This window comes from Octopus sinensis, linkage group LG6 (assembly GCF_006345805.1).
Source record: "Octopus sinensis linkage group LG6, ASM634580v1, whole genome shotgun sequence".
Lineage (NCBI taxonomy): Eukaryota > Metazoa > Mollusca > Cephalopoda > Octopoda > Octopodidae > Octopus > Octopus sinensis.
In genome coordinates, this window is record NC_043002.1 from 36,446,753 (window position 1) to 36,590,931 (window position 144,179).

At 35.9% G+C, this 144,179-nt stretch overlaps 2 protein-coding genes across 3 annotated transcripts in view; both read right to left on the minus strand.

Annotated features, from left to right (window-relative positions):
- Positions 1-3,970: 3,970 nt before the first annotated feature.
- Positions 3,971-106,882, minus strand: LOC115212905 (multidrug resistance-associated protein 1-like). Of its 2 annotated transcripts, none has more exons than XM_036503837.1 (31): positions 106,761-106,882; positions 94,182-94,358; positions 91,647-91,769; positions 85,819-85,953; positions 82,802-82,921; positions 81,553-81,614; positions 80,247-80,378; positions 77,107-77,283; positions 68,151-68,328; positions 65,068-65,322; positions 63,062-63,127; positions 60,274-60,411; positions 58,821-58,967; positions 57,727-57,817; positions 55,513-55,579; positions 53,337-53,463; positions 51,131-51,307; positions 49,284-49,451; positions 46,811-47,009; positions 44,508-44,559; positions 43,079-43,217; positions 42,060-42,282; positions 40,542-40,852; positions 29,457-29,656; positions 24,756-24,882; positions 22,550-22,651; positions 16,113-16,259; positions 13,523-13,681; positions 9,680-9,846; positions 7,691-7,885; positions 3,971-6,584 (listed from the first exon to the last, which is right to left on the minus strand). In XM_036503837.1, the coding sequence occupies exons 1-31, from the start codon at positions 106,806-106,808 to the stop codon at positions 6,464-6,466; spliced, it is 4,530 nt and encodes a 1,509-aa protein (XP_036359730.1). In that variant the 5' UTR covers positions 106,809-106,882; the 3' UTR covers positions 3,971-6,463. The 2 variants fall into 2 exon arrangements, with proteins under 2 accessions (XP_036359730.1, XP_029637581.1); XM_029781721.2 differs by having other exon boundaries at positions 82,802-82,924.
- Positions 106,883-143,995: 37,113 nt separating this feature from the next.
- Positions 143,996-144,179, minus strand: part of LOC115213213 (voltage-dependent T-type calcium channel subunit alpha-1G-like) — an 865,045-nt gene continuing 864,861 nt past the window's right edge. Inside the window, exon 38 of the mRNA XM_036503838.1 lies at positions 143,996-144,157. Coding sequence (XP_036359731.1) covers positions 144,135-144,157 — 23 coding nt within the window. The 3' untranslated portion in view covers positions 143,996-144,134. The remainder of the gene's footprint in view (positions 144,158-144,179) is intronic.

A 144,179-nucleotide genomic window follows, 5' to 3' on the forward strand; every position in this document is an offset into this window, starting at 1 on the left:
GCCTTTCATGCTTTTTCTTTTCAGGATCACTAAATGCAAACATACCATTATCTATCTGCATACACTTCTCATCTATGACATCTTGATTTTCTGAGCTACACTATCTTGCAATCTGAGCACCTTGAGCCTCTGATACTCACACTGTAGAACATAGCAAAATTTTCTTTCTACCCCTTTTTTTGCTATGTAAACCTGTTGCTTGGTTTCTCTTATCTGGCATATTTCCTTATTGCTCCCATTCTTCCAATCCTGTTTTTTCATTTTTATAGTTCTATTCTATCTCACTGTTGCACTACATCTCCTTCAGTCTAGTGTGGTCTTTGTTCCAGCCACAGATTTTGTAGGTTGTCCTGTAGGAACTTCCAGTTGTCTGCCATATTCTATGCCTGTATCACCTTCTTTTTGCTAAAAAAACTTTGACTAGAATGTTTCTAAATTTCTGACTGTGGTAGATCTTTGAGTTTCCATATCTTTCCTTTCCAGATGTAGAGGTTCTGGTTTTGTTTTTGGCACTTCTCTTGTATCTGCCGTGCTGCAAAGACCATATCAATTGTCCCACTGTTGTTCCTAAATTCACACTAGCTCTCTGAGACCATGTCATCCAGCAGGTGGTGTGTGATGCGGTTCATAAAAACACGGGCCATGATCTTTCCTGCAATGCTTAGCAATGAGATGCTTCTGTGGTTGTCGCATGAAGCTCTGTCCCCCCGTGTTCTTGTACAGATGCACGATGTTGGCATCTTGAAGTTCTGTGGCACTGACCCTTCATCCCAGAACTGCTGTATCTGCTCAGCATCTTTTCTAGATGATTTGTTTCTCTGAATTCTTCTAGCTCTAAGTTTGGAGTCACTAACATATTTCTTATAGCCTTCCAATAACATTTTAAAACCTCTTTAAACCTAATAATGTAATTCACTATATTAAATAAAATTGATTTAATGAAATAAAGATAACATTCTATTAATATTGAAAATGCTAGAAAGTGAATGTGCTAACCATTTTCTAGAAGTCAACCTGAGGATAAATTGCCAAGATTTAATGTATCAATCTTTTTATTTTCTAATTCTCTTTCCTTTTATTATAATTTTCACATCTTTTTAATATATAGTACTTTGTCATGGTTCTGTTCTATATTGACACAGAATGGTGTGTGTATGAAGGCACATGGCTCAGTTGTTAGTCAGGCTCACAATCATGAGGTAGTGTGTTCGATTTCCAGACGGGGCTGTGTATTGTTCTTGGGCAAGACACTTTGTTTCATGTTGCTCCAATTCACTCAGCTGTTGAAATGAATTATGATGTCACTGGTGTCAAGCTGTATTGGTCTTTGTCTTTCCCTTGGATAACATTGGTGGTATGGAGAGGGGTGGCTGGTATGTATGGGCAATTGCTGGTTGTCCATAAACAACCTAGCCTGGACTTATGCCTTGTGAGGGAACTTTCTAGGTGTAATCCCATATAAAGGGGTTTGTATGATTGTGTATAGAGGGATATATATTATTTAAAGGAATTCCAACTCTGTTTTTGTTTTATTTATATTCTTTATAAAATTAATATAGAATATATAGTAAAATGAAATGAAGTATTGTCTTATTGAATAGATGAAATATTGAATATAAAATATTAAGGGACTTGTATACTTTCTTGCATTCTATATACTTTCTTGACTGTATTTTACCAATGCTTAAAAAAGTCTCATAGAGGAGAAACCGGTATAAAAGTAAAAAATTTAATGTTTTTAGTTAAATTATGTAATTCACTTGGCTAGTCAGTACTGAGTCCTTTTGATAGTTTGTGGTCTACATTGATCTTTTTAACGAGCATTAACAAAAAATTTATATATTTATTGCCAGATTGATAAGTGAGGCAATTCAAATAGGAAATCAACTGCTAAAATACCAATATATGAAGAAAATTAGAACAAAAAAAAAAATCTTATTTTTAATGATTAGTATTTAGCTTTCTTTCATTTGAGCCAATTTTTTCCATAGCTGCAAAAAAGTTTGATTATATTGAAACAACAGTTAAAACACTCCTATACGAAAAATCCTTGCTCTGTTCGATTCCTTTATTTTTAAGGCACTAATTGAATTGTTTGATATTACAGCTGAAGCAAAAACTGGATGTTCATTAATTTTTTGTTTTAATAAATGTTCTGTTCAATTAGAACATTTATGTGTATCAATTCTAGAAATTTAATATTTGTCAATAGACAAATATTTCGATGAGTGAGGAAGTGAATTGCTATATGTGAGTCAGTATGTCTTAAATGTGTTGTGTAGAATCGGCTTACGAAGGTCTATATACAAGTACAGATCGACCATATGCTTATGTATTTAAGAAAAAAAAAAAAGACTTCACAAGGTTGAGCTCACATGCCTTTATCAAAGCGTTTGATTGAAATTGAAAGAGGTGAATGGCTCAAGCAATGCTAAGTGACAATAGAATTATAGGTCCAGAGACATAGCTGTAAGGTAGTGGTATGTGAAAACTCACAAGCTAAATGATAACAATATGTGTACTTATGAAAGAAAAGCTTAAATCTATTGTTGCATTCAATTTTGTATAATTTGAGACTCTAGATCAACGCATATGGTTTTATTTTGCAAAGTGTGGCCATTATTGCTTGTATTCTATTAATTGATGTGTTGTGTGCATTGACAAGAGTCTATCAGTAGAAGGGTAGGTACAGATGGCTACTGCAAGCCATAGGAATAGTGAAGTTGAATCATCTCATGAGTGTTGTTTGATAAGTGTTGGATTTGTCATACAGTTTTATCATGTTTAAGTTATCAAACGATGCCTCTGAATAGGGTTAATGACTGGAATTAACCCTGCTTGATATTATCATCAATTATATAAGTTGTCTACAATATTGTTAGTCTTTATCATTTTTTTTTTTTTCATCTGATAAGATTAGGTAAGAAAAATGTGACCGAGTTTACCTTGGTGGTCTTATCTATCATGTATCTTAAACATCTTTTCATGAACACAGTTAAGCCCTACCGAAATAAAAGGCTTGATTAAATTGACTGAATTGTCTCTCAAAATATGTGATTTAGTACCTATATGGAAAGCAATTATATTTCTTGTGTAAATTTTCACATATTTAGAACAAGATATGTCTATCCATTACTTTAGTAAACAAGTGAAATTGTCGAGTAGCTAAGATAGTGAACATTGTTGATGGTTTCTTTAGAATTGAGGATCTTGTCATTAAATACTTCTTTACCACTAAGAGAATTGAAGCTAAGTTGTGATAGTCTAGAGTACTTATCTAAGTGCTTACTGGAGTAACAGCCAGAGTTTTAAGTGCTGGACCTAAATACTTTTTTTAATTCAAGTATATATTTTTAGGAAGAAAATAACAAAATTTGTAATATTACATTTCAGTTTATTTCCATTTTGATATTTAGCAAGACAAGACTTTTCTCCCAGCAGTGAATGGAATGTAATGTAAACATATACTCAAACACACACACACACACAGCAAGGCAAAAAAAAAAATGAAACTATAACTTGCTACCTCAAACTGATATATTTCTAATTTATCATTTACTCAATGCCATTTAACCCAATCACTTTTACATTTTTAAATTCTTCAAAATGAAAACAATTCAGATTTTTGTTGATAATTTGTATGTTGGATTATTGATATTTATTTGTTTTTTTTTAACATTAATATCAGACAAGAAAAACTGAATTTTAAAAAATGTAATTTTTTTTTTTTTGCATTGTTATCAAAACTTCAAATATTCAAACAAGTTTTATTTACAATCTTTTGTATTTCATATGTAAAGTCATTCTAAATTACTAATGAGATATCAATTTAAAAAAATATTTTGTAAAAAAAATATCTAATTTGTATGTTTTATTTTTATGACAATGTTAATTTTGTAAAAAAATACTGAATATTTGTATATATGTATATTTTAATTAACTATTATTAAAATTTACACTTAACCTTTTCCTGTTCATCAGTTTTGAATTTGGCTCTTTGACTAAAAAATAATCTCAACATTACTCATTGCGCAAATGTCTAATATATAGTAATATGAATGGATAAACATCTCACTTGCATAGAAAGACTGTTGCAGCATTAAAAAAAAAAAAAGTTTTATTTTTATCTCTCTAGTCAACCCTATCTGCTCAAATTACTGCTTGCATATGTGGTAGAATCTATGACGACAACCTAGCTCATCTATAAAGTATCTTAGGCCACACCAGAGTAATGACATGACAGACATGGTAATACCAAATAAAATACCTTTGTCATGTTTTGATTTCACATCCTTCCACCCCTATAAATGTTTACCTTTTTAACCACTTGGGAGATGGAAGAAAGTTGATAAAATAAGCACTTATATATTATATTGAGATCAGTTGTACTCCGCTTGGTTAGTAATCAATGCTGATACCTAACCTTGACATATAGCTGCAAATTTGAGGAACAGGCATATCCCACTCTGTTTCATAGGTACTTTATTTCACTGACCTCACACTTTCTGGAAAGGTAAAATTGGCCTTGATAAGATTTGAACCCAAAATGCAAAACAGACCTAATTAAATACCCCAAGTCACTATCTTTGATGTCCTCTTATTTGAGCTTACAATTGGCAGTCGCTTTGTTCTAATGAAGATGTGTATGTTTGGGGAGAAGTTAGTTACTCAATACTAAATAGAAAATTCTGTGATTTCTTTGTGTTGAATGCAAATATATGAACCTAATTTCAAAAATCCCAAATATGTGTATAGAGGATACAACCGAATCCTCATGCCCCTAAGTTAAAACTTAGTTCAACTATAATAATGCATACATCCAAACTTAACCTAATTCTTAAACAAATTTGTTTTCCATGCCATGTGATGTTCAACCCTATTTCAAGACAAGTGATCAAACTAGGAATTGAAATTGGGTCACAGACTTTGTTCCCTGAGATTTTACAGTAGCACTAAAATAACCACTTATTTTTTTTTAATATATAGAAACCATATTCTAATCATTAAGATAGCATCTTTATAAGATACAATTGTATATACACAGTGTATTCTCTTCACATCTACTAATGAACAATCTCTTCCATATTCTTAGACTGATAGGTTAAGGCCCCGAGCAACACAATAAGCTTGATAAAAATTACAAAATTAAATAAAGAAAAAGGTTCTCCATATTTTCCTAATGAAACAAATAGAGTAGGCATTTATGTCTTTACTTTTCCTTTGTTGTTCAAAGTTAAATATTGTGGATATTTTACCTCAATCAGTACTATTGTTGTAAATGAATCAAATCTGCAACTTGGTTTATTTTTTTCAAGTTGCACTTATTTCTGTCATTAATATGGCTGAGTAACACCTATCACTAAAGAAAAAAAAAAATGCACTTAACTTTTGTAGCTATGGTAAAGAGTAAACTCGAAATAAGATAAGATGTTTCTGAAAGGGTTTATTTATTACTTATGGTATACAGTGATTAGACTGTGTGTCAACATTATTTTCATTTCAATTGTTTTATTCTCTGATTGTCATAAGATCTCTCTCTTTCTGTATACAATAATCTACGTACCATTCAGCTAAAATTAAAACTTAAGTTTTTAAGCCTTAGCCAAATCAGACAATATAGTAGCCTTATTTTTAAACAGTACCAATGTAATCACTGCATAGCATAAGAAGCAGTTTGGTACCTTGCACTCTTGGCAAGTAAAACACACAACTAAAAACTTAAGCCTTGCAATCTATCAAATAGTGCCAGAACTAAGATAATACCAAATAGTACCATCTTAAATAAAGAGAACACATTGGATAATCTAGCTCTTGGAGAAGAAAAAAAATTGGCTATGGATTGGATACATTTGATCATAGGTCCTGGGGTTATACAGATAATTTATCAATGTAGGTATGAAGTGGATGATTAAATGTCAGAGATGAGTTAATAAGATTATATTTCTGTAACTAACAACCTAAGAAATATCCTTATTGTAAATATTAAAAGTATAACATTATCCACCAGGTCTTTAGTTTGAATTCAGTTCTATTTTTGTACTTTCTTCAGTCATTTGACTGTGGCCATGCTGAAGCACATTGAGAAATAAGATATTTGATCAGAGATCAAATCAACTGTAACATAATGTAGATGCAAATAATGAATCTGAAGAGGAGATTAGTGGTTTGGAAAAAATATCATCTTAGAAAATGGAAGAGTTTAATAATCCAAGTAATGCATACCTCTCAATAAACTGAATATACACACAGTCCAGTTGTTTGAAAATAATTTTTTTTTCTCAAGTGTTTTAGTGAAAATTAAAAAAAAGTAACAAAACAGATTCAACAAATTTAAAAAATTACATATAAAAATATTATCATATGCAATTTAAAAAAAAAGTCACTGGATGGTATCAGATATACAGCCAAAGCCAATAAATTACAGTAGAAATGACTAAGGAGCCATAACAGAACTAGATTAATGTCACTGTTCTGTGACCAGATCAGCAGCTTTTGCCAAACTATAAAAAAGACTGTCTTTGTTCTGTAGAAGTACTGCAGGTGAATCAAACTCACATATCCTGCCTTTGTCCATTACTATTATCCTGAGAGAAAAAGAAAAAATACAAAATAACTGTTAAGCCTATATAATGCAATATTTTCATTTTACTTGTAAAGAAAAGAAATTGACAGCCAATTTTTTTTATTTATAAAAGGATTAGTAAATAAACTGTTAAACAATCACAATTTCTTGCCATTTTCCTTCACCATGAGGTAGAAATAGCAATTCTGAAAGTTTGCTGGTTCAACTATTAAACTTGTCTCACAAATATAAGCCACGATAAGGATATTATACAATAAATGCTTTAAAACAATTTCCCCCAGCTAAATCAAAGGTTGTGGAGGCACAATGGCCCAGTGGTTAGGGCAGCGGACTTGCGATCGGAGGATCGCAGTTTCGATTCCCAGACTGGGCGTTGTGTGTGTTTATTGAGCGAAAACACCTAAAGCTCCACGAGGCCCCTGTTGTACTGTTTTGCCCCAACTTTCTCTCATTCTTTCTTGTGACCCATCCAGCTAGGGGAGGAGGGACATACATATGCCATGGCTAGGCTTGAAAAAGGCGCAAAAAAAAAAATCAAAGGTTAGCCTTGTGAGTTCTATTGAACTTATCAGAGCTCCCTAAGTAACATTTTACAGCCAAATGTACTTTCTTTTGCCTACCTTTTAGTTACCTGTTACAACATGTAGGAATATAGTATATCTATTCTAAAACCAGATGCATATAGTAATGGTCTAATTTTTTTTTTTTTTTGTAATCATAAACCGAATGCCAGAGAATTTTAATGGCTAACTGATAAATGAAGTTTCACACAGTGACCTGTATCTATTAAACCACAGAGTGCACTTTAGAAGGTTTAATCAATGATCCTGCATTTATATTATGGACAAAGGAAAGACATGAACATCTTGTCTATACCTCACTTGTTATATTTAGTCTGTACTAAGGCAGTTTGAACATCAAAAATAAAATTAACTGGTGATTAGTTTGTAAATTTGCAACAAAATGATTTTTATCACCCACTGATTGCAATATAAAAAAAATAAGATGAAGGGGAAATAGAAAAAAAATATTAACAACATACAATATGAGAAACAAAACAAAGGCTATGATGGTGAGTGTAAAATAGATAAATGGGAAATGGCTTACTTAGAATAATCCATGATAGTATTAAGTCTGTGAGCAATTGTGATGATAGTGGAATCTTTGAATTCGGAACGGATGGTTTCTTGTATAAGGGCGTCAGTTTCCATATCAACTGCTGCAGTAGCTTCATCCAATATTAATATTTTACTTTTTCTCAGAAGAGCACGGGCAAGACAAACAAGTTGCCTCTGTCCTAAACTGAACACAAAATTTTTAAAAATCACATCTTTGTGGACAAATATTTCTTGTAAAAAAAATTTCCTACATTTCAGCTATCATATCAATTTCTTGCACTGTATTTAAGACCAAATTCTAAAGCAGATCTACACTAAACTCAATATCAATGGGCATCACACTGAAGCACTTGTGAATTATTGATTCCAAAGGATAGTTCTGCTGGTGCTACATAAAAAGCTTCAATACTGTGAAATGGCTGGCATTTGGAAGGGCATACAGATGTAAAAAATCATGCCAAAACTGACCTCATCAGTGCTGGTTCCATGTGCAAAAACAGACAAATCTGGTGCAGTCTTCTGCCTGGCCAGCTCCCATCAAACTGTCCAACCCATGCCAGCATGGAAGACAGATGTTAAACGATGATGATGATGAATCTTCTAAACTGAAAGATAATTTCTTATTTTGCCATGGAGCTATTTACCCAATTTGTATGTCTTTATTTGGTATCCCTTTTTTTAAAGAAGCCTGTGACATAAGTTTCTTTGAATGCTTTAAACCCTTTAACTTTGATTAGTAAATTATATATTGCAGATATTACAAGTAGTGTAAATTCCTCCACATTTTTCATGTTTTTGATCCTAACTTTGTTTTACTTGAATTGTTTGATCATTGTAAGGAGCCTCTTTTACCTTCTTTTACTGTTTTTAGAATTTGTGACCATACAGAAACATTGCGCCCAAACTATTTTCTTTACTTACTATCTCTTCCATTGTACAGTGATCCCTTGTTTATCATGGTAGATTGGTTCCGAGGCCAGCCGTGATAACTGAATTTCTGCGAAGTAGGGACACCATATTTACAGTATTTATTTAACATGTATTTGGACTTTTATAATCCTCCCTGTACTGGTAACAACCCACCCATTACAGTAGTCTATTAATAACAAAGACAACTGTTAAGCAATAACACTTTAGATTTACAAAAATAAAGATTGTTACACAGGCCAGATTACAAAATAGAAAGCTGCGATTCGTTGCCTCTCCATTGCACCAATCACTGCTCGTCTTAAGTTCAAATACCCCTGTAAATGCTTTTTTGCTATTTTACACTTGTTTTGTTGTTCCTAGACTAGGAAATAATATTAATATTTTAATGGATTTAATGAAAAATTTTAGGTGTTCATATATATTTTAAAAATCTACGAAGTCATGAATCTGCGATAGTTGAACCGCGAAGTAGCGAGGGATCACTGTACTTAATTTAGTGATCTCTATAATTTGAAGGACTAAGTTCTTGGTGTAAAGGAATGAAACTCAATATAATATTTTTATTCAATGCATCATCACTATATGCCCATTTTTCTATGCTTGCATGAGCAGTTGCACTCCTTTGTCAACCTTCAACACTTCATTAGTTCCATCTTCTATAGGTTTTTACCACTTGAATTGCTTGGAAATTCTTTATCCAACAGTCATCTTTGTATTTAGTTGTAAACCCTTCACATTTTGTGAAGGTCAGTTTTGTTTTTCATCCAAATTTCATCATCAGAACCTTTTTTGGGTCGATGAATTTATAGCACCAGCCAAATACTTGAGTTGTTTAATTGACTGCACTCTCTTCCTAAATCTGTGGCCTTGTGCCAATGTTAGAAATTAATATAGAACAAAAAGAATGAATTCTACAGATAAAATTCCCTTAAAATGAGAATTATTATGGTAAAGTCTTTTGTACAGATTTTTCTATTCTCTATATGTGATGCTGAATAAAGACTCACAATTACACTAACTTATTACTATATTAAACAAGTTACATTACCTGAGGTTTTCGCCACCTTCTGCACATTCATGTAGCAAGCCTTTCGGTTGAGATTTTACAAACTCATTCAAATGAGAATGTTCTAAAGCCTCCCATAATTGTCTGTCAGCATAGTAGTCAAATGGATCCAAATTCATACGTAATGAACCAGAGAATAATACTGGATCCTGCAACAGTCAAATACTAGTGACATCACAGGAATAGGAGATATAAACAATATACTAGCATATCACAAACACTAATGGAGATAGTACTTTAGCATGGTCTTAGTTATGATAGATAAAATAAACTTAAGAAAAATGTAAATTGTAAAATGTATTAACATTTTTTGCTTGATTCAAAGTGATGCTCATACTTCTGAGTTAGGGCAACTGCCACAGTTAGGGGTTTAACCCTTTTGCTACCATATTTCTATTCAAAGACACTACCATTGTTTAAATTAATTTTGAAAGTAACAAAGAATTTAGCAAAATAACTCCATCACTATTAAGTTAGTGTTTGGAACAGAAATTAAGATCATAGAATCAAGGGTGGTCTGAAGTTGGTTGATATCAAAAGGGTTAAAAAAAATTAGAGTTGACCCACATTAGATGCTTTTACTGATTTTTAAAAGTGGTACTTAAAAACTATGAAGGCACATGGCTCAGCAATTGGAACATTATGCTCACAATCATGAGGTAGTGAGTTTGATTCTTGGACCAGGCTGTGTGTGGTGTTCTTGAGCAAGACACTTTATTTCACATTGCTCCAGTTCACTCAGCTGTAGAAATGAGTTGCTTGTCATTGGTGCCAAGCTGTATCAGCCTTTGCTTTTCCCTTGAATAACATTGATGGCATGGAGAAGGGAGGCTGGTATGCATGGGCAACTGCTGGTCTTCCATAAACAACTTTGCCTGGACTTGTGCCTCAGAGGGACCTTTCTAGGTGCAATCCCATGGTCATTCATGACCGAAGGGAGTCCTTACCCTCTTACTTAAGAATTACAGCTAGTTAATTTGTATGATAGTGGTCTGTGTTTCTAGTACCACATTATGTCTCTGGCAGGGATATTTCACTTTCAATAACCTAGGAGATAAAGGCAGCCAGCTGGTAGAATTGTTAGCACACCAGGCAAAATGCTTAGTGGCATTTCATCTATTACTCTTTTTACTCTTTTACTTGTTTCAGTCATTTGACTGCGGCCATGCTGGAGCACCGCCTTTAGTCGAGCAACTCGACCCCGGGACTTATTCTTTTCGTAAGCCCAGTACTTATTCTATCGGTCTCTTTTTGCCGAACCGCTAAGTGGCGGGGACGTAGACACACCAGCATCGGTTGTCAAGCAATGCTAGGGTGACAAACACAGGCACACAAACACACACATATATACATATATATATATACATTATCATCATCATCATCATCATCATCATTTAGCGTCCGTTCTCCATGCTAGCATGGGTTGGACGGTTCAACTGGGGTCTGTGAAGCTGGAAGGCTTCATCAGGCCCATATATATATATATATATATATACGGGACGTAGTCAGTCCACCTGTGCATACCTTCCTTCTTGTGACACTTGTGAAGACCTGTTGAGGCAAGTGAAAATCAAATCAAAATAGATGAACATCAATGGAATTTGTATCTTTGTGGTGCCGGTGGCACACAAGAAAATCATCTGAACGTGGCCGTAGCCAGTACCGCATAGACTGGCCTCCGTGCTTTGGGGACGTAACAAACACCATCCGATCGTGGCCGTCCGCCAGCCTCGTCTGGCACCTGTGTCGGTGGCACATAAAAACACCATCCGAGCGTGGCCGTCTGCCAGCCTCGTCTGGCACCTGTGTCGGTGGCACATAAAAACACCATCCGAGCGTGGCTGTCTGCCAGCCTCGTCTGGCACCTGTGTCGGTGGCACATAAAAACACCATCCGAGCGTGGCCGTTCGCCAGCCTCGTCTGGCACCTGTGTCGGTGGCACATAAAATCACCCACTACACTCTCGGAGTGGTTGGCGTTAGGAAGGGCATCCAGCTGTAGAAACACTGCCAGATCTGACTGGCCTGGTGCAGCCTTCGGGCTCCCCAGACCCCAGTTGAACCGTCCAACCCATGCTAGCATGGAAAACGGACGCTAAATGATGATGATGATGATATACGACAGGCTTCTTTCAGTTTCCGTCTACCAAATCCACTCACAAGGCATTGGTCGGCCCGAGGCTATAGCAGAAGACACTTGCCCAAGATGCCACGCAGTGGGACTGAACCCGCAACCATGTGGTTGGTTAGCAAGTTACTTACCACACAGCCACTCCTGCGCCTATATTTACATTCTGAGTTCAAATTCTGCTGAGGTTGACTTTGCCTTTCATAATTTCAAGGTCGATAAAATAAATACCAGTTGAGTACTGGAGTTGATGTAATCAACTTTGTTCCCTCCCTTGAAAATGCTAGCCTTGAGCCAAAATTCTAGGAGGTAGGTAATTGGCAAATATTTCTTTAGAGTGATAAAAGTCAAATGGAAATTGTAGTTAAGATACCAGTGCTGGTGGCACGTAAAAAGCACTATCTGTACGTGGGTGATGCCAGCGTGGCCAGGCTGGTGTCCGTGTTGGTGACATGTAAAAAGCACCAACCGATCGTGGCCGTTTGCCAGCCCCCTCTGGTTCCTGTGCCGGTGGCACGTAAAAAACACCCAGTACACTCATGGAGTGGTTGACGTTAAGAAGGGCATCCAGCTGTAGAAATACTACCATATCAGACTGGAGCCTGGTGCAACCTCCTGGCTTCCCAGACCCCAGTCGAACCGTCCAACCCATGCTAGCATGGAAAACAGACGTTAAATGATGATGATTGCAGTACTGAGCATAAGTTTCGCCATGGATGAAACCTGTAATAAAGACCCTTTACCCAGTTGCTGTACTAACCAGAAATAACAACCAGATCTATCTGCTTCACATTACACAATATCTTAACCCTTTAGTACTTAAACCGGCCATATCCGGCCAAAATATTTAATCTGTTTTATGTTCAAACTGACCAGATCCAGGCTCTCACACCTACCCTACAATGTTATTCTACATTAAGTAATTACACCATCAAGATCTTGAAGATATGAGATAATGCATGATTAATTCAAATCAATGGGAATCAATAAGCATTATGTTTGATAGAATAATCAGAACACTAAAGGGTTAAATAAGGAAACGAGATACATTAAATAACATAGTCTAGAGAAAAGATAAATAACCACAGCTGTAATTTCTTAGATCATAGGTCTGCTGGATCAGGTTTGACTTGCAGCTAAAGCATCAGCACCATATAACAGACTGGTATGTTATTTAGTGGAAGAATAATTTCTTATTTGCTGAGCAACTTGGAAACTATCACATACTTTAATGCATCATATTTTATAAAGGCTGGAGGATAAAGATAGACAAATTAAAAAAAAAATAACAAAAAAAAAAGCAATTTAGAAGCTGACTGATTAACCCTTTTGTTACTGTATTTATTTTGAGATGCTCTGTGTTTCTTTCAATTACCTTAAATACCATAGAGAATTTTGTAAAATAACTTAGTTATCATTCAGCTAGTGTTAGGAACATAAATTGTGACTAAGGTTTGGTGGAAGATTTTAATTCAAAACGTATGAAAACAAGACATTTGTACTCAGAGCCAGAGCTGGTTTCAGCCAGGTTGGTAATGAAAGGGTTAAGATATTCAACTAATGGTTCAAATATAAAAGTATTTAACAATTCAACTCATGACTAAATGACCAAGAATTTAGTATTATCACTATTGAATAAGAACCTTCGTTTCAAAAAAGGAAGAAAACAGTTTAAGTGAAAATTTATTTCAAACTTACCTGTGGTATGATAGTAAGTTTAGACCTTAAGTCATATAATCCAATCTTTGAGACATTAACGTCATCAATAATAATTGAACCTTCAGCTGCTTCAATAATGCGAAACAAGCTCAGAGTTAGTGAGGATTTACCAGCTCCAGTTCTGCCAACAATACCAACCTATAAGTTTAGGATAAAATAAAAATAGGTTAGCACATTTAAATTTTTGCTTTACAACCAGAAAAATTACATCAATTGAAATACTTATTTAGAAATTTCTTTAGCTCAATACAGTTCTATATTTAAGAGATGACGAATTATGTACGTTATTTACATTTGACAGATATTTGTTCTCATCTTGTTTGTTGTTAACACAACATTTCAGCTGATATAACCTCCAGCCTTCATCAGGTGTCTTGGGGAAATTTCGAACCTGGGTTCTCATTCCTAAGGTATTTTTCGATGTTATTGTTATTCATGTCTCTGCCTGGAATCTTGGGGTTAGTAACCCGCGCTCTTAACCACTACGCCATATGCCTGTGGGCATAGTGGTTAAGAGCGTGGACTACTAACCCCAAGATTACGAGTTCAATTCCAGGTAGTGACCTGAATAATAATAATGATAATAATAACATCGAAAAATACCTTAGGAATGAGAAACCAGGTTCTAAATTTCCCCAAGACACCTGATGAAGGCTGGGGGGTATATCAGCCGAAACGTGTTAACAACAAACAAGATGAGAACAAATATCTGTCAAATGCAAATAATGTTTCTTTAGCTTGTCAACCATTCCAATGCCAACAAAGCTTGACAATAATTAATCAAAAGCTGATAATTTTGCTCCTAGGTGTTGATTGTGTGTACCAAACTTTTCATCAAGCATACAGACTCTATACGAAAAACATGTCAATTTAAAAAATTCAACATGATGAAAAATTAAACATTTTTTTTATTAACCTACAGACATCTCTTAATAACACTTAATCAAAATTTATTTTATGAAAGGAGTATTATTCGCCATTTTCAAAGTAATAAGTTGTATTTATTTTATATGATCCTCTCGCTAAAACAATTTTTGTTTTATTTAAAGGCTTTTAAAATTAGGGTGGTGGAAAATAAAAGTAGGGGGTTTTGCAATAATTTATAACAGTTCCATGTCAAAATAAGTTTGGTAGCTGCTGAGCAATAATGTTGTTGAGAAAAACAAGTGTTGTTTGTAAGGTGTCTACAATAAGTAAAAACAAGTGCTGTTTACAAGTTTTTATTTTATGTAACAACTGGTAAACAATAGTATCACTGAATACAAATTTCCAAAGAACCAGTTACTAATTTACGACATTTCTGACAGCAAAACTGACACAGAAATGTCAATTAACTGTTTAGCATTTAAACTGGCCACATCCAATCCAAATATTCCACCTGTTTTATGTTCAAACTGGCCAGATCTGGCCTCTCACACATACCTTACAATGCTATTCTAAAAATAACCAATCATATTGAAATTTCAAAACTACAAGATAATGTATGATAAATACAAAATTACACTAGACAGAGTGATCTGAATGCTAAAGGGTTAACATAATGAAAATATTGGAACAAATATAAAAAGCCCACCACCCAAAACACTATTTGAAGAACATTCATTTTTCCGATTTGTCATTAATGGTTACATCCTTCACTAAGATACACTGACAAAGAACACACACACACAGATGCATGGTAGGGTTCTGCATCACTTCTGTTCACCAAATTATGCCCAGGAAGTTACACAGTGAGATCAAACTCAGAACATGTTTGTGAAGTGAAAGTCTTAACTGTGAAGCCATAGAAAAAGAAAAGTTTTAAAGAACCAAGTCTTACAAAAACTTTATCACATTTTTTTTTCTTATACAAAAGTACCTTGAAAATTCCTGTATAGATAAATAGACGGCATCTTTGTCACCATCATTGTTTTAATGTTTGACACACGATTGTATAGGTCAGATGGGGTTCATCAAGGTAGATTTTCTATGGCCAGATGCTTTCTTATTGTCAAATTTCCCCTGTTTCTAAGTGAGGTAATAATTCCCTATAACCAGACATGCTTTCAGGGAAGTCTGGAAACGAATCAGCTTGTATGATGGTGACTGTCTTATAATGTCAAGACAAGGAGACATAAATACACACACACACACATATATATATATACATTTATGTACACAACTGGTTTCTTTCATTTTCTTTTCTCAAAATCCACTTACAAGGCTTTTGTTGTCAGGGCTATAGCAGAAGACTGTTGCACAAAGTTCCATACAGTGGGACTAAACCCAAAACCAGGTTGGGAGGTGAACATCTTAAGCACACAGCCGTGAAATTCATCTAACTATAGGAAAAATTTTAAGATGCAAATGTTTAAATTTACCCCTGCTCCCACTTCCAACCTATTTATACTAATACAGAAGAATAGATAGGAAACGAAATATAAAATTTTAGTTAAGATTATAGTATTGTTTTCTCCCTAGCTAATAGTTTAGTTTTGTTTTCTTTTGCCTAAAAAAAAAAAGATGAGTGTTTTATTGAATATCTAAATCCTTATTTTTTAATATATCAGCATGCTTTTGCATAAATTACCTTTTCTGTCGGCAAAATGCGACAACTTATGTCTTTAATAACCAGGTCCATATTTTCTCGATAACGTGTAGCATAGTTACTAAAGACTACCTCTCCCTTTTCTGGCCATTCGGGAGCTGGTTTGTTGTTTTTTATCTCGTAGGGACCCTGCAAAAAAAAAAAAAATTATTGCTGTTGGTTAATATTGGGTTGGCAACTAAGTTCCTGCTGTTTTTTTAAATTTAAATTTTTTAAAAGGTTGAATAAAAAATAACAACTAATTAATCAATAATGTATTCACCCTTGTTGTTTACAACTTCTTCCCAACATTCAACAAGATTTTCAATACCTCGTTGGTAGAAATCACCTGATTTCAACTCAAAAAATTGATCCAACCAATCTCTCAATTCTGCATCAGTATTGAACGAAACTCCATGCATAGCATTTGAAAGAGATTGAAAGAAGTGGAAATCCGTTGGTGCCAAATCAGGAGAGTATGGCGGGTGTGGCAGCACTTCCCAGTCATGTGTCTGAATGGCTTCCTTGGTCATATTGGAGATACGAGGGCGGGTGTTGTCGTGCAGCAGAAGAACTCCATGCTGCTGACTAGGTCTTTTCTCTTGAATAGCCGTGTTGAGTTCCGCATTGACCGTCTGGTTCCGTTCAAGCAATTCATAATGGATAATCCCTTCCCAGTTCCACCATCTGCACAACATGGTTTTACGCAGATGCAGATCTTGTTTCACATGTGGTGTCGCTTGTTTACTGGGGCTAAGCCATTCCTTATGCTGCTTCATATTGATGTACAGGCACCATTTTTCGTCGCCAGTAACGATTCGGTAAAGAAATCCTTACTTGTGTCCATGAGATGAGCGGTGATGAGCAAGCAAACCTGCGGAGATTGTGGCTCGTTGATTTTTGTTGTTGTCACTTAAAGCATGAGGAACCCATGCTCCATACTTCTGAACCTTTCCCATCGAGTGAAAATGCTTCTCTATAGTAGTGTAGGAGCCTTCCATTTTCTCTGCCAGTTCGTGCAAAAGTTGGTTTAATCGCTCTTTATTGAACTCAAATGGATGGCCAGAATGAGGTGCATCTTTGAGGTCAAAATTTCCATTTTTGAACTTGGCATACCAATCACGAGTGGTTCTTTCAGCTATGGCATCCTCTCCATACACAGCACAAATGTCGCAAGCAGCTTTTGTGGCCTTAGAACCTTGATTAAAAGCAAAAAGAAGGAGGTGTCGAAAATGCTTGATTTTCTTAACTTGACATTCCATTTTAATGATCTGGAAATAAACAAAAATTAACTAAAATTAACTAGAAAAAAAAACAAAACAAAATAGATTCCAAAATGATTCAAAAATAGAATTCTCAAAAAAAAAAAAAAAAAAGATTCCAAAATTTAAAAACGCAATAAATTCCAAAATGAAAAAAAAAAACTGTGGGAACTTAGTTGCCAACCCAATAAAAGAGAGATTTGCATTTCATTTAGGCTTAGAAATCAAGTAGCATGATGATTTTCTTCATAATATTTTTAGTATACTCATCAATATTTATATTACCAAATATTAAAAGTAGTATACAAATGGAGAGGCGGGGATAGAGAGATGGGATGTATGATGCAGAGTTTGTTAGAAACCCCATTTCTATTACATCTCTACATATTGGGATGTAAATCTATCTGTATTTCATTTATTGTCATATTTTGTCATCAAAAAGTGGGATGAGGAGTTGATCAAAATTATGGAGTACTGAACAAATTCATTAAAGTATTTAGTGTTGTTGCTCTTCCAATCTAGCTCAAATTGTTCGGTATAAAAGGCTTCCCTATCCTTTATCAACCATTCAGAAACTGTTTTAGTTCTTTCCTATTTCATAAAGATTCTGTAAAAATTTCATTTTTATAAATAAATATATGACTAGAAAAGACTGAGATTGCTTTTCATCTCTCCTTTGTCAAGAAACATGTACCAGCAACATACTAGAATCATTGCATTTATTCTATATGTTTCTCTTCAACTATTGCTCAACAACAACCACCGCCACCCCCACCTGGTTTAGAAGCAAATCTCTTAACCACACAGTCATGTCAGCAGTTATATACAGTAAGGACCAGACTAAATGACTATGTCTCACACCTGTTTTTCAGTTTTTATGCTAGCATAGGTTGGATAAAACCTTCTTACTGAAGCATAACATTACAGTTTTCTGTCACCAGCACTAACTTGTTTTTCAAGTGATGCATTTTATATTCCATTTGTCTCTGAAAGTACAGAGCTGTGCATTGATTTTTTAATAGGGAATGTCAGCATAATGATATAGTTTTTGCTCAAGTGATTTTGCATAAGATGCAGAATATAAACATTCACATGGCGTTAGGAAGGGTATCCAGCTGTAGAAACTCTGCCAGATCAAGATTGGAGCCTGGTGCAGCCATCTGGTTCGCCAGCCCTCAGTCAAAATTGTCCAACCCATGCTAGCATGGAAAGCAGACGTTAAACGATGATGATATGCATACAACTGACTTTCATACAGTTTCCATCAACCAATTTCTCTCCCAAGACAGTTGATCTAAAGCTATAGTAAACAATACATGATTGAAGATACCATGCAGTGAGATGGAATTTGGAACCACAAAACCAAGTGATTATGAAGTGAAATCCATGTCTACATAGTTATGCTTGGTGTCTCTTATAGTTTTTTTCCATTTTTTCTTCTCTGTTCTTAGTCTAAATTTACACATTTGACTTTGCCTTTCAGCTTTTAAGCTAATTCAATGATCTTGTGGCCCTTTCATGATTTAACTTTGATTATCCCTCTATCATCATCCTCATCATCCAGTTGGGTGACTTGCCTGGACCAATGGGTTGTATTAGTCATTTGATAGCTGAATGTCTCATCTATCTGTGCATGCTGTGATTGAAGATGATAGCAGTGGTTCACTAACTGAACTGGTTGATCCTGGCCATTGGTAGTTTGTTGTCTATTCATCAGCTCAGCATCTAGTGATATTCACCATTAACCCTTTCGTTACTAACCCGACCAAAAAATTTTTTGGTTTATATAATACCAACCCGGCCGCGAGAACCTATTGTTATTTAAATGTAAATTTGAACCCAAATCTCGTTGGTACATTCGTTAAAACATGCGATTTCACTTTGTAAATAGTTGGCTTATAGTATCCGACATTGCTTGACGTGATATCTCAACTCAGTGAATTTTGGGAGATTTCTTTTCCACATTTTTTTCGGCATCGATTTTTCTTCAACTTTGAAAATGGATAGGAGTTTCATGTTATCAAGCATTGATTCCGAATTTAAAGCTTTTCCAACGGAAAATAGGGAGATATCGAGAAAAAGAATGCATGAGGTCTTAAAGCACGTGGTGTACAAAATAATGAATAGGATTTTTTTTATCTGAAAATGAAAGCAGCGCCTTCCGAAGAAACAAAGCGGCGATGGTGACAGCGAAGACGATTTTACATTGGAATGAAGTAAAAAACTTTTAAAATGTTTTTATTAGCAATTTTTCTGAGGAGATAAAGTTTATCTATAGCCTTTCTTAGGAAGTGAAACCATTAGACTTTTATTTTTTTCAGTATGTTAGTTTGAAGCGATCACTTCGAAAACAAATTTACGCAGATTGTAAACAAACACAAAATGGGGGTTCAAAGTTTGGAAAATTTGTGAAGCAAATACTGGGTACTGTTGTGGATTTAGTTTTTTATACAGGGAAACTAATGTTAGTCAGCATGGCCTAGGGAACGATGTGGTCTGGAAGTTATCGCTTCCATACCATAAGCAGGGCCGTATATTATTTTTTGACCGATTTCTTTAGTTCGGTCAAACTTGTGGTGGATTCTAGTATTTCACTTTATTCCACCTTTATGGTACACCTGTTGTGCATTAAATTCAACTGATAATCTAGTGATGTGCACAATTCTTCTTTATCAAAATTTTGTTGCATACCCATTTAAATATTAGCTGATGATTCATTTTCTATGGTGATGTTTAAACAAAATTTTAATATTTTTACCTTTTGCTCAATTTAAAATTTTAATATTTTTACCTTTTGCTCAATTTACCTGGATTTACTTGTAATTAAAGTCACTTTGAGACAAAAGTTATGCAATAGAATTGATTAAGAACCCTTTCTTTAATTATGTTCCAGATATCACATTAATATGTTGATAAGTAAAAAAGTTACAGTTATTTAATGAAACAAGCCTAGATTGATGATTATTTTAGAATTTAATTGAAACTCATGAGGGGTGTATTTTGGTCAGAAATATAGTAACGAAAGGGTTAACTCATTAAATTCTTCTGCTGAAATAGTTCACATCCAGCATGCTGCGCTCCATGATTTCAGCATAACTCACTAAAGTTTGATTTAAATGACTGCACTACACTCCCCAATAAAATACTGACCTTTTACCTAATCAAAAGACATTAATATTCAATAAAGTAAATCATCATCATCATCATCGTTTAACGTCCGTTTTCCGCGCTAGCACGGGTTGGACGGTTTCGACTGGGGTCTGGGGAGCTAGGGACTGCCCCAGGCTCCAGTCTAGTCTGGCAGTGTTTCTACAGCTGGATGCCCTTCCTAACGCCAACCACTCCGCGAGTGTAGTGGGTGTTTTTTACGTGCCACCTGCACAGGTGCCAGAGGGGTCTGGCTTCGGCCACGTTTTATGTGGGGGGTGGGTGCAGAAATATAGGGGAGCACCAGTGGGGAGGGGTGGTTCAGAGAAATGATGGCAGGTTCTAGGCAAGTAGAACGTAGGATATCAAGAGAGGGGTAATGCATGGTGAAATAGCGTATTGAAGAGGGGTTCGAAGAGTAGACACCTATAATGGTGGTGGGAGAAGCGACATCCGGTATAGATGGAGCAAAAATATAGAGATATCCGGTAGTGGGGGTGGGGGTGGGCAGGGCGGGTGCACCGCGAATACACGATGGTTGATTATAGTCGAGAGGAGAAATGGATCATCATCATCATCATCATCATCATTTAACGTCCGCTTTCCATGCTAGCATGGGTTGGACGGTTCAACTGGGGTCTGGGGAGCCCGAAAGCTGCACCAGTCCAGTCAGATCTGGCAGTGTTTCTACAGCTGGATGCCCTTCCTAACGCCAACCACTCCGAGAGTGTAGTGGGTGATTTTATGTGCCACCGACACAGGTGCCAGACGAGGCTGACAAACGGCCACGCTCGGATGGTGTTTTTTATGTGCCACCGACACAGGTGCCAGACGAGGCTGGCAGACGGCCACGCTCGGATGGTGTTTTTTATGTGCCACCGACACAGGTGCCAGACGAGGCTGGCAGACGGCCACGCTCGGATGGTGTTTTTATGTGCCACCGACACAGGTGCCAGACGAGGCTGGCAGACGGCCACGCTCGGATGGTGTTTTTATGTGCCACCGACACAGGTGCCAGATGAGGCTGGCTAGTTAAATAATTAGATAGATAGAAAAATTAGATAAAAATAGTTAGATAGATAAGAAAGCATGTATGATCGATCGAGAAGTGAAAATAAATAAGCATTCAAACTTATCTGCACTCGGGTGCTAGATGACAACCACTCCGCGAGTGGAGTGGGTGCTTTTTACGTGCCACCTGCACAGGTGCCAGGGTGGGTCTGGCATCGATCACGATCGGTTCGAGCGAGCTTTTAACGTGCCAGCGGCACGGAAGCCAGCCAGGGCGGCGCTGGCATCGGACACGTTCGGATGGTGCTTTTTGGGGGTGCAGGTAATATAGGGAAGCACTAGTGGGGAGAGTTGGGGTGAGGAACGATGACAGCTAGGGTTGATGCAGGTTCGTAGGAAATAAAACGTAGGACTTCACGAGTGGGGGAGGTGACTGGAAGGAGATAGCCGGTTGAGGCAGTGACAGATTCAAAAACAGGAGGAAACGTAGGATAGGTGGGGGGGGTTGATGAGGGGGGTAACACACAGTGAAAGCATGTGAGGAGGAGGGGTAGGAGGGAGAGACACACATAATGGTGGTGAGGGAGTGCATATCCGGTGTAGATGGTGTGAACGGTGAGAACAGTGTTCACCGGTATTGGTGGTGGGAAAGGGCGGGCGCACCGCGAATGGTGAAGATCGAATTGAAAAGGAAAGCAAAGCAGATTGGTGGTTATAAGTTCAAAACATTTAAACGGTAGACAAATGTATGTATGTATGTATGAAAAAGAAGGGAGAAAATCTTCTTAGCTTGCTTATGGACATTGCTGTAAGTCGGAGAAGAAATGATAGTGAATGGTGTAGATCGAATTAAAGGGTTGAAGGTTCTTTAGAGAAACGGGCGGGAATGGCGATGTTTTTTTTTTTTTTTAGGGTGGCATAGAGAAAGAAAAGGAAAGCAAAGCAGATTGGTGGTTATAAGTTCAGTAAGTTAGAATTCATCTATCATAGGCTTAGAGTAATAATTTAAATTATATTTACCTCAGTTGGAATTTCTGAATACTCCTTTATTCTTTCTACAGCAACAATGTTGGTCTCAAATTCACTGGTCATGCGGACGAACCAGTTGAGTGTTTGAGTGATCTAAAATAAAAAAAAAGCATAAGTACATCAACATCGAAATAAATATCAAATGGAAATAGTAGTTGTGATACTTGTGCCGGTGGCATGCACCATCCGAACATGGCCGATGCCAGCGCCGCCTTGACTGGCTTCTGTGCCAGTGGCATGTAAAAAGTACCAACCGATCGTGGCTGCTGCCAGCCTTCCCTGGCACATAAAAAGCACCCACTACACTCACGGAGTGGTTGGCGTTAGGGAGGGCATCCAGCTGTAGAAACACTGCGATCAGACTGGAGCCTGGTGCAGCCTCCTGGCTTCCCAGACCCCGGTCAAACCATCCAACCCGTGCTAGCACAGAAAACGGACGTTAAACGATGATGATGATGATGATGAATTGTAGTAATCGTAATAATTTCTGGTACTGGCAGACTATCACAATTTTAAAGTGAAAAAGAGTGTCGATAACTAAACTTATCCTACTATGTGGTTGATCCTTATTTTAGCTACTTCAAAGAAAAGGAAAGTGGAGCTGATCTTGGTATGATTTTGAAATCTGAAAGTAGTACTGGAACAAAATACTGTTATTATTCAGACTAGTTATCCTCAATTTTTTCAACTTCATGGTGCACTGGAGATATATACATATATATAAATATTAAGGGAAAGTTTACGAAAAAAACAAAAAGACGAAGACAGGTGGTGTACAAAACAAACAGATGTATTAGTATAACGCTCAGGAATAGAAAAAGTCTTTTACGTTTCGAGCCTACGCTTTTCTACAGAAAGGGACACAAAAGAAACAAGGGGAGAAAAAATATATATATATAAATATTAACCCAACTAAAACAGTGAGCTGGCAGAATTGTTAGGATGCCAGCCAAAATGTTTAGCAGTATTTTGTTTGCCATTATGTTCTGAGTTCAAATTCAGCTGAGGTCGATTTTGCCTTTCATCCTTTCGGGGTCAGTTAAATAAGTACCAGTTATGCACTGGGTCAATGTAATCGACTTAATCCTTTTGTCTGTGCTTGTTTGTCCCCTCTATGTTTAGCCCCCTGTGGGCAATAGAGAAATAAATATTAATCCTACGAGTGCAATTCTGACAGAAAGTTAAAAATTATTAATACGCCACACTTGGAAAGTTAAATAAACTGTGCTTTAATCCTTTAGCAATCAGATTACTTTGTCAAATATTCTACTTATTTATTCATATTGTTTTGAATTAATCATGCATTATCTCATAGCTTTGAAATTTTGATGATGTGATTGTTTATTTTTAAAATGACATTGTAGGGTAGGTGTGAGATGCCAAATCTGGTTGATTTGAAGATAAAGCAGGTAAAATATTTTGGCTGGATATCACTGGTTTATATGCTAAAGGGTAGGTAAAAATACAGAAAACTATTGCTTACCTTGTTTTAGTAATCCTATTTGTATGACAAATTTATGAATAACACATTTTTCAAGATGTTGTAACCCTTAATATGGATTTTCTAAAGCCTTCAATTGAAAATATCCACATAGGCACAAGAGTGGCTGTGTGGTAAGTAGCTTGCTTACAAATCACATGTGTCTGGGTTCAGTCCCGCTGTGTGGTACCTTGGGCAAGTATCTTCTGCAATAGCCTCGGGCTGACCAAAACCTTGTGAGTGGATTTGGTAGATGGAAACTAAAAGAAGCCTGTCATATATATATATATATATATACATACACACATACACATATGTATTTGTGTGCCCGTGTTTGTCCCCTACCATCCCTTGACAACCGATTTTGGTGTGTTTACATCCCCATAACTTAGCAGTTCGGCTTAAGGGACCAATAGAATAAGTACCAGGCTTAAAAAGAATAAGTCCTGGGGTTGATTAGTTTGACTAAAGGTGGTACTCCAGCATGGCCACAGTCAAATGCCTGAAACAAGTAAACGAAAAAAGAATATTCCCATTGATTGGTTTTATTAATTTGATAGTTATCATCTTGGTACCCTCACCTCTGTTATCACTGCCGTGTCACTCAGTTATCTCTGATTTCACTTTCAGTCGATCTAGAGAGGCTATGACTAGAATAACAAGACAGAACCCCACTCCCACCAAAAAGAACCCATAACTTGTTTTAGATTTACTTACACTGAGAGCGTATGTTATAGCAAGTCCAACACTGCCAGGAGTGAGTGAATCTCGGTTGGTTACAGAAAAGACAGCAGAAAAGAATACAATCAGATCACTCATAAATCCAGTTCTAAAAGCCAGCCACCTAGAAAAATAAAGAAGAAAAGGTAAAGAACAAACATGTCAGCAAGGGAGACCTTAGATGGTCATTTGACTTGTGAGAAACAGCAGTCAAATCTCTCTCAGTTCACACAGTACCATTCAGAAAAAAAGATATACTGATGGATAATTTAGTTCTTGATACATTATGGCTAAAGTTCAAGAGATAAGATGGTGACAAGTGGATTGTCTTTGATCATAATTCGGCTCAGCTGGTGCTGATTTGGTACTAAACACTATCATCACATTACCACAAGAAAAAAAAAAGGAAAAGAAAGAAACAACCAATGGCTATCAGTTTGCAACCACATTATTTTGGTAACAGCAGAGAGTAGCGGATTTAGGATGAAGATGCCCTAGTGGGATTTGAACTCAGAATAAAAAGAGCCAGAACAAATACTGTAAGACAATTTTGCCAACCAACTGCCCTAATAAAAGTTCATAAAAGTAAAAATACTAATTGTTTCTAACATAGGTACAAGGTTGGAATTTGAGGGGAAGGAGTTAAGTCAAATTAAACTGAATCCAGTATTTGATTGCTATTTTATTTTATCAATCATAGGTGAGGATAAAAGACAAAGTTGATCATAGTGGGATTTGAACTCAGAATGCAAAGAGCTGGAAGAAGTGCCATTAAGCATTTTTTTGAGCATCGCAATGATTTTGCCATTTGATGCTGCTGTTGATCATAATAACAATCATCATCATCATCGTTTAACGTCCGTTTTCCATGCTAGCATGGGTTGGACGGTTCAACTGGGGTCTGGGAAGCCAGGAGGCTGCACCAGGCCCAGTCTGATCTGGCAGTGTTTCTACAGCTGGATGCCCTTCCTAACGCCAACCACTCCGAGAGTGTAGTGAGTGCTTTTTATGTGCCACCTGCCATGGTCAGATGGTGCTTTTTACGTGCCACCGGCATGGAGGCCAGTTGGAGCGGCGCTGGCAACGGCCACGTTCGGACGGTTCTCTTACGTGCCACCGGCACTGGTATCTCAGCTACAATTTCCATTGATGTTGAAAGATTTCGATTTTCACTTTCACTTGCCTCAACAGGTCTTCACAAGTAGGGTTTGTGTCACAAGAAGGAACGGTATACATAAGTGGGCTGGCTACGTCCCAGGTAGAGGCCATGGGTTATGGTCTCACTTGTCCTGCCGGGTCTTCCCACGCACAGCATACTTCCAAAGGTCTCAGTCTCTGGTCATTTCCTCGGTGAGACCTAAAGTTCGAAGGTCGTTCTTCACCACCTCGTCCCAGGTTTTCCTGGGTCTACCTCTTCCACAGGTTCCCTCAACCGCCAGGGTGTGGCACTTTTTCACACAACAATCTTCATCCATTCTCGCTACATGACCATACCAGCGCAAACGTCTCTCTTGCACACCACAATTGATGCTTCTTAGGTCCAACTTTTCTCTCAAGGTACTTACACTCTGTCGAGTATGAACACTGACATTACACATCCATCGGAGCATACTGGTTTCATTTCTTGCGAGCTTACGCATATCCTCAGCAGTCATGGCCCATGTTTCACTGCCATGTAGCATGGCTGTTCGTACACATGCGTCATACACTCTGCCTTTTGTCACCAGCAGAGGTAAGAGCTCTCTGAACTTTGCCCAGGCTATTCTTACTCTAGCAGTTACACTTTCAGCACACCCGCCCCCGCTACTGACTTGGTCGCCTAGGTAACGGAAGCTATCAACTACTTCTAGTTTTTCTCCCTGGAATGTGGCGGAAGTTGGTCTCAGAGCACTTTCAGTGTTTATTGCTCCTGAGCATCTGCCACATACAAAAACTATCTTCCCAGTTAGCCTTCCTTTGACATTACTGCACCTCCTATGTGTCCATAGCTTACACTTGGTGCATCTTATAGAGTTTCTACCTACGCCTTTTCTACAGATTGAGCAGGGCCATCTACCTGAAGGCGTTTGTGATTTGCCTGCCTTCCTACATATTAAGACTTTGGTTTTAGCTAGGTTGATTTTAAGGCCCTTCGATTCTAATCCTTGTCTCCACACTTGAAACTTTGTCTCTAGTTCTGATAGTGACTCAGCAATTAGAGCAAGGTCATCAGCATATAGGAGCTCCCAGGGACATCCTGTCTTGAATTCCTCCGTTATTGCCTGGAGGACTATGATAAATAGGAGGGGGCTGAGGACTGAACCTTGGTGGACCCCTACCTCTACTTTGAATTCTTTAGTGTACTCGTCGCCAACCCTCACCTTACTTACAGCATCTCTGTACATGGCTTGCACAGCTCTCACTAACCATTCAAGAATAATAATAATAATCCTTTCTACTATAGGCACAAAGCTTAAAATTTTGGGGGAGGACTAGTTGATTACATTGACCCCAGTGCATAGCTGGTACATATTTCATTGACCCCAGTGAAATTTTAACTCAGAACGTAAGGACGAAAGAAATGCCACAAAGCATTTTGCTTGGCATGCTAACAATTCTGTCAGCTTGCCACCCTCCTCCTCCTGCTGCCGCTCTTTTCTATCAGAGACACAAGGCTTGAAATTCTAGTGGAGGGGAAAGTCAATAACACTGACCTCAGCACTCAGCTGGTACCTATTTTATTGACTTGCAAAAAGATGAACGGCAAAGCCAAACTTGGTGGAATATGAGCTTTGAATGAATGGGTGGATGAAATGCCCCCAAGCACTTTGTTCCATGTGCTAACAGTACTGCCAGCTAGCTACCTTAAATAATAATAATAACTCTATAGGTACAAGGCCTAAAATTTCAGAGTTGAGGGTGCTAATTGATTACATTAACCCCAATGTTCAACTGGTACTTATTTTATCACTCCTGAAAGGATGAAAGCAAAGTCAACCGTAGCACAATTTGAACTTAGAATATAAACACATGAAATGGCATTAAGCATTTTGTTTGTTGTGCTGACAATTTTGCCAGCTCTTGACCTTAATAATCCTTTCTACTATAGGCACAAGGCCTGAAATTTCAGGGGAGGAGACTAGTTGATTACATCAACTCAGTGCTCAACTGGTACTTATTTTATCAACCCCAAAAGGATGAAAGGCAAAGTCAACCATGGTGGAATTTCAACTAAGAATGTAAAGATGGATGAAATGATAAGAATTTCGCCCAGTGTGCTTATGATTCTGCCAGCTCACTGTCTTTTGTTGTAATAATAATAATAATAAGAAGAAGGAGGAGGAAGTGCAAAAAATCGTGTTAACTGGAATGGCTCATGTACTGAGAAGAGCATTATCGCTGTGAAAACAACATCCATTCATGAATTTAGTTATTTATTAATTTTTTTAAATACATATTTTACCTGTGAATTTGCGAGTGTAATCTGGGAATGCATACAATGAGCTTCTTTGCCCTAGGTGTATGGAAAACACTCGGCGAGAAACGCAAGAAGATTTGTAAAAAGAAGGGAAAAAAAAAATAATAGCAGTGGCTCTCATGGCTTCTGATCTTAACTGACTGGAAGTGTTATCATGTACATTATTTTGTCTTGCTATAAAAGATGGGCTACAGCAAATATTCTGCTCAATACCACAGATTTGCTAGTCAGTTGTTTAACCTTAACCAGTTGACCATGTCCCTTAGTGGCTGACGATATGTGCATCTCTGACCATAAGCAGAAGTAGTGGGGGAGGATCATAGCTGTGCACTGAAAGGAATTCTTGGAGGTTTGGATAATTCACCTTTGGAAACATGGGTGGTTTGTTCAACATCCTTAAACAATCCTTATCCAAAGACCTTTTGAGCAGGATCGGTTACTTGACCAGAAGACCAGCAAGGTCATGCACTGTTTATCTTGATATGAGATCACCATGTCGCGCACATATGATTGTGATGCATGTACCTTGTGTACCCTGATCAGATGGGTAGTCATGATGGGTATACTGGGCTTCGTATATTTTACTCCAGTGTCACTTTGATGGCATGCACTGCTCTTTCACTCAATAATAATAAATGCCCTTATAAGTACTAAGCAGTGACTCTCATGGCTCCTGATTTTAACTGATTGGAAGTGTTATCATGTACACTGTTTTGTCTTGGTATAAAAGATGGGCTACAGCAAATATTCTGCTCTCAATACCACAGATTTGCCTGCTAGTTGTTTGATCATAACTAGTTGAGCATGTTCCTTAGTGGCTGATGATATGTGCATCTCTGATTATGAGCAGAAGTAGTGTGGGAGCACAATAGCCATGTATTGAGAGGAATACTTTGGAGTTTGAATAATTCATCTCTGGAAACATGGGTGTTTCGTTCAACATCCTTAACAACTCTTATTTAGAGACCTTTTGAGTGAGATGGGCTACTCAACATGAAAATTCTAACTGGGCCTCACTTGCAAGGTCATGTGGCTGTTTATTTCAATATCAGGTCATCATGTTGTGTACATATGGTTGTGATGAATGTGCCTGGGTTACCCTTATCAGATGGGTAGTTGTGATGGGTATAATACGAGGTTTCATATATTTTACCCCAGTTACTCTGATGGCATGCACTGCTTTCTCACTCAATAACAACAACAATAATAATAATAATAATATATAGAGAAGATAAAATTACCTGTTAATGACTAAGCTAGGATAATAAGTTATGTTGTAATCATCAACTCGCTTTTCAGACTCTTTGATGAAGTCATTTTGTTTGTTGAAGGCTCGGATTGATGTAGCTCCTGACACAGTTTCTCCAAAATGAGAAAATATCGGTGATCGGTTGACTGACTCTAACCGTTTTAATTGACGTGAGGTAGCAATGTAAACACGCTGTATCAAGGCAAAGAAATATATTAATAATTAGCAAAGTTTTTTTAATCTGTTTTATAATCATGTGGACAAAAAGACAAAAATATAAACAAAACATCCTCTACTTCTTCCACTCACTTTTGGTACCCCTATTCTACCCATTCCTAGCCACCATGTACATCTAAGGTCTACACTGACACCTCATCACCTATTTCCTGCTCTCCCCATCCTCCCCTCAACAAAAAAACCTGCTTTGCTCTGGCCTTTTTCTCTCATATTTTACTCCTCTCTACACCTTATCCTCCTAGTATAAAGTTTGCCTTCCCCTGTGCACACTGTAAAGTGGTTGGCATTAGGAAGGGCATCCAGCTGTAGAAATCTTGCAAATAGACACTGGAACAGGATGTAGTCCTTGAGCCCATTGGATCCTGTTAGCCATTTAAACTATGCCAGCAAAGAACTGCATATACATGCACAAAAAGAATAACAAAACTAGTAATTATTTGGCTTCTAATAAATTGTTATATACCTAAGGATTATTAACAGAGATTATATGCTAATATCTTTTGTGTTTTATAGCTTCAGGTCATCTTTAATCAAGCAGACCCATGACAGTAGGAACATGGTTCTCAGAGGCTTTAGAAATTCTGTATTAATACTTGAACAGCTTGAAAAATATGTCATTCACAATTTTTTTGAGGCAAAATCTCAAAACAAATAATTTTATGATAAAGTGACAACTTGTAAATTTATATCAACAATATGAGTGAACAATATTTAAGTTTGAGAAAATTAAAATTTACTTGTGGGACCCATGAATAATGGAATTAAAGGTAAACCTATTGGGTTATTTCTGAAAACTTTATCCAAAAAACCTGAAAGTGTAGTCTGTGCTGTGTCTGAATGGAAAGATTGTCGCTCATCTGCTACTCATTGAAATTGGAATATGACGGTTACCTAATGAACTTTATATACTTTATGCACAATTTTATAGATTTAATACACAGCACTCATAAAATAAATATTTACTCTTATTTTCCCATTTTCCCATAAAGAAAAAAATATCTCATACATATGATACAACCTTTAGTTAAATTGCATATATCTGCCATGTAAATAAGCTTGAATATTTCATGGAATTGCACTTATGTGCCTGTGTTAAGTGAACAATGATGTAAAAAACTTAGTTCAATTAAGACAAAAAACAAACAAACACTTTTCACTATCCAATCACCACCACCATCATCATCTCCCTACCTCTCTGCCTTTCTTTAACCTCACCATCAGAACATCACCCCTCTGTTAAAATTATATTTTAAACTCCCCTCTTCTACTTTCAACTTACTTTTTTAACCACATAATAAATATTACTTTCCCCCTACCTCATGTCATAGATGCTTTTCTCTCCCTCTTTCTTTCTCACATTCCACCTTATCCTCTTTTTCTCTCTCCCCTTTCCCTTCAACTAATCACGTGAAAGCGTTACAATTACATTCCCTATACCTCATGCCATGGACACTTCTCTCGCCCTCTTTTTCTCTAGTTACATGAAAACGTTACCCATGGGCTAAGTAAAGCAATGACAAGCAGAATTATTATAAGATGAGTATAAATCCAGCACCAATGAATTAGAATGTTATATAATCATGTTTCTTACTTAGTGTGAAAACTGTTTTAACAAGGATCTTAAATTGATTTAGCAAACAACTTTATCAATTACAAAGACAAGATTTAGTAAAATTATTATGTTAACCATTACATTTTAGCAACTTGAAGCAAAAACAAAAAACAAATCTAGATTATTTTATGAATTCAAGAACACTTTATGAGAAAATATTCGTATTATATGTATGATGTAAGTGAAAGTGCTAAGTGTGATTATCTATATATCTTATATTTTACTATCATTGAAAGTGAAATAATTTAGACTAATTTATGAGAAAAGATTTTAAACCTTTTATATAGCAACTCCTGTCTGAGGCCACCCACACTTAAGATTTTATATTTGAATGAAAATGTTGCATGAAGGATAGCATGATATCAGTTTGTCAACATCAACATAACAAATACCAATATATGAAGTTAGATATTTTGCTGAACTCCCAAAGTCTTGATTATATCGATATATAAGAAATAGTGTACATGTTAGAAATTTAATCATGAAATGGTTAAGCTGATATGCCTATGAGTCCTAAACAGTCTATAAGAAACACACGAAATATTTCAATTCTTTTCACACAATGGCTTTACAGCATCCTGCACATCTGCTGGAAAAACAAGATCCTGGGCAATGAAGTGCAATAAGTACAGTAAGCCAATATTCCAATCTTGTACATCCTCTTGTAAAGACTGAGGTGAGATGGCCTGGGCATATCATTACATACCAAAACATCTCATCCCAAAGCGGTTTCTCTATTGCAAATTTTGTGAGGGAAAACACTGTTGTGGCAGGCAAAAGAAGTGGTTCAAGGATTACATAAAAGTATCTCTAAAAGACTTCACCATTGTAGTTGACATTTGAGAGCAGCTGATGGTCCAAAGCTGATGCAACTGGTGCAGCCTGATTTACACTGAGGCCCAAGCAGCAGAAAACACAAGAACTGCTGCTTCTGAGAAGTGTCACTCAACAAAGCTAGAACTATAAGTACTCTGAGTGTTGCATGTTCCCATAAAAGCCCTCAATGTGGAGGAAGATTCCTGGCCAGGATAGGGATCATCAGTCACATCTAGACTCACTAGACTAGATATACAAGCTAATCAAAGCTGTCACCTTTGACAATGAAGGACAAACCACAAAGAAGCCAATCAATATATATTAAAGAAAGAGAATACAGGGTGAAACACCAATGACAGTGATGATTATTACCATAATATAGAATATAAGAAGTCTTAGATTAGAAAATTTGAGAAACGAACAGAGATCTTTTACAAATGTTAGGAACTTGTGAAATATGCAGAATGGCTCTCCAGACCTCAGTCAAACCATCCAACCCATACCAGCATGGAAAACAGACATTAAACGATGATGATGATGATTATGAACCAGGCAGAAAACTGAATATGTTTGCTCATTGCAAATAGCCACCAACTAAAAAAAAGTAGAAAGATCTCTGGTAATATGAGAGAAAAAAATCCCTTTAAGGAAACCAGACACACTGGTGTAGAGAGATAGTGATGTGAGTCGTCTTGGACTAAAAGGTTGCAGAGTGTCCAGATGACTTACTGGAAAGAGAATATAATGGTAATATATAATAGTTAAACATTAAAAAAATCAAGTTTATGTACTAACTGTATCTATAATGCCAGTCTCTGCACTGATAACTAAATTCAATATGCCTCTCAGTTAAACAATATTTGTGAAGTGTAAGGTATGATATCAAAATACACCAAAGCTCAACATATTTAGTATGTGAGACTTGACTGTAACTATACTAAACAACAATATAAAGTTTTATGAAAGACAAACTGGTACATGCATGGCTGTGTGGTAAAGAAGTTTGCTTCTCAATTATGTGTTTTTGGGTTCAGCCCTGTAGTGAGGGTCCTTGAGCTGACCCATGTTTTGCAAGTGGAATTGGTAGATGAAAACTATGAGGAAATCTATTGTGTAAATGTGAGTGTGTTTTCATTAACACTATCTGAACAAACTAGTGACATTGTTTACATTCTCCAGTAAACTAAAGGCCTTTTGTTCAATCAATTTTGACAGGTGAGGACCAATAGAATGAAAAAATACCATTCTTGGGAAAATAAAATAAAGGTTCACAACAAAAAGAGCATCCAACTGTAGAAAATTTGCTTCACTAAGTCTTGCCTAACTCATGCCAGCATGGAAAAAGTAAGAAGAAAAACAGCAACAACAACAAAAAAAAAAAACTTCAAAGAAACGAGCAAAATAAAGTTATAGTGAATGTAGAAATTGTGATACTGTATAGCAGTGAGAGCAGTAAATAGATATAAGTTTAACTTGTGAGAAAAGCCAGTGCAAAAGAGTTGAAAAAGCATGCAGCTATATTACCAAAGGCATTGGTTACTGTATGCATCCAGGAGAAATAAGTATAAGAGTTATAGATATGCAACAATATAAATCATACATGCTGAGTGAAGAAATGTAGGCTGATGTTCAAAGTGGCTAAAATTGATCTGAATATATTAATCTCTCATACATGCTAACACAAGATTGAAATGTGAAGGAAAGAGGCTGAGAGTATATTAATAGTCGTGTGTAATGCATGCTAACATAGATACTGCTTCAGATGCCGATCAGTATGTAGCCGTTATGAGCTAGCAAAGAATTCAGAAGACATATGACATGTTATGTCATGCAGGTCATAGAATTCATGAAATTATTTCAGAATTAATATGAGCCTATTTTGATCAGTGAAGATATTTCAATAAATATAATGTTGTATAAAAAATACTTCGCTCAATGATTGATTTTGAGTTCAATTCTTTGCGGCACTTCCCCTCTCTCCTCGCTTGTGCTCACCATCTGCTGTACCCCACTACCTCCCTATTATTCCTGTTGAATGTCTTCCCCACAACATATCCACTTAACCACCCCTCCCTCTATCTCTGTCCACTCACTACATTCCCTCTGCCTCCCACTCACCTTGTCCAATCCTTGGTCTCACTTCACTTATATTCACTCCCCTGTAATTTGAGTGTATCCCCCATCACATCTTCCCCATCTACTAAGGCATCCATGTATTTCCTTTATTGCAAGACATTTATTTCTGTCCCTCTACTCATACTGCAACTTCTCATCAAGCACCAAGCCACCTTTCCCAATTCTAGTTAGCCCACCCAATAGCTTAAGGGGGTCTTGTCATGTAAATTATTTGGTGGCCTCACTGTTGCTAGTGCCACGTAAAAAGCGCTCAGTACACCTGTAAAATGTTTGGTATTAGGAAGGGCATCAGGCCATAGAAACCATGTTTAATCAAACAGTGGAGCTTGGTGCAGTCTTCTGACTAGGCAGCTCCTGTCAAACCAAACAACCCATGCCAGTATGGAAAACAGATGCTAAGTGATGATGATGTAGCATTCATATTCATAAATGATAAAAAATATGCTCTAGTAAAATACTATAGTCAATCCAATTGGCAATACTATATTTTGGGGGCATAAAAACAGTACCCGGCCAAAAAGTATAAATCATGTAATGGATGCTTAAGAAAAAATATTTGATGATAAAACTATACTGCTACAAACTGTTACTTATATAAAGCAGTTTGGAAAAGCAGATGTTAAAACAATGACTTTTCTTGCAAATTATTTGGAAACCCCACTGGTGCCAGGCCCACAAAAAAGCACCCAGTATACTCCATAAAGTGGTTCATGTTAGAAAGGGCATCCAGTCATAGAAATCATGCCAAAACAGGCAGCAGGCCTTACCATGACCCTCTAGCTTGCCAGCTCTTGTCAAACTGTCCAACCTATGGAAAATGGTCATTAAATAACAATGATGATTATATATATATTTGTACCTAAATTTGAGTTCTATATTTGTTAAGATGGATACTTTGAAACAGGTAATATTTTATTAATCATTCTCTAAAATATATTTCTGTGCCTTTTCCAACTTTATTTACTTTTTTTAACTCTAATTTTTGATTTGTATGGACTCTTAACCATTATTCATCTATATATATATGTGTGTGTATGTATATATATCCCAAGATTAAGAGAAGAGAGGTGCTTGAGTAATGTGGGCCTGGTCAGCCATCAAAGAGCTCACAAAAATTGACTCATGGTAAATTGTGATATGGCTATTGTGCACAACAGAACATGTGCAACCTGCGAAAAGGTGTGCCTCTCAGTTGGAGGATTGAAAAGGCATGTCAAAGGAGTTCATACTATGGCACCTGTTCCTTCTGCCAGCCAGCACTGCTGTGCATTGTGCAATAGAATGTGCAAATCTTTTGCTGGGCTCAAGTCATAGGAGGGCCTCACATTACATCAACAATGACTCATTTCAGTGATTCTTTCTGGCAATGGTTTTGCTCATATACAAGAAAGCAGCTAAGATATATATATATATAACTGATTGTTATTTTCTTCTCATGTATTGATTTAATGGAAAGGATATAGAACACTCACATCCTAGAGCTTAATTCTTTAACATTATAAAGCTAAAATTAGTTCTCTGGTTTAAAATATATTATGTAATATTTGTAGAAACCTCTATAATCTCAAAGTTTCAATGCTGGTTTAATATTTCTGTAGATTTATTTTCAGCAAATAAGAAGGTAATAGATTTTAAAAAAAAACTAGCAACGCAACAGGTGATGAATTGTTTTAAAGTAGCTAAACTGAGATTTCTGATACCATTAGACTATAATTAATACTGTGGTTCTAAATTTATTTTATGCATAAACGATAATTTTTAAACTTCATTATGTTTTCATTGGAACTTGTATATACATATAAGCACAATCTTTAAGAAATACATTTTTAATTAAAATGTAATACAAGTATATAGTTACCTTGACATATATGAACATTATGCCTACAATAGGCACAATTGAAATGACAAGAGGAGTATTTATAGAGAGGATTAGAAAAGTGAAAGCACCCGTTATTATTGTATTTAGCATGGAGCGAATAGTAAACGGAATGACATTGTCAACATCATCCATGTCAAATGAGAAGCGATTTATAATTCGGCCGACTGGAATAGCATCGAAAGCAGATAAAGGAAGGTGCAAGATGTTTTCAAGCAGTTTATCAAACACACCACATGAAGCGTGCATACCAGAGTAAGCCATTAAGAGTGCAGCTATCATGCTCATCGCATCTGCATAACAAAACAATAAAGAACAAAATAAAATAATAAAAATACTAAACAAAAATAAGAAAAAAAAACAACAAAGTAAAAATTAAGTAAAATATCTATCATGTTTACTCCAGGTTTGATAAAAGTTAATAAAATTGTTAAGAATTAATAAAATTAAGTAAAATATTACTCTTAAAACAATTTTTATAATTAAAATTTTTCTTTAATTGGTTTCCACAAGAAACACACTTGGTTTATTTACTTATTTTGTTTTTTATGGTAGGTGACTGAAGTTGATATGAAGTGAAGATATCTCTTAGGTTAATGAAGAGGTTCTGCTGAAAGTATCATGGCAAACATAACTTAGCATGCCCCACTAAATAAGGGCATCTACTTGTAAAGTCTCCAGGTAAAACTTCAGAAACACAACCAAATATGCAAAAGAGCCAGCACAGGCAAATATGGTAGCCATTAAGTATACAGTGTACAATCAGTGTACAATCTGTCCTGGCATGCAGTAGTAGATTTAAGACTTAGAATGATAATGATGCAAATGAGAAGAAAGAGTAGGTTAATATATTTTCATTTGTATTAAATTTTTTCTTGTAAATTTTCTGTGATATTACAACAGTTGAAAAGGTTGTGTGGCATTATTATTTTAGCACAATTTTAGTTTATTATTTTCTCCCTTTTAGCAGGTTTAGAAGATTGCAGAAACTTTTAGAATACTTAACTGTTTAAATGCCTGATATGCATTGTTAATATGATTACGCAATTTCCAGACTAATAATGTTTGCCATGATACTAATAATCTATCCTAGGTTTCAATAACTGATTATCATCAGATGTATGATTCCTAGGTTTGTACATAGTACTATATGGGTTTTGAGAAAGGAAACTTGAATTTCTGATGTAAGGATAATTATGTGCTTATGCATCAATGATTTTTGTGGTTAAGGGTGTTATTGCTCTTAATTTGGAAATGAATGGTGCTAATTTGAATCTAGCCTGTTATCATTTTAATTAGTTTATTTAATTAGAAATATGCATTATCCAAGGGAATAGCATACTAGCAGCGGTTAGTTTTGAATGCATAATCTACTACTTTAAGCGCTTAGAATATGTGTAATAGGCCAAACATCTTTTTATGATAGTAATCATTATCATCTAAATTATAAAAAGGAAGAGAATTAATAAACACTATTATTTTAGTGTCCTCCCACCACTGGGTATGACTTAAAACAGTATCCAGTAGTGGAACCCTGGAACTGGAGTTCTAGGGTTTGAGTGAATGTGAAACCACCTCCTAGCCATTATTGTTTCCAGGTCTACTCTGACCCTGAGTAATATCTGCTAGGGTCCCAGCTCAGAGTTAATTAGCATGTAAACCACTGGGAGTGAAGGATTCCTAGTTGTAGGAACTTCCCTCTAGAAGGTAAACACATATTAAAAAAACCTGAAGTGCAGTTGGTTTCTGGTTCCTCTGTTGTTCCACTAGTTTTAGAACTGATTATGTTGAAAAGTGGGTTCAATGCTATGTCATTCGTTATCCATTTATTACAAATTCATGCACAGAAATTTTTGGGCTCCCAGAACGTTTGCACAGAATTACTTAGGAAGTGGTCTTAGCCATGAGTTGACTTCTGTCTGTCTGTCTATATATATATATATATATATATATAAGCTGAACTAACTTAATGTTTAGAAAAGTTTGTTTTATCATTATTATTGCCATTTTAATTGTTATTATTACTTTTTAAAGATAATGCAAACAAAATATATAAAAAAAGAAAAAGAGTGAAAACTGAAAGAAATAAACAAAAAACAAATAAAAGAGAAATAAAACTAAAATTTAAAAAATATAAAAATGTTAATAAGAAATAAAACATGAAAATATAAAAGAATAAAAAGTCAATACAATTTAACATACAAATAAAATAAAACTAAAGAAAATTGCTTAATGGTGTATATATATGTATGTATATCACATGCTGCAAAGAGGAGAGAGAATTAGAAGCACTGGTTATTGAGAGAAGAAAATGTAGATATTCCAAGAGATCTGTTATAGGAAAAGATAAGTAATTATATTAAAAGTACAAATTAGTAATTGCTCCTAAAGAGGGAGAAAGAATAAAAAAAGAAGAGAAAAGTAAAAGTCAAAGAAAGCATATAACTACTTATATAAAGCTTCATTAATTAATGTTTATAAACAAGGCTTTAAGTGTCATTGCAGTTTGACCCCCTGGCATTCAGATTACTCTGTTAAATGTAATGCTTATTTATTCACATTATTTTGAAGTAATCATGCATTATCTCACAGCTCTGAGGTTTCATTATGTTTGTATATTTTTAGAATGACATTGTAGGGTAAGGGTGAGTGGCAGATAAGGCCAGTTTGAATATAAAACAGGTAGAATATTTGGGCTGGATATGGCTGGTTTGAATGCCAAAGGGTCAAAGCTGAAAGCTGTTTGTTATTGAGTCAAACATTAATTGAAGACAACAGACAGTGTAGTTATATCACATCAAAAGTGCAAGTGATGGAACAAAAAAATGCTTAGATTTTACTGGAAATGAAACCAAACGACAACTTAATAGCTAATGTAAAATGTGCTTGATGATACAGAATGTATGTGTGGGTGCTAAAACAGAGAGGTGGAAAAAAAAGTGATACTACTATTGCTGTAGAAAGAAATGATAAAACTCAATTAAGATGATATGATTGCAATCCTCTCTTCTCTTTGCCATAATCTTAGAAAAAATACTAGCAAACTATAAAAAATACTACAAAAATAGTTATGCTTGAGTCGTTAATAAGCTTTTCTTAAAAATGAATATGTGCTTCATATTAATTGGACTACATTAATTATCAATAAAAGATGCACAATTTTGAAACATTCCACTGATTAACAAAAGCTTCAAATACTGTCATATTGTCCAACTCATGCCAGCAAGGAAAAAGGCTGTTAAATGATGAGAGACTTAAAACTGCTATTGATATAGAAAGTAAATCTGGCTATATTGGTGACTCGACAACAAATCCATGTCTAATAGGATTTTTGAAATATCATAAGGACATAAAGCAACAATACTTTATTAAAGTTTTAATAATTTGGTGTTCATAAGTGAATAACAACAAATAAACCCCAAGTTTCTGGTGTTCTGATGAAGATATTTAACTACAGTATCTTTTAAGACCTGAAAATTTTCATTAAATTACATAAAAGGAACAATGATAAGGGACCAGATAAAAAAATAAATCTTAAGTAATTCTAATTTTCTAAAAGCTACCATCCTCACAATTCCATTTGTAATTAAATGAAAATATAAGTGTGAATTACTGATAAAGTGAGTTAATTTTCACAGTAAAAATCAAACTAAAGACAAGCACAAAACAGCAAGGATAGCATGATTTAATGACTAAAATAAAGCAACATGCTTGTCAGAGAGAAAGAGAAAAGAAGCAAATAGCATTACAACTAATTCCTATTATTTCATTTTCTTTCCTAATGGTATATATATATATCTACATAGGAAGAGATATTTACACAACAAATAATATTTTCATTTCTTTTGTTATTTAATTTAATTACCATTAGTATACTGGAAAAATGTGCAAATTATTTTCTCTCTAGGCTATGATAAGGTGTTTAAACTTCAAGCTGAAATCTCTAAAAATTGTACAAAAACAAGTGGTTGTTGTAGTAAAACAAACTTGGACATTTAGTTTTAAAAATGCTGGTAACAGGTGGTGATATACATTGATGGTATGAGTGGAATCAGTTTAGCAAGATTGTTAGTCCAGGTAAAATATATAGGTAATTTAACAAAATAAAATCTTCATTTTGTGACATGTATATCTAGTGCATAACTAAACGAGCAGACTTTGGACCACTAAGAATACAAAGTTTGTGTTACAACTTTGTGACAAATTGCATATGAGATTTTTGATAAAATAAGATTTTATAGAGTGAAACCAAGAGAGAGAAAGACTGTTTTGAATAGGGGGAATAAGCCTACCTAATTCCAACGATAAACTATGCAATACATATTTTTAAAAAAATAGTATATTTTTTTTAAAGAATAAATTTTAGAAAAATTCAAAGATACAAAAAAATGCTATCAAACCTGAACTATGAAGTATAAGATGAAGAGAGGGATGCAGACAACTATAAAAATAGGTGTATTGAGTATAATAACGATGGGTACAGAAACAATCCTGAGTAAACACATGATACATGATTCAATGTTTTCAACCAAACGGAAATCCAGGACTTCTACATCCTTTCCAAACCGATTGAGGAGTCGGCCCACAGGTGTCTGATCAAAGAAGGCCATTGGAGAGAAAAGAACATTGGAAAGTATGTTTTCGTGGAGGAAGCCTGCAGCTCGTAGGCAACCAACAAATAAAAGCAGATCAGCTATCACTACTGCAATACCTGCAAGAAATAAAACAACATAGTAAAGTTTATAAAAAGAAGTATTGAATTTCTTCTGTTCAAGAATGGGAACAGAGTTAAAAATATATGCCAACATCGAGCAATCCCAGATATTAATTCTGTTAATGAAAGAGGTAGCTGACAAAGATTTAAGATTCTCTATTGGAAGCTGCTGAGGAAAACATGTGATAGATACTCTTCTGGAATAATGAACAGGAATGAATCTTGTTTGAATGAACAGGAACACAAGCATTCTTTTACATTAAAAAAAAAAAAAATTTTAACCCAGAACCCCCCTACCACCAGTAGTAGAATCATGTAGAAAAATAAAGTAAACCAACTGTGCCATAAGATGACAAATATACTGTTGACAATCAGTTTCAAAATAATTGGCTATATGAATATATTAAGTTGGTGAATTGGCAGAGTTGCTTGAGAGTGTGTAAAACAAAATACTTTGTGGTATTTGCTCTGGTTTTCCGCAATCTGAGTTCATATGTCACTAACATCATATTTGCCTTTCATCCTTTTGGGATCAATAAAATAAAGTACCATTCCAAGATGGTAGATTAGCAAAACTGCTAAAGTAGCAGATGAGGGCCTTTGTAATACATGTTTTGGTTTTTTGTGTTCTTTTTCCTTAAACAGTAGATTTAATCTGTCGCCTAGTTAAACACTGATTGGTCCTTGGGTGCAAGCATTTGGACATCTCCAGTTTGAGGTTAAGTTTCTCCTTTCTTACAATCAGTCTCAGAAACTCTGAAAAAGCTGAGATCATAGGGCTGTTCTTTTCTCTCTGACTAAACAGAAAAATTACATACAGTGTGATGTTTTGCACTAGTAAAAAATATTTTGTGAAGATCATACAATTTTGGAAATTATGAATATTGACATTTTGAGCAAAGCTGTTTGCTGGGGTGAGAGAAAAAGAGAGAGAGAGGGGGAGGGAGAGAAAGAGAGACCTTTTATTTTCTTTCCAAGAAAGTCTTTGCATGAAATAGGAGTCTTAACTTCCCATTCCAATTTATGAACAATATTTACAGCTACCAAGAATTATTGTTTACATCAAACTAAAATATTTGGGGAAAACTAAATTAAAATGTAATAAGAGAACAACAATATCTTTAAAGACATTTCTGTTTTATCCATCGATGCTGTCAGTCTTTAACATGGAAAAAAAGAGAAATAATAAAAAATTCAAACTTACTCTGGCTAATCCCCAACACACCATAAACACTAAGTCTCAAATCTCTTTGGGAAGTGTCAATTGTACCATTTTGTGGAATAAGCAAGGCATCATTGCTCCATTCACTGAGCCAAATGTTTGAATAAATGTTGAGTGCACCAACCATGAAAAATGTGACTAAAGTTACTAACATAAATTTGGCACCGACAAATTTAGCATAGGCTAAAAACACTGACAATTTCACCTGAAAGAAAGAAAAAAAAGAAAATCTTTAATTAGAAATTGAAGGAAACTTTCACAAGGATGACTATATGCTTAAGAAGTTTGCTTTGCAATCGCATAGTCTTGGGTGCAGTTCCACTGCATGGCACCATGAGCAAGTGTCTTCTACTATAGCTCTGAACTGACCCATGCCTTGTGAGTGAATTTGGTAGCTAGAAACTGTATAGAAGTCTGTCATGTATATGTGTACATACACACATGTGTGCGCATATCCTCTTCACCACCCTTAGTCCACAACTGCTAAGTTAGTGGTTCTGCAACCCCACCCACTCCACTTCATTTATAAGAAGACACAAAATAGAGATTGCATCTGTATAGTTATTCTTTCTTTGCCATAGTGTTGGATAAGTTTACAAAGTTTAAAAATCATCTTAATTTTATTAAACATGGGCAATTTGTCCACCCCTCTTCAATCCTCAAATTTTTTTAAGAGGTATTCGTCCACACCTCATGATGAACACTACACAATGTGCAATATCATCTTTGTTATTCTATCAAAGCAACATGACTAGATGGCATTTTATGTTGTCCTGAACCAATAAATATCTTGCAACAGGTCTGCTTAAGGTTACAACTAGTTAGGTTTTGTTTCACCGTTATAAAAAACAAAACTTCTTTAATGATACTGCATTGAAGTTACATTCATATCTACATCAAAATATTTTGGCCTGTGAAAATGTGTATTTATATAGTAAATTTAAATTTTCAGCATGCTTCAATCTTGACCACTGAGAGGAAAGAAAAAATATGCGACTCACATTTCCTGTCATTGTTGCTTCTTTCTCGATTAATTTATCTTTTGGAGTAGACTGGTCTTTTTCAGCAAGTTCAAAGGCATTCTCTGATTTCAAAGACATCACTGGTGAGCCCATTTTCCCATCCTCTTGACCATGCCATCTGAAAAGTATATTTATATATATATATATACACACACACACACACAAAGCTTGTGAGTGAATTTGGTACACAGATACAGTGGATGCCCATCACATATATGTGTGTCTGTGTATGTGCTTACCCTCCACCACCACTTGACAACCAGTGTTGGCTTGTTTATACCTCTGTAACTTAGCTCTTCAGCAAAAGAGACTGATAAAATAAGTACCAGACTTTAAAAAAATAAGTACTGGGGTCAAGTTGTTTGACTAAATCCTTCAAGGTGGTGCTGTAATATGGCCACAATCCAATGACCGAAGCAAGTAAAATATAAAAGATGTATTTTATCTCAAACTAGTTTAACTAACATTTCCATCCGAGTCTTCTTTTATTTTAAAAATAGTTGAGTGCGTTTTGAGGGAGATTGGCTAACATTCCTAACATGACATACAACCATATAAGAGTGCCCTAGTTAGCATTAAGAAAAAGACTTGCTGGGATATGTTGAACGGACTTCAACAGATATACCTCTATGAATCTTCATCCAACATATAGATTCTTAACAACAAAGTATTAGAGATGTAACCTTTAAAACAAGCATGTGGAGTAAGAGAAATAGTGACTAATCTACAATGTACACTAAACAGCCCACTAATTTACATAAGTCAGTAGATGGATGGGTGAAAGCAAATACTAGACAGAAGTGAACCAATTCACCAATCTGGGCAGTGTTGTAAGTAGCACTAGTAATGTGGAACTTGACAGACTACAGGATTGGAAAGGCAGTAGCAGTGTTCCAGCATATGTATTCCATCTGGGCAGCCTCAAACATCAGCAATGACCAGTAATTTCATCTGTATAACCCCTTTGCTCTATGCCAGTGAGACTTAGAAGAGCACAGTATGGACGGAAAGAAAATTTAATGTATTTCATCAATGGTGCCACAGGATCTTTCTGTGGTACTTTTGAGGCTACAAGTGGGACTGTGTTACAAACGATGCTACTGGTGGGACTGTTACTAATGAGGGAATTCTGAGAAGAGTTCATACAAAAGATTGTAACAGAGCACCGATTCCACCTGGCTGGACACATTCTTCACCCAGCTGATCAGCAACACTCAAAAACAGCTGTGACTTGGGCACTACCTGATGGCAGGCATAAAGAGAACAGTATAAAAACACATGGTAGTGGACATTATAAGATGACCTGAAAATAGTCAACATTATGTGGAATGGCTGTGCAAGAGTAGCACAGGAGGACTGGAAGCTGAAGCCAAGAGAACAAATACAGAAATAGCAGCATAGACTTTACCTTCTACGAACTTCAGGCACAATTTCCTCAAGTGAAGAATGAATATCATCATCTACAGAAAAATTTGAAATTATTACTTTCATTTAGGAAAGATATATAAAAAAAATGTATGCAAATAAATGAATGTATCTCTCTCTCTCTCTCATATCATCATCATTTAACGTCCGTTCTCCATGCTAGCATGGGTTGGACGGTTCGACCGGGGATCTGGGAAGCCAGAAGGCTGCACCAGGCCCAGTCTGATCTGGCAGTGTTTTTACAGCTGGATGCCCTTCCTAACGCCAACCACTCCGAGAGTGTAGTGGGTGCTTTTTACGTGCCAGGCGAGGCTGGCAATGGCATATATATATATATATATATATATATACACACACACACACACACATGTACTCAAATACATGTGTACACATATATGTTCATCAACAATTTATTTTAAATGTGAAAAAAAACAACAGCACACCTCTACAGTCTACAGCATTAACCATATGGTCTTGGGTTCAGTCCCACTGTGCAGCACCTTAGGCAAGTGTCTTAAATTATAGCTCTGAGCCAACCAATGCCTTGTGAGTGAATTTGGTAGATGGAACATGTATATGTGTGTGTGTGTGTATGTATATCATCATCATCATCATCATCATCATCGTTTAACGTCCACTTTGGACGATTTTGACTGAGGGCTGGTGAACCAGATGGCCACACCAGACTCCAATTTTGATCTGGCATGGTTTCTACAGCTGGATGCCCTTCCTAATGCCAACCACTCCGAGAGTGTAGTGGGTGCTTTTTACATGCCACCGGCACAGAGCCAGTCAGGCGATACTGGCAATGACCTCGCTCGAATCTTTTTACACATGCCACCGGCACAAGTGCCAGTAAGACGGTGTTGGTAACGATCACACTTGAATAGTGCCCTTTTATGTGCCACCAGCACACACACACATCCATATTTACAGGAGCAGATGTGGCTGTGTGTCAAGAAGTTTGCTTCCCAACCACATAGTTCAGTCCACTGCATAACACCTTGGGCAAGTGACTTCTATTATAGCCTTGGGTCAACCAAAGCCTTGCAAGTAGATATGGTATCCAGAAACTGAAAGAATCTTATCATATATCATCATCATCATCATCATCATCGTTTAGCATCCGCTTTCCATGCTAGCATGGGTTGGATGGTTCAACTGGGGTCTGGGAAGCCAGAAGGCTGCACCAGGCCCAGTTTGATCTGGCAATGTTTCTACGGCTGGATGCCCTTCCTAACACCAACCACTCCATGAGTGTAGTATATATATATATATATATATATATATATATATATATATATATATATATGTGTGTGTGTGTGTGTGTGTGTGTATGTCCCATACCACTGCTTGACAACTGGTGTTGGTTTGATTATATCACCATAACTTAGCAGTTCAGCAAAATAGACTGACAGAAAAAGTACCAGGTTAAAAAAAAAAAAGTATTGGGAGCTATTCATTCAAATAAAAATTATTCAAAATGATGCTCCAGCATGCTTGCAGTCTAATGACTGAAACTAGTAAAAGATAAAAGAAAGTTAATAATATTTTGCGTGTGTATCTTTGTATTTATCTCACCAGTGTTCAACAACAGGTGTTGGTTTCTTTACATCCCTGTAACTTTGCAATTCAGCAAAAGAGGCCAATATAAGTAATAGACTAATAAAAATTAGTACTGGGGTTGATTTGTTCAAATATGCCCTTCAAGGCAGTACCCCATCATGGTTGCAATTCAATGACTGAAATAAGTAAATGATAACAGATAGATTTTTTAAATTTAATATAAAGATAATGAAGGAGAATTTAAGAGAGAAATTATCATCATCATCGTTTAACGTCCGTTTTCCATGTTAGCATGGGTTGGACGGTTCGACTGGGTCTGGGAAGCCAGGAGGCTGCACCAGGCTCCAGTCTGATCTGGCAGTGTTTCTACAGCTGGATGCCCTTTCTAACACCAACCACTCCATGAGTGTAGTGGGTGCTTTTTACGTGCCAGGGGAGGCTAGCAACAGCCATGATCGGTTGGTGCATTTTACGTGCCACCGGCACAGAAATGTATTTGAATAAAGTTTCCAAAATCATGGCATTGAACCCAGATGTAAATATTTTCTTAGACAATTTCTTAGCATTAAAAACAAGCCCCTTACTGAAAATATAAACAACAACAAGAATTTGGAAATCTAAACATTTGAAAAGAAAGAATTATAAAGTTCTATGGTTTAATGATTCTTTGAGGACTGAATAAATTTCAGAAGGAGAAAAAAAAAGAAAGAAGATACTGACCTGTTTCTTGTTCTTCACTAGCTTCATTTCCAGTTTGCTTCTGTTCTGTTAAATAATTTTGCAAGAATTCTGAGAATTCCCCTTTATGACCAAGAAGTTCTTGAAATGTTCCTCTCTCACTGATCTGGCCATCTTTCATTACAATAATCATGTCCATATGTTCAAGGTAGTTGATATTATGGGTTACTAGTATTCGTGTCTAAGAGGCAGAGAGGGAAAGAGAAACAAATATATATATATATGCTAATGTTGAATAGTGAGAATGAGTGCTCAACACTGCATTGGTAGATAAATATTTTTTATTTGTGGATTAAGAAGCCAATGATTTCATGTGAAGAGATCTTCACAATTGTTCCAGCATAGCATATGGAATCTTGGTTGGTACTCATCTCCATTTTAGATGAGAATACACAAGGTTACATGAGACTGACGTCTGCTTTCCATGCTGGCATGGGTTGGATGGTTTGACAGGACTGGAAAGCCAGGAAGCTGCACTAGGATCCAGCCTGTCCTGGCAAGGTTTCTACAGCTGGATGCCTTCCTAAAACCAACCACTCCGAGAGTGTAGTGGGTGCTCTTTATATGCCACCAGCATGGAAGCTAGTCAGGCAGCACTGGCATCGACCAAGCTTGGATGGTGCTTTTTATGTGCCACCGGTACTGGCATCGACTATGCTCGAATGGTGCTTTTTATGTTCCACTGGCACTGGCCACGCTTGAATGGTGCTTTTTACTTGCCACTGGCGCAGGTGCCAGTCAGGTGGCACTAGCATCGGCCATGGATTTTGAAATAAATACACATCAGTTTTTTGGATATCAATAATATATGTACATTATACATTAAAGACATACACCCCATGAACTTAGGCTGGATTCCCTAATCACACAGTTTTATATGCATAACACATTTAGGACATCACATGAGTAACAAGAAAAAGTATATCTATATAAATCTATGAACTCGCAATTCCATGGACGAAGTCTAGCTTCTAAAACCTATGAAATCCCATAAATAATTATATGCATGTACTCATATTGTAGGGTGTATGTGTGTGTGTGTATACATGTATCTTTTATATATGTGTATGTATGTGTACATATATGTATATATTTATAAATATGGACATGTATGAATGTTTCTTACATAAGAAAATTAAAGAATTAATCTATGGTGAACAATTTCTTGCAAAATTCCAGGGCTAGTGCAAGGGAAAATAACAATTAAGATATTCTTATAAGTTACCTCCTGCGATCTGTGTATTTATTACAATGTCCTGTTCAGTCTCATGTAACCTCATGAATTCTCATTGAAAATGGAGACAAGTACCAACACTTCCATGTAGTACACTTGAACAATTGAGAAGATATCTTTGCATGAAACCATTGGTTGCATTGATAACCCACAAATAAAGTGCATGTGTGTATATATATATATATGTGTGTATATATATATATATATATATATATAATTGATAGAAAAGAAAACAAAGAATAGAATATTTAGCCCAATATTGATTTATATATACTTTTGTATTGTTCGTTTTTAGACATATCATAATCATCATCATTTAACATTTTTTATCATCATCGTTTAACGTCTGCTTTCCATGCTAGCATGGACGATTTGACTGAGGTCTGGCGAACCAGATGGCTGCACCAGACTCCAATCTGATCTGGCAAAGTTTCTACAGCTGGATGCCCTTCCTAATGCCAACCACTCCGTGAGTGTAGTCAGTGCTTTTTACGTCCCACTGGCACGAGGGCCAGTCAGGCGGTACTGGCAACGGCCATGCTCAAATGGTGCTTTTTATGTGCCACCTGCACATATATATATAATTGAAGAAGTTAGTTTTGTGTTGAACACTCAGTCCTCTGGTAATGTGTCACATACTGGATAAACTTTATTTTGATAGTAACTTTACTAACAAACAGAATATCATTATGCATATTGAGAATTATTAACATACAAGATTCCTCTTTGACCTAATAAGCAATGAAAGTGGTTGCTGCAAAAGCATAACAGCCAGAGAAAGAATGGGATGGTAAAAATTCAGGGAACTACTATTTCTCTTCACAATGAAGGTACTCTTTCTGAGAGTGAAGGTGTAGATTGAACAATGCTTCTGTATAAAGCACAATTTGAGATCAATAAAACAGTACCAGAGTGAAACAAGTATCGGAAGTGGATTTGATATCAATCAGCCCTTTAGCATTCAGATTACTCTGCCAAATGTAATGCTTATTTATTCATATTGTTTTGAATTAATCATGGCTCATCTCATAGCTTCAAGATTTTAATGGTGTGACATTGTAAGGTTGGTGTAAAAGACAAAATCTGGATAATTTGAACATAAAGCTTAAAGAATATTTGGGGTGGATATGGTCAGTTTAAATGCTAAAGTGTTAAAACACTTGAAAGTTCTCCAGCATAGCTAGAGCTCAATGACCAAGACTAGCAAAAGAGGACACTTACTTTATTACTTAGAATTCCATTGGGTCCAATAACTTTTTCAAAAAGGTGTTTACCAACATGAGAATCAACAGCACTAAGAGGATCATCTAATAAATAAACATCGGCTTCCTGGTATACAGCTCTGGCTAGGCTGACACGCTGTTTCTGACCACCACTAAGATTTATACCCTTTGAACAGAAGAAAATTATAGCAAACACATTAAAAATATCTCTTTTAAATTAACTTACATAAAGAACTTGAATTTATACATACACAATAAAATTTGTAATCATGTGTAACTAAGTAGATGCAGTTTATATATTTTACATAGACATTATATATATATATAAAGGGGTACTGAAAAGTTCCTGGCTTTAAAGGTTTTGTGAAAGGTTTGGTTGGAGACCCAAACTTTTAAGTTTTTTAACAGGGCTTAGAAAAACTGATGGACTGCTGTAATAAGTGTGTGAATCTGAGAGGGGAATATGCTGAATAAAATCATAATTAACTGATCCTCCTGTATCTTTTTTTACCCAAAGCCAAGAACTTTTCAGCACCCCTATATATATAAGTTTATAGGAATCACATAGATGAAAGTCAACAGCTCAGCATTCAGCATACAATTGGCTTATGTAGATCACTTTGATGTGGTAGTCATGTGCCTGATGTGGAGGTAAATATCTTTATAATATGATATAGTACACATTTGATTTGGTGGATATCTTACTTCTGAAACGTGTATTGCACTGAACTGCAATTGTTTATTCTTTTACACACACACACACAACACACACATATATATATATATATATAGAAGAGAAAAAAAATTGCCAAGTTTGTAGGTACCAGATAACTAAATGACTCATTCTGTGATTATTCTGTCACTGGGATAGTACTCAGTCCACAGCTAAAACACTTGCATTTCAATGACTCAGTCTACCAGACCATGACTAAGTTCTCTAAGAATAGAATTTTATTGGTGTAAACTATGTTGGTTTTCAGTGGATCTCACTTGTATAGCCAAAAGTAACACGGCAACGCACAATTAGAAGCTGTTGTACACGAGGATTTATTTTTATCTTTTACTTGTTTCAGTCACTGAACTGCAGTCATGTTGAAGCATTGCTTTGAAGGATTTTTAATCAAAGAAATCATCCTCAGTATTTAAGTTTTTAATCTTTGTACTTATTCTATCAGTCTCTTTTGCCAAGCCATTAAGTTACAGGGATGTAAACAAACCAACACCTGTTATCAAGTGGTGGGGAGAAACAAACACAGACATACACACACATATATACACCACAAGTTTCCACAGTCTCCATCAACCAAACTTACTCACAGGACACTTGTCAGCTCAGGGCTATAGCAGAAGTCACTTGCCCAAGGTGTCACTCAGTGGGATTTGCTTGTGTGACAATGATGCTCATTTTACAACCATTATGTTATGAATGGAGAAACATATACACACACATAAACACATATATACATGTATACACACACACACACAGAGAACAGGCTTTCTTTTTAGTTTTCATCTACCAAATCCACTCACGAGCTTTTGATCAGCTGAAGGCTATAAGAGAAGACACTTGCCCAAGGTGCTGCAATGGGACTGAAAGGAAGGTGCAAACTCTCATCCTTGGTCATGCAAGAGATTGGGAGGGTTGGCTTGAGGTGGGAGGATGCCCAAAATTGGGTGAGTTGGCGAGATGGTGTGAGAGCGGTTGCTGTAAGAGTGAGGTAGATCTGGCCATTCCTGTTAACGGGGACAAACCTGGATTTAAAATATTAGACATTGATCATTCATCATCATCATTCAAATCCATAAAACATCTAAGACAATTATCATAAAAACAAAATACACTACCTTTTCACCAATTTCAGTTTGATCACCAGCAGGTAGTATTTTTAAATCTGTATGAAGTGCACAGGAATTGATGATTTTAGTGTAAAAAGACTGATGATACTGTTTCCCAAACAAGATATTATTCTGCAAGGTATCGTTTTGAATCCAAGCTTGCTGTGCTACATAAGCCACATTACTCTGGAGGGAAGATAAACAAATCATTGCTACAACCATTGTATCAGGTATTACTTACAACACAATCAAAGGTATAACAATTAGTTAATAGAAATACATAAATTAAAAGAGTGAAATAACTACACAATACCAGGTTTATTCAAACTGTTGGAATCTTTTGGCTCAATAATTGCAGTTGGAGTAAAGATTGTTTGCCAACATAACATGGCAGTCCTGGTTTAGGACGAATGTTGCTGTAATTTAGCCCCAGGAGACATTGTCGCCAGCTGGCTATACGACATGATCTGTGTCCTTATATTTTCAAACAAGGGAATCTAGCACCCCCCACTCAGCTCAAAACAATATCTGTGTATCGCGATTTTCAGGTTATTTTCCTTTATCAGCACAGAATAATAGGTGGTGCACTAGATTCCCTTGTTCAAAAATATAAGGACACAGATCGTGTCGTATAGCCAACTGGAGACAATGTCTCCTGGGGCTAAATTACAGTAACATTCGTCCTAAACCAGGACTGCCATGTTATGTTGGCAAACAATCTTTACTCCAAAGTACTATTGCTGAATATCTCTCGTGAGATTTACAAATAGTAATTGCAGTTGGGTCTATAATTTTCATGAAGCCAGTCCAGATGGAGTAGATCTTTGATCAAAGATGTTCCAGCCAGGACATCCTCTCATTTTGTATATTCAAAACTACATTAAACAATGTGTCCTTCAGCTTTAAAGACAGTAAGGTGTGATTCTAGAGACACTTTGGTGCTATTACAAGCAAGGTGAGCAATGATGCAGCAGATCCCTTGTCAACTGGCAGAGACTATGATTGCTTTGATAGGCAAGCTACTGTCATTAGTAGCTCACTTCCATAGTAAAATATTCAATCCAACAGATATGACAAAATATCATAATTAATCTTTTCTGAATGAGCTTGTTGAAACATCAAAGATATTCAAGATACACTCTCCTTGAGGATGGGTTTATAATGAATAACTCATGATATTATATTAATAGTGCAAAGGTGGTGAGCAGAGATTCAGTCAAAATGTTTTGCAGCATGTCTTCCAACTCATTACATTCTGTGTTCAAATCCTGCAAAGGTTGACTCTGCCTTTTATCCTTGCAGGGTTAATAAAATAAGTACAAGTTGAGCACTAGGGCTGATGTAATCAACTTAGCCCCTCCCTTTAAAAAGTTGCAGGCATTGTGCCAAAATTCGAAACCAAAAGCAGTGAGTTGGTAGAATTGTTAGCATGCCCGACAAAAATGATTTGTAGCATTTCTTCTAGGTTTATTTTCTGAGTTAAAATTCAGTTGTGATCAGCAATAAAAATAAGTTTCAGGAGCAATAAAAATAAGTTTCAGTCAAGCACTGAGGTCAATGTAACTGACCAGCACCCCCACCCACCTAGTTTAGGCCTTGTACTTAGAGCAGAAAGAATAATATTAGTAGTGCACCATAAAGCAAACTTATCTCCATATTTCATGCACTCAGATAAACATGTCCAGCTCGTGCAGGATATATTTTCCCATTCTATGTTTATAATAGAATAAAATGATTTAATTTCTTATTCTGCACTGTCATTATTTTGGCTGAATTGATATTCTTCACAAAGCAAATATTACAATAATGTTATTATGGACATGTAAAATGTTTTATCTGTTACAGGTGAGGAGTTTAGATCCAGCTCTGCTCACAGTAGCCAAGGTGTTGTCAACTGTTCATGTACAAGAAAAAGTCACTGGTTGGTAGCAGATGGGCACTAAAACAGCTGTTGTTAAACCTCAGACCAGCCTCGACTGAACAGACATCAGATTCTTTTTTACTCTAGGCCAAAGTCAGAAATTTTGGGGGAGAGGGCCAGTCGATTAGATCAACCCCAGTATGCAACTGGTACTTAATTTATCGACCCCGAAAGGATGAAAGGCAAAGCTGACCTTGGTTGCTAATTTTAGCAAGTCAAACAAGTAATTATATATGGTGCTGGTTAATTCTATAGTATTTGACTTACAAATTGAAAAAATTTAAGAAAACAAACCTGTACATTAACTTTTCCAGAACATTTTTCCATTTCACCAAGAATGGCTGAGATTAAGGATGATTTTCCTGATCCAACAACTCCCACAACTGCAACAAGTGTCCCTTGTGTAACTTTAAAATGAATGCTAAAATCAGAAATTTAATTTTATACATCAAAGTACTTAAAAATAAATCTCATTATCTAAGATACAAGAATACAATATATTTACAAAATCATCAAACTACAGAAAAAATAATGTAAGACCCAGCCTTCAAATGAATTCATATTCACCAGAATACAAAAATGTAGGTCTTCAACTAGATGAAAATCTGAAGACAACCTCATTAACCAGCTAATCCTGAGGTCTGAAATAAACAGTTTAACCCTTTTGTTACTATATTTCTGACCAAAATACACCCCTTATGTGTTTCAATTAATTTCTAACATAATCATAAATTTAGTCTGGTTTCATTAAACAACTATAACTTTTTTATTTCTCAATATGTTAATCTGATTTTTGGAAGATAATTTAATGAAATATTCTCAACCAATTCTATACTATAATTTTTGTCACAAAGTGACTCTAATTGCAAGTAGATACAGGTAAATTCAACAAAATATAAAATTAAAATTTTGTTCAAACATCGCTATAGAAAATGGGTTATTAGCTAATATTCAATTGGGTATACAACAAAATTTTACGATAGAATTTGTTATTCTGGGTAACTTTCTGATACCCATAATAATATTTACGGCAAAATAGTCTTAATTTCATTTAAGGTTATGGGAAACCACAAACTATCGTTTCTTTCGCTTTGTTTACGTTTAGCGTAACGGTTCGTTTTCGCCGTAATGATTTCAAATGGGCTCATTCGAAAAAGTAAAAAGAAATAGTCTAAAGCTTTACTCTCCTGGGAAAGTCTGTGGCTTGGTCCAGTTTCTTCAGAAAAATCACCGAAAGAAACAGTTTTTAAATTTTCACTCCATTCAGGTGCCAATTCGTTTTCTTTATCGCTGTCGGAGCTCTCGAATTCACTGTTTTCACTTTCGGAAAATGAAACATCACATTCATTATCAAATACCATGTGCTTTTTTTTTTCAGTCATAGAGTTAGATTTATGAAGGTCTTCAGTAGAAAATCCTTCGAATTCTGACTCGCTGCTTGATATAATGAAATTCGTATCCATTTTTTGTCAGAATTACAAATTTTGAAAACACAATAGGAACAAATTTCGGAAAAAAATCTCTCAAAATTCACGGAATTAAAATTACACTTCGATTATTGTACAAAACTGTAGTTGAACTGTTTACGAAGTATAATACGTGTTTTCACGAATGTACTAAAGAGATTTGCTCTGATATTCTCATTTAAATATGAATAGGTAAATTCGGGCGGCTTGGTCACATTAACCAAAATTTTTTTCGGGCGGCTTTGGGCGGTTTGGTAACGAAAGGGTTAAACTCATCATCATTTAACGTCCACTCTCCATGCTGGCATGGGTTAAATGGTTTGACTGGAGCTGATGAGCTGGAGAGCTGCACCAGGTTCCAGTCTGAATTTGGCATGGTTTCTACAGCTGGATAACCTTCCTAATGCCAACCACTCCAGGAGTGTAATGGGTAATTATATTAAATGATTACTTATAAACATCTTTATTGTACATTACATGTAAACAATGATTGGAAAACTCATTGTGCTACAATTTACAGGGCAGTAAAAGGAAAGTCAACAGGTGTGCTAGAAAAGCTTATCATTGCTAGAATGCTAAAGGCTAGCAAGCAATATAGTTACTTTTATCATCTGCCATTGATCGTCTAAGGTTCTACTTTCTATCAAACAAATAACTGAGGTAAATTTTTATTGTGAATTGGGACTGGCATTCAAAATGATTTAAGAAATTATTCAAATGTTTTACTAAACATATAAAAAAAAGGATTGGAATAGACTATTTTTTATCAAAGCAATCTTACCTAAGAAATTCTTGTTTGTAATTGCTTAATAATAGCTTTTAATAGCTTTGATAGTCCTGTTCCTAAGAAATACTCTAAAATATTTTAAGCTGACAAGGTTCTCTCTTAGAGATATGAAGTTTGTTTAGTAAAGCAAATCTCATATTGAAAAACAAAATGCTCATTCATTTGGAAGACACTGGCAATTATATCACTTGATAATAAAAAAAAAAAAAACACATACTTTTTTAAAATGCAAGGCTCTTCTTTATCCCATTTAAAAGATCCATTTTCAATGATGACAGAATGACCTTAAAATAAAATGAATAAGAAATACTCTTGTGGTATCTTCTAGTGGAGAGTTAGTACAAAGGCAATAAGCATTTCTTCACGGTGGGTTTAGAAGTTTGAATTTGTAATTTAGAAACAAGGAAAGATGCACAGAATACACATATTGTTTTTGTTTTGCTTACTTATTATGAAAGTCTTAAAATTTCTAGTCATTGATATTCAGGTGTTGCACCATTTCGTTCGTTTTAGAAATCATCAGTATGACACAGCTCAAGGTGTATAAATTAAACATTTTATGAAGTGAGACATTTCTTGTAATAAAGAAAGTAATTACAGCCTGGAAGAAATTCATGGGATGTGTATTTCCCTTTTCTTTTTCTTCACAGAGTTTTTGCAGTTTAGCAATTGAGAGAAAATTCTTAGTGTCTACTTCTACCAAAAAATTAATTTATAAATGAAATATTGAAGATTGAAAATAGAAAAAACAATGGAAGTAGACTAGAAAATTTGCAACAAATATAATAGAATGAAATTAGTGGAACTTGCTGGGTATTGAATGTCGGTAAAAAGAGCTGAGTGATCAAGAAAATATGAATACTGAGATATAGATGCAAGCATGGCTGTGTGGCCAAGAAGCTTGTTTTGAAATCCCATGGTTCTAGGTTCAGTTTCATTGTGTGGCACCTTGGGCAAATGTAGCCTTAGATTGACCAATGTCTTGTGAGTGAATCTGGTAGGCAGAAACTGTGTGGAAGCCTGTCATTTGTGTGCCTCTGTGTGTGCATATGTCTTTATATTTCTCCCCACAACTGTTTGACAACAGGTATTGGTTTATGTTTATCCTTGTAACTTAACAGTTTGGCAAAAGTAGAATAAATACCAAACTTCTAAACCCTTCTAGGTGTGTCCCAGCATAACCCCTATCCACTGACTGAAACAAGTAAAAGAGATACAAAAATATATAGATTAATTAAGAGGAATCTTAATTAAGATCATCTTAGTGCTGTTGATTCTCATGTTGGTAAACACCTTTTTGAAAAAGTTATTGGACCCAATGGAATTCTAAGTGATAAAGTAAGTGTCCTCTTTTGCTAGTCTTGGCCATTGAGCTCTAGCTATGCTGGAGAACTTTCAAGAGAGGAAGAGATGTGACATAAAGACAGAATAGGGAAGAAGACATTAAAGTATTGATAGTAATAAGGTGGTGGAAGAATAGAGGCATCTATTAAAGTTTCAATGCTTGAATTGCTCAACATTTCGCAACTGTGTTTTTATATTTCAAATCCATAAAAGCCTTAGACCAAACAGGAAAGAGGAATAGTCAGAAGAGACTAATGGTGCTGGGTTAAATCTGATATTCTGTTAGAAAGGGTGTATAGAATTAATGAATGAATATTTGAAATGGAAAACATTATATTTGAAAAGAGGCAAGAAATAGACATTAGAAATGTGATGATCAAGGAAAGGAAAAGTAATGAATAGCTATACATCTTTTTTTTAGGGCCCTGAGGCTCATATGACCAGTTACCCAGTTTTCAAAGTATAAGGTTGTCCCAAAAGTTCGTAGAAAGTCTTGGAAAATAATGGTCTTTATTTTGAGGAATAATTTTTGTTGTTTTTGTTAGTACTTGGCGAGTAAAAATTCAATTTTCACAAGTGTTTACGAACTTTTGGGACAACCTAATATATAAGTGACTGAGATCACAACATTCCTTCTGAACAGAACACCGGTCCATTGCATGGTCCAAGGGTGGCAATTTTAAGGAGAGGGGGCAAGTTGATTACATCAACCTCAGAATGTGACTGGTACTTTATTTTATTGACTCTGAAGAAATGAAAGGCAAAGCTGACCTCAGCAAGATTTGAACTCAGAATGTACAGAGTCAGAAAAAATGATGCTAAGCATTTTGTCTGATACACTTAATGATTCTGACCAAAGGCATTCCAGCCATGAGCATCAAATATTTTCATATACCTAGGACTACTTTGTCCAATGTGCACTTCCTTTTTTTAAGATGGTAGGTTTTGATTTTAGGGAGGTTTGGTAGCTACTTCGAACAGGTTAAATGACTGTGTTTAATTAGTAAGCTTGTTTAAATGAAATGTGTAAATTTCTTTTTGGGATAAAGCTAATGACAAGTCCAGATAATAGAAAATAATCACTTACTATCCGAGTCTGTTAAACTGTGTTCAACAGATTTTAAATCTAATTCATCTTTGTTCAAAAACTCGGTGACTCTTTTCACTGAAACATTTGCCTGACAAATAGATGAAATACAAAATAAAAATACATTATATAAATGCTAAATGGCATTTGTAAACATAATCAAATAATAACATAGTTTTGTATATCATCTGAATAGAAATTTTAGGTTATATTGTTTCACTAAAGATGATAATACAGACATAGGGAAGAGGCTCCTTACATGACTAGAGAATTTTTTAAAAAGAAGTGTATAACAGATCAAAAAAAACTTTGTATATTACTGGTATTTACCATATATACTTTCAGATATAAGTTGCATTCTTTAATCTAAAATATGGATATGGAAAACAATATGACTTATCTATTATATCTTGCTCTGGATTTGAAATTTGCAGAACACACAAATACATGTGCACACACATGAAGACTGGCAAATAACTGAGTATGTAGGGCAGCTTGGTCATGCCACTACTCAGTTTAAATAAGTATCAGTGTTATAAACAAATCATAAGTGATTGCTTAAGCAGAATTTGTTTCTAATACCAAATAAGTGCATGTCTGATGATATAATTTCATTGATTATACATAACTTAGTGCAATGATCCAAATCAGAAAGTCATTAAGCAATGAAAGTTGGATGGAGCCTATAGGTGGCAAGTTTTGCCAGAAGATTTACAAACCAGACATAGTCAAATAAATGCTTTGCAAACCTGACCAAATTATATCATGGAAGAAATGAACATATAAAGCAGAAGTTTAGATTCAGATCAGGCCTAATTAAAGAGATCTATGATAAAAAGTATTCTAGCTGTAACCAGTTTGTCTCTTTATATATTAAGGACCACATAGTTCAATCTGTGCTTCATTTTATAAGATAATAGAGCATGATTTGAGAATTCAGCTGCTATTTCTAGCAGTTCATGTAACTGTGTAAAGGCATCTGCATTGGTTCAATGAATATATAGAATCTTTGTAGTGGTAGCAGTGGTAACAATAACGATACTCTAAAATAAAAAAGATGGTTTTGGTAAAAAGAAAACAAAACAAACACTTACAGCTATGAGATTGGAGATTGTATTTGGTAACATCATCAAAGGAAAACGCAAAATATGGAAAAGTGATAAAGCAACAAAAGCTTTCTCTGCATCCAGGATGTTTTTCTCATCTGAGAGGACATACACCACAAATGTAAAAAGTGACACCTAGAAATTAAGAAATATACAAGAGAAAGAATAAGGTTAATATATATATATATAGAAATGAAAAACAACCCAAAGTTGAGAAGTTGATGAAGCTTAATTTCCTTCTATCATAATTTAATCTCTAATTACTTGGCACAATATTACCTCAATACTAAAACCCATCAGTTGAAGGGTCATGTATTGAGAATTCCTTGGTAGGTTCAGGCATGACTGAGTGGTAGTCCTACTATGCGGCACCTTGGGCAGGTGTTTTCAACTATAGCCTTAGGCAGACCAAAGCTTTGCGAGTGGATTTGGTAGATGGAAACTGAAAGAAAGCTGTTGTCATCATCATCATTTAACGTCCGCTTTCCATGCTAGCATGGGTTGGACGATTTGACTGAGGACTGGCGAACCAGATGGCTGCACCAGGCTCCAATCTGTTGTATTTATATGTGTGAGTGTGTGTGTGTGTGTTTCTATTTGTCCTCCACCATTGCTTGACAACCGGTGTTGGTTTGTTTATGTCCCCGTAACTTTTAACTTGTTTCAGTCATTTGACTGCAGCCATGTTGGAGCACTGCCTTCAGTTGAGCAAATCGACCGCAGGACTTATTCTTTGGAAGCCTAGTACTTATTCTATCAGTCTCTTTTGCCGAGCCGCTAAGTTACGGGGACGTAAACACACTACCATCAATTGTCAAGTGATGCTGGGGGACAAAGACACACAAACATATACACACACAGACATATATATATGACGGGCTTCTTTCAGTTTCCGTCTACCAAATCCACTCACAAGGCTTAGGTCAGCCAGAGGCTACAGTAGAAGACACTTGCCCAAGGTGCCACGCAGTGGGACTGAACCTGAAACCATGTGGTTGGTAAGCAAGCTACTTAACACACAGCCAACCAGTGTTTTGGCAGAAATTGATTGATAGAGTAAGTACCTGGCTTAAAAAACAAAAATGAAAGTACTGGGGTTGATGATTCAACAAAAGTTCTTCAAGACAGCATGGTCACAGTTTAATGACTGAAACAGATAAAAGATACATCTTACTGGTACCAGTGCCACATGAAAAGCACCCAGTATGCTCTGTAAAGTTGTTAGCATTAGTGAAGGGCGTTCAGCCACAGAAACCATGGCAAAGCAGACAGTGAAATATGGTACAGTCCTCTGGCTTGCTAGCTCCTGTCAAACCATCTCAACCCATGTAAACATGGAAAATGGATGTGTGATGATGATGATGATGATGATGAGGAGGGTGAGTGATTAATGTTAATCATTCTAATCAGGAAATAATTTTTACTTCAGATAAGTACTTACAAATACGGGTGCACAGCTCCATGTTAGTGTAGTGAAAGCATTAAGATAGGCTTGCTTTCTCAAAATTCTCATTTCATCATTTCGTATTTTCATGATCTGCTCCTTGAAAGAATTCTCCCAGGCATACAACTTCAAAACCTAAATTTATGAAAAAAAAAAACAACATAAGTTAGTAAAAAAAAAAATTTTTTTAAAGAGAGAGTTTAATGAACTTGAAGGCAGAAAGAATTAAGGTTACTAATTATTAGATCATGTTATAATTTAGCAGTTAGAAATTGGTAAGTTGTCTAACTAACGTATATGCATTTTTAGTAAGTAGAATGTTCCCCTTAGATCTATTATTAATATTGTTTATTAGCATCCCTATGTTCCCTCTGTTTCTATGTGTGTGTGTATGTGTGTGTGTGTGTGGTGTGTGTGTGTGTGTGTGTGTGTGTCATCATTTAACATCTGTTTTCTATGCTGGCATATGTTGGATGGTTTGGCTGAAAACTGGTAAGCTGAGGAGCTGCACCAGGTTCCAATCTCATTTGGCATGGTTTCTACAGCTGGATGTCCTTCCTAAAGCCAACCACTCCAAGAGTATAGTGGGTACTTTTTATGTGCCACTGGCACAGGTGCCTGTTACAAAACACCACTATCAGCCATGACTATGATCTCACTTGGCTTGACAGGTCTTCTCAAGCACAGTATATTGTCAAAGGTCTCGATCACTAGTTCAGGTGTCATGTAAAAAGTACCAAGCACACTCTGTAAAGTAGTTGGCACTAGAAAAGGCAACCAACCATATAAACCAAGGTAGTGCAAACATCAGAGCATGACACATTCCACTGGCTCAACAGATCCTATAGAACTGTTCAAACCATGCCCGCATGGAAGACAGAGATAAATGATCATAGCATCATTTAATTTCATGAAATTGTTGCTAATAGAGAGATTTTAATTATTATGGAAAAATTGATAATTGTAGCATAAATAGGTTAGCAGATCATGCTATCTAATAACCATTTTATTGGGTTATTTCACAGAAATTCAAGACAAAATAAAATACAAGTAAGATTGCTCTGCAAATATTGACTGATTTTTGCAAAATGTATTTTTATATACATCATAAACACCATAAACCAAATGAAATTAATCAAATCCAGATAAGAAAGAGCAACTCTACCATGCTCTTTCTCCCTTTCATTAAAGTCTCAAGTTTTCAAGTAATCATCATCATCATCATCATCTAACGTCCGCTTTCCATGCTAGCATGAGTTGGATGGCTCAACTGGGGTCTGGGAAGCCTGAAGGCTGCACCAGGCCAGTCAGATCTGGCGGTGTTTCTACAGCTGGATGCCCTTCCTAACGCCATGCCCTTCCTAATATCCTGCCTTCACAGCCAAAGTGAGTGTGTGCACCCTTATACACACACACGCACACTATGAGAGCAGGAAGTAACAAAATATTAAACACACATTTTGGATTGCAGCTAAATAGAAGCACAATTAAGATTTTTTAATTCAATCCTAGTCAAATGAAATATCAACATATATAATAAAAATAGGACACCAAAACTAGAAGTTCTGGAAGATGACCTACTAAGGACTGCAGACCATATCTGTGGCTGGAGCAAAGTTCCAGCCAGGCCAATGGTGACAGGTTTATTTCGCAAGGGGAGAAGTAGAAGGTGAGAAGTTTGCCAATGTTCTATAGTGTGAGGATCAGAGGCATGAGACATTTTGTATTGCAAAATAGAGAATAGAGACATTGTGAGAATAGAGACATTGTGGGGGAGAAGTATGGATAGATAAAGGCACCTATGCATTTAGTGGTTCTGGAAAGAAAGAAACATGGAAGTGATGTTATGAAATGTAGAGAATGTATAGAAGAAAGAGGGTCTTTCTGAATGTAGACCTAACAGAGAGACAGGCGCTTCTAGTGAACAACAGTATGATAGATGACACAATTAAAGATATGACCACAGGAAAACCACTGACTCATTAGGACTGACCACTGAGATCGTTAAAGTATGTTGCTACTGCCTCCACCACCACCACCAACAACACCATCATTTAACATCCGCTTTTAGATTATACAGGAAGGTGTCATATGCAATGACAGATATAGCAGCGCTTTGTCTAACTGTTACTAGAGTAAATAAGATGCTTTAAAGCATCTTGAAAAAATAATAGGCATATTTTTTCATTTTATTTTGGTGCTCTATTTTTATATATGTGTGTGCATTTTCTTTGACTAGGACTGAATTCACAAATCTTAATTGTACTTCAATTTAGCTCTAATCCAAAATGTGTGTGTGTGTGCACACATGCGCATGCACATGTGTGTGTAGTTTTATATATTCTTACTTCCTGCTCTTGCTTTCATAGTATGTGTGTGTGTGTGTGTGTGTGTGTGTGTGTACACAGGTACACACACTCACAGCAAAAACAAGATATAAAAACACAACACTTGAAAACTTGAAACAGTAAAGGAAAAAATTGCTTTTTCTTGTGTGGGAATGATTAATTTCATTTGATTTATGGCATCAGACATAGTAATATTCAGCACATAAAAATACATTTTGCAAAAATTCATATGTAATCAATCAAAATTTGCAAAACAATCTTACCTGTATTTAATATTTTAAAAATTTCCATGAAGTAATATGCTTACACCAAATTGCCATACATATTTACATTACACATATTGGTATAAAAAGTGAAAATTTTCTTTAAATTAGGAGTAAGGTAAGTGAGTAAATAAGTTCTCTTTAAAATGACACAGAACAACAGTCTTCTGTTACCTTTATACCATTGAGAATTTCATTCATCATTTTAATCCTGGAATCTTTTAATTTCATTTGCTTCATCTACAAAAAAAATTTTAAAAACTCAATTTTAGTTTATTTCATCAGTAGATGGAAAGTGACTTTCTTACATAACATTTAGGATTAAATCTAACAATAATGTTATTTTATTTTTATTTGAGTAGAAATAGGAACTTGTGATACTTGTGTGTTGTTGAGTGTTTATCATCAAGGAAAATAAAAACAGATTTCCAAAATAGAAATATATTATTCACTATGATGGCTAATGTTCTAATGAACCCTACTTAGTCCTATATGGGATGGGTCACAACTAAGTGGGTAGTTGCAAAATAAGGTGGGACCTATAACGGGGCCACTCGGCAAATAAGCAGTCATAGACCATATGGCAACAGACTCATCAGGTGAACTGGAACTGTCTCAAAAGTTAGCCTCCACCTACTAAGCCATAGGGTTTCACACTACCAGAGGTCCAGATTCATTAGTCCTCTAGTTACTGAAATAGTGAGCACATGTCACAATAAAATGGTCTGGTCCACCAGGATTAGGGGTTGGGTGGAAGGCTAATCACTAACCCATGTAAACATTGAGTTGATTACAGAAACTGCAACAGAAGAAATCTACTCATGGTTCACAAGCAGCATTAAGTTATTTATCAGGTGACAATAATTATGAAATTAAATAGCAGAAGGAAAACGAAGGAGGGTTTGAGAGTAACTTTCTTTAACTATAAAATAATTACAAAAAAAGCAATAAATAAAAAAAAATAATACATTGATTTCGCTCAACTCTTTTAATGAACCTAGGAAAAATATCATCATCATCATTTAGCGTCCGTTTTCCATGCTAGCATGGGTTGGACGGTTCAACTGGGGTCTGGGAAGCCAGAAGGCTGCACCAGGCCCAGACTGATCTGGCAATGTTTTCACAGTTGGATGCCCTTCCTAACGCCAACCACTCCGTGAGTGTAGTGGGTGCTTTTTACGTGCCACAGGCACAGCTGCCAGGCGAGGCTGGCAACGGCCACGATCGGATGGTGCTTTTTATGTGCCACCAGCAAAGAGGCCCGTATATGGAAGATAAAATGTGTTTATGTTGTTTAAACTAAAGTCAGACAATTGACTAAAGGTGTTTCATCCATGACCATCCTATCCTACTATCAAGTATAGTGTATTCGGGATCTACATTTTCTAATGTCTTCTTTTGAAAGGGAGGTTTGAAAACGATTTGGCTGTTATTTCTAATAATTTGAGCTCCTTTACTAGATTGTGATATTTGTGACATTCATATAGTAAACAATAGCATAAATTAAATGATACATCCTTAAAGACTTCCCACCACAAGATCCAGTCGTTTTTATGGTGTGGAGTCTTATGTACCACAATGACTCTGAGAGCTATGCCAGCAGAGCACAGGCTCTTGGTAGGGCCTTTCATACAGGAAAAGTCAAGGGGTAGAGGCTGGACTAATATGGACCACTTCTTCCCAGAGGTATAAATGGATTCACATTGGGCCAACATTCCTACCCAGAAGAGGCAAAGTTACAGAAGCATCAATGACAACTCAAAATCAACATGAGCTGGGAGAGGAGGGCTTTTCCTCAGAGAAACATGACAAATCCTGACCTGTGACCCTCACTGGAGGTAGAAAAGAGGATGCCCCAAAAACAGCTGGTGGCAAGACACTGAGGAATAGCTGGAAAAGCAAGGATCCAACTGGAGAGAAGCAGAAAAGACAGTCAAAAGTTGAGAACATAATGGGAGAAAGTTGTCAATAGCCTATGCTTCATAGAGAGTGAAGGGCTTAAATAAGTAAGGAAGGACCTCGCTGGGTTAAGCATATATGTAGCTTATCTATTCTTAGAAAGTTCTTCCCCCAAAATTAAAATATTGCTTCTAAAATATCTTCTAGATATAGAAAAATTTTTTCAATTTAAACCAAAACTTTAAAAAATGTACAAAAAATTTAAATAAAAGAAGGCTCACCTGTAACACACTCTTTGCATTTAAGATAAACATGTTCATTCCAATAAAAAATACTAAAATGCCAACTCCAACAAATATGGATGGTCCTAAGGTAAGCCAGAGGAAGTAAAGAGCAATCATAATTTGTAGAGGACCAGACCAGATAGTGTTAACGTAGGTCATGAGATCTTGGAACTTCTGGGCATCGATTGACATCAAATTGACGATTTCTCCAACAGTTGAAGTTTTGCGTGCAGAATTCGATAATGTAAGGCTCTATAAATAAATGGAAAAAGATATATATATATTATCTTAATGTATAAAATCTGTTCTATCTGTCTGTCTGTGTGCTTGTAACTTGAGTATTGTTCATCCAATCACGCTGAAATTTTAAACTTCGATAGATGAGAGAGCAGGATGTTCCGTAATCTAAAACGATTTTCAAAATTGTTAGTTTCAAAGTGAGAATCACTATTTTTGTAATCTTTATGTCCTATTTGTTCCGCCATTAAAACAACCAGTTGCTCAGACAGTTGGCACATACCATTTTGCTAGCAACAAGGGGAATACAGGATGAGAGCCAGCCAAAACCGTCACTATGCTGGCTCTCTTCTTTCCTCTCCCTCAAATAAAATACTTAAAGCAACAGGCGTCAAATACAAAAGCCAAGGTCCATGCAGTGTCATGGGAAAAAAAATTTCCAACTTCTTGCCTGATGTGAGCCCAGAGCAATTTGTTATCTCTTAAACTATTTCAGTATTACGTCTGTATTGCAATGTGAAATACTGTCCTATATCCTATATATTCCTTTCCAAAACCGTGTTACAGATTTTGACATATGGGGTATCAAAAGATTAAGTATTATTTTGGCTACAAGTTAAACTTAATTTCCATTCACATATTTGCATTTCAAAAATTTAACATAATCTTTTCCATAAATCAACTATTGTAAAACTTTTATACGATGACGTCACATTTTCTATGTGTGTGTACCTTAAAAGATATCACTCATCACGACACACACCTTCACTCACTCACTCTTTCTCTCTCACATACACATGCACAAGCATGCATGCATGCACACACACACACACGTCCATTTCATATAGATGTACATACATCTTTCACTTTCTTTCTCTGTTCTTTTTGTTTTCTCTTTCAATTTCTGCTCTCTTCAGATGAAATTTTTACAGATACAACTCCTTTCAAAAATAGGGATTAATGTATAATTTATTTCTATGTTCATAATTTTTGTTTACAAAATGAGAATGGCTGGGAGAAGAAAACTGGAAAAGATACCTCAACAATAGCTTCATTCTGTGGAATGAAAGTATAGAGAAACTGAAAGAATTCAAAATTAAGAAAGATACACAATTTACCATGGAATATAGCAAAGATATAGACATCCTAATAAAAGAAGTCAACAACCAAATAAAGAGAGCCATATTCTATAAACAAATGTTTTCCATCTGTGCCATCCAAAGCACACCTGAGTAAATGTTACTTATAACTTAGCCAAATGGGTCTGCACAATTGTATCCAGTGAAAACATCCAGACATAAGACTTCAAGTACTTAAGGGTACACATTTAGACAGTAATTATTCATTTAATTGATAATAGAATAGAATGAGCCGTAAAAAGCAACATCCTAACAAAACAAAGAAATTAAAATATCATCATCATCATTTCATGTCCATTTTCCATACTGACATAGGTTGGACGGCTTGACAGGAACTGGTAAGGCAGGGTCTGCACCGAGTTCAATAGTCTCTTGGCTTGGTTTCTATAGCTAAATGCCCTTCCTACCACCAAAGAATTAAAAATTTTACCTCATATTTCCACCTGCAATCCTAAAAGCAAGGCCTACAGCATCATATTTCAAAACATAATGACCAAGTCCTTCAAACTCATACTATCATAAAAAGCAAAAGACAGCTCAAATCAATGGAAAAAAATACAAAGGTATAACACAATAACAAAACCAACAGTAAAAAGAATACAGAAGATTCAATGGTGGTATATGTTTAAATCTGTCAGAAGGATTGGAGATCTATTTTAAACAAAGGCAATTCTTTATAATTAAAAATAACTATCTGTGCATCTGAAAATTTGATCAATACAATTACATGTTCAGGATGTAATAAAACTACATAGGGCAAACTAAGATGTCCTTAAGACAATGCATGACTCTGCATAGATCCCAAATTAGAATACTGGTATACCGTCAAATAGAATTTATTGAACATATTGTCACATACACCTGTAAGAAGCAACTAAATTTTATGATCTTCCAATACTACAGCACTACTGCTGGTATGGCCACTACTCTTGCTACTGAAGGCAAGGAACAAACCACTACCATTATATCTACAGTATTTTACCATTTCCACTACTACTATTACAACTACTGCTACTAATGAACTTGGTACAGTCACTTCTACTATGTCCACTACCATTGCTACTGCTAAGAGCCAGTTCTCCCACTGTTAATAGCCAGCTCTCAATACCAATGCTACCAGTAAGTAACAAAAGACAGCTGCTGCTGCTAAAACTGTTACAACTAATATTATGACCCAGCAGCAACCAGAAGGAAACCAACATCATGTGAATTTTTGAAGAAAAATGTGAACTTTTAAAACAGATATCATGAAAGATTAATTTAATTTATTTTGCCTTCTCTCACAGCAGGACTAAACTGACTTAAAACACTTGAAATCAGTTGCATATTTTGATAAAAATGTATGAGGGGGTACTGAAAAGTTCCTGATTTTGGATAAAAGAAAATATAGGAAGATCAGTTAATTATGATTTTATTCCACACACTTATCGCAGTGGTCCTTCAGTTTTTCTAAGTCCTGTAAAAGTTGGGCTTCCAACCAGACCTTTCGCGATACCCTTAAAGCCAGGAACTTTTCAGCACTCCCTTACATCCATGATAAATTTCTCAAAGCATTTTCTTCTGTTTGTTTTTAATATAAATTTACTCATGAGAAACCCCTTAAATATTTAAATATATATAGTTGGTGTCCCAGCATGGTCACAATCTCTGGTTGAAAGCAGTAAAAGGGAAAAAAATAGCATACATGGATAACAATTTACTTGCCTTGCAATATACAGCAGAAGTAATAGTGGTTCTTAGCTTCATGCCAACTACTAAGCAGTTGTGGAAGTATTGATGCAAAACTATTGATTGTAAGGTTGCAGAAATTAATAAGAGTGATGCATATAAAAATCCTTGCCATGTGAATGCACTTCTCTTAGAGATGAATTGAATCAACAATCTAAAATTAGAAGATAAGATAAGATAAAACAAAGAAAAATAGGAAAAGAAAATATGTACAAGCTGACATGACTAATATATAATTAGCCCCTAAGACTCTATATATAGAGTCTCTCTCTCTCTCAGCCAGGTAACCTTGTACCTCCTCTATAGCAAGAAACTTGATTCTGTCTCCCTGCCTCACTATAACCTTTCATCATCTGACACAAAAGCACCTCCTCCAATATCCCCTCCCCTCTCAAAAGAGGTTTTTTTTTGTCTTGCAAGTACTTGGTGACCCTGTCAGTGCAGGTGCTACTTAAAAGCACCCAGTCCACACTGTAAAGTTATTGGCATTTGGAAGGACATCCAAGTGTAAAAACCTTGTCAAAACTGACCTCGCTTGTGCTTGCATCATGTAAAAAAACACTAAGTCCACTCTGCTGAGTAGTTGGTGTTAGGAAGGGCATCCAGCTGTAAAAATCTTGCCAAAACAGTTACAGAAGTCTGATGCAGACTTCTGCCTGGCCGGCTCTTGTCAAACCTTCCCACCCATGCCAGCATGGAAGGTGAATGTTAAATAATGATGATGATATAACATGCTTAAAAGAAAAACTAATTTAAAAATAAACAAAGAAATTAATAATGGCATTGTTACATTCATTATTAACAGTGATTTATGACTTCTTCACTACCCACCATCAACATCATCATTATTATTTTACACTCAATTTCAATGGTAACATAGCTTGTAGGGGTTGTCAAAGTTCAGGTCAGCTCTTATTTGGAATTACTGCCGTCTTAAAAAGGTTTGGGACCATCTCACATTCATACTCTATTTTTGACATGGTTTCTAGTGCCGGATGCCAATCCTAATACAAACTACTTTACTTAGTGTACTGAGTGCATTTTATTGTGGCACTAATACAAGAGATGTCATCAAGCCCTCAGCAATACAAAAAGGCCTCACTTAACCCTTACACTGTCTGTTTGTTTATCAACTCACTCTATACAATATATAAAAATATTAAAAGGTAATCTTACACTTCTTCACAATGAGTCATGATTTCATGTTTATCCTTATATTTCGTAAGTGAATGAAAAACAAATGCCATCTACTCACTGGGATAGGAAGCTAATCCTTCATGGCTAACTTTACTCAGAGGAAGAAATTTGAACTCAGTACTGGAGTAAGTTAACAAATCTTGCATCACATCAACAGTGCTGATATTGTTCAGAGTAAAGAGTGGTTGCCACTTTATTATATATATATATATATATAGCTGCAGCTTGTTGGACTGATCCATTTGAAGGAAAAGCATCCTGGCCACTGGCCATGGATATAACACAATGCTAAGGACAAGATATGAAATGTTGGCTTCTCAAATACCTACAAGCCAAATATAATCTCTTATATATATGGGTTTCAAATTTTGGCACTAGGCCAGCAATTTCAGTGGAGGGGATAAGTCGATAAGATCAACTCCAAGGTTTAACTGGTATTTATTTTATCAACCCCACCCTCAAAAGGATGAAAGAGAAAGTTGACCTCAGCAGAATTTGCTAAGCATTTTGCCCAGCATGCTAATAATTCTGCCAACTCCACTGTCTTAGTCTCTTTGTTATTAGCAACATAAAGATTTCTGACATAACCACAAGGTCTAAAATTTGAGATGGAGTATAGTCATTTGTATTGACCTCCTAGTATTTGACTAGTACTTGCTTTATCAACTTCAGAGGGATGGAAAGCAAAGTTGCCTTAAGTGGGATTTGAACTCAGAACATAAAGAACATTTTGTCCAATGCTTTACCAATTCTGTCAATCTACAGCTCTATACACACATACACACACACGTACGTACGTATGTATGTATGTATATGAGAGTGGAAGTACATGCCTAGTGGTTAGAGCAGCAGACTTGTGTGTTTGAATCTCAGACCGGGCGATGTGTGTTTTTATGAGTGAAACACCTAAGCTTCACATGGCTCCGGCAGAAGGTAATGGTAAACTTTGCTGACTCTTTCCTCCTGCATCTTGCAGCTCACCTGTGATGGACCAGCGTCCCATCCAGGTGGGGAACTTATACGCCAAGGAAACCGGCCCTATGAGCCAGGCGTGGCTTGAGAAGGAACAATGTATATGAGAGCTGATAAGCTGGCAGGCAGGTAATAAGGTTGCTGGTTTGTAACTGGTTGATGGTGCTGTACTAATCCAAAACACTTAACTATATAAATACCATCATCATTTTACATCTACTTTCAGTGTTGGTAAGGGGTGGATGGCTGGTCATGGTCTGAATCCTCTTGGGTTGGAGGATCCCATCTCACTGATACATTTAGTTTCTGGCATTGATTCTATGGCTGGATATCTTTCTTAATATCAACCACGTATGTACAGAGTGTAGTGGGTGTATTTCACCATGATGCTAGTGTTTGAGAGGCTGTTATGTCTTTGGCTGGACTAAAGAATCCTCTGAACCCTGTCATCTTCACTTGTACATACACCAAACACTTTATAGAGCGTATTGAGTGCAATTTTTCATGAGTATGTAAAAAATAAAGCCCACAGAGAACAAACAGAATCCAAGTAAACTTTAACCATACAGATATGGTTGCGTTCCACTGCATGGTATCTTGGGCAATTGTCTTTTATAAAAGTCTTGGGTCAAACAATACCTTATGAGTGAAAATTGTTAGACAGAAAATGCATAGAAGCCTGCATTTATATATTTTATATTTATGTATGCGTATATGTATTAGTGTAATCACACACACATTAAATGATATTATTTTATGTATATTGTGTGTGTATCTCTCTCTCTCTCTCTCTATATATATATATATATATATATATATATATATTCTTTTATTTTTTTTACCCGTTTCAGTCATTTGACAGCAGCCATGCTGAAGCACTGCCATTAGTTGAGCAAATCAACACCAGGACTTATTCTTTGTAAGCCTAGTACTTATTCTATCGGTCACTTATGCAGAACTGGGGGACGTAAATACACCAGTATCAGTTATCAAGCAATGTTGGGGAGAGAAACACAGACACACACACATATATATATATAGGTCCAACCCATGCTAGCATGGAAAGTGGACGCTAAACGATGATGATGATGACACACACATATATATATGTGCATGTCTACCAAATCCATTCATAAGGCTTTGGTAAGCTCGAGGCTATAGAAGAAGACACTTACCCAAGGTACCACACAGTGGGACTGAACCCAGAACCATGTGGTTGGTAAGCAAGCTACATACCACACAGCCACTCCTGCACCTATGTGTATACATATACATACATACACAACACATATTCTTTCAGTCATCAGCCTACATCCAAACTGTGGAGCTCCTCTCAAGGATTTTGTTGATTATAAAAACTCCAGTACTTTTAAGTCTGATACTTAGTTTGATGATTGTTATTTGTTGGAATACTAAGTTATGGACATAAACAATACCTGATTTACAGTAGTATAAATATGAACAGACATTTGTGCACACTCATACATACATACATACATACATACATATATACAGGGCTTCAGCACAGTTTCTGATTCTGAAATTTCGTTCACAAAGACAATTACCCAATGTACCAGTTACTGGGAACGAACCCAAAATACACAGTTGCAAAGTGAACTCCAAAATCACTCAGCCATGCCAACGCTTACATAAACAATATTCTATTCACCTTGTACTTTGAGGGTCTATCCTTACACATTACCACTATTTTATTTCTCCAGCTCTACCTTGTTGACTCTCACCCATTCTTCTATAATGTGAGTAACCATGTAGCTTCTCTACAGCAAGAAACCATTTCTATACTGGCACTTTCTCTCATCTAGTATAAAATGGCCTCTCTCAGTTTAAGTGGATCTTAGTCTTGAAAGGTGATGTTGCAAGTGAGAGTGTCATGAAAAAAAGCAGCCAGTATATTTTGGAAAGTGTTAGGCATTAAGAAGGGCATCCAGTCATAGAAACCTTGCTAAAGCAGATATTGGAGCAGTCCTCAAAACCTATTGGATCTTGTCAAACCATCTGACCTATGCCAGTATTGAAGATGGGCATTAAATGTTCATCTTCAATACAATCAAAGGATGATGATGATAGCAGTATATCTTTAATCTTTTATTCGTTTCAATCATTAGACTACGGCCATGCTGGGGCACAGGCTTGAAGAATTTTAGTCGGAAAAATCAGCCCCAGTACTTTTTTTCAAGCCTGGTGCTTATTCTATTGGCCTCTTTTGCCAAACCACAAAGTTATGGGGACATAAACACACCATACACAAGGTGTCAAGTGGTGGTGGGGAACACAGACACAAAGACACACACACATATACATACATACATAAAAAGCACCATCCGAATCGTGGCCGAAGCCAGTGCCGCCTCGACTGGCTTCCGTGCAGGTGGCACGTAAAATGCACCAATCCGACCATAGCCGATGCCAGCCTTGCCTGGCTCCAGTGCAGGTGGCACGTAAAAAGCACCCACTACATTCACGGAGTGGTTGGCGTTAGGAAGGGCATCCAGCTGTAGAAACATTGCCAGATAAGACCGGAGCCTGGGGCAGCCTTCTGGCTTCCCAGATCCCTGGTCGAACCGTCCAACCCATGCTAGCATGGAGAACGGACGTTAAACGACGATGATGATATATATATATATATACACAAGCTTCTTTCAGTTTCCATGTATCAAATCTCCATGCAAGGCTTTGGTCTGCCCAAGGCTATGGTAGAAGACACTGGCTCAAGACACCACACAGTGGGACTAAACCTGGAACCATGTGGTTGGAAAGCAAACTCCTTATCACACAGTGACACCTGCACCTTACACACAAACTCTCTCTCAACATTAATTACATGTTTCAAGTATAGATTACTATTTCACAAGTAAAAAAAAAATAGAGTCTGTGTTAAATAAAGAGGAAGTGATTGAAAACAGTGAATTTATACAAATATTTGTTTGCAGAATCATAATCCTCAAAGTTTAAATTTGAAGAAATTAAAAAAAAAGCTCTGCTGCATATTTTATAAATATCTTATATATTAAATACATATTTTTCCATGTGTCACAGCTGTAATGCCTTTGTGTTATTTTCTTTCCAAGTGAATTGTTATGCAAATAATATTTCAAAGAAGAAACCTATTACAAATAGCATAAACATTGTGAATGAAATAAATTTATGCAGAACTTCATTGATTTTCATTTAAGCAGTTCTCCACCAACCACGTGCTCTATTTCTTAGGCAACACTAGGTACCTTTCTACCCTTCTAGCATGTGTGTATGTGTAATTTACAAGCATGACATGTATACTGACTTAGCTGCTTGTTCACCAACACATATTATACACATAAAAAATAATATAAAAGCATAAGCCAACACAAACAAGCATGTCCTTGATACTGCTCACATACACATGAGCTGCACCTGCCTACCTCGGCTGCTATGGCATTGAGGCAGATCCAGCCACCCTCATTAATGGGGACAAAACACTGGATGATGATGATGATATATATATATACAGGTGATAATACACACATACATCTATACATATCTCCAGCCTTTCACGTCAGTGCATGCTTTAGGTATGTGTTTATGCACTCACACCCACATGTATATACTGTGTACACATTTTAGCAAGCAAATACATACACACACACACACACACATATATATATAAACCACACGTGAATCGTTGGCAATTTTCTTCTTCCGTCTTCCTTTCTATTGGACTTTCCTCAGTTTCTGAAGAAAAGCATTGCTCGAAACGTTAAACCACTTTTCTTTCCTTCCCCGAGCATCTGCTAATACTTTACATGTACCACATCTTTGCACTGTTGTGTTTTTTGTTTGTTGTTCTTATTTTTTTGGATTTACTCTCTCTCTCTCTCTCTCATATATATATATATATATATATAGCCTTAAGCACACACACATCTACTAACATCACACATATTCATATCTTCAAAATCATTACTTCATTTAACATCCACTTTTCCATGTTTGCATGGGTTATATGAAATTTGCTGAGCAAGATTTCCTTTGACCAGATGCCATTCCAGTTGCCAAGCCTCACCTGTTTTCAAAGGTAATATTTCCTAAAATCCAGATGTTCTTTTCACAGAAGAGCAGAAACGAACATCACTTGCATGAAGATGCTCAACTACAACCATCGTATGACGTCAAGACAAGGGTATGTATGTACTCACATATATGCACATACAACAGGCTGATTTCAGTTTCTGTCTACCAAATTTACTCACAAGGCTTTGGCTGAGTCTAGGGTTACAGGTGACACTTGCCTGAGGTACAACACAAAAGGACTGATCCCAAGGACCAAGGTTGAGAAGCAAGCCTTTGAAGTACATGGTTATGCCTGTGCATTTCCCCGCCACAAAAAAAAAACATCAAGAATGCAACAATACATCTTGGGAAGCATGCACACATATTGGAATGTTCATTATCATCATCATCATCATCATTTAACATCTCTTGTCCATGCTAGTGAGGGTTGGCAAGCTGGAAGGCAGCATCAGACTCCAGTCTAATTTGGCATGATCTCTACGGCTAGATGTCCTTCCTAAAGCCAACCACTCAGAGAGTGTAATGGGTGCTTTTACATGCTATTTGCATGATACCAGTACCTGCCATGACTGTGATTTTACTTGGTTTGATGGGTCTTCTTCTCAAGCATGGCAGAATGCCAAAGGTTTTGGTCATTCGTCATTGCCAATGTGAGGCTCTAAACTTGAAAGGAGCTTTTCACATGCCACCATTGGCATAGGCTGCTTTGCTTCCATGAAGCCCTACACTTGAAAGGTGCTTTTTACGTGCCAGTAATGTGTGACACCAGCATCGGCCACAACTATGATTTCACCTGGCTTGATGGGCCTTCTCACGCACAGCATATCGCCAAAGGTCTCAGTCACTAGTCATTGCCACTGTGGGGCCCAAAGTTCGAAGATCATGCTTCACCACTTCATCCAATGTCTTCCTTGGTCTACCACTACCACAGGTTCCCTCTAGAGTTTGGTACTTCTTTACACAGCTGTCCTTGTCCATATGCATCACATGACCATAACAGTGCAGTCGTCTCTTTTGCACATCACATCTGGTGCCTCTTATGCTCAACTTTTCTCTCAAGATGCTTACACTGTTGTACGTGCACACTGACATTGCACATCTAGCAAAGCACACTGGCTTCATTTCATTCAAGCCTATGCAGGTCCTTGGCTGTCACAGCCCATGTTTCACTGCCATATAGCATAGCTGTTTGCACACATCATCATACAATCTGCCTTTCACTCTGAGGGAGAGGCCCTTTGTTGCCAGCAGAGGTAGGAGCTCTCTGAACTTTTCCCAGCCAATTCTTATTCTAGTAGCTACACCCACGGAGCATCCACCTCCACTACTAATTTGGTCACCTTGATAACAGAAGCTATCTACTACCTCTTGCTTTCTCCTCTGGTAGTTGATGGAGTCTATTTTTTGTATATTTTTGGTGTTTATTGTACCTGTGCATCTTTCACACACAAAAGCTATTTTTTTCTGTTAACCTTAAATAATGATCATGATGATGATAACTTGGGAATAATGTTGGGAAAACAAAGTTAAGTTCATTATAAACATTATCAAGCTAATGTAGAATATTATCAGAGACTTGTTATGTTGGTGTTGAATTACACTTGAAATTATAAAATTACCATGTAGTGCAAAGTCCTAGAAATCAGGTGATTGACTGCACTTTGATCATAAAGTGAAATTCTGCCTACAACCACAGAAGAGTCAACAAAATATAGGATTGACAGATATATAAATATGAGTGAGAGGGGTTTAAATAGAAATATTAAATTGATTTAAGCTTCCTAAGTGCATCCATCAATCACATGTTTAACTGACAATGTATTGTTCTAAAGTCTAAACTTCACCATAGAATCAAGTGATTTTTAAGGTTATAAATGCATTCAACTATTGTTATATTTATTTATTGTTTGTTTGTTTGCAGGAACATAAATATGGAGAAATAGTTGAATAGGTATAGCTGTCATGGCACTTATTTTTCATATAAGCTAAGTAAGATAACAATTTTTGAGCTTATAGGTCTGTGGTTCAAATCTTGTGCAGGTCAATTAAGCCTTATATTCATCCTGTATTGATGAAATAAACACTTGATCAATCAGAAAAAATGGCTTTGATTTGAATACATATTTGACAAAATATTTTGGCAGTTTGCAGTTATCTTTTTTGTTTTACTTTTTTCTGACACTGGACTGTGGCCAATTGGGGCACTGCCTTGAACAAATTAATGGCAGTATTTATTTTTTAAGCCTGACAATTATTCTATTGGTTTCTTTTCCTAAACTGCTAAGTTATGGGGATGTAAAGAAACCAACACCAGTTGCCAAACAGTGGTGGGAGATAAATATAACACAGACAGACACACACAAATATATATATATATATATATATATGAGACAGAGTAAGTTTCTTTCAGTTTCTATCTACTAAATCCACTCACAAGGCTTTGGTCAGCCTGGGGCTGAACCAATTAATAAATATAACAATAGTTGAAGACACTTGCCCAGTGGGACTGGAACCCAAGAAAACAAGCTTCTCAACCACACAGCTATGACTGTGATTGGTAACTTTAAATTATGCAGTTATTCTTGAAAAAAAAATCTCAATCTCAGTGCATTACAAATTTAAAAGAAGAATTAGCAATTTACATAAAATTGAAATATGACTAGAAAAGGCAATATGCACAAATATACACACTTACTTCAAGAGCATAGGGCTGACAAATAGCAATATGTCATGAATCAACTTGAAAAATATAGCTAAAAGTATTTTGTCCCCAAATGCTCTTAATAAGCATTTTACAAGGCTGGATTTTTTTCCACCAACAACCTTGATGTCATCTGTGTTATTCTTTAAAAGGTGTTCCTCATTATGAGTCCTGGAAATATGAAAAACAGAAGCAAAAATCAACAACTTATTTAAATAGAAATTACTCACTCAAATGCAACTACATACACACTATCCAATTCATGCTAGCATAGAAAAAAACAGAGGTAAACAATAAACAGATAAATGGCTTAACATCTCCATACTTCCAAATAATAATCCATTCAATGATGCTATTGTCCTAACAAGTAGCGTATCACTAACTTAAGTCAGTAATAAAAAATTATATATATCTTAAAGAACTTCACTTGAAAATGCATACATATTTACGTTGTTTATATTACAAACCAAATATTTTATATGATGGTAGGTCAAATATTATAAGCACTCTTGTTTCTGTAATTGATTGAAACAAAACCAGTGGTTACAGTTATATGCATAAAACCTTAAAATGTATTTGGTATGAGAAACTCCTAGCTAAACTGCTTGCCCATATTCTATAATGTCTCATAGCTTGGATTAGGAATTTCTTGTAAGATTGAACTATTGTAGCATTTGCCAACAGAGCTCCCTCTAACTCCCATTCTATTAACTCAGGATGTATCCTTAAGATTCAGTAATGTTTTCCACACTTCTTTCTGTACATTAAAGCCCTACCTGAGACGCTATAGTTCACTCATCATTAACCTTCTGCACACAACTGTCATCCATACAAACTAAATGCTTCCTGACAGATATACTGAATCTATGAACAGAGACCTTGAGAGTATCCAAGCATCTTCCCATAGAGGATATAACTTTGTATAGTTGAACAGCACAAAACCTCAATCACAACATATAAGCTGAGGCTATACATATGCAAGTTAAAATTGGAGTCTGATGCAGCCCTGCAGCTCATTGGTTCCCTGTCAAACCATCCTACCATGTCAGCATGAAAAACAGATATCAAATGATGACGATGAAACTAATATCACTGAACACATCTGAGAAGCCATTTAACTGTTTAGCAAATCCCACTCGCCTCCCAACAGCAACACAATACAAGGAAAAGAGAAATAGCTTACAGAAGTGTTATTTGTTCTCTTTGCCTCTTGTATTGCTACTAGAATGTGACAAGTTGGCAGAATCATTTGAGTATCAGACAAAATATTTGTTCCTACCCTCTCCATTCTGAATTAAAACTAACAGTCCAGTCCAGTACAGATGTTGATTCTTCTCCATCTCTCTCTCACTGAAAGAAATCAGCTGTGGTCAGACATGGAGAGAGATGGGTTCCAGCAAATTTAAAAACATTACCACTACACTGGCCTCTGCTTCTCTGGCTAGCTGCATACACTCACAATATCTTTTCATCTCCTTCATACTATTCTGTCATCTTAACCCTTTTGTTACTATATTTCTGACCAAAATACACACCTTATGTGTTTCAATTAATTTCTAACATAATCATAAATTTAGTCTGGTTTCATTAAACAACTATAACTTTTTTATTTATCAATATATTAACGTGAATTTTGGAAGATAATTTAATGAAATGTTCTCAACCAATTCTATACTATAATTTTTGTCACAAAGTGACTCTAATTGCAGGTAGATACAGGTAAATTCAACAAAATATAAAATTATTAAAATTTTTGTTCAAACATCGCTATAGAAAATGGGTTATTAGCTAATATTCAATTGGGTATACAACAAAATTTTACTATAGAATTTGTTATTCTGGGTAACTTTCTGATACCCATAATAATATTTATGGCAAAATAGTCTTAATTTCATTTAAGGTTGTGGGAAACCACAAAGTACCCTTTCTTTCGCTTTGTTTACATTTAGCGTAATGGTTCGTTTCCGCTGTAATGATTTCAAATAGGCTCATTCGAAAAAGTAAAAAGAAATAGTCTAAGGCTTTACTTTACTCTCCTGGGAAAGATTGTGGCTTGGTCCAGTTTCTTCAGAAAAATCACTGAAAGAAACAGTTTTTAAATTTTCACTCCATTCAGGTGCCAATTCATTTTCTTTATTGCTGTCGGAGCTTTCGGATTCACTGTTTCATTTTCGGAAAATGAAACATTGGATTCATTATCAAATACCACGTGCTTTTTTTTTTCAGTCATAGAGTTAGATTTATGAAGGTCTCCAGTAGAAAAGCCTTTGAATTCTGACTCGCTGCTTGATATAATGAAATTCGTATCCATTTTTTGTCAGAATTACAAATTTTGAAAACACAATAGGAACAAATTTCGTAAAAAAATCTCCCAAAATTCACGGAATTAAAATTACACTTCGATCGTTGTACAACGAATGTACTAAAGAGATTTGCTCTGATATTCTCATTTAAATATGAATAGGTAAATACGGGCGGGTTTGGTCACATAAACCTAAATTTTTTTCGGGCGGCTTGGTAACGAAAGGGTTAATATTATAAAGTAAAAGTCAACTTTTTATAAAATAAACCTAAATTTTTCACATATCTTGCCCTAAGCACTTTTCCCAAAACTTTTTACTCAGAACTGTGATCTTTCTGGAATTTCCTCTGGTAGGCTTGCAAAGGCTATGGGATTTGCTCCAAAAACACACATATAAATGTGAATTTATTCAAGAAGACTTAGATACAACAAATCTGATACACAAGTTAAACTTTATCTCATTGAAAACTCTGTGAAATACATTCTATTTCCAGCTAATTGTACTCTCTTTCTCTCTCTCTCTCTCTCTCTCTCTCTCTCTCTGAAACTATCATAACAATCATCAGTGTAGTCCTAAAATCAAAGTATACTACTCTGTACAAGGCAATTTCTTACCAACCCATGTTTGATTCTAAGCTCTTCAAAATTTTGTGCTAACAATACCAATACTACTAAGCTCTGAGACAGATTATCATGAACTTACATAATACACTGCTCTTTGTAGATATAAAAGAAAACGAGTACTGAATACTATTAAATTGAAAAGCTAGTGCCAACTGACATCTTTGACCTATGATCCATGATACAAATGCTCAAGGAAATAGTTACTTACTTTACATGCTTTTTTGATTCTTCTTGCCAATATTTGTTGAAATATACAACAATCTCTTTAGAAGTTAAGTAAGAATTTAATGTCCACAAGTCTTTGAATTCAAGACTTTTACGGTAACCTTTTACCAGTAATCTGTAAAACAAATGATTAGTAAATATTACTTCATAACATAATCCAGTGTTAAAACAATTGGACATCATATTCAGTTAGTAAGTTCTTCAGTTTGAGTTCATTAATTGTTAATTGAGGCACAATGCTTTGAAGTTCCTTTTATCCTTACATACATCTTACACTTATTCATGCCCGTGAGGAATAAATTACAGAACTTGAGAACTTATTAAAAAAAATCCTTTTGTGTGAAAATACAGTCACTTTCTAAATATACTTTATAATTTAATTTACCATTGAAGTTTACAATGAATATATAATGAAAGACATTCAGGTTATTTATTGTTAATTGTCACAACTTTACTGTCATTATTGCTCAAGATCCTTTATGTGATCTTACTTGTACTTGTACTCGTGACGACTTTCACCCTGGGCGGGTTAAGTTGGCATCTCGACCATGGCAGCCCGCGCATGACAGTCCTGCACCAGTTCACTGGAGATAGCGAGCCAGTCAGTTCCATCAGCGCAGGTCAACCACCTGCGGTCCCGTGAGCACGGAGAGGTCCTCCTTGATCGTCGTAACCCAGGTCTTCAGCTGCCCGCCTGCGCGTTTCTGCCAGTTGGGAAGTGGAGTTGGGAGAAGGACATCACGGCTCAGTTCACCCACCGGACGCCTACATGCATGGCCAAACCGCCGCTGCAGAAGGACAGATGCAAAGTCCATCCCCTCCTCACCGTGGTGGGGACACTGGCAACGGGTAGTGTCAGAGCTATGCCGTCGGGTACTTCGGTTCCTGGTAGGGCCACCCAAGGCGGATTGGTCTGACATTGAGTGGTATTAGTGTGTTTATATCCCTTTAACTTAGCAGTTCAGCAAAAAAGACTGATAAAATAAGTACCAGACTTAAAAATAAAGTAAGTACAGGGATCAATTAGTTTGACTATAATTCCTCAAAGTGGTGCCCCAGCATGACCACAGTCTAATGGATGAAAGAAGATAAAAGATAAGGTTGTAAGTGGTTCTATGCTCCATGGTAAAAGTGCTTGTGTTTGACAAGGATGAGTAATGGCTGAAGCAGCTGGGAGGATTCCTAACAGAGATTTGAATTGTTAAAATCTGAAGATAGAATCTTTAGTGTTTATCTTAGAAGTCACTAAATGAGAGTTAGATCTTTGGTATAAGTATAAAAATACTTACGGTGTTACCCACCAGAAGGAAATATTAGACAAAAAGGATGCTCGTTCCTCTGGACAGACATTCTAAAATGAAAATTTCAGGAAAATAAGTATACAAATAGCAAACTAGTTTGTTAAGAAAATCTATATTAGAGATGGAAGTAGTAGTTATACCGAGAAGTAATGTTTATCGCCATTTAAAAGTGGGTGTTCTTAAGAACAGAGAATACTGTAATTTTAATCCCAGGAGGACATACATTTGTCACTCTCCATGTGATACCACAAGCTAAGAGAAATACTATGTAATTAAACCATTACATTTTCTGAGAATGGCTGGAAAGTTAAATATAGTATGTATTGTAAAAGACAGAATGCAGTACAAATTTAAATTACTTTTTTCCTAAAATTGTGCATAGCTGACACAAGCATTTTCCTGGTGTACAGTTGTCATTGCTAAATAATATTTGATGGCATTGCTGGAAAAAACAGACTACCGGCATCAGTTGTTAGTTGTCAGAGAACTGCATCCTTCAAAACTTCCATGCTTCCTGGGATTCGCCAACACTACACCTGATTTTCTCCCCTCCATACACACGCAAGCATGTATCTGACTCATGCATTATTCGCTTTCCAGACATTTGTACATTACTGCATATACTTTATACGCACTTTTTGACAAGTTGTGGTGCACCTGAGCACTGTATACAATAATTTCATTATTATTATTATTATTATAGATAACTTCACAGTAGAGAATACATGATACCAGCATGAAAGAGCTAAAGGTAAATAAATGTCCTTCAGCTATGTTCCTAGAAATGGTCTGTTGGGAGTCCAATAATTAGGGGTTTAACAAATATTTGTACCTTCATACTATTAAGGTTGATGGGTTAAAAGATGTTTCCAATTTTATAACATGGTTCAAGTGAATAAACAAAGGTATGTTGTGAATGTTTAGTAGCAAAATAGCTGTTAATAACATGGTAACAGTCTTCTTGGAATTTACTCAGAATCACTAATAATGTAATCTCTTTTAATGTAGCAATCTTGAACAAAAGATGACAGAAAATTAGTGATGTACCAGTATTAGCATTAGTAATAACAATTTAAGAACTCATGCATCCTATGCAAAAGAATATGCAGTGCAATATCTGTACATACTGCCATGCAGTACATACATATATTGTATGTAGTACCATGCATAAAGCCATGTAAAAGTGGTTAAAATACAATCTTCATTTTGCAACATTTAAAACTTGAATAATACTCACAGAAGGTACAGATTCTGGAGTTTTTCCTTCATCCAAGAGGCAAGAAAGTAAAAATTCTATCACTATGAATGCATAGGTAATATAGAAGATAATATTGTTGAACACATTCTCAGCTTTATTCTCCTGAAATACATAAAGACAGATTCAGTATAACATATTTTTAAGCATTCTGATAAAAATCATATCAAATTAGAAAAAGACAAGCTGTAATAAATCATCTTTCATTTATATCTGCTGTTAGACTGTGGCCATGCTGGTGCACTGCCTGGAAGGATTTAATTGAACAAATCAACCTCAGTACTGATTTTTTAAAGTCTGGTACTTATTCTATCTGTCGCTTTTCCCAAACTTCTCAGTTATGGGGACATAAACCAACACCAGTTGTCAAGCAATGGTTAAGGGACAAACTCAATAACACACTCACACACAACAGACTTCCACAGTTTCTGCCAACCAAATTCACTCACAAGGCATAATTCAGTCTGGGGCTATGGTAGAAGTGTAGCATAGACTCTATATATGCGCACATTCGAATGTAACAAGTAACAGCTAGCCTTTGGTTGCTGTTTGTATCCTGTTGTGTCAACTACTCTGATTGGTTGGCATTGGTGCAATTTGTCTCCTACTCTGAGGTGCCAACTACCACAAATAGCCAGTCAGAGACTTTAGATAGCATCATGTGAACAACCTTTTTCAAACCCTTTTCGAGCCTACTGCTCTCTATAAAAACCCAGCTTTTTCTTCATTATATTTCTTTGGTTTCAGACCTTTTAAGGTCTAACCACTGACCTCACAAGACACAGCCAGTTCCAGTGACAACACCACAGTAGCCACATTGAGACTCACCAACTTCGTCCAACAGCATTTGGTGATCTCCATCTCCATCGCCACCATCGTCTTAACATCAACATCTCTACATACACAACTCAACAAGCAACTCACCCAGGTTCCAACATTTCACTGTTCGTGAATTACTTCACCATAGATCAACAGTGAATATACAACCTGTGAGATCTCCTGTACCAAGTGACCCTGGAAACAGCATCAGAGCCACAACTTCATGTACTACAACTGGCTCAGCATCATGGCTATAACTTCTTGATACGGTATTTCAACTACCGTGTACAATTGACTACGAACTGTTATTCTCATTCTTGTGTCTATGAACATTCTTCTAACTTCTCATTATAAACTTTTTCACTGTTTTCTTCTTCATTGCTATTCTTATATGTACTTAACACACATGCATACATCTATGCCTATACACACATACACAAGTTAACATATCAATAAATCTTCTCTTAAACATTCTACTCTGTTGTGTGTCTTTTTTCCCTCTGGCACATATATGTAGTATCCAATTCTTCTTTATTGAATCGGCCGTATGATGTGGTACTAAAGAGCCATTCTCGTTACCACCCTTTGCACGGTCCTTACAGAAGACACTTGTGGTGGGATTGAACCTGACACCACATGGTTGCAAAGTGAAGTTCTTAATTAGTCATGCTTGTGCCTATGAGGTAAAGCAGTGCTCATGACTCTTCCTGGGTCTCTGAGACATATAGGAGAGGGAAGGAAGTTTTCCTTAGACTGGAAATCTGGTTTGAATATTTGTGAAAGTTGACTCAATTGAAAGCACTCAAGGATCAAATGGAGGTACTGAAGCAGGCAAATGGGTTAATTCCATTTCTTAAAAACAAGAATTGGCCAGTGCCGCCTGACTGGCTCTCGTACCAGTGGCACATAAAAAGCACCATTCAAGCATGGTTGATGCCAATACCACCTGACTGGCCCTCATGCCGGTGGCACGTAAAAAGTACCCACTACACTCTCGGAGTGGTTGGCATTAGCTGTAGAAACCTTGCCAGATTAGATTGGAACCTGGCACAGCCTTCTGGCTTGCCAGTCCGCAGTCAAACCATCCAACCCATGCCAGCATGGAAAGTGGACATTAAACGACAATGATGATGATGAAGAATAGTTTTTTGCCATAAAAAATTTTTTATGCACTGCAAGAGACTTTTAACCTTTAATAGCCTCTGCAATGAAGAGCAGAGACCATTACAGTAGTGGTAGAAAAGACAGAGAGAGGAGACACAATACCTGAGGGCCAGAGCATATCTGTAAGTGATTTTACACCGATTCTTTAAATACCTTTCCTTGATGCAGTCTAAGATGATTGCGTGTGCAGCAGATGCACTATCTCAGATCAGATGTGTGTGTGAGAAAAAGAGAGGGAGAGAGAGAGAGAGAGAGAGAGAGAGAGAGAGAGAGAGAGAGAGAGAGAGAGAGAGAGAGAGAGAGAGAGAGAGAGAGAGAGAGAGCATTATTCCATAGTGGGTTAACCTGAAATTTGTAGACTGTCAGTAATCATTTGAAGCTGAAATATTTCCTGGCCCCAAAGAAAAGTGGTTGGGATGTAGCCCAAGTTAGATGTTAGGTTTCACTATCACTTAGGAGAGAACCTTAATTAATTTGAAACTCAACATATGGAAGAATTTTAAAGGTTCTAGCTGTGTTTTGCTTATGATCAAGAGGTACAAGTATGTCAAGTGACTATATTTTTTCAATAGATGTAGCATCTGTATTTTCTTGTCATGGAAAAAGACAAGATTAGCACATCTTCATAACAGATGCGTTTCCATGCACCTAGGGTGCAAGTGGATTGATATATGATTGGGGAAGATTAGAGAAAAAGAAAGGAAGGGATGTATCACCTGTATAAGAGTGGGTGCTGCTGAAAATGACAGCAAGTAGGCCATTGATGTATAGAAGGAAGAGAGTAGGAAACAAAACCAAACTCTAGATAGAATGAAGAATAGAAAGAGCTTATGATTTTTTTTAAATGATTTTAGATCTCATTTAGTGTTTATAAAGATGCAAAAACATATATAAAAATGTGTGTGAGTTTGTGTATGCCTCTCTCTCCTTGTCTTGACTGTTTGGTGGTTGTAAAGGAGTGTCACTATTATACAAGTAGTGTCTTCTATAAAGATGCAAAAATAATGATAACTTACTTCAATGACTGACTTCACATGTGATTTGATCATCAGAGAGTATCCAATTAACAGTAGTAACCAGAAAGCAACAAGAATGCCAGATGATGCAATGCCACCTTTTCTTTCAATGTGAAGAAATATCATAACCAATAACTGGAATAAAAAAGAAACAAATAACAAACAATTTACTTATGATGTAAATAGAAATAACAATAGTTTATTAGAAGTAATTTATGAATATTCAAGTTAACAAAATTCAACATTTAAAAAAAAAAGTTTGCCTCCCAACATCATGGTTCTGTGTTCAGTCCCAGCATGTGGCACCATGGGCAAGCATCTTCTGCTATAGACCTGGATCAACGAAACATTTGTGAGAGGTGTTGGTAAGTGAAAAAGTGAATGGAGCCTGTTGTGTTTATGTGTATCAGTAGCAAAGGGTGACTAGGAAACTAGGGCATGCAGTCCACCCCACCCTACTGAGGTGGTGGTGGTGGGGTCCGAGTGTTCTACCTGCCCATGTTTCTGTTAAAAGTGTATTATATATGCTTTGAGATATGGGGAGACTGAAGATGAAAATAGTTTTCCCCCTACGATGCACGTTTTGAAAGTAATAAGACATGAGAAATGTACATATAACTTTGGAAATCAACTTCTAACGATTTCATCCAGTAGGGGCTATTCAAGCTGTTGACTTTGCGAAAAATGTTGAATTTCTTTTTAAAGTTTGGAAGAAAATTTGACATTCACGAACTCTTGAAGCTGATTGAGGGACTACCAAATTAAGTGAATGTGTATAACAGTGCATAACTTTTGTCAGTGATGTGGTTTTTCTGTCTTTACTGACATCGACTTATCCCCTAAACCTTTCTTGAAGACTTTCCTTCTCATCAACAAATCACAAAACGTGTGATAGTTAAGATTTGAAGGTCTGTAATTTAACCAAACATAACAGCAACAAATGCTGTTTTTTTCAATCATTGTAAAACTATACAATTGTTTTATCACTTGAAAGTGATATTTGTTTTCAATATCACTTCTAAGCTGAGAAAACATTTTCTTATACTGACAAACTAACAGACATGGGAAACAGAAAAACTTGTTCAGATTGGGTCATCTCTTCATTCACTCAGACTATCATAATACTTTCAATCTAAATAATGAGGACATTCCTTGCTGCTCGCTTCAGTTTTGATTTTCAGCTTAAACATTGGTTTCTCTTTTCTGAGAATGATAATATTCTTCTAATCTGTTTCAAATTTGGGGCAAGTAGAGAGAAAACTGAACTAACTGACCATTTTGCCATCCTGGGAGTGACTGAAGGCATGAAAAACTCTACTAGGTTTTAAATGAATCAAAGCTTTATGCTAATAGATAATTTAGGTGCTAGTTTACATTTTTACATAACCTTTCTTAAATAACTTTAAACATTTAAAACTATTTAAAACTTCTGATCAACAAACAAACAAACAAATTGGACCACATTGATAGATTATTTTTTAATACAAAACATGCCATAACATTTCTTACAGCCGTTTCCGCTTCCAATATCAGTTGGTGCTTACAAAAGAATTTTGAAAATGATATTCGTCATTTACATAGTATATTCGATCTAGTACATGGAGCTACATCAGAGTGAATACAAATGCGTAATATAAAATAAATGAAGGCAAGAGGAAATAGGAAAGAACAGGGCCCCAAGAAGAGGCCAGAAAGCTTTATGTACTAAAATCATACCATCTTGTAGCAAGGAGTTTTGAAGTCAATAGCCTATTGACTTCAAGGCTCCATGGATATATATAAATATCCATTGGCCAGAACAGTTATAGTTTATTACACAGGTAGACTCAAAAATTCATTAACATGTTCCTGTTTTTCTTCCTTTTTCCCCTTTTACAATTTATTTGCAAATATTTGGACAGCTTCTCCGACATAGCCTCTTTGTTTTTCCATATAATTTTGTTTGGTTATACCTTTTTTGATGTTTTCCTTTAATTTTTTACACTGACGAGGATGGTAATAAATAACTATTTTAATTATTATTATTAATATAATTAATGTCTTTTCTTACATGTTTATATTACAATTTGAAACGGTCGTATGTGGAAATTAAATTCTAATTTGAACTTTTAACATCTTCTCTTCTCCATTTTCCAAACTGTTAGTAGTGTTTTATATGTAGCACAAATGAAAAAAATAGAACTTGGTTCAGTGAATTCTTGCATTCAAAGCCTGTACAAAAACATCTTAAGGCAAAATCCTGCAGGGAATTCTTTTCATGTTCTTGTGTGCAAGAACATGTTAAAAAATAAATGGTACTGCTTTGCTTTAACCCTCACTGATTTGTGTGCTTATATAAAATTTTTGAAAAATAGTACTATGCACTCCTGAAACATAGCATAACTGTATTCACAACTAATATTTCACAGTTATTGGAATTTATAGAGTTCAGATGGCTGAGTGGTTAACCTATTGGACTACTCACTCATGTACCATAAATTTATGTTCTACTCTGCCGCTAGTATTTCTGTGACTTTCAGGGGAAACTCTTTACTCTAGATTATTCCAGGAACAAGTGCCAGATCAGTTTGGTGCAATCTCTAGACTGCTGTTTAGAAGGTATTTTGATTCTGCCTAGCAGTTTGTTTCAGATTCTACATTTGACTTTAGGCTACATGTGATGGCTGGTATGTAAAACATCCTACATTAAATTTATCATCTGCACACAACTACTAGTTATCTTCCAATGTAGAACTATAAACTCTAAGTTAAAGGAATTCACTCAAGCCAATAACTTAGATGGTTAAATGTTTTATAACAATTACAAGATCAAATTCTCACCTTCACCATAGTTTTAAAAAAAATTTATTTTGAATGTAACAAATTTGAATCATTTGTTTTTGCCAATTTTTCATATTGATGTCTTAATTCTGATATTGTATTGATAAGTATTCTATCAACCTTGGCAAGATTATAACAGGAGACTGATAAAGCATCACACTTGATAGCATGAGATATTTAGTTTTTACCATTTTGACCAGTTTGTTCTCAATATTATATTATCATTGAAATTACTCCTTGATCCAATTACATCAGTGGTTTATAGCAGTACCCACATTATTAGTAATTTAGCATTCTTTTACTGATCATCCCCCATGAAACTACTACAGTATTTCTTATATCCCATAATCAAGATACTTCATCTCCACTCTCTGTCTTTCTCATCTCTCTCTCACTCTCTCTGTATATATGTGTGTGTGTATATATATATATATATATATAGCACACAATGTGTGTTTGTATGTGTTTGTGTATATAAGTGTGTATGTTTATCTATAACACACAGATGTCTGTGTGCATATAAGTGTCTAAGACCATTTACGAAGGTCTGTTTGATGGTTACAAACTGCTGAACTGTTCAAAATTGAGATGGTTGTACAAATTGTATTTAAACCCGGCCCACCAGGAATCATCGCAGAGATGCTAAAAATATCTGGCGATGTCGGCTATAGCCTAGTCACTCATATAGTTAACCAGGTGGTACATGAAGGAGTCATACCCAATGACCGGTGTAGCAGCACCATAGTCAACTGCTACAAATGTAAAGGTGATGCTTTAGATACAAATAATTACAGAGATATCAAGTTGTTGGATCAGGTAATGAAGGTCATAGAAAGGGTTATAACCCAACTAATTAGGGAGAGAGTCAGTCTAGATAAGATGCATTTTTGGGTTTGTGCCAGGGAAAAGCACCACTGATGCTATATTTCTGGTAAAACAGCTGCAGGAGAAATACCTAGCCAAAGATAAACCTCTGTACCTGGCTTCGGGTGACATGGAGAAAGCCTTTGACAGGGTCCCCCAATCCCTTATCTGGTGCTCAATGAGGAAACTAGGGATAGATGAATGGTTAGTGAGAGTTGGCTACGAGTACAGTGAAGAATTCCTGGTAGGGATAGGGGTCCACCAGGATCAGTCCTCAGCATCCTCTTATTCATCATAGTCCTCCAGGCAATAAAAGAGGAATTCAAGACAGGATGTCCCTGGGAGCTCCTCTATGCTGATGACCTTGCTCTAATTGCTGTCATTATCAGAACTAGAGGAAAAGTTTCAGGTGTGGAAGCAAGGATTAGAATCAAAGGGCCTTAGAGTTAACTCGGCTAAAACCAAAGCCTTAATAAGTAGGAAGGCAGACAAACCACAAATCCCTTCAGGTAGATGGCCCTGCTTAATCTGTAGAAATGGCGTAGGTAGAAACTCCATAAGAAGTACCCAGTGTAAGCTATGGACACATAAGAGGTGCAGCAATATCATAGGAAGGCTAACTGGGAAGATAGTTTTTGTATGTGGCAAATGCTCAGGTGCTATAAACACTGAAAATGTGCACATGTGCCGGTGGCATGTGAAAAACAACATTTGAACGTGATCGATGCCAAGGCCATGGATTGGCTTCCATGCCAGTGGCACGTAAAAAGCACCATTCAAGCGTGAGCATTGCCAGCATCACCTTACCAGCACATGTATTGGTGGCACGTGAAAAACAACATTCGAGTGTGGTCATTGCCAGAACCATCTGACTGCCCTCATGCCAGTGGCATGTAAAAGCACCCACTACACTCTCGGAGTGGTTGGCATTAGGAAGGGTATCCAGCTGTAGAAACTTTGACAGATCAGATTGAGCTTGGTGCAGCCTTCTGGCTCACCAGTCCTCAGTCAAACCGTCCAACCCATGCCAGCATGGAAAGCGGATGTTAAACAACGACGACGATGACAATGATGATGCCTATAACAAACGTTTTACTTGTTATTTTCATATTTTAATTGCTTGCTTTAGGAGGCTATCATTTTGATAAACCATTCATTTTATTACCCAATATATATATATATATATATCATAATCATTTTAAGTCCACTTTCCATGCTGGTATGGGTTGGACAGTTTGACAGGAGCTGGCTAGGCAGAGGACTGCCCCAAGCTTCAGAGTCTGTGTTGGCATGGTTTTTTTATGGCTGGATGCCCTTCATAACACCAAGCATCAGCAAAGTGGGCTGAGTGCTTTTTATGTGGCACCAGCACTGGCAAGGTCATCAAGTAACTTGCAAGACAAAGATCCTTTGAGAGGGAGGGTCACTGGAGGAGGTGATCTTTTGCCAGATAATGAAAGGTTAGAGAGAGACAGAGAGGCAGAAACAGGTCTTGTTATAGAGGAGGTACATAGTTACCTGGTTTGTGTGTGAGTGAAAGAATGCTAGACAGAATTATTCTGGTTATCAAACAAGTGACCAAATTTCACTTGTAGATTAACACACCTGAAGTGCTGACTGGCTTCAAGAATTTGAAGATAAAGCCAAGACTACATTCAGTTACTCCCTTTTCTGTTATCTTGTGCATTCAACTTTTAAAAATTGATTAAGCTTTATTTCAATCAAAGTACAATACTATTGCCAACAAAAATAAAAGGATTCTGTCTATTAAATCTAAAACAATTGTAATAAAATGAAAGGAAAAATTATGAAAAAGAAACAATGCTGATGAACAGTGAAAGAAGCCGCTGTATGTGTGTTTGTTTGTGTCCCCTTAGAGGAGTTATTGTCATATAGATAGAATAGTGGCATTCATTTCCAATAATCTGCAGTAACATGTCTTACCAAGGGAAAATATTATCTTGCTTGGAAATTAGAGAGGATTGGGGACAGGAAAGCCATCAGGCTGTAGAAAATCTGTCTCAAATAAACTCCATCCAACCCATTTAAGCATAGAAAAGTGGACATTAAAACAACAGTGATTATAATAATGAAGATGAAAACTGAAAATTAGATTACAAAAAAAGAAGATAAGAAATCCTTACCATAGTCAGAAAAAGGACAAAAGAAGACATAATATCCACAGGATAAATGTCTGGATGAGTTGCTTTGGACAAATTGTAGAGTAACTTTATCACAACACATGTCAGTAGTACAAAGAGGCCAAGCTAAAAGACAAAAAAAAAAGCAGCAGAAAAAATTTTAATATCAAGAAAATGACAAACATTTGATGAATCTTTTAAAGGTTTAATTTAGTTCAAAAGGCAGCAACAAAAACAAGCAGAATAATAGATGATAGGTGTATCTTTATACTATATATATATATATCTTATATAAAATTCATTCTGTCTGTCTGTGTGTGTGTCTTCTCGGATCTCGGGCATCCTCCATCCGATTGCACTCAAATTTGATATGTAGATACCGACAGTATAAGGGTGTGTATAAATCTTGAAAAAATTACAAAAATCGATTCCAGGTGAGAATGCGATCAATAAAGCCGTTTTTGTTCTGCTTTTCTTTCATCAACTTGTACATAACTGCACCTTCCATTTTTTTGTTGTTTTTGTACTGCTGAAAGGCACGTTTCTTTCCTGCCAAGTTTACTGTTTAAACCATGTTTGAGTTCTCCCAGTCAACAGCCTTATCATTACTGGTACTTTAAACTCTTTGGTTGCATATTTGTGTGAATAAAATCGTTTTCTTTGGAATAGAAAAAAAGTCTAACTTTATTTCTTCTTTTGCTGGTGTTTCAAATTTAGGTTAAATCAGTGTTTCCCAACTCAGCACCGTCCATTGGACAGAGGGCATTTTGCTCGTATACACACACACACACACACACACACACACATATGTGATTGACAAGAGCCTCTGCATGGTTGTTTAACCTGCTAGAAATAACCACCAAATCCCATTTTGCAGTCTTAAAAAAATGAAAGAATATATTGGATAATAGCTATGTTTGAAACAAAGATGAGATGGCCATAACTAGTATTTTTGATCATTGGTCTGCTCAATCATAGCTGATCAAATGCTAAATGACAAATTGTTTCCTAACTGGAGCTTCAAGGAACTTATTTTTATTCATTAGACAGACCTATGTAGTTATTTTCTCAGGTTATTAACAGTGACAATGCATTATCTAAAGTTGAATTTTTCTTTTTAAATCAAAAATCTAGGGGATGAAAAGTATGATCCACACACCTAAGAGTTGTCTCATGTTAAGCAGCACATCAGCTCTATGAAAAAATAAGGTCTGAGCAGTTAATGGAGCAAGTTCTTGAGGACTTGACTTAATTCTGTCTCTTGTCACATACTGTTCCAACTGTAGATGTTGTAAGCTTTAATGTTTTGTCAATGTAATTTATTATTATTTTTTTTCATAAAAAGCTTTTTTAAAATTTCAGGTTTAATAGTCAATGTAACCTTTTTACGGTTTCATTTCACACTACTGCCTTCAGTTCCACTTGATAGCATCTTTCCAGGCATCTTGAATAGTAGGTAAATCCAACAGTAGCAGCAATCAACAAACATCCACAACAAGTATGTAGTATAAAAAAAAACCCACCAGGAAAGAACTGTAGCTGGTAACGATCACGCTCAAATGGTGCTTTTTATGTGCCACCAGCACAGAAGCCAGTTAGCTGCTCTGGCAACGATCATGCTCGGATGGTGCTCTTAGCACTCCACTAGCACGGATGCCAGTCATCGAATTTGATTTCGATTTCACATGCTTCAACAGGTCTTCTCAAGCAACACACACACACACACTCATAAACACAGATCTATAGGGAAATAGACTGAAAAATAAAGAGATAGATAGATACTTATTGCAATAAAATAAACACAAACACCTGCAAATATCCATAGTAAAAAAGCTCACTTTATACTCCGTAAGTGTTCATAGCGATGTATAGATAAATACTTGCACATGTGTGTGCACACACATGCACTGTGATTATAGTTTTTAAAATTATTAACTACTCTGATGTTAGCTGAAACTACAACAAGCAGTCTTGTGGCTAAGAAGAAAGTGTAGATTTTAAATTCTGAAAATTTATCCTAATTTTTATAAGGGTGATATTAAAGGCTGTTTCCTATGATTACTAATCATATTTTGCAAATGCTGTAAGCATGAAACCTGAGGTAGCTATAATGCAGGTGTCTATATTATCATATTACTGGATACAGTTACTGGACTTCAGGCATGCTGAGGCACCACTGCCTTCAAGGGTTTTTGCTGATCATATCAATCCCAGCACTTATTTCATGTGGTAAATATCTTGTTGATCCCTAATTGTTAAACTATTTACTCAGTTTCTCTCAGTCAAATTCATTTCACAAGATACCAGTCAAGCAAAGGCTGTAGTATAAGACACTTGCCCAAGGTACCATGCAGTGGGATTGAACTCAGAACCTTACTGTTTTAAAGCAGAATCTTTAACCATGAAGCTATGCTTGCGTCTTAATGTAACTCAGATGTATGGTACTTCCAATTATTTACAAAAAATTTTTCAATATTGTAAGAGTTAAGATAAATTAGAAATAAACATAGAAATAACTGAATAATAGAGAAAATTTACCAGTTTCAAAATGAAGATCTTTGACACAGATATCTTTTTTTTCTTATTCCAGTAAATATCAAGACATCTAAATGGGAGTAATAACCATAGAAAAGCACAAGGTGTCATCTGACATACAGTCTTCTGAAAACATGGAGTCAGGTCTGGGTGTGTAGTGTTCCATGATAATTGATAATCCTGGAAAAAGAAAAGAACAAAATGGTAAACAAGACAATTCAGTACCATCTCTTTATCTAAAAGGCCAGGTCACATATCACTTTTTGTTGATTGTTTATGCTATGCTGTAAGAATATTACACTTGTGAGAGACAACAAACACATACACACACATATAAGTATAAATAGAGAGCAAGAGAAAGGTATAAAGACAGTTGCTTGTGGAGAAAGTAGATAATGATGTGTCTATTAGAAAAAGGGAAAATGTCATACGCAAAAAAGGAAAAAAATTATTGGTTCTACTTTTGGTGTAGTTTCTGTGGCTAGATGCATTCCTAACATTAATCACTTTACAGTGTGTATTGGCTATATGTCATCATGGTACAAGAGTAGAAGGGTTGTGTGTCCTTGACATATCAACTCTACGTCTCCTATTTCTTGTTTGCCAACCACTTTTCAGAGTGCACCAAGACTGGATTTATAGGGGAGCAAAAAGAGCAATTGCCACAGGTCACCCTTGACATCGAGGGACCCTTCTATGAGTAGTAACGGAACACTCAATATAGAGATGCCCTACCATCCAGCAGTTTTGCATGAAGAGGCTTGGTTTCAATATACAAACATAATCTTGAGGTCCTAAAAAATGTAATGGATTCTCTTTTAATGATAAATAACCATACATTTCTCCACATTACCAATGCCAATTCAATTAAAAATCAGTTTGCTACTCAGTCCCAAAAATTGTAGCTGCTTTTGGGACAACAGAAAAGGAGAACAACAAATGTGTGTATATGTGTGTGTGTGTCAGTATGAATGCATATAAAGATAGAGATAAAGAGACTGACAGAAAGATGTTATTGTCTCTAGTTTAAATTCCTTTTTTCAACACATGATTGAGCAATGACCTTGGTTTGACCACTTACAATTAAAGACACACACACATACATATTGCCACTCGTAAATTTCATTATTTCAGTGAGGCACTGAAAACTTTGGTCTTATTTTACAAGTAAGGAATATATTCCAAAATTTAAATTTTGAATTTAGTTTTAATTATAAAATTACATCTCTCAACAGCTAAAAGCATATTTTTTATCTTTAGAATTATTGCATAGATGTTCAAATGTTTTTCATTAAATTGAACCTTTTTCTTTTCTATATGTTGTCATACACTTGAATTTACTAAGGGAGAGTGGGGCAAAATGAGTAAATTCCAATTTCTAGTTATTTTTTTTCTATTTGTTAGAATCTATTATATTGCAAATTTGTCAGCATGCTTGTTGTTGAAGTTGAGAAAGTTTGGAACATAGTCAGATGGCAGGTACTTTTTTTTATCAAGAAATTTTCCCTCAACTTTCACCCGATTGTAATTGAGGGTGCTAAGGAAATATCTGGATAATTTTTGTTTAACAATCACTATTCTTTTCTCTGTTGGATTTCAAGTTAATTTTTTTCCCCACACTAATGTCTAATTCGATAATTTTCAATTATCAAAAGAAAAAAGAAAATCTAAATTGGGGCAAAATGAGTAATGACTAATTTCAAAATTTTTTTCTAACTGCTTGGTGCATAAATATATCAGTTAGACAGCCACTTCAGCAGATCATGAAAAAACAATAGAGAATATTCTATGTTTAGTTTTCAGATTTAGTTGAATTTCATGTCATGATCTTTCATTTACCTCGATATAAATTTTTGTTGATTTTCTAATCTTTCTAAGGATGACTAAGGATGGATATTGATGTGTATGAGTCTTTTCTCAAATGCAATTCTAAAGAATCGAAGGGACAAATTTGCCTTATTTTGTCTTAATCTTTTTGCTGTCTAAATTTGGTTTTTATATGCTCAAAGAGAACGAAGATAATTTTCTGAAATAGTGTTCTGAATATGTTACAGCATTTTAAATGCATTTAGAGGCCATTTACTTAGCTAATATAGTTTTTGTAAAGTAGTGAACGTTAGTAAAAAATATTTTTTTTAAAGACCAAAACTGGCAGCAAATATTACTCATTGTGCCCCATCCCACTCACTACTGGAAAAGCGGACTTTCAGAATAGCTGTCCCATATAAGTTGGAATTTTCCTGTTTTTGTCGGGAATTTCCCTTTTTTTTTTCTCTCCTGCATTGCAAAACAATAAAGGGAAGCCTTTTTAAAAGGCTACGTCTTTTAAATGTTTGTTCCCCCTCCCCACACTCTTATTGCAGATTTTGGAACAGCAACAACCACTAAAATGATACTTTTATCTTTTTGCAATAAAAAAAAAAATCATGTCCCCTTTTCTCTCCTTTATTCTACTTTTCACAATGAAGGAATAGTCAAACACCACAAGTGGATGTGTGTAAAACAAACAAACAAAAAAAAAAAAAGGTTTTTGAAAAAATATATCTATAAAGCAACATTTTCAGCCATTTAATTAAACTTTCTCTAACTTTTTCAATTCAATTACATGCAACTGAATTTAAGGTTTTGAGATTCAAATTTGGTAATTATCCAAGATTTGAATTCTTGTGAATGAGGGGACTCCAAATTTGAAGTGCCCCCCCTCCTCCAATCCACCCCATTGTTTAAATCTGGTCCTGAAGTGCACTGCATATATTTTATTGTGGCACCAGTACTTTTGGGGCTGCTATGTACCCAGCACGACAAACTTTCTCACTACTCTATATTAGCTCTTTGTTCAGGGTAACATGACCAAGTAAGTGAACAGAAGAGGTGCAGTAATTGAAAATAAACTAGGGATAACGAGAAAGAAGTAAGAATATAATGGGGGGGGGGGACCAGAATCTTTGGAATGACAGTAGGGAAGAGAATGGAGAAATGAGAGAGATAGTGCTTGGAGGAGTAACTGTAGACAAATAGTAATGAGAGAAAGAAAGAAACAGTAATGGTAGAGTGCAATGGGAGAGAGTCACTACTGGCAGCTACATGTTTGCTGGTAAGAGACAACAGTAATGAATGGTCAAAGAAATGATCAATGGTAAGAGTGGTGGATTAGGCGGCGAGCTGGCAGAAACGTTAGCGCGCCATGCGAAATGCTTAGCAGTATTTCGTCTGTCGCAACGTTCTGAGTTCAAATTCCGCCGAGGTCGACTTTGCCTTTCATCCTTTCGGGGTTGATAAATTAAGTACCAGTTACGCACCGGTGTTGATGTAATCGACTTAATACCTATGTCTGTCCTTGTTTGTCCCCTCTATGTTTAGCCCCTTGTGGGTAATAAAGAAATAGGTAAGAGTGGTGGATGTAATAACATGTGATCTGGGGAAGAGCACGTGGTGGTTACATGGACAGGAGGGTAAATATCTTATTACTGAAGAATCATGATGGCAGGGGGAGAGAGAGTGATATAAATGAGGGATGAAGTACAGGCAAATCTAATGTTACTCCCCATTATATAGACAGCATGGTATAATGAATAAAAGAGAGATGAAAGTGTACTGAATAGGCAGGTGAAGTAGCAGATGGTGACTTAGCAGTTTCAAAATATGAGGAGGACCCACCTGCAGATATATATTACATGTCCCAAACTCCATCACTAACCCCCTATTTTAATATGTTTTGACATGCTTACAAATGTGGTCAGGCCTTCTTCAGCACATGTTGCTAATCACCATAATCATTTGTCATCTCCTTCATAATGTGCAACATCTTCAGATTAGACCTCACTTCATCATGGTTTCTTCCACATGATCCTTCTACTTTGAGCACTTATCACTTCTTTATACAAATGACATACTCCATGTGCATCACATATCTGTATCAATGCAATCTTCTCTCTTACTAAATCCTCTTATATCCAGTTTTTCTCTCCTCTCAGCTTATTTGAACTCTGATGTGCATGTACACTAATATAACACATCTACCAAAGCATGATGTTCACTTCTTTTCCTTTTAGTTTTCACAAATCCTGTGTTCAAGGCCCATATCTGGCAACTATGCAGCATCATACTTCATACATAGCCATCATATCTGTCTGTTGCAGTGAGAGAGAAGCCATTTGTTGCCAGCAGAGATAACTTCTTGAACTTATTTCTCTATTTTTACACTGGCTACTATGCTTTCAGAACATTCACTGCTAATCAAGTTAGCTACATAAGATCTAATTAGGAGACCTACATAACACTATCATCTACTTCTAGGGATCTTTTTTGTGCATTTGAGAAAATCTTTTCCCCATGAGATTTTAGTGCTTTTCTGCTTATACTATTTCTTTTGATGTCTACCATTTCAAAATATACATACACAAATAGTGATAGGGAGTGAGGGAGGGAGAGGAAGAGAGGGGAAAAGAAGGCAGTTATGTCACGGAAGAGTCAGTTTAGCTAATTACTAACAAGTAAAAGTTCATTAATTTCTTAAGGTATCAAAACTTTTGTCACGCTTCTATAACTTACTGACTTAATTCAATTTTGACTATAGAAAATCAATTAGTCGCAAGCATGTATAGGCCGCAGAGAACTTTTTTGACTTTCTTTTTAAACTCTTTTACTGAATATTTCGTTTTGGGATTTGGTTTGCAAGATTCTTTATATGAGATCGTGTGTTGAAGCATATTCTGTTGTGTCTGGGGAGAGTCATTTTCTTTTTGTGCCTTATAATTTAACACACTCACCGGTAAAATTTCCATGTATTTCTTATTTTCGTTGCATCTTGCAACCTTTTCAATAGTCTTAAGATTATTGAAAAGGTTGCAAGATGCAACGAAAATTTTAGGAAAATAAAAATAAGAAATACATGGAAATTTTACCAGTGAGTGTGTTAAAGTAAAAGGCACAAAAAGAAAATGACTCTCCCCAGACACAACAGAATCTTTTACTGAAATTTTAGATATACAGATCCACTGCATAGTTGCTTGATTTTTTTGAGAAGTTGCTGCTAGTTACCTCAATGCTCAGATCCTCTGTATATTTGTACAATTCACAACCATTGTAACTCCTATTGTTTTCTTGTTTCATGATGATTGGTTTTGAATGTGTGGTGACACTGTTTATTTTATATATAAAGTATTTATAAATACTTATAGTACAAGTCTATAGTTCTGTTGAAAGCACAAATCCATTGAAATAAAATTCCTATTTAGTTGTCTATTTAATAGTATAATATTAAAAAGACAAAACAAATAATATATAAATAATAAAATTACTCATTTGCATATATTTGTATACACACATGTATATATGTGTATGTGTAAATCCATACATACACCCCTGCTCCCATATACAAATGTATATATGCATCAATGTGATTTAGAGTGGAAGGATATGAACTGTTTGGACTTACAGTTGGGACCAAGTTCATATTCTTGTGGGGAAACTAACTCAGCACAACATCATAGATGTGTAGACATGATATCCATACTGAAGCTATTGATTGAACTATTATTGATAAAATATAGATGTAGGCTTCTTTTCAAAGTTGTCGTTCCAATGTACATTGAATCCTTTTATAAAGTTATGTTAGTTAGTTAATTTTTGGCTCAAAAAGCAAAAAGCAAGGCCATGTAGGGGGACATGGAGTTATGTACAGGGTGGTGTTCATGTAAAGAGTTCAGGCCACTTGTGGTCAAGGGAGACTTTGAACCGAGCGGTCGTCAGCATCTTATTCTACATTATAAAGACTTATTCCAGTTATAAAGACTAAGTCATCAGCATAAAGTTATTTCCATAGACAGCTGATTTGTTATGGTCTGAAGAACTGTAATAAACAATAGGGAGCTGAAAATCCTGCTCTGATGAACACTTAATTCTATACTTAATTTCTCTCAGAATGCAAAGAGTCAGAATAAATACTGCAAAGCACTTCATCTGATGCTCAAAAAACTGCTAATTCACTGCTTTTAAATACAATCAACATCACTTTAATGTTCATCTTTCCTGGCTCTCATAGATCAGATGAAGTTTGTTGAGGCAGATTTTTACAGATGGATGCCCCTCCTGTCACCAATTCTCACAAGTTCCCAGGCAAGGTAATACCTTCAAATAACCTGACATATTTTCACTGACAACCGAAAATGAATGACACTGGTTGTATGATGGTGGTATTCTTCTATAACTATTGCATGATGTCAAGACAAAGAGACACCAACACACATACACAATGGGCTTCTTTGAGTTTCCATCGACCAAATTCATTCACAAGGCTTTGGTCAGCCTGGGACTATAGTAAAGACACTTGCCCAAGGTGTCGTAGTGGGACTGAACCCAAAACCATGTGGTTGGAATGCAAACTTCTAAACTAAAGAGCCATGCCTGCACATATACAACAATTTCAATAATTTTGTGTGAGATGACCTGGGGCTAAACAACAAACCTGATAAATCATTTTGTAGATATTGGAATTGTGTATTTTGAATGAATAACATGTGGAAGTCTGTATTATTAAAAGCATCTCCTATTTAACAAGTTGTGAACCACAACAATTGTGATAGGCATACACAATTTTTCAGGTACTCTTAGAGAGGAAAACCACCCAATCAATAATACAATGCGTTTTCAATAAATAATTATTGATTTCTAACACAAAAAATCCAGTGCGATGGTGCACCTATGACATAGTATGTAATTAGAATGTCTAGATGTCCCAGTTTTCTGGGATTCACCCTTGTTTTAAAATCAGTTCCATTCCCCAAAAGGATGCTTCAGGTTGGTAACTTATCAAGGCATTTTAAATGTTTATTTTAATTTTTAAAATACGTTTTCATAAATAGTTTCCAGTTTGATTTTAAATTTTGGCTTTCTACATATTTTCTAGATTTTCGAAAGTAAAGCTTTGATATAAAAATTTGTTTATTCAATTTTTATCGAAGAATAAACCTATGGGTTTTGAAAATATTCACTCTAATTCAGTTTTTACTATTCTTGTAACAGGTCGGGATTTGAACTCAGAATGGTTGGAGTCAAGAATGAAATTGCTTAGTCAACAATTTCCATTTTCAGTTAACGCTTTCACTTAATGGACTTACATAGTATTATATTGTAAAGATTTAATGAAATAAGCAGAGCCTTCTGCTTATCAGTCAAACAAGGCGACCCTGCTATTATTTCTATCACGTTATCAGTGAGACATTTTATCTCACAAATGAATATATATTAAATACTGTCTAAAAGAACGTGTACATACAACAGTATTTAAGAAGAAAATTGAAGCCATATTAAAAGAGGAATATACGAAATGAAGTAGAATGTAAAATAAGCTGTTATTGAGGAAAACTGACTGAACATTTTGACAGTTAATGCTATTATTCTGTATATTTTTAATTTCAGAAGGTATAGATCAGTCATGGGCAAACTGCAACTCGTGGGACTTTCTGAATGGCATGTCCAACGAAAAATTACCTTGAACTCTTCGGCCCGCCTGATGATATTTCATGTTCACTTTGTCATACACCCAATAGGACATGCGGGCGATGACTGGAGCAAAAGATATATTCTCTTGGAGATATGTCTGTCCACAATAAACATTTTTGATGATAACCTAGGTACAAGGCTCACTTCCCGAGAGATGTTGCCTAAGCCTGGCATAAATTCTTTGAAATTCAATGAAAGAAATCAATAAAAAGGAAAAAGAAATATCGGAAAAGAGAAAACATATATCAAGTACAACGTTAGTGATTAGATGTAGATTTTTAAAAATTATTATTTAACGAAGTACACTACCAACTAGAAAAAGCAACTTTTGCCTATATATATATATATATATATATATATATATATATAAAACAACAACCCCAAAGTAGCATTTACATTCAGGAAAATGGTTTAAAAGAAACTTTCTAGTCCGATTAATTTTGTCTCAGAGACTATGATCAAATCTAAGGTTTGAATGCGTGCTCCATCAGGCTGGCCTTGACAACAATAACGAATATTAATGAAGGAAAAAAAGTATTGTTACTAAGCATTAACGTCAATGGTGAACCTTAATTTTAATAACTTTTTAAATTTAGTATTTCTACTTCACCGACCGTTCACCTATGATGGTAGCATAAACTTGCAGATTACCAAGATTTGATGAGTTAATTTTGATCAATTCACCAAGGCTTAGATTGACGTGCGTATGCCAAAGTATACAAGTATATGGTAGAGATAAAATAAATTGTTTAGGCTACTTCTGAACTGTACCAATTGACCTGGTTTTAGTTTAACTACTTTTGTAAGAAAATGGACTGCAACGGAAAGAAAAACAAGCAGACATTCCTAGAATAAATTCTCTTGCTTTATGGTACGATATTTGTAAGCATACAATTGTCAAAGGTCCTACAAAGTTGATAGACAAGGTTCGAAATGTTAAATATTTGTACTGAACAACTGAATATATGTATGAATAAAATGTCAGCTTCTTCTCCTTTAATGCATTCGTACAACCAATTTTCTTTTACACGCCCTATTCGTTTTTAACTTTCAATGGAGAATCTCTTGGCGCTTCGTGCCAATGGTCCCGTGAAGGTGAAAGAGTGCTTTCAGAGAGAAAAACGAAAGATTTCTCTTTACATACAAATGATAACCAGATCAAATACCTTTTAATAATTCTTCAAACCACAATACTACACTTCATAAAACAAAGGCCATAATTTCAAAGTTACGTAATTGCATCTCGTGTATTGAATATTAATCACCCGCCAAGTTAATTAATACTCATGTTCTATTTACTTGTGGATACCAAAAGTATTTGGCGCAGAACGATCTTATGGAGTATGACAGGTGCCAACTGGAAGAAAAACTATTAATGTAGTATATGCAGAGCATTTTATTCTAGAATATGTTTGAAATTCCTATTACCATCATCTGCAAGAAAAACTGCACCAGTAGAAAATTTAAAATTTAAAAACAATCAGATGAAAATCCAAAATTCTTCAAGCGGTTGGAAGAAATTTAACAAGATCAAAACAGATATTCATAAAACTACCAGTTTAACCACACGAAGGCACTCACCCCTCCCCCATCGCCAACTTTTTTTAACACTTAAATGTATTTTGTTTAAACACATCTATGATGATTGTTGGCGCTCTTTATTTAAAACCAAAGATCGCTTATTTAAAGATTAAAAAAAAAGTTATTTGCAAAAACAACTGAGATGTCATTTTAAATGAGAGAGAGAGAGAGAGTTTTTAATCAAGTATCAGCAGGGAGTAAAATGTAAAGCAAAAGATGCTATTTTTAAAAGTATTGCTGTCATTCAGTGCAAAATTTCCGCAAAGCCAGCCGGCTGAAGATAGTGCATACTAGGAAACTGAGACCCGATTTTAAGTTTATCTGCACAATATCATTTGGAGATGAGTCATTATCAAAATGACCAATCTATAAATGAAAATAATAAACCAAAAAACAATGTATGGCGGTGCCCCAGCATGGCCACAGCTCATTAGCTGAAACTGGAAAATCAAATCAAATCAAATCAAAATAAAAGTCATTTTAAAATTATAAGCCATTATATAACTGGCTGAATAGCGGTAATTCAACGATTTACTGTGGTCAAAATAAAATACTGATATCAGTTAATCTAAGTAATTCGTAGTGAAAGAAGCAGAATAACAAAAACGTAAATCTGACAATATTAACGGAGTTTCGTTTTGGAGTTAAAAAAAAAAAAAACGATTGATAAAGAGACAAAAAAAAACAAAACATATATTATTCTCCACTTGGAAATTTGTATTTAAAAGAGAAAAAAAAAGTAGTCTATAGGGGACAGAGATGCCGCTGTGGTAGGCCCTTCGACTTCACAAGTCTGTCTTGCCGCCTAAATGCTGGTCGCTTCGCTCGTCACACCGAGCTAAACCTAATAAACGCCCTGGCTAGGATTAACACCCCCCCCTCCAGTTCTGGAGTCGTCGGGGTTATCCAGAAGTGATGGAAAGAGACCAGGCGGTCGTACAGTCTGTCCCTAGGTTAGAGCTAGGTGCCTCATTTGGGACGTCACAGTCTGCGACTCCTTTGCTCCCACCCACATCCTGGGTGTTAATGAGAGGGTCACTGCTTCGTAACCAAACGGAAGAAAACCCTGAAGTATCGGGGCCTCTTCCAACCTGTTGCGCTTGGGACGTCCGGAGGGAGGGCGGCAAGACTTCCGAACGCTTTAGCCTCGCCCGTGGTAATGCTGCGAGCGTGATGGCTTGTTTCAATAGGTTGCGTTAAACCTTGTGGTGTGCGACCAGTTGCAGTGATTAAAAAAAAAATTCCCTAAAATGGTTTCAATACTTTTGACAGGAAGAATTGGACGAAAGTTCTCCAGTAATTTTCTTTCGTGTAAATAAATGTTTAGGTTAATTTAAAAATTTGGCAGCAAAATCTTATAAAATAACAATGTTCTAAAGGATATACATATTTATATGAAAATAAAATATAAAAAAAAAGAAACGTTTTCAAGCGAGACTTCAAGTTAAATTATAAACAATTATTTATGCGAACAACAGCCAGAATTTATGAGTAAATATGATTCAAATTATTTTACAAAAGACTGTTAACTAAAAAGTTTATTCTCATCTGCATACGCAACTTGTTTACATAAAAGCTGATTGAATAACTATTAAGAATTTGCACCAGGATAACTACTGAAGGACGGAGATCGGTGTCTACATTTATATCATGGACAAAAACGTTAAAGATTTCTCTTTCATTCTTATCTGGTTTGTTTACAAACACGCTTCGACGTTTGTTGATTTACTAACGTGTGCGTGTTGATAGCTGTGTTAGTGTTACCTGACTTGAGACTGTTATAACGTGCGTTAGGAGTAAGAGAATTTACTTTCGGTATGTGCATAAGTGTAGGCGCAATGTGATTATGCAACTACAAAGACAATTATTAACTAAAGTCTAAAATCCATAAACTAATTAATAACTTAGTTAAAAAGTTATTAACTAGACAGATGTAGATAAGAATAATAAATAAAAAAATATCGGGCGTTAGAGGAAGATGTTAGATGCGATAAATTTGTTTTAAAGCAACATTAAATAAAGCAAACGATGGAGCGCCTCTTTATTACCATTTTTTTTCATTGGTCCTCATGAGATGATGAAATTTAAACTAGTGTATAATTGCTTTCTGACTATACCGTAAGTCTTTCTATTATTATATATAATTTTTGATGAAAACTTGTGGAACAAAAAGAAATGTGAAACACATTTGCTAGGCAAATAACCAGTTAAATTTCGGTGGTAAAATAATTTGCTTTCGATCTACATGAAAATATTACGTAATTAGTTATATATATATATATATATATATATATCAGCCGAAATTACTACGATGATCCGGTTCTTGACTGAAGACTGAGGGGTTCGAATGTCCTGTCCATGTTTATTGTATCGTCTTCTATGAGTTATACGTTCTTGTCCATGTTGTATTTTTCTACATACCTTAATATATATATATATATATATATATAATATATATATAAGTATAAAAAAAAGAATAAAAACCCCAGTAAACATTGGCGGTTTTTTTAATATTTGGCATTCTTTCGAAGCATCCATATATATTTTATAGTATGCAGCAGCATGGCTGAATAGTTTTCCACGTTCAATCACATACCATGGGCCAGCCAACACTTCGTGAGTGGAAATTGAAAGCCCGTCGGAAGGATTGCAATGGAAATTCAAGAATCTAGCCATGCTGAGTCACGCTGGTCCTGTCTGAGTATTACGTTAAGGGTACACGTATATGTGGAATATTCGGTCACTCACGCTACTGAATACCCATCCACACACACACAAAAAAAAATTCCTTTTCATCGATTTTTTTTTTCTTCATGCGGGGTAAAAACGAAGAAGCGCAAACAATGGTCATTAGTAAATTAATGAGTCAACAGGTACAAAGAATAAAGACAAAAGATAATGCCGATTATATCTTGTTGCCAATAATAATTTCTTTATACTAGACACATTAGGCCGACTTTCGAAAATGAATATACTCGTCTTTGAACGAATATTAAAAAGTACGTTTATAATCAGTACTGTATAAACATTTACCGATTCGAACTCACAAACACGATGTACGAAACAAAAAGAAGTAAAAAGCAGTCACACTTTGCCGGTTCACTATCACAATGACAGTGATGAAACCGACGAAGCATTATATGGGATAAGAAATCCAATTAATGTCTTTATTTTTCGTTACATGACGAAAAATAGTGTGGGCAGTTGAAAAGAACAATGAAAGGTTACACGCTGCTTTTTATGCAACTGTATTCGTTATCAATATATATATATATATGATGTGTGTATATTTGTATGTATATATGTAAGGTAATCTATTCAAATGCCGCTAAATAGAATAGAAATACTGATATAAAAGCAATTTCAGACGAAAATAATTATAGGCAGAGAGAAGGCTCTGTGCAAATGATGCAAGAACTATGAATTTTTACGAAAACCGGGCAGAAAATAGAGGACGAAATAAATACATTAAAAAAAAATTTATATAGAATAACTTACCCACAATACAGATGAACAGAATTCACGCGAAGTAGTATTTGTAGCCATTTCACACTTAAAATTCTGCGAAATCGATGGAGCAACGTCGGCAAGCGAACACTGCTCCAAAGCAACATCAAATGGAATAGATTAAAGGGAGGTAATTCTAACGTAAAGAATAGGATTTCACTTTCTCTTAAGAGGAATCGCTTCTAGGAAAAAAAAAAAACAAAGATGAAGCGAAGTTTAAAGTTTTTTAATTACCTAGAAATTATGTTAAAAACGCCGTTCAAATCGAAAAGATCCAAAGTGTGTATATGAATATGTGTGACTATTTACACGAATGTATATGTGTATATATATTTGTGTGTACATTTATGAGTGTATGTATAAATGTGTTTGGGTGTACATACAAATTTACGTATGTGTAGTTATGTATGTATGTATGTATGTGCGCAAGTATATATGTGTGTGTGTCTGTGTGTTTTCCGTTACCTTCGTAAAGGAAGAATTTTGTTTTTAGTTGAAATATCCAGCATTGGACTGAGGGGCTAAAGACAGGGGAATTACTGTTAAATTGGCATGGTAATATATTTAAACTATAAGTAAAGTTTCTGGGTAAATAATGGGAAAATTTCAAGCCAAAAAGCCCACATTTTTTTTTATATACAACATTTCTTCAGAATTTGTATATTTTAAACAGAAGTGATTATGATTCTAAAATAAAAAATGTTCAAAATTAATTATTTATATCCCTTCTTCTCCATATAGCTCCAACCCTAATTCCCTAAGCCAAAACCTAAACCCAAATTGCAGGCTTATCCCCCAAAATCTAAATCCTAAACTCTAACCCCGACCCTTAATTTTAATCCTAGAAGAAAAAAACTACAGCCTGTAGCATACACTGAAACGGAAAAGTGGGGGAAGGGGAAGAAATAAAGAGAACCAAAAAAGAAAAATATACTTTTGACATTTCTTTTTATTCACATCTCCAATGTTTGAAACTGAAATCTGAAGAAATTTTCAGAAAAAAAAAAAAAATGCTACAGTGAGAGGCTTCATTCAAACCTGCAAAAGAATGTTAGAATATTGAACTTGAGTTGCTTACCTTTAAGATCTTGCTTCCAGGTAGTAAGTGTTAGAATGTTGAGTTTGAGTTGCTTATCTTCATGACCTTTCTTCCAGATAGTAAATTCCTATATGCCCCAAAGCTGTTGATAATGTCATTAAACATAGGTTTTTGTTTGCAAGTCCATTGTATGGAATAATAATGTCAAATTGGGCCACATACTTCTTCTTTGAAGTTTCCCCATCTTCTTTACCCCTTTTCTCTATCCTTACCTTGAAGTTGTGTCCATCTTATGCCATCACACTCTCAGCCTTCTCCCCACTTTCATGATACATAAACCAGTGGTGGTCCACTTTTAGGTTTGAACTGACCATCTGCTTGGCAATAAGGCTCCTCCTCCCCTCTCCATCCTCTTCCCCTCCCTCCCCTATCCCCCTCCTTCATCTGATTCCTCTTTCCCCTTCCCATTTCTTCCTTCTCTTCCCATTCTCCTTCTCTAAAACCACCCCATCCATATAATTTTAATGTCCACTTTTCCACATTAGCATGGGTCAGACAGAATTCAGTGAGGCAGATTTCTAAGGTCAGATGCTCTTCCTGTTACCAACCTTCACCTGTTACCAAGCAAGGTAGTTTTCTCTATAGCTGCACATGTTTCCATGGCAGATTAGGAATGAATGAAACACACACACACATGCATGTGTACATATACAATGGTCTTCTTTCAGTATCCATCTACTAAATCCACTGACAAGGCTTTGGTTGTCCTGGGACTATAGTAAAAGACACTCACCCAAAGAACCATGCCGTGGGACTGAACTTGAAACCATGTGATTGGGAAGCAAACTTTCTAACCACACATCCATGCCTGCATCTTGCAAAGAAAAGAAAAATTCAAAAGAATTCTTGTTCCTTTTGTAATCCTATGTACATTCACCCTTTATAATTTAAGAATGTCTTGCAGACAGTGGCAGCTTGTGTCTAGGAATTGCGGAACTGCAGCACCCCCTATTTCTACTCGATATTATCGATAACATTCAATATAATGATGAGTCTTATTTTTTCTTTAATTCTTTCTTTATACTTGTACATTATATAATCCTTAAGCTTAATGTCAGTAGCTGTCCCTTAATTTATGAAAAAAATACAAAAATCCTTGAATAGAACTATGCACTTCACAGTTCTTGCAATGCAGTGTTTTGCTGTTGTGAACATGCTCACATGTCTGAGATAGGAAGCTGCATGCTAGGGAGAGAGAGCACTGTCATTCATGCAGTGCTGACCCGTGTGCTGGTGAAAGGTAATGTTTCTTTTCGACTCTGAATGTGTCTTAAAATTGTGTTTATATTCTTAAATGTGATAAAGTGTAGAATTAGATTATTATCCTGCTTCCAAATACAGTGTTGCTGCAAGGATTTGAAAAATAGGGCAGATTTCCCCCCCACTTATTTTGTGATTTAGGGGGGATTTTGAAAAAAAAGGGGAATTCCTGACAGTGTTCAGTGAACAAATTAAACACACTACCCAGCAATGGCTAAAACGTGAACCGATCAAGTTTATGTTCCTTTTACACAATATTAAGACAACAGCTAAAAATTTTCTGAAGCAGCGCTCCCACTAATTTTATCTATGAGCCACCACTACTTGTAGATATTCATTGTCCCAGCTATCAAGATCATCTGTTGCATGGACATTATGGAGCTGTGTTCTTTCTCCAAGAATCTGAGATTAGTCATGATTTGACCCAAGCAGGTTGGTACATGTTCCATCACTTTAGTATTAATGGTTATACTGAAAATGTTTTGGGGACTTATTCTTTGTAAGCCTAGTACTTATTCTATCAGTCTCTTTTGCTGAACCACTAGGGTGCGGGTACATAAACACACCAACATCGGTTGTCAAGCAATGGTGGGTGGGGGTGGGGGTGGGGCCAAACACAGACATACAAACACACACTGGTCCGAGGCTATAGTAGAAGACACTTGCCTAAGGTGCCACACAGTGGGATGGAACCTGGAACCATGTGGTTGGAAAGCAAGCTTCTTACCACTCATAGATATCTTCTTTTTCCTGCAATTTTCTTACCATATTGATATCAAGTGGGCATACACGCACACATGCAAATGTATGAGCAGATAAGGATATACACCACAGAAAGACCAAATAAGCTAAACAGGACAGGAGGTGACACATGGGATAGAGAGTCGCTGAAGAGGTCACAGGATATGTGACGAAAGATTTCAGTCAAAGGGTACTAAAATAAGAATAATAATAAAAATGAAGTGAAGGACAAATGTATAGTAAATATGGTTAATTGGCAAAAGAGAAAATGACCATCCTGTTATATAACAATATCTATTTCAACATGCAATTTTACACCAGGAATCTTACAAAACAAATACATAAATGTAATATCACATCAGTCATATATTAATTTGGTTGCTCTTTTTATTCATTCTTAGGATTCACCAATATTCTTTTGATTCTCCTGTTTCAATGAGTTTGTTATTTACCTTTATCACCCATCCCTTGATTGATCTATAAAGGTAGTAGCTAGAGGACATTCTCTCGCAGTTGACAAGAATGTGATTAATGTGTCTGGTTTGAATTCTGCATAACCTACTTTTGTTATAAGCTGAAGCATTCTCTCTCTCTCTCTCTCTTTGTAGAAATTGGGAATGATTTCTTGCTCATAAAGGGAAACTTCAAGGTGAGATGCGATAAGTTTGCCGAAATTTCAAGCCAAGCTTTTAGAATGGTTTATTCTCTCTGGGGTTTATGTCATTTGTTTCATGTATTAGGCATAGGAATAGCTGTGTGTTAAGTAGCCATAGGCGTAGGAATGGATGTGTGGTAAGTAGCTTGCTTATGAACCACATGGTTCCGGGTTCAGTCCCACTGCGTGGTACTTTGGGCAAGTGTCTTCTACTATAGTTTCAGGCTGACCAAAGCCTTGTGAGTGGATTTGGTAGACGGAAACTGAAAGAAGCCCGTCGAATATATGTATATATATATATATATATATATATATATATATATATATATATGTATGTGTATGCTTGTGTGTCTGTGTTTGTCCCCCCAACATTGCTTGACAACCAATGCTGGTGTGTTTACGTCCCTGTAACTTAGCGGTTCGGCAAAAGAGACTGATAGAATAAGTACTAGGCTTACAAAGAATAAGTCCTGGGGTCGATTTGCTCGACTAAAGGCGGTGCTCCAACAAGGCCACAGTCACATGACTGAAACAAGTAAAAGAGTATTACTGTACAACCTTCTCAGTGAAGTGGTCTAGCTTTTGACATTGCTGTAATCTTAAGTAGAATTTTCAGATTTCCTTGGTAAGAAACCTGCTTTGGTTTATATCTCATGTCTTAAGTTAATTATTAATCCCTTGAGTAAGATAGATACTGATCCTATTTCTCTGCTGGATATATTGCATCTGTATTATAATCCAGGTCTCATGTTGTTAAGACAGATTTGAGATCACATCCACCCCACCTACTCTTACTCTTTTATTTGTTTCAGTCATTTGACTGCTGCCATGCTGGAGCACCGCCTTCTAGTCAAGTAAATCGACCCCAGGACTTATTCTTTGTAAGTCTAGTACTTATTCTATCAGTCTCTTTTGCTGAACTGCTAAGTTACGGGATGTAAACACACCACCATCGGTTGTCAAGCAATGGTGGGGCGACAAACACAGACACACAAACATATACATACATATATATATATATATATATATATATATATATATATACGATGGGCCTCTTCCAGTTTCTGTCTACCAAATCCACTCACAAGGCTTTGGTCGGCCCGAGGCTATAGTAGAAGACACTTGCCCAAGGTGCCACACAGTGGGAATGAACTCGGAACCATGTGGTTACCACACAGCCACTCCTGTGCCTATATTTCCCACCTTGTAGGGAAATATGATCAGTCAATGTTTCTATTAGTATATTTTTCATATTTGTGCTGCAACTGTAGCTTATGTTTTAAGTTGTGTCAGGTAAAGAGCTTTCTATCTCTATTGTTTTCTTTCAGTCCCTGGATTGCAATGAAGCTGGGGGCACTGCCTTGAAATGCTTAGTTGAACAAATTGATTCCAATACTTATTTTTTAAAAACCCTATACTTATTCCATCAGTACATTTTTGCCAAACTGAAAATTTATGGAGATATAAACAAACCAACACCAATTTTCAAGTGATGGGGATGGAAAACACACGTGAACACGCACACACACACACACATACACACATGACAGGCTTCTTTCAGTTTCCATCTACCAGATCCACTTTCAAGGCTTTGATTGACCTGGGGCTATGACAGAAGACATTTGCTCAAGGTGACACACAGTGGGACTCTACACCCATGATCACATGGCTGGAGGAGTAAGCTTCTTAACCACACAGCCATGTCTGGGCTTGTATCTATTTTTGGCACGAAAGTGCTTGACTATTAAGGTCAGAAATTCTCTTGCTGTATCAAATTTAAAATTTAGTGGAAAGGAGTCAGTACAAATCATAGTCTGGGTTGGAATGGAAAAAAAGTGACCAGGTAACTTTTACTTTCAATCAGCTGGCTTTTAAAAGCTTAATTGTAGCATGTGATTGCCTTAATGAATATTTATGCATTAAGTGACAGACTGGGAATCTTTCTGGTAATGTTGGTAGGATCCTTAAAATATGTGTGTGTGTGCACATGCACACCATAATCCTACCTAGTTATAAGAGAGCTTTTGAATAGGTTTTTAGAAATATTCATATGAGCTGGCAATTAAATCTAGTGTAGCATCAAGGAGGTTAACTTCTTTTAGCTGTTTAAAAAGCTGAAAGTACTAAAAGTGTCAATGATATTATTTCAAATTTGTTTAAAGTGTTTTTTGATATAGTCAACCTATCATCTTTGCAAAGGCCAAAATCTACTATTGAAATAAATTTCTTCATCTTTACATCTAAGATGTATAATCTTAGAAAATTACTTATTCTGAAGGAACATGCTGGGTAAGACTTTTGACTCGCTGGAGTTTTTAGCAAACAGTAGTATTTTTATAGCATGTATTACTATATCTATATTGGTTTTGTGTATTGTATTATAGTTCTTGGTAAACTTTTGGGTGTTGCATCGTAGAATTTAGGTATACAGTGGTAAATATCAACAATGTTGAATTGAGTAAATCTCTAAATGAGTTAATGATATCATCACTATTCTATTACTGAGGATTGCTGGTCTTCTTAATGCTATTGTTAGTATTACTCAGAATTCTCATATTAACTTATCTTCTCTTGGAATTAACTAACTTAATTAATTTGTATTTGGGGTTAGATACAAAGTTTTCTTTAAGGCCTTCAATCATTTTAAATGCTTAAAACTTAGTTAAAATGCTCAGTCGATGGAAGAAAGGTACACTGTGAAGGCATTACAGATGCACAGATTGTGGTACAGGGAACAAAGCTGACGCTGCGAGCAATTGTAGTTGGCCGCTTGGTGGACGAGATGGACGTGGTGAGGGGGATGGATGCAATCATCTGTTTAGGAGGTGTTACTGTCAACGTGGCCGGTGTAACATTCGGTTTTGCGGGGAGACCGTGTATGGCGAGACCATGCATTGGTGAGAACCACAAAGAAAAGTATGCTGCACACACCATTGAAAACCAGGACTTTCGTGCTGTCTTCAATGGCCAGAGGTGGACAGTGGAGTGGCACTGGAAGGGAGAGCCTCCGACATTAAAAAATAAAGTGGGCTGCTATCAGCATACTCTGAAAGGAGATGCCAGAAGTGAGTTCGAGGAGGAGGTGGAGCGGTGGATTAAGGAGGGCATATTGACTTGTCTCTTGATGGATTGCTGTATTTATAATGGTCATGAAAGCTAGAAGGACAGACATACCACAGGAGAAATTCTTACCTATGTAGGTCACCTCCTGTCCACCTGAACCTTAAATTACATGGCTGAGGTCGAAGGTTGAAGGGAAACAATCCATCATTTTTTGACAGAGAAATTGCTTTCATGTCTGTTTGGTCAGTAGTGGATCAGATGAGCAAGAATCCTTAGATAAGGTTTTGAATCTCAGCTCAGAAAAAGGAAGTGTTAATTCTTACATATACAAAAACAGCCATACCAACATATATATATATATCATCATCATCGTTTAACGTCCGTTCTCCATGCTAGCATGGGTTGGACGGTTTGACCAGGGATCTGGGAAGCCAGAAGGCTGCACCAGGCTCCGGTCTTATCTGGCAATGTTTCTACAGCTGGATGCCCTTCCTAACGCCAACCACTCCGTGAGTGTAGTGGGTGCTTTTTATGTGCCACCTGCACTGGTGCCAGGCGAGGCTGGCATCGGCCACGGTCGGATTGGTGCATTTTACGTGCCACCGGCACGAAAGCCAGTCGAGGCGGCACTGGCTTCGGCCACGATTCGGATGGTGCTTTTTACGTGCCACCGACACAGAAGCCAGTCGAGGCAGCGCTGGCATCGGCCACGATTCGGATAGTGCTTTTTACATATCTCCAGTCCAGGGGTCCTGGCATCTGCCGGGTGCCAGTCATAGGATTGGTTCAATTTCGATTCCGATTTCACTTGCCCCAACAGGTCTTCGCAAGCAAAGTGGGGTTGGCATAGGTGCCTGTCGTCGGATGAGGTTCGATATCGACTTCGCTTGCCTCAACAGGTCTTTGTGTGTCCAAAGGAGGAAAGGCATGCATAAGTGGGCTGGACTCACTTGTCCTGCCTGGTCTTTTCACGCACAGCAAATTTCCAAAGGTCTCGGTCGCTGGTCATTTCCTCAGTGAGACCTAAAGTTCGAAGGTCGTGCTTCACCACCTTGTCCCAAGTTTTCCTGGGTCTACCTCTTCCACGGGTTCCCTCCACTGCTAGGGATTGGCACTTTTTCACACACCTATCTTCATCCATTCTCGCCACATGACCATACCAGCGCAATCGTCTCTCTTGCACACCACAACTGATGCTCCTTAGGTCCAACATTTCTCTCAGGGTACTAACGTTCTGTAGAGCATGCATATATATATATATATATATATATATATATATATATATATATATATATATACATATATATATATAGAGAGTTTTTTAAGTGATGTACAAATGTTGTATATTTAGAATAATAAAGGTAGTCAGAATGTGAGATGATTATATATATATATATTTTGTTTTATTTACATCTTATTTACATTTTAAACGCTTTCTTCCATTATCGGATTTATCAAAAAATGGTTTAAATTTGAATTTCTTGGCCTTTTTATATATATAAAGAATTTTCTGGGGTTTGCTGAACAAAGGAGAAGAAAGAAGAAAAAATATTTTGATAAAGAGGGTGTGGTAAAGAGGTGGGGCTTTTGTATAGTCAGACTTGTTTGTTTAGTACTTAGTGGCCTTTTAAGGTGGGGAAGGAAAAAGAAGAGAAAGGAAAAAGAATTTTAGTATTTTAAATGGTTAAGATTTTACTTGAAAAACCAGATGTTGTTTCTGACTTTCTTCAATGAAAATTATAATTGCATTTTCAGGTTTTTTTCTTTTATGTTCATTAAAGAATGGATGTGATCAACATTTTTGAATGAAATTTAGATGTTTTCGAAATAATTAATTTTTTAGTTCACTATACACCCACACAGCAATTATATCATCATCATCATCATCATTATCGTTTAACATCTGTTTTCCATGCAAGCATGGGTTGGATGGTTCGACTGGGGTCTGGAAGCTACGAGGCTGCACCAGGCTACAGTCTGATCTGGCAGCATTTCTACAGCTGGATGCCCTTCCCAACGCCAACCACTCCATGAGTGTAGTGGGTGCTTTTTACGTGCCACCGGCATGGGTATCACATCTACAATTTCCATTTGATTTTTACTTTGATGTTGATGTACTTGACTCAATAGGTCTCCTCAAACACAGCAGATTGCCTTACGATCTGCTGTATTTGTGGAGACTTATTGAGTTTGTTTTACCCGGTCTATTTGGATGATGTGGCTGTGATCGTTTTCGGTTAGGCATAATCTATAACAGTGTTTCTCAACCTTATCATTTTGGGCCCTCTGTTTCGATTGAAGCCTCCAACTGTATGAAAATTTCTTGACTGCCTCCCTTCTTTGTCAGAAAACAGCTTCAGGAGTTGTGAAGAACGAATTTGTATGTAGTCTGTTTCTGGACTTCTGTCTAATCATTAAAACATTGATTTAATTATGAACATAGAAAAAAATTATACATTAATCCCTATTTTTGTAAGCAGTTGTATCTGTAAAAATTTTATTTGCAGAGAGCAGAAATTGAAAGAAGATATATGAAACGGATGTGTGTATGTGTGTGCATGTTTGTGTGAGTGTGCTTGCATGTGTGTATGTGAGAGAAAGAGGGTGAGAAAGAGAGATAGAGTGTGTGAAGGTCTGTGCCATGATGATTGACATCTTTTAAGGTACATACACATACGTTGAAAATGTGAGGTCATCGTATAAAATTTATACAATAGTTGATTTATGGAAAAGATTATGTTAAATTTTTGAAATGAAAATATGTGAATGAAAATTAAGTTCAGACCTCTACAGGGTAGAAATAGCAGTCAAATCTCCCTCAAAACACCCTACTGTCTTAATCTGACAATTCTAACTATTATGTAGTTTGAATGAGAAACTGTAATTAAAGATTAAGATTATTAACCCTATAAAGGGGCGAAAAAGAGAGACAGCATAGTGAAAGTTTTGGCTGACTGTCATTCTGTACTCCCCTTGTTGCTAGCAAAATGGTATATGCCGGCTGTGTGAGCAACTGGTTGTTTATGAAGAAAGGCTGAAGATGCTCGACCTTTATTCTCTAGAAAAACGCTGCCGCCGTGGTGATATCATTCTTGCTCACAACATCATAAGCGGAAAGTGTAACCTTTCGAAAGAGCTGTTCTTCACTCCTGCTCCAGAGCGTTGGCTGCGGGGTCACTCCGAAAAGCTCTATCTGCGACGTTTTCATCTCAATCGAAGGAGAGGGACTTTCTCCGTCCGGGTTGCAGATCCATGGAATAAGCTGCCAGACGAGATAGTGAAGATGCTGACGACCGCTCGGTTCAAAGTCTCCCTTGACCACAAATGGCCTGAACTCTTTACATGAACACCACCCTGTACATAACTCCACGTCCCCCTAAATGGCCTTGCTTTTTGCTTTTTGAGCCAAAAAATTAACTAACTAACTAACTAATGGCAGAACAAACAGGGGAATTCCATTAGAAAAAGTTTTAATTGATTTTCTTGGTAACTATGGGGGCTAAGAAAAAAATGCAAACTGCAAAAATGCAATCCATTGCAAAAGTCTTTTTACCACATTGTTGTTGGACCTTGCAAAAACACTCTAGATTCTGAAATTCTATAAGAACAGCTTATGGAGGCACAATGGCCCTGTGGTTAGGGCAGCGAACTCGAGGTCGGAGGATTGCGGTTTCGATTCCCAGACCGGGCATTATGTGTGTTTATTGAGTGAAAACACCTAAAGCACCACGAGGCTCTGGCAGTGGGTGGTGGTGACCCCTGTTGTACTCTTTTGCCCCAACTTTCTCTCACTCTTTCTTCCTGTTTCTTGAGTAACACTGCAATGGACTGGCATCCTGTCCAGCTGGGGGGAACACATATGTCATAGAAACCGGGCCCATGAGTCTGGCTAGGCTTGAAAAGGGCGCATAAATAAATAAAATAAGAACAGCTGCTTTCCCTCTTGTGTACTTGGCTCTCTTTTTCTATAATTGTGACAGCATTGTGTATTGCTTTTTTTTAAAAAATTCCTTTTTGCAAACTGAAGGACAAATACTTGGACAAAAGAGTAGTGCCTCAAATGACCGAAACTTTCCAAATTTATTTAACCACAGAGATGTATCTTTAATTATATTAATTAATTATTTAAAAAATAAAATCATAATGTGTACTTATGTATGTGTGGTACACAAATATGAACATGTACATATATAGATGTCTTTGAGTGTGTGTGTGTGTCCATGGTAACTGCAGTGTATTTGCCTTTAGCAGTTGAAATATATGACAAACACATTTCAGCTAACCTAAATTGTGATATATATATATATATATATATATATATATAATATATATATATATATATATATATATATGTATGTATGTGTGTGTATGTATATGTATGTGCGTGTGTATATATGTATATATATGTGTGTGTGTATATATATATATATATGTATGTATATATAATGTATAAATTGTACAAAATGTATAAATGGATGATGAGTAAAGCACTGGCACAGTTTTAATTACCTGTTGTTATCTGTAGATTTACTACAGGGACTTCATAGTGGTGGTTGGGGCAACAGTCTTAATAAAATAGGAGATGGAATGTGTAATAGACTTTATTGGGTACAACACATGTTTCAACCCATTCTGGGTCTCTTCAGGTACATCAATAAAAAGTCTCACTTGAGATTTCTTGAGTCAGCTTACATACCACTATATATGTGTCAAATTCGAGAATGAATAAAATTAGAGAAAAATTATTGAAACACAAAAAATTCAAATATGAATGTGGAAAGTATACATTGTGTTACATATTCCATCTCCTATTTTATTAATACTATATATATATATATATATATATATATATATATATAAATCTCTGTGTGTGTGTGTGTGTATATATCATCATCGTTTAACGTCCACTTTCCATGGTAGCATGGGTTGGACGATTTTGACTGAGGGCTGGCAAACCAGACGGTCGCACCAGGCTCCAATCTTGATCTGGCAGAATTTGTACAGCTGAATGCCCTTCCTAATTCCAATCACTCTGAGAGTGTAGTGGGTACTTTTTACATGCCACCGGCACGGGGCCAGTCAAGCGGTACTGGCAACAACCTCGCTCGAATCTTTTTACACATGCCACCGGCACAGGTGCCAGTAAGGCGGTGCTGGTAACGATCACGCTTGATTGGTGTCTTTTACATGCCACCGGCACAGGGCCAGTCAGGCAGTACTGGCAATGACCTAGCTTGAATCTTTTTACACATGCCACCGGCACAGGTGCCTGTAAGGCGGTGCTGGTAACGATCACGCTTGATTGGTGTCTTTTACATGCCACCGGCACGGGGCCAGTCAGGCGGTACTGGCAATGACCTAGCTGGAATCTTTTTACACATGCCACCGGCACAGGTGCCAGTAAGGCGGTGCTGGTAACGATCACGCTTGATTGGTGTCTTTTACATGCCACCGGCACGGGGCCAGTCAGGCGGTACTGGCAATGACCTAGCTGGAATCTTTTTACACATGCCACCGGCACAGGTGCAGTAGTAAGGCGGTGCTGGTAACGATCACGCTTGATTGGTGTCTTTTACATACCAGCACGGGGCCAGTCAGGCAGTACTGGCAATGACCTAGCTGGAATCTTTTTACACATGCCACCGGCACAGGTGCCAGTAAGGTGGTGCTGGTAACGATCACGCTTGATTGGTGTCTTTTACATGCCACACGGCACGGGCCAGCAGCGGTCTGCGTACTGGAATGACCTAGCTGGAATCTTTTTACACATGCCACCGGCACAGGTGCCAGTAAGGCGGTGCTGGTAACGATCACGCTTGATTGGTGTCTTTTACATGCCACCGGCACAGGGCCAGTCAGGCAGTACTGCAATGACCTAGCTGGAATCTTTTTACACATGCCACCGGCACAGGTGCCAGTAAGGCGATGCTGGTAACGATCACGCTTGATTGGTGTCTTTTACATGCCACCGGCACGGGGCCAGTCAGGCGGTACTGGCAATGACCTAGCTGGAATCTTTTTACACATGCCACCGGCACAGGTGCCAGTAAGGCGGTGCTGGTAACGATCACGCTTGATTGGTGTCTTTTACATGCCACCGGCACGGGGCCAGTCAGGCGGTACTGGCAATGACCTAGCTGGAATCTTTTTACACATGCCACCGGCACAGGTGCCAGTAAGGCGGTGCTGGTAACGATCACGCTTGATTGGTGTCTTTTACATGCCACCGGCACGGGGCCAGTCAGGCGGTACTGGCAATGACCTAGCTGGAATCTTTTTACACATGCCACCGGCACAGGTGCCAGTAAGGCGGTGCTGGTAACGATCACGCTTGATTGGTGTCTTTTACATGCCACCGGCACGGGGCCAGTCAGGCGGTACTGGCAATGACCTAGCTGGAATCTTTTTACACATGCCACCGGCACAGGTGCCAGTAAGGCGGTGCTGGTAACGATCACGCTTGATTGGTGTCTTTTACATGCCACCGGCACAGGGCCAGTCAGGCAGTACTGGCAATGACCTAGCTTGAATCTTTTTACACATGCCACCGGCACAGGTGCCAGTAAGGCGGTGCTGGTAACGATCACGCTTGATTGGTGTCTTTTACATGCCACCGGCACGGGGCCAGTCAGGCGGTACTGGCAATGACCTAGCTGGAATCTTTTTACACATGCCACCGGCACAGGTGCCAGTAAGGCAACTTTGATAACGATCACGCTTGAATGGTGCCCTTTTACATGACACAAGTGTTTTTAATTGCAATGCAATAAACTTACTTATTGTATTAAATGGGTGAAGGTAAAAAAATATTTTACCATTAATTTATATTACAAATAAGAAAATGGAGAAGCACATTAGTTGGTTCATCAGCTTTAGGATATTAAAATGTTAACTTATTTATTTATCAAAACGACAACCATAATAACATACATACATATAGTATATTATTCAATGCATATAAGATAATAATGCAAGTAGTTATTAAAAAACATGAATATAAATTATTAAAATCCCATATATATATATATATATATATAGTGGAGGCGCAATGGCTCAGTGGTTAGGGTAGCGGACTCGCGGTCGTAGGATCGCGGTTTTGATTCCCAGACCGGGCGTTGTGAGTGTTTATTGAGCGAAAACACCTAAAGTTCCATGAGGCTCCGGCAGGGGGTGGCGATCCCTGCTGTACTCTTTCGCCACAACTTTCTCTCACTCTTTCTTCTGTTGGCCTGCTCGCTTAGCCAGCGGGGTGGCGTCATTTGAAGGCTAAAAAACAATGCGAAGCGCATTGTGACCAGCGATGTGTAGCAACATCTGATAGCCTGGTCGGTCACGGTGATATATATATATATATATATATATATATATATATATGTCATGTGTGTATGTATGTGAGTATGTGTATATGTGTATGTATGCATATATATAATTGGTGTGTGGGTGTATAGTGAACTAAAAAAAATCACATCTAAAATTTCATTCAAAAAAAGTTGACTAAGTCCATACTTTAATGAACACAAAAGAGCAATACCTGAAAATGCAATTATAATTTTTTCTGAAGAAAGTCAAAAACATCTGGGTTTTTCAATTAAAGCCTTGACCAATTCAAATACAAAAAATTCTTTTTCCTTCCCCACCTTAAAAGGCCACTAAGTACTAAACAAACAAGTCTGACTATACAAAAGCCTCACCTCTTTACCACCCCCTCTTTATCAAAATATTTTTTTTTCTTTCTTCTCCTTTGTTCAGCAAACCCCAGAAAATTCTTTATATATATAAAAAGGCCAAGAAATCTAAATTTAAACCATTTTTTGATAAATCTGATAATGGAAAAAAGTGCTAAAATAAGATGTCAATTCTTTTTTCTTTTTTTCTTTTATATTTGTTTGACTGAGGCCATGCTGGAACACCACCTTTTAGTTGAGCAAATCGACCCCAGGACTTATTCTTTGTAAGCCTAGTACTTATTCTATCAGTCTCTCTTGCCAAACCGCTAAGTGACAGGGATGTAAACACACCAGCATCAGTTGTCAAGCGATGTTGGGGGGACAAACACAGACACACAATCATATACATACATACATATATATATATATATATATATATATATATACATACACATATATATATATATATATGTGTAGAGCACTCCGTTGGTTACGTCGATGAGGGTCCCAGCTGATACGATCAACGGAACAGCCTGCTCGTGAAATTAACGTGCAAATGATTGAGCAATCCACAGACACGCGTACCCCTAACGTAGTTCTCAGGGAGATTCAGCATGACACAAATTGTGACAAGGCTGGCCCTTTGAAATACAGGTACAACTCATTTTTGCCAGCTGAGTGAACTGGAGCAATGTGAAATAAAGTATCTTGCTCAAGGACACAATGCAAAGGCTGTTGCAGTATCTGGTTCTTTATCTTGATCACAATGTCGGGTCTTTTGTAGTCAGCAGTTTATGTAACCGACAATCCCAAAGTTTGGCACAAGGTTTTCTAGGATTTTCCACATGTATATTACTGCATCTCTTTCCCGCCTTTGCTCCAGAGAGTAGAGGCTTAACTCTTTCTGTCTCTCCCAGTAGCTGATATATCGCATTGTGTAGCTTTGCTGGATTGCCTAAAGTTCTGTCATTGATTTAACACTGTTTGGTGACCACATCTAGGGAGAATAATCCAGACAGCCGAGGCTGAAAACCCCCCAGAGGACCATCATGATTTCCTTTCTCAGATTCATCTAGCCAAGCATCTGCATTTTATTGCCAACCTGGCAATAAATGGCATTTTGCCATTTATTGTCAAATATGCACCTGGAAAGATGCATCATTATCCATTTTGAGGCCCAGGTCACGCACTGATTTTAATTCAAGGATATAGTCCCTCCCAGGACAGTGTATCCTATCTGCTTTTCATTGAGTTTCATGTGTTGGTAGCAAAGGGCTTGGAATTTTCCAACATTAAACTGCATATTATTTTCCTCAGCCCACCTGTATATTGCATCCAACTCATGTTGTGGATGACAACAACTGCAAGGTTCCGTATTCTGAGAAACTCTTGTATTGTCTGCATAGCTTGCAAGGGTGGCTACCTGAGGAGCTGAGAGCACATCAGAAAGGGTCACTATGAATAGCAGTGGCCCCAGGACTGTGCCCTGTGGAACACCACTCATTATTTCTGTTTCTTTAGAGGTATCCTCATTGTCCACCACTACTTGACTTCTATCTTTTAGAAAGTCATGCAACCATTCTCCAAGTTTTCTGACTATTCCAAGATTACGCAGCTTGTGACAAATCATACCACATTTGAGTTGTGGACATGATATATCATCATCATCATCGTTTAGCGTCCGCTTTCCATGCTAGCATGGGTTGGACGGTTCAACTGGGGTCTGGGAAGCCAGAAGGTTGCACCAGGCCCAGTCTGATTTGGCAATGTTTCTACGGCTGGATGCCCTTCCTAACACCAAACATTGTGTTCCCATGCCGAGAATCGAACCTGGGCCGCCTGGGTGAAAGCCAGGAATCCTGGCTATAAATGTATAAGAAAATATAAATTGTTCTGATATTAAGATATTTTCCTATTTTTCTCAACATGAAACCAATAGTAGCCTTTAATTCACAAACAAAGAAATTCTATCCAACAATGCTGTGTTGGGCACTCATAGTTTAACATTTACGTATCTATATTATACGGTTTTCCTGCCATTTGATTAAGATGATAAATATTACAAATAAAATAGTCATTTCTCCCTTTAAGAAAAAAGAAATCAAAGAATTGCTGCAGTTACCACCGTCAATCCTTTTACCTTACTATCTTTTTTCTTGTTCTATATTTAAGAGATGAGGAATTATGTACATTATTTACATTCAACGGATATTTGCCCTCATCTTGTTTGTTGTTAACATAACGTTTCAGCTGATATACCCTCCAAGCCTTCTTCAGATGTCTTGGAGAAATTTCGAACCTGGGTTCTCATTCCTAAGGTATTTTTTGATGTTATTGTTGTTGTCACCACATTTCCTGGTCCCTTGTCATTTCCTCAGTGAGGCTCAGTGTCTGAAGATCCTTTCTCACCACTTTGTCCCACATCTTCCTGGGTCTACCTCTTCCATGGGTACCCACCAAAATTAGAGCTCGGCACTTCCTTATGCAGCTATCCTCATCCACATGACCAAACCAGTGCAGTCTTATCTCTTGCACACAACATCTGTTGCCTTTTATACACAGTTCTCCTCATAAATCATTTACACCACTCTGTTGTGCATGCACACTGACATTACCCATCCAGCAGAGCATGCTAGCTTCACTTCTATAGTGAGAGAAAGAGAGAGCAAGAGAGAGAGGGCAAGAGAAAGAGGGCGAGAGAGAGAGAGATAAACTCATATATACATGTGTATATATATATATATATATATATATATATATATATATATGCACACACATAACCTTTATCAAATTTCTTGTTGCTTATGTGCAATGACAAAATGGATACTAGTAATCAAAAATAGTATTTGTTACTTTAAAATAAAATAAAAATAAAAAAATATTCAAAAAGTAAAAAGACATAAAAAAATTGCTCCATGTTGATTTTATATTATGGAAATTTGCACACACCATCTCTCTCACACATATTTAATATCTATCCGCCTTTCTGTCCGTCCATGTATATTTAGACATATATATACGTGTATCCTTTATCATGTGTGTTTACTTCCTAAAGAACACCGTGTTAAATGAATAACTCAGTGATAAGTGAACACTAGAACATATAGGAAAGATAGGTTTTGTTCTGAGACTACCAAGTTGTCCTGAGCGTTGGGGGTGGTTGCTGAGGCACGCCTTTGCTGTACAAAGCAGAATGTTTGATTTATCACCAACCCGTCTTATTATAGATCAACTTGTGATAAGTGTAGTACAGTTCACAACCAGCATACCATATTATCCCTGATCAATTATAAATGAATCAGTGGTGAGCGAGAATAAATGTGTGTGTGTGTGTGTGTGTGTGTATATATATATATATATATATATATATAAAAATAATAACAAAGGGTAAAATTAATTAATTAAGAAGTAATCAATAATTTCACCAAGTAGAATTCGGCATGAAAAAAAGACCATTTCACGGTAAACTTAAGTAATACTTAATAATTAGGGTTCAGCAAAGATTTGCTTTACTACATACCGAAGTTTAGAAATAGCAGCCAAAAACCTTAGCTATTGCGGTTAATATAGGGCGTAACAAATATCAGAAAATCAAAACAAAAATGTGTGTAATAGGTGTAAAACAACTTCCTATGAACGAATATGAAAAAAAAATTCGCGCACGCGAAAGGGGGGTGGGGGAGAGGCCTCGGAAAATTCACATCGGGAAGTTCCGAAAGCGTCTGAGGGGCTGACCCGGGCACCAAAACAAAAAAAAATAGTGTAATATGTGTAAAACAACTTGCTCTAAACGAATATGAAAAAAAATGCGCTCTCGAGAAAGAGGGGTGGGGGAGAGGCCTCGGAATATTTATATCGGGAATTTCTGAAAGCGTCTGAACCGGGCACAAAAACAAAAACAAAAACAGCGTAATAGGTGTAAAACAACTTGCTCTAAACGACTATCATGAAAAAAATGCGCGCTCGCGAAAGGGGGGTGGGGGAGAGGCTTCGGAAATTTCCCATCTTCAGTCCACGGCCTTTAAACTAAGAAAAATAGTGTAATTGGTGTAAAACTACTTGTTCTAAACGAGTATCAAGAACACACACTCACACATGAATCATAAACTCCGTATTTCGCAAAAAAAAAAAAAATAAAGAGAAGAAATTCTGGAAAAAGTGAAGAAATGTTGGATCTCCGCCATGTGAATAAAAATACGTTTCAGAAACATCTTGAAATACTACAGAAATTATGTTACGAAAATGATAATGTATACATACCTCTTTGAGTGGTCCATCGATAATGATGATAAAGAAATGAGTTGGATTTGAACTCAGAATATTGACTAACACAACTACATACTACAAGACTCAAAATATTCAGCCAAGTCACCACCCTTTAACTAGCAATAATAATAACATCAATAACATAACAGCCAAAAGATTTATTTGTTCTGAAAATAACAATCATAGTAAATAAATATGTTCTTTAATATTCACATTCATGTGCACAGTTAAACACACTTACATACAAACAGTCACGCATGCATAATACAGAACGGAACACATAAATGAAGGATGCATTACTTAGTATATATTACATCTAGAGAATTTTGATTAATAAGTCAAATATGCAAATTATAAAGATAATTAATTGCTTTACTAAACAGTGTTGTAAAGGTGAAAAAATAAATTTGGGAAAAAAATACACGCCAAAACTAATTAATAAAGGATAATTAGGGAAGGATTGACACAAAATAATAATTTTTTCTGTCTCTTTTTTTCTGATAAATGCATCTTAATAAGTGAGAATTGCATATATCTGAACTATTTCAAAGAAAAGCATAAATTTAATGTTTAAAATAGCTTTAACCAAGGAATGAGATCCAACATTTCTTCACTTTTTCCAGAATTTCTTCTCTTTATTTATTTTTTTTTTGCGAAATACGGAGTTTATGATTCATGTGTGAGTGTGTGTTCTTGATACTCGTTTAGAACAAGTAGTTTTACACCAATTACACTATTCTTTCTTAGTTTAAAGGCCGTGGACTGAAGATGGGAAATTTCCGAAGCTTCTCCCCCACCCCCCTTTCGCGAGCGCGCATTTTTTTCATGATAGTCGTTTAGAGCAAGTTGTTTTACACCTATTACGCTGTTTTTGTTTTTGTTTTTGTGCCCGGTTCAGACGCTTTCGGAAATTCCCGATATAAATATTCCGAGGCCTCTCCCCCACCCCTCTTTCGCGAGAGCGCATTTTTTTTTGTCATATTCGTTTAGAGCAAGTTGTTTTACACATATTACACTATTTTTTTTTGTTTTGGTGCCCGGGTCAGCTCCTCAGACGCTTTCGGAACTTCCCGATGTGAATTTTCCGAGGCCTCTCCCCCACCCCCCTTTCGCGTGCGCGAATTTTTTTTTCATATTCGTTCATAGGAAGTTGTTTTACACCTATTACACACATTTTTGTTTTGATTTTCTGATATTTGTTACGCCCTATATTAACCGCTATTGCTTCTACTTTAAAAAGGGACTCCCAGAGAAACCAAAATACTTGAAAACAATCCACACAGGATTTTATATATATATATATATATATATATATATATATAATAACAAATTAATAAATAAAACATATGCATATATACATGCATATATGTACGTACCTATATCTACATGTATATATACATGCATATATGGGTACAGGACACCAAAAAAAAAAAAAAACGTCGAACACAATGAGAAACGAAAACATAAACACAAAACCAAGGAAATGGACATTTTTCTTAAACAACGAAAAAATAGAGTACAGGACATACAATAATACAAGGAAAATTCCCCTTCTTCAGTCGCCTCTGTTTCATCTACTCCGCGTGCGAAGGTCATAGACAAATACCAGCATTGTATTTACGTATGTTATTCAAATACATGACACTGGCCACTTCGAGCTATTTCTCTTAGCTCATTTTTGTTTAAATAGGTGTATATGTACACACATACATTGCCTCCGCTGTCTATAATTCTTTCACTGTGTGTGTGTGTGTTTGTTTATGTGTGTTCGTGTATGTGTGTGTTTGCGCGCGTGTGTAAGATATTTGTACAGAGTGACTTCTCTTGGTGTGAAATTGAAGGAGTGTCACTCAAGATAAGTGATTTTAAGTACTAAGTTGCTGATTGATGTTTGTTTCTTAGTCATTAGTCTCTACATGACTATTATATTTAGTATATATTTTCAAGAAGATACATAGATAAATATGTGTAAACATACACCAAACAAATTAAATAAGTAATGCGAATTTCGTAAATGATTCAAGTTCGACGATCCTGAGAACTCGGTAGATGTAGGGGGAATAACTCTTATAATCAGTCAGAAAATACTGTTATCCTGACGATCAAATGGTTATAGCTATAGGACGTCAGATGTCTCGGAGGTGTTCTGTGAGCATATGTGTGTGTGTGTGTGTTTATGCGTATTTGTGTGCGTGTGTGATATATCTATATATATAAAACTCTAGTTGTGTGAGTATCTGTCCCCTTCGATTTAGATTCCTAACTCCTCCCACATTTTGCGGTGCAGTTTAACCAAAACCGGGTATCTTATAGTCGTGATTCATATCGAGCCCGTCTGACTATTAGCGCGCGTCAACGATGAGTCTACGATTTTAAAAATAATTTAACATCATTTTTTATTCCATTTTAATGCATAAAATGCATCGTGTGTCGATGGCCGCGGAGTTGGCGTCCACGCTCACAGTTGCACCTGTTTGCTTCTCCCCCTTCCCTCCCTCGTGAAGCTGTGGGGAAGGGAGTGTAAAGAAATCAACGTCGTAATGCGTTGTGAAGGAAACCAGCGTTCTTTTAGAACAACGACTTCATGGCTTGAAGACACCAAAACAAAAATGGCTAAGAAAGCCTGAATTTATAAGGGAAGTAACTCTCTAAAAATGCTTATATAGTTATTTCCCTTACAAACCCGAGCAACGCCGGGCGATACTGCTAGTCTATATATATAAAACTGTAGTTGTGTGAGTGTCTGTCCCCTTCGATTTAGATTCCTAACTCCTCCCACATTTTGCGGTGCAGTTTAACCAAATTCGGGTATCTTATAGTCGTGATTCATATTGAGCCCGTCTGAGTATTAGCGCGCGTCTACGATGAGTCTACGATTTTAAAAATAATTTAACATCATTTTTTATTCCATTTTAATGCATAATTTTTCGTGTGTCGATGGCGGCGGAGTTGGCGTCCACGCTCAAACACCTGCGCCTGTGTTTTCTTCTCCCCCTTCTTCCCTCCCTCGTGAAGCTGTGGGGAAGGGAGTGTAAGGAAATCAACGTCGTAATGCGTTGTCAAGGAGACCAGCGTTCTTTTAGAACAACGACTTCATGGCTTGAAGACACCAAAACAGAAATGGCTAAGAAAGCCCGAATTGGCATCTATAAGGGAAGTAACTCTCTAAAAATGCTTATATAGTTATTTCCCTTACAAACCCAAGCAACGCCGGGCGATACTGCTAGTACATATATACAAATGTGTGTGTATGTGAAGGTTTCCAAGAATTCCTTTTGTTCTAAATCTGCCTTTGTTATTAATCCGTGGAGAGCTGCCCCCAATATATTCAAATGTCTCTTTGACACAAGATGAACAGTAAAGATAAAATGTTCATGGGGAAAACTACACAATATAATAAATTAATAAACGACTCCAGATCATCAGTGGGAAGTTTAAAAGAGGAACATGATTTTTAGGGAGAGAGTAAGGAAAAGATGATGCTGAATAGTGGTTTTTGAGCTGATTAACTGTGTGGAGCATTGATCACAAATAAAAATATCTACTGGTGCACTTTGTATCGAAAATAAAGTTAGGATTTCAGAAAATCGATAGAAAGTATATATATATAGGTGTAATATATAGTATATAAAGTATATATATATATATATATAGGTGTAGGAGTGGCTGTGTGGTAAGTAGCTTGCTTACGAATGACATGGTTCCGGGTTCAGTTCCACTGTGTGGCACCTTGGCCAAGTGTCTTCTACTATAGTCTCGGGCTGACCAAAGCCTTGTGAGTGGATTTGGTAGAAGGAAACTGAAAGAAGCCTGTCGTATATATGAATATATATATATATATATATATATATATAATAAATATAAGAGAGTGGTCACTATATGGCTCACTCTAGCACCAGTTAATCCAAAAGGTTTCAACCACAAAAATACATGTTTCCCATGAAAGTCAGTACGATTGTTAGCTCACACGGACAGGGCAAATAAAAAATAACAAAAATACAGATTATTTTGCGACAATTGTTTCGCTATTAATGAATTAAATGTAATTTTACTTACAAAAAAATCCACTTGTAGCTCGTCAGCCAAAACTATCTGGATGAAATCCACTCAATCACACGCCAGATTAATTATATATATATATATACATATATATGACAGGCTTCTATATATATATATATATATATATATATATATATGTGTCTGTGTTTGTCCCCCTGACATTGCTTGACAACCGATGCTGGTGTGTTTATGTCCCCCGTAACTTAGCGGTTCGACAAAAAAGACCGATAGAGTAAGTACTAGGCTTACAAAGAATAAGTCCTGGGGTCGATTTCCTCAACTAAAGGTGGTGCCCCAGCATGGCTGCAGTCAAATAACTGAAACAAGTAAAAGTAAAAGTAAGTAAAAGCAAAGTAGTTATCTTTTATCCTTTATCCTTTACTTGTTTCAGTTGTTAGGTGGCAGCCCTGCTGAAGCACTGCCTTGAATAATTTTTATGATGTAGTGGTTGAACCATGTCAATAATTGAATCTTTACTATATCGATAGGTCTTTTTGGCTGAAGTCTGGAATTTGAGTTTGTGTATGTGTGCATGCATCTCTGTGTGTGTGTGTGTGTGTGTGTGTGCAGCTTTAACACTGTCTCAGATATGTGAATATGTGAGAGGTATACCTTTGTAGAATTTACTTGAGATTTATAGAGGGTCATCCAGAGATCAGGACTGAAATATTGTTTGGATCACGAAGAGAATTGTGTTTAGAATACAGATTTGGCAATGATGTGTTAGGTCATCATAAGAGATTGATAAGTCTGGCATTCTTAGTCATTTCAAAGGCTTTAATGGTGTGTTTTCATGTCTAGTGATTCCTCTTTACAACTTGATTGCTGATTACTACTTGAAGCTATTTGAGAGTTAATTGTCCTAGCAACAGATGCAATGCAGTTGTTCTGCTGTCTTATTCACTCAGCCTTTCATATTTCTCTTTTTCATTTAGATTTCCTTAGTTTAGCTGCTATTTTTAGCAGATATGTATCTGTTTACTGTATTTATTAGTAATATAGGCACAAGATCTTAGATTTTGTGAATGGCTGCTTGCATGTATCATCACTTTAACTAATGATTTTTAGTAACTCCCTTGACAAGCACTAAGTGTTTACCTTGAAATTTTCATGGTAAATTACAAAGATAGTTTCCTATTATTTTCCTTTTGGTGCTTTTCCTTTTAGGAGACACCACATGAGAGAGCATGTTTACAATGTGATTGCCTTTCCACCCATCCATCTCCAAGGTACTAGACACACACTCAATGAGCACATCACTAACTGAAATCAATACCATAGTACTCACAAAACCAATACTAATATGTATCCTTTCCCCAATAAATTTAATCTTACCAATTGTGCTCCCTATCCTAAAAGTATAAAGCCCAACTACTACAGTAACATCATCCCTTGCTACAGCATGCAAATATCAACTTGAATCTCCTCTTGCTAATCTCTGGAGGTATCTGCAGACCTCAGGATTTATTCCAGAACATTTTTCTGTCCCAGTCTGTTATTCTAGCTTTTTAGAATGGAAATAAGTTACTTGCTGTGAGTCACAGTCCAATCTCACAAACTTCTCATAATAAAGTATTTGAAAGGGCAATGCGATCAAAAATAACTGCCTCCTAGACAAAGATCATATTGATCCTAACGAATATAGGTCTGAGCAGAACTCTAATTTGATAAATACACTGTGATTTGAATTAGATGCAAAAAAAAAGAAAGAAAGGAAAAAAAAAAACCTCCAGCTAAATGAGGGAAAACTCAAGCTCATTCCTTCCCAAAAAGAGAATATAAACAGTCGTATTCTCTGCAATCCAGTTGTGACTATCCTGTGTTTTTCATATATTAAGAAATATTATAGTATCTCATGTTTTCTTCTTTATTTACAATGAAGGGAGAGAGCTGACCAAACCCTAGTGAGTGGATTTGGTAGATGGAAAAAAAGTCTGGTCATGGGGAAGTATTACCTATATTACCTCACTTGGAATCAGCCAATCTGCTATAATAAATTCTGTGTGTGTGTGTGTGTGTGTGTGTGTGAGAGAGAGAGAGAGAGAGAGAGAGAGAGAGAGAGAGAGAGAGACAGACAGAGGAAGGATAAGAAATTTGGTTGCTATTTCTAACAGACTGAGCTGGTATCTGTGTAAAGGTCCCTTTGCTAGCTCATGAATTTGACATGAAGTGTTGCCATAAACCAGTCCTGTTCGGATACTGGTAAAGACTTCATCTTTCATACAATATATTTACAGTAATGTAGCCCTTTGCAGATGTTGTTTGCTCACTAAGCTTTATTCACGGAAGGTGTTTAGTACTGTCAGCAGCCTGGAGATGTACTCTGCCTTTTCTTATTTCTTTACTGCCCACAAGGGGCTAAACATAGAGGGGACAAACAAGGGCAGACAAAGGGATTAAGTTGATTATATCGACGCCAGTGTATAACTGGTATTTAATTTATCAACTCCGAAAGGATGAAAGGCAAAGTCGACCTTGGTGGAATTTGAACTCAGAACGTAACGGCAGACGAAATACCGCTAAGCATTTCGCCCAAAGTGCTAACGTTTCTGCCAGCTCGCCGCCTTTTCTACTGCTACTGTAATGCTGTGCTCTGCTTTTTATACTGCCACTATAATGCTCTCTACTCCTCAGAGCTGGGTTATTTCTCATACTATCTCCACTGAAACACTCTTAGTTTATTCATCTCTCTTTCTGTCATTATCCATGTTGTCTCCCAACTGACCAAGCCCTGCACAGACCACTACTTTCAATCCTTTAACCCCAGAAAGTTTTCCCCCTGGAACTCTGTTCTTGCTCCTATTTTCTATGTAGGCACCGACTTGTAAAATTTTAAACATTATCTTAATAGCATTAATCTCACTGGTCTTGAACTATCTGCAAAAATCATAACAACCCTTCCTTTAGACCAGGTATGAGCAATTTTTTTGAGAAGTGATTCATATGAGACATGAGCACTGTATACAGTAAGTATTATCATCAGACAGATCACACAACTAAAAAAATTCAAGATAATATTTTGTTGATATGCCATTCAGAAAGTTCCACAAGTCAGAGTTTGCCAATGCCAATTCTAGATCCTGCAAGTACTCCCACCATTTATTTTACAGTGCCATCAAAACATTAATTGAGTGGACTGTATCCTCACCCCTAACATATGTATGTTTCCAACTTTCAGCTAGGTGTATTGAACTAATCCAGAGTTAAGTGTTGATCACAGATACAGCACAATGTGTCAGTGACAGGACGCAAACTACAAGCCCTTTCAGCTAGTTGTCAGATGTCCCATCAGTTCTCTCTTTGATGCTGAAGAAGAAATATCATAAATGAAAAAAGAAAAACACAAAAAAATACTGCAAATAGACAAAGAAAAGAAGAGACAAGACAAATATTTTGTAAAAAGAATTCCTTTATTTAGATATAACGTAGCATTCAGAGAAAGTTTAATTTGCATGATAAACTATACATTTTCTAGGTCTGTCTCAAAAGTAAAAGGTTAACAATAGACTGTTTTACAGACAGAAACAGCAGGTAAGTCTCCTTGATCATTGAATACCATTTCAGATGGATATAAAATTTAAGTCACTGGATAAATAAATAAATAGATAAATAAATAAATAAATAAAGTGGTGGTGATGGGGAGAAAATTGCTGCAAAGAAATCCAATGAAAATTTAAGGAACATTTTTTTGTCTTGATTTGTGATCAATTTAATTCATATTTCTTAGTTCAAAAAAAAAAAAAAAAATCTAGATTTTAGTCTTTGGTTCATTTATTGATTTTCAACTTCTAATATTAATTGCTGGCAATATCTCATGAATATAAGTTAATAATGTTTCTATAACGTTTTGTATATATTTTGTTATTTTATTTTTTTCAATTTTTGGGGGGTTTTAATACAGCAAATGAAATTTATCACACAACGTTGCATTTTAACTTGAGATTAAAAAGCCCCATTCTGTTTATATTTTAAAAGATGGATAAACAGGGTTAAGAATTAAAAAAAAAAACCCATAAAATAAATTAAGAAAACTTTATCTAAAGTGGCATGCATGCTAGGGTCAGGTGACCCCTGGTCTTAAAAATTACATTTAAGTCAATCATTTTACAAACAATCGTTATTAAACAAATACATTCATGCACACAGAAAAAAAAAACAAAAAAAAACAAATAAACAAAACAAACAGAAACAACTCAACAAACAATTATATGTGTTGTGTATGTATAATGTATGTATAATTTGATGTAAATATAAATTATTTCTATCAGATGATTAAAATAGCACAAACAAAAGAAAATAAATTAAATATTATAAATATGGTTGTTGGAGTATTTGGTTCACTAGCAGAATGTTAACAGAGCAGTTCACTATGGTAACCCCAAGACTGTTATTTCCTATCACATATACTCTCCTCAATGAGGTCACCATCTGCAGACAAGAGGTAGGTTGGTGCAGAATTATTATTAACATGTAAAAGAAAGAAAGGGTGTCTGTAACATAAGTTTAACATTTTACTAACACATTAATCATAACGTGATCGTGATGTAGACGATGTCGTAAAAGTGTCCCCGGCTAACGACTCAATAGTCAATTCTATTTACTCAGATTAACTAAATTAGTGAGAAAATGATGCTGAATGTCTCCTATCAAAAACTATTGAACATAAAGAAAATTTTGACTGCCTTCACTCTCTTATTCCTCTATATTTCTCCAGTATCACTATAATTTACATCTCTCAGTCATTCCTCTTCTAGTTCTCACATTTCTCTTACAATCTCCATTTAACTCTACCTCACTCTTCATTTTTCTTCTTCTCTATCAATAAACTCATTATTTCATAAACAATGTTTGAACAAACAACAACAAAAAAAAACAACGTAAAAGTAACAAAAAAACTTCAGCAATTACTTAATTAATAATAAAAAAGCAAAACAACTGTTATTAATCATTGATTTCTTACTTTCATTAATATTGATTCCTTATTGTTAATTAAAACAAAATATAGCAAAACAAACAATAATTGTTTCCTCAGGGAAAACTTTGATAATTTTTTATAAAACCTGCTTGTGATTGCTTCTTTGTTTGCTTGTTAATAATGATTTTTTACTTTAGTTAAAAACCTATATGGTTTTCAGGAAGGAATATTGTTACATGCAGGGATCTTTTTTTTAATTGAACCTGAAGAGACAAAAGAAAGAAGTCTATCCTGATGGGATTTGAACTTTCAGGGACATAGAAAGGACAATGTTAAATGATGTAAAGTTTTTAGTACTATTGTATTGCTCCTGCCATTTCACCGTCCTTGCTTTGTGAATTATAATAATTTATATATGATAGACTATATTTGTCTGTTTTTATATACTGTGTTTACGTGGAATATTACTGGCACAAACCCTTGCTTATGACAGAGTGAGATGGTTAAATTGGTGAATAAGGGAGGTAATTCATATGCAACTTTTGAAACTATTCAAAAAACTTAATGTGGTTTTTAAAATAAAGAAATATAATTTATTGCATTTGATCTTTTCTACATATTTTAGACATGACTTCACAATAGTTGAAATAAATATGGTAATTAGAAATCATGTTGATGGAAAAACATTAGAGAAAATTTATAACTATAAAGAAATCCTATCTAGAGAATTTGACTGAAAAAGCCATCATTGATGGTATGACTCCATTAGTAGTAGTAACAGTAATAATAATAATAATAATAATCCTTTCTACAAGGCCAGAAATTTGAGGGGAGGGTACTTGTCAATAACATTAACCCCAGGTATTTCAATGGTACTTAATTTATCCACCCCAAAAGGATTAAAGGTAAAGTCGACTTTGGCAGAATTTGAACTCAGAATGTAGTGACAGGTAAATACTGCTAAGTATTTCATCCTTGTGCTAACGATTCTGCCAGTTTGCTGCAATAATAATAATAATAATAATAATAATAATAATAATCTTTTCTACAATAGGCACAAGGCCTGAAATTTTGGTGGTTCACAATATTCAAAATAATCTATTCTACAATAGGCACAAGGCCTGCTTTCCACTCACATGTTTAATTATTATTATTATTTACAATCATTACAAATTACTTAAAAAAAAGTTTTTCTCATCTCACATCTTACATAAAAGTTGTGAGTGAGCATCTCATAAAAATCATGTCACACTGTTGCATGAGGCCATGTTGCACTGTGACATGAACATTATGTTTTAAAATCATATGGAGGTCATGTCCCACTGTCAAGGAAGTTAAGCAACAGTATCCCATGATGGTCATGTCACAGCATCACATGAAGGTTATGCCACAACTTTAAATGACATACAACTGTGTAGTAGAATCTGACCAGCAAAAGTTTTCTCTTCTTTCTAGAGTATTTGAATTCTTGCTCATCAGTTGTAGTTTAGTCTCATGTCAACCATTAGAGTAAACCAACAATCAAAGACATTCCTGCCATGACCATCCATATATCTTTTTTTCAGACACAGTGTGGCTAAGATCATGTTATCCAATGTCTGATTCTTTCTTTTCTGATGGTAGTGTATGGTTTAATTTTGCTACTATTTCCAGCAGATGGAGTGACTAAGTAACAGTTGGCTTGTAGTCTGCCAATTAATCACTGGAGCAGTGCTGTCAGTAGTTGTCTTCATAACCTGTGAAGTATGTAGTCAACTATTGCTACTATTTCTATACACTAATAGTAACACTCTGATTCTCTTTGCTTTATTTTGCAAATAGTAGAAATGAAATTATTGAGTAAAGTATTGGATTAACTGCTTATAGGCTGTGAGTTTATAACTTGCTTCGAGCATTTCTTAGTATTTCTGGATATAACATTTTATATCAGTTGTTCTTTATTTGACACACTATAACCCCCGATTCTTTTTCCAATATTGAATTTTTTTGTCATCATCCTCTCCATCTTTATTAAAGAGGAAATAAAATGGTGTTTCTTTCTTCACCATGGTGTTGAAAAAGTTTTAAAAGAAGTTTAAAACTTACATTAATTTTATTAAACATAGCTATTTGTCCCTTGACTTTTTGTTCCTTACAGCCACCCCCAATCCCAAGGTTCTACTCTGTCATATAAGAAATATTACCTTCTACAACATTCTTTCAGTTCAGTTAGGCTAACTGAGTAGTGAACTAGTTGGCAGATTTGCAAGAGCATTAGTACAGAATGCTCAGTGTTATTAATTTGTTCTCCTGTCACATTCTGAGTTCTGATCCTATTGAGGTCAACTTTGCTTTCATTTCTTTAAGATAGATGAAATACTAGTAAAGTACCAGGGTCATACCTCTTCCACCTCCTGTCTCTCACTATTTCTGAATTGGCTACATGAAAGGAGTTAAGAAATGAGTCTTCACATCATGGCCCTATCAAAGAACCACAGGATTGCAATTTTTTTTTCTATTTTGTATTACTTTTTGAAGAATTTTTGTAACATGCTTAATTAAGGTTTTACTCTGTAAATAACAAATATATGAATATGTAAGTTTTTTTTGTACATAAGTGAAAGTAAATAAAACATTTCTAAATTTTTAAAACTGCAAGAATGGATTCACTCTATCCTACAATTGATGTATTATTATGTATAATTGTCAAAAAAAAAAAACACATACAAATATGTGCCAAATCATTAAATTTACTCATTAATAGGTTTCAAACTGAATAATAATAATAAATAATAATAATAATAATAATATGAAATCTTTCTTCTACTATCTTAGAGCCACACTTCCATAGAGGGTGAAATAATTTTTAACAAATTCACAGATATTTTCATATTGTTTGGAGTGACTGACATTACAGCTGGATGCCATTTCTATAACTAAACAATAAACAAAGAATAGAAAAAAATGTGATCTATTTGTCAGTCCATAAGACAAAGGCAAGTATAGTTGTAGCTTGATAGAGGGAACAAAGCAAGAGCACTTATATAATTGGATTTGAACTGAATTCATGATCATGTGGTCAGTACTCATGATTCTTGAAAATTACAGCTATTGTATTACATAGGTGAGTAAGAGAGAAAATCAACAACTAATGAGAAAGAGAGGAATAGAGGAAGGGGAAAGAAAAGAGATGGAGTGGGAAAGAGAGAGACTGTGCATATGTGTATGTGGGAAAGAGAAAGAGGTTTATATACTTACAGTTTTAGTACATGTGCAAAACAGAAAACCAACAAGAGATAGATAGATAGATAGATAGATAGACAGGGAAAGAGGAAGGAAGAGAGAAGGAAAGAGAGAGGGAGAGACAGAGTTAGAAAGGTAGAGAAAGGGAGAAGGCAAGAGAAATAGAGAGGTAGAGGACAGGAGAGAAATGAAGAGAGAGAGAGAGAGAGAGTTTTGTTGTCAGAGAGAAATAGAAATATATACCTCATGTGTTATTGAAAAGTATTCTTAACAGAATTATTTATGTTAAAAAAAAAAAATCAACAAAAATTACAAAGTGTAAAATGTGCGCATATGGAAAATTTAATTTAACACATCCTTAATACATGATGTTATTTACAACAACAACAACAACAACAATGAAGTATAAAAAGAATAATAACAGTGATATCATAACATAAACATGTGGTCAAATTTTTTCAAAGGGAAGTTGATTTTTTGTCATTTGAATCTATTCCAGTATATTACTAGTATTTACTTCTTTTATTGACCTAGGAGGGATTTCAGCTCAGAAAATAGAAAGAAACCAGAGAAAACTAAATGCTCCAAGGAGCATTTTAGTTTTGCAGTTCTACCATTTCTTCTAACAACAACAACAACAACAACAACAACAATAATAATGGTTTCTGTGGAATGAGGCAATTGAGCATGGCTGTTAGACATAGAGCAATTAGACATAGAACCTGGTTCAGCAACAGTATTTTCTAGGGACTGGAGTAAGGCGTACACACACATACACATGCAGAAATATGCATATGAGAGAGAGAGAGAGAGAGAGAGAGAGAGAGAGAGAGAGAGAGAGAGAGAGACAATACAATTCATTAATTGGTTTCAAATTCTGGCACACAGCCAGCAATTTCAGGGGAGCAGGTAAGTTGATTACACTGGCCCCAGTGTTCAACTGGTACAAATTTCATCAACCCTGAAGGGATGAAAGGCAAAGCTGACCTCAGTGGAATTTGAATTCAGAATGTAAAGACAGAAGAAATGCTGCTAGGCATTTTGTCTGGCATGCTAATGATTCTGCCAGCTTACCGCTGAATTATAATTTATTAACTGAACATGATTAGCATAAACATTTTCCCTCTATTCACATGCATAAAAAGAAATATGCTCACACACATGAACAGAGAGAGAAGGAGAAATGAGGAGAGAAGGGGAAAGAGACAGAGGGAGAGAACAAAAGAAATGTTAAAACATCTGATGCCAAATAAATTAGTGTCGAATCAGCCATGTCAAATAAGAGGCATCAAAATGGTTGTGCCAAAACGTCTCATATCCTGGATTGTGATTTTGGCACAAGGCCAGTAATTTTAAAGGGAGGGATTTAGTTGATGTCAAAGATCCAAGTACTTAACTTTATCTTATCAACCCCAAAAGGATGAAAGGCAAAGTTGATCTGGCCAGAGTGTAATGAACTGGAAGAAAATGATGCAGAGCATTTTTCTGATGCTCTATTGATTCTGTCAATCAAATAACCTTAATATGAATAACCGTTTTAGTAATTGTTTCTAATTTAGACACAAAGCCAGCAATTTTGAGAGAAAGGGGTGCTTGATGATTGAATTGACCCCTGTATTTGACTGGTACATTTCAGTGACCCTGGTGGAAGTGGGGTGGGAGATTAAAGGCAAACTTGACCTTGGTGAGATTTAAGTCCAGAATGTAAAGAGTGGGAAGAAATATCACAAGACATTTGGTCTAACACTCTAATGATTCTGCCCATCCACCATTCTAATAATAATAATAATAATAATAATAATAATAATAATAATAATGGGAATGAACAAAACAGAACAATAATAATTTCAACAAATATAAAAGGTTATTAACAGTGATGTTAATATCATTAACAGTGGTAGTAATATAACAAAGGCAATATTATAATCAGAGTAATAGGATGGCATTATTATTAGTATTACTTATAGTTATAGAGGTAATAATAGTGGTGGTTGTGGTGGCAGTAGTAGTAGTAGGAGTAGGAGTAGTAGCAGCAGCAGTAGTTGTAGTAGGAGTAGTATCATCATCCTTCATAAGCATAAAAACTCGAGCTTTTAAAAACTTTTAGGTGAGGAGGGCAAAGAAATGGGGACTGTAATGGCTTAACCAAAGGCGTTAAGTTATATTAATATCAATAATGATGATGATGATGATGAGGAGGAGGATAACAGCTGTAACAATAACAATTACATAAGTGATGAGGATGATGATGATAATAACAGCAACAATAACAAATGCAACAATGTTAACATCAATAATAATTTCCTTATTTAAATAATGATTTCTTACAAATTAAATATTAGTTGTAATAATGATATCAATAGTTCTCATAATGACACTGAAAATTATATTGTACCATATTACTTCATTATTATCTATAACAATAGAAAAAAAAAAATAATAATGATAATGATAATAATAATAATAATACTGGTTTCAAAATTTGGCAAAAGGCCAGCAATTTTGGGGAGTGGGTAAGTCAATTACATTGACTCCAGTGCTCAACTGGTACTTATGTTATCAACCCTGGAAGGATGAAAGGCAAAGTTGACCCCGGCAGAATTTGAACTCAGAACGTAAAGATGGATGAAATGGCATTAAGCATTTTCCCCAGCATGCTAATGATTCCGTCAGCTTGCTGTCGTAGAGTCAGAATGAATGCTGGCTTCAAATTTTGGCATAAGGCCAACAATTTCGAGGGTGGGGGGTAAGTTGATTACATCAACCCCAGTACTTTACTGGTACTTATTTTATCAACCCTGAAAGGATGAAAGGCAAAGTCACCCTCAGCGGAATTTGAACTCAGAATGTAATGACAGACGAAATGCCGCTAAGCATTTTGCCTGCTGTGCTAATAATTCTGCCAGTTTGCCAACTTGGAGTCAGAACAAATATTGTGAAGCATTTTGATTGATGCTCTAATAATTCTGCAAATTTACCTTCCTCTAATAATCCTCAATAATATAGGCACAAAGCCTGAAATATATAGGGAGGATGCTAGTTGATTATATCAACCCTAGGATTTAACTGATACTTATTTTATACACCCTGAAAAGATGTAAGGCGAAGTTGACCAATGTAGATATGGACGAAATGATGCTAAGTATTTGGTCTGGTGTGCTAATGATTCTGCCAGCTTATTACCTTGCATTAATAATAATAATAATAATAATAATAATAGTCAAAATAATAATGATGGTTTCAAATTTTGCCACAACAGCAGCAATTTTGGGGGAGGGGATGAGTTGATTACATCAACCCCAGTGTTCAACTGGTACTTATTAGATCAGTTCCTAAAGGATGAAAGGAAAATTTGACCTTGGTGGAATTTGAACTCAGAACGTAAAGACAAATGAAATGTCGCTAAGCAGTTTGACTGGCTTGCTAACAATTCTGTCAGCAAACTGCCTTAATAATAATAATGATGATGATGATGGTTAGTAATTAACAACTTTTAATGAGAGATTTTTTTTTTATGGAAAAAAAACCCCACAAACCTAATATTTGTAAGATGAGAGATTTTGGTAATTTGAATTCTGATCCCACTCCCAAATCCACTATTAATTCAAGAGGGATGAAAAGCAAAATTGAATACAACAAAGTTAAAAAAAAACCAAAAACAAAACACCAACGTAAGATAACATTGTTCAGAGCAGTGAGGCACAAACTAAAAGTCTAAAAGCAACTAGTCCAGCTCTCTATGTACTGTGTGTACCAAATTTCTTATGTTAATAATAGAAAGTGTGGGGATACTATCATTTGTTTCTTCATATGTAATATTAATTAGTAATTATCAATAGCTGTTGTGAGAGGTGATTAATATTATTTGTGCTTCAATTCATGAAATTTTGTTTATTTATTCAAGATATTTTTGAATTATTTGAATTTGTTATGAAAGTAAATCAGGATAAGTTTTGCCTTTTTATTTCTTTGTTTTTTTTTTGTTCTTTTTATTTTATTAGTTATAATTATTATTATCTTTTTTTACTTCTCTCCTCTAAAAATCTGACCGAGACAGACACATAAAACTGATAGAATATCATGAAGGGTTATTGCCAAATACATCAGTGAGTCATTATTTCTAGAAGTAAAAAAAAAAAAAAAGAATGAATTCAAGAAACGAAAATAAAACAAAACAAAAACAGGAACAATAAATAAAACAAAACAAGAACTGAAACTTGCTAAAAACACCCTGAAAGACCAACCAACCATCCAACCAACCAACCAACCAGCCATCAAATAAACAGTCAAACAAACAGTGAATTAGTTGTTGATGGTTATTGCATTGCACAAATTCACTAAACATGTAGTCTGCATGACTCAATGGCAAAACTAGAGCAATCAGTAGCCTCTTAACATTAACAAGGTATCATTGCTCTTGAATGATTTCACAAGATCATTTTTATATTCATTTTTTTTTGTATTGCAGCAATCTTCTATGAATTTACAGAAACTCTTCTGGCCTAAAAAAAAAAATTACACCTGCCATTTTCTGAAAAAATTAATTTCTTTCTGTGCTTTTATTTTTTTGAAGTTTTAGAATAACTATTTTGAAATATACCATTATTATAGTAACTTTTTAATGAATGCCATGGTAATCTAGTTTTGCCATTGATTGAATTATTTCCATTGTGTTGGAATCCACCACTAAAATATCTAAAAGAAAAAGAAAACCGCCCAATAACCAATTTAATGTTTAATGTCCAAACCTAGTTGCTTGTCACTCTTGGGACATGTTTAATTTTCAGAGAGAAAAAAAAAAATAAAATAGGGTTTAACATATACATAAAAATGTTGCTTAATCTATTTGAAGGTATTAAAAAAACCCATAGAAAACCAACAAATGATGAAGAAAAAAATTATTAAACATGATTCAATATATGTCGTTAGGAACAGTTGTGGTGGATATTTTATAATATGAAACTTTTTTTCTTTTTTGGTGAGTATGATTCAAAGGAAAAGTCAAAAGTCAAAGTTTAGTTTATAATTTAATATGGTGTTCATGAAACAATTATCTGATAGTATGTAAAATGATCATATCATACAGTTAACGATGTTATTGTGTTGGTTGTTGTTCTTACACTGTAAGCAGTTAATGCATACACCCGTATTTGCATCTACGTTTGTTGGTAACAGATTGTGGAAGGGAATCATTTTCTCTAGGCATACATGTGAATCTTCCAACTGCAAGCATACTGCTTACTGCCAAAGGAATTATTTTTTTTGGTTTTACTCGATTAAATATTAACATTCTGAGTAAAATAATCTAAGATTTTTTTGTTTTTTTTTCCATAGAAATCAATTGATTTCAATAATTTTAAAATATGTTTTTTTTTTTGTAAATGATATTTTTTCAGCTTGTTTAGGAATTTTAGTCTGGACATAGGATATTAAATTTTAATGGCTAATTAATAATATAAATACCAATTTAATTTTTTTAAATAAAAGTTTTTCTTAATTTTACATTGCATATAAATCTTCAATTATCAATGATTTTCACTGTAAAATCTATAAATTTGATCAGATTGAACATGGAAGATAAATAAGAGACCAATTTTTGCATTTTCATGGATTATTTTGTAATATTTTCCCCCCATTTTCCTTTTTACTTCAATTAAACTTGGCTTAAGAGATTTCACTCAAAATCTGTCTGATTAAGTCTAAAACATCAATAAATAAAATATACTTGCATATCAGATTAATTCAGATTAAATTTCTTTAACAACCTTTATGTGTGCATACACACTGAAACACATACATACATGTACAAACATATACACACACATAATGCTTTGGACAATGTTTCCAATTATTTTTTAATGAACAGTTATAGAAACTCACTGGTAAATCATTACATGAATGTGTTAGTGTGAGAATATATATATATATATATATATATATATATATATATATATACATATATATATACATATATATATATATATATATATATATATATATATAATATATATATATATATATATATATACATATATATAAATACATATACATACATAATATATATAAATACATATACATAAATAAATATATATAAATACATATAATATATATATATATATATATATATATATATATACACACACAAATAAATACATAGACATACATACATACATACATATATATGTATGTATACATGAAAACACACATATAATATATATGTATATATAAAATGTATGTGTGTGTTCATATATACATATATATATGTATAAAATGTATGTGTGTATGTTTGTACATGTGTGTCTGTGTCTGGGTCTATGTGCGTGGGATTTTGGTTAATGAATAAATATTTTGTTATATTTTATTTCTCAGTGAAAGAAAAGAAATAAAAACAAAATAAAAGCATATGATGAAAGAATACTCACTCTCCAAATATTTCAATATCTGCATTGTAAAATGAGTAGGT

What these genes read in the sequence shown, in the direction of transcription:
- LOC115212905 (XM_029781721.2), bottom strand. Translation starts at nt 106,808, where the DNA reads ATGGCTACAAATACTACTTCGCGTGAATTCTGTTCATCTGTATTGTGG. An exon ending in CTATAACATACGCTCTCAGT is followed by an intron (nt 22,652 to 24,755) that starts GTAAGTAAATCT and finishes TTTTTATTTTAG; the next exon opens with ATCACTCAAACACTCAACTG. An exon ending in GAAGGTGGCGAAAACCTCAG is followed by an intron (nt 7,886 to 9,679) that starts GTAATGTAACTT and finishes TTTTGTGTTCAG; the next exon opens with TTTAGGACAGAGGCAACTTG.